Source organism: Copadichromis virginalis, linkage group LG22 (genome assembly GCF_057382275.1).
Source record: "Copadichromis virginalis isolate Kocher_CV1m ecotype Utaka linkage group LG22, C_Virginalis_male_GT1.1, whole genome shotgun sequence".
Taxonomy (NCBI): Eukaryota; Metazoa; Chordata; class Actinopteri; order Cichliformes; family Cichlidae; genus Copadichromis; species Copadichromis virginalis.
Window position 1 is genome coordinate 21,777,516 of NC_140638.1, and position 121,896 is coordinate 21,899,411.

The 121,896-nt window shown below is 41.3% G+C and overlaps 10 protein-coding genes and 1 long non-coding RNA gene across 14 annotated transcripts; 1 reads left to right on the plus strand and 10 right to left on the minus strand.

Annotated features, from left to right (window-relative positions):
• Positions 1-45,372: 45,372 nt before the first annotated feature.
• hoxa1a (homeobox A1a) lies at positions 45,373-47,388 on the minus strand. The gene is made up of 2 exons (XM_085445827.1): positions 46,782-47,388; positions 45,373-46,385 (listed from the first exon to the last, which is right to left on the minus strand). The coding sequence occupies exons 1-2, from the start codon at positions 47,386-47,388 to the stop codon at positions 46,015-46,017; spliced, it is 978 nt and encodes a 325-aa protein (XP_085301953.1). The 3' UTR covers positions 45,373-46,014.
• A 3,586-nt stretch (positions 47,389-50,974) lies between these two features.
• LOC146683346 (homeobox protein Hox-A2a) lies at positions 50,975-54,808 on the minus strand. The gene is made up of 2 exons (XM_085446749.1): positions 52,649-54,808; positions 50,975-52,028 (listed from the first exon to the last, which is right to left on the minus strand). Exons 1-2 carry the CDS (start codon positions 53,010-53,012, stop codon positions 51,316-51,318), a joined length of 1,077 nt encoding a protein of 358 aa, XP_085302875.1. The 5' UTR covers positions 53,013-54,808; the 3' UTR covers positions 50,975-51,315.
• A 1,794-nt stretch (positions 54,809-56,602) lies between these two features.
• Positions 56,603-87,771, minus strand: hoxa3a (homeobox A3a). 4 transcript variants are annotated; one of them, XM_085446746.1, is made up of 6 exons: positions 87,578-87,771; positions 81,231-81,327; positions 75,320-75,460; positions 65,319-65,379; positions 60,871-61,453; positions 56,603-58,367 (listed from the first exon to the last, which is right to left on the minus strand). In XM_085446746.1, exons 5-6 carry the CDS (start codon positions 61,334-61,336, stop codon positions 57,574-57,576), a joined length of 1,260 nt encoding a protein of 419 aa, XP_085302872.1. In that variant the 5' UTR covers positions 61,337-61,453; positions 65,319-65,379; positions 75,320-75,460; positions 81,231-81,327; positions 87,578-87,771; the 3' UTR covers positions 56,603-57,573. The 4 variants fall into 4 exon arrangements, with proteins under 4 accessions (XP_085302872.1, XP_085302871.1, XP_085302873.1 ...); XM_085446745.1 differs by lacking the exon at positions 87,578-87,771 and having other exon boundaries at positions 81,231-81,625; XM_085446747.1 differs by lacking the exons at positions 75,320-75,460; positions 81,231-81,327; positions 87,578-87,771 and adding an exon at positions 66,776-67,117.
• Positions 71,815-74,050, minus strand: hoxa4a (homeobox A4a). The gene is made up of 2 exons (XM_085446751.1): positions 73,528-74,050; positions 71,815-73,002 (listed from the first exon to the last, which is right to left on the minus strand). The coding sequence occupies exons 1-2, from the start codon at positions 73,937-73,939 to the stop codon at positions 72,668-72,670; spliced, it is 747 nt and encodes a 248-aa protein (XP_085302877.1). The 5' UTR covers positions 73,940-74,050; the 3' UTR covers positions 71,815-72,667.
• On the minus strand, positions 81,882-84,544 carry hoxa5a (homeobox A5a). Its single transcript, XM_085446750.1, has 2 exons — positions 83,752-84,544; positions 81,882-83,119 (listed from the first exon to the last, which is right to left on the minus strand). Exons 1-2 carry the CDS (start codon positions 84,344-84,346, stop codon positions 82,869-82,871), a joined length of 846 nt encoding a protein of 281 aa, XP_085302876.1. The 5' UTR covers positions 84,347-84,544; the 3' UTR covers positions 81,882-82,868.
• Positions 87,772-88,443: 672 nt separating the features above from the next.
• Positions 88,444-91,153, minus strand: LOC146683350 (homeobox protein Hox-A7-like). Its single transcript, XM_085445647.1, has 2 exons — positions 90,405-91,153; positions 88,444-89,614 (listed from the first exon to the last, which is right to left on the minus strand). The coding sequence occupies exons 1-2, from the start codon at positions 90,769-90,771 to the stop codon at positions 89,307-89,309; spliced, it is 675 nt and encodes a 224-aa protein (XP_085301773.1). The 5' UTR covers positions 90,772-91,153; the 3' UTR covers positions 88,444-89,306.
• Positions 91,154-93,759: 2,606 nt separating this feature from the next.
• On the minus strand, positions 93,760-97,141 carry hoxa9a (homeobox A9a). The gene is made up of 2 exons (XM_085445976.1): positions 95,434-97,141; positions 93,760-95,003 (listed from the first exon to the last, which is right to left on the minus strand). The coding sequence occupies exons 1-2, from the start codon at positions 95,984-95,986 to the stop codon at positions 94,762-94,764; spliced, it is 795 nt and encodes a 264-aa protein (XP_085302102.1). The 5' UTR covers positions 95,987-97,141; the 3' UTR covers positions 93,760-94,761.
• A 2,373-nt stretch (positions 97,142-99,514) lies between these two features.
• On the minus strand, positions 99,515-102,711 carry LOC146683352 (homeobox protein Hox-A10-like). The gene is made up of 2 exons (XM_085445974.1): positions 101,750-102,711; positions 99,515-100,599 (listed from the first exon to the last, which is right to left on the minus strand). The coding sequence occupies exons 1-2, from the start codon at positions 102,609-102,611 to the stop codon at positions 100,325-100,327; spliced, it is 1,137 nt and encodes a 378-aa protein (XP_085302100.1). The 5' UTR covers positions 102,612-102,711; the 3' UTR covers positions 99,515-100,324.
• A 4,426-nt stretch (positions 102,712-107,137) lies between these two features.
• On the minus strand, positions 107,138-110,219 carry hoxa11a (homeobox A11a). Its single transcript, XM_085446539.1, has 2 exons — positions 109,459-110,219; positions 107,138-108,533 (listed from the first exon to the last, which is right to left on the minus strand). Exons 1-2 carry the CDS (start codon positions 110,117-110,119, stop codon positions 108,301-108,303), a joined length of 894 nt encoding a protein of 297 aa, XP_085302665.1. The 5' UTR covers positions 110,120-110,219; the 3' UTR covers positions 107,138-108,300.
• A 2,007-nt stretch (positions 110,220-112,226) lies between these two features.
• On the plus strand, positions 112,227-114,703 carry LOC146683354 (uncharacterized). The gene is made up of 2 exons (XR_014917762.1): positions 112,227-112,469; positions 114,197-114,703. It is a non-coding gene; the product is annotated as an uncharacterized LOC146683354 (long non-coding RNA).
• A 4,893-nt stretch (positions 114,704-119,596) lies between these two features.
• Positions 119,597-121,041, minus strand: hoxa13a (homeobox A13a). Its single transcript, XM_085445777.1, has 2 exons — positions 120,390-121,041; positions 119,597-119,844 (listed from the first exon to the last, which is right to left on the minus strand). The coding sequence occupies exons 1-2, from the start codon at positions 121,039-121,041 to the stop codon at positions 119,597-119,599; spliced, it is 900 nt and encodes a 299-aa protein (XP_085301903.1).
• Positions 121,042-121,896: the final 855 nt, after the last annotated feature.

Below are 121,896 nucleotides of genomic sequence, written 5' to 3' on the forward strand. Positions count from 1 at the left end.
AGTATTGGAAGGCAGTGTGCCTTCATGTAGTAAGTATAAAATATTAAGGTGAGTATCCAACAAGTCTCACTTTCCCGTAGGAGTTTGAATTCCATTTCCTTTCACTAATTTGTTTATTGTAAGTGTTTCCCAAACTTTAACCAGGTGTTCAAGATGCCTGAAGATAATCAGAGTTTATTTTGCATAATTCCTAATGTTAATTGTTGTGTAACTGCAGTGCAAAGATAATGCAATGAAAAGCAGAATCTGAATATGAACTGCATGCAAGTAAAATGTATTTATATAGCACTTTTCTAAGTGCTTGACAACAATAATCAACAAATAAAAATACAAATAATAAATCAAAACAATAATATCCACTAGTTCAAAGCAAGCCTATTCAAATCAGTCTTGAGTTGATTTTTGTTACTTTAAGTGGAGTGCTCAGATCTCAAAATGCAAATGCAGTGTTTCCATAGTTTTAGGAGCAACACAACCTTTAATGCCTACTTTAGTTTTTAGTCTTGAATGAGGAACCACCAACAGGTGTGATCAGAAGATCTCAATGACCTGCATGGTATACGTGAATGCAGGAGTTTGCTAAAGTAAGCAGGCATTTGACCGTGGAGAGCTCTGAAAGTGATCACCAGAATCTTAAACTGAAGTCTGAACTTCATCTGGAGCCAGTGCAGTGCAAAGATGAAAAAATAAGCGTCACACGAGACCAGTTAGAGGACTTAGTAAATCTTCGCAGCTACTGGGCTTCTAGATTTTTTAGTTAAAAAACACAGGATTGCTCAGGGCTATAAATATGTTTATCAAAATTAGAAGCCTGGTCAAATGTAACACTGAGGCATTTAGGTGTGGACATGTTTCCACTGTGCAGAATCTTCTGGTATCAATGTTTTGGAGTGGCAGTAGTTATTTTGTACATTAGTTTATGTAACTTGTCCTTGACGTTGTGTATTTTGATGTGATCCAGTTTGCACTAATTAGGTCCAAAAGTCAACACAGCGACAGACAGAAGACAGACTGGAGCGATTTTAACAGCTACTGATTTCACAGGAAAATGTTTTAACTCTTGCACACTGTCTGCAGAAATGGGAGACAGTGACTCTGTGTTATTTCTGCCACAATAATGGCCAGTTGTGAAATACTGTTATGGCAGCCTGTAGCTCCCAGGTGTAAGTATGGTGGTGAAAAAAACACACAAAGAAATAAAAGGTTGTGACTTATTTTATTAGTGTTTCAGCAGACCTAGATAAAGTGATGATATGTAGCAGGAGACCTCGGACTGGGATTTGCAGACATGTTCGCGAGTGCTATACATCATTAGCAGAATGATCTCCAGTGATTTCCAATAACTACAAATTTAAGGTTTTGCTTAAAAAGCTGGCCAAAAAGAACCAACATATTATTCTTTCTGTAAAGTTATGGGAAGTCTGAACAGGTTTTCCGTATAACATATGCAGGAGCTTGTGAAGGGTGACAGCTTTGTGAGAGAAAATCCAAAATTGCTGCATGTTTTACCTGGACAAGCTCCCATTCCTTCCAGCAGGTCCAGGAAACCTCCCACACACCCTCTTTACAGAAGGCAGCAGATGGATAGGACAATGTGGAATCAGAAATGTTTAAATTCCCAGATGTTCTGGGAGTCATATGTGGGAATAGGATCACAGGCTTAACTCGCCATTAAGATAGTTAATCATCTATATTGTTATTAACAAAATGAAAAACAGAAACAATTGTGTTTGGTTCTCTTAGAGCTCTTAGACATGCCACCCAGATGGTCATAAATCTGATCATCTAAATAACAAATCATCCCGCACTTTCATTTCATCACATGGAGAGATTTTCTTTCTGTGACTGGAAAAAGCTTCCATGAAATGTGCCAAAAAGAAGTAAATTATCAGTTTATATGATCTGGATGAGAGATAATTTCTCACTCGTACTGGGATGCCTGCTCCAGTTCGCACTGACTGAGAATGAAAACACAGCTCACCTCATCACCGACACCCCCCCCCCCCCCCCCCACTTCCTCGGCCCCCAATTTCAAAATGTAATCAAACTTTTCTCCGACTTCAAGGATTGAGAAATAAATAATTAATTCAGCCCAATTACTTAATTAATTATTTCATTAATCACGGGCTCACAAATTTCCTTCCCCTCCATTCGTCATGCGGCTCAATGGCTTCATTATGGATCAATGTGGAGCTGTCCCCATCAAGAGTCGCACTGTCATCGTCAAGATTAATCAAGATGCCGCCTGCATGCAGAATGGGCCTCAAAGCCATCTCTATGGTAACTAGCATTTAACACTGGGTGCAATCTGAAATTGCTGAGAGATGACAGGGACTAAATGTTTACGTGAACCTGATGATGTTTAAACGGAAAAAAAAATCCACTTTTTCCCTCCTTGTTCCAGGTCTGTGTATTTTGGGATTTTCAAAAGTAAATGACGATGATTTTTATTCTTTGTTTCATATGAATAACAAAAATGAGAAACTGACAAAAGAGTCCTTTTAGCTTTCTACCTGATAGTTAATGGTGAATAAAAGCTGCACCACAAAGCAAAATAGGATAAATACGTAAATAAAACCAACTAACAGCGACAAACAGACACACACACACAAAAAGAATCACGTGTCATTTTGTAGGCAGCATAAATGCTCACAGCATAATCCAGTTCAGAGAGGAAACCTGAAAGGAAGCGAGCTGGCTGGAGCAAATGTTTGCCACTAAAAGCTGGATGGTAGTTTGCATTCCTGACTGCAGTGAGAAAATTGCTCCATGACTGGAAAATGGGAGAGTGCATTGGAAATTATTTAAAAAAAAGAAAAGAAAAAAAAAAACATTAAATACCACCCTTATTAAGTGCTTGCAATTTGGTCTTCCAAGAAGACAGACATCTTTAACCAGAGAACTTTGAGAACAATTTTGGGCTCCAATATAAAAACATAATAGACATAGGTGCTCTAAAAATGTCCTTCCTAAAACAAAAACTTAATCGTACTTAACAGTCTTCATGGACCAGTTTTATTGCTGAGGGAGTTCATGATCCACTGTCTATATGCACTCATTCAATGTTTAATCACAGAGGAAAAATTTACCACTAATGCCAACTGTAGATGGTTATTTGCTTGAATTATAGAAAAATAACAAGAAATAGCAGAAAAAGTCCTACTGGGGAGAGCAGGTGAACAAATAATAAAGTGAAGACAAAACAAAAATTACGTCTCCTACAGACACATATAGACACATGGGTATTGTAGAGTGTAGACTATTGCAGTGTCTGCATGCTTTTCCTCTAAACATCCTTTTGAAAAATTTCAGTAAAGTAAGTTGGGTTTGAAAGAAGCTCAGAAGTTCAAATGACAATTTCATGATGTTGATGCTTTCTGATGTTGTTGTTTATGTTCTTGTCAACTAGCTAACATTTTCATTAACACCAGTTAATGGACTTGTTAGCTAGTTGAAGAGATCCATGCCTCCATTAGTGAAGAAAAAAAATCGGAGCAGCAATGAGCAGAATACAGGGTGAACAGCAAGTTCATTAGTCACACTACAATTTCAAAGCTGTAGCTGGTACTGCTGAAAGAGTAGGCTTCGAACTGTGTGAAGTTTAATGGGAAACAGGTTGCTTGACTAATATTTGGATATAAATATTTAAATTATGTCATGTATTTCATGGTTTAAAGCTTTACTTTTCATTACTCGAGTTCCAGGAGACATCTGGTCCAGAGGGAAAAAAAATAGACTTTCTCACTGTGAAGAAGTTAAAGCTTTGGAACTATTCACAGTGTCACAAAATAAAAAGTCAGTGGCTGAATCTCAAAGCAGGTCTGAGTTTGATGGACTTTGCCATATGACTGTGCAGGTAGCTGCTATCTTTGCACTAATGCTTTTGTACATGCATAATTGGACTTTTGTGTGTGCTTTTTGTCTGAAAGCGTCTGTGTCCCAGAGAGGGCAAACACGGGAGCTGCAAGACAAGAGAAGAGACAAGAGAGGAAGGGGGAGATCTTCCCTGTTTAAGTCTAAATTCCTCGTTTATTTGTTTGATTAATTTGCGCGACGGCGTGCTGTAACCTCGTTCTGTCACACGCCTCCTTCACAAGGGTTTATTTTAGCAGGGCGGTAAGTGGCCCCATAATGTCACCGTAATACTGGGTCAGGCTTTTCCAAATGGAGGGATGGGACTGAGTGGGGGAAAGACAGAACAAGGGATTTGAAAGTGTGAGATGAGAAGAGGAGGAGGAAAACGTCCCTCGTTCATCTTCCGGAAAGTGAGTGCTAAAATAACACCTGGCCTGAGTGAATTCACTGTGGGTGTGCTGGAAGTATCTGCACATCAGGATAAAAGGAGGTGTCAGTGGATTTTCATGCACACACGCACATACGCACACTCACTTATTGAGGAGGAATGCATGGAGGAATGCAAAACTGGAGTTTACGCTAGACGTTAGTGGCGAGAATTCGTCTCGCTAGCACACATGTGAGGGAGCTGAATCTGCAAGTCTTCATCTGTCAATATCCTTGGAGGTCAACGCCGCTTTGTGAAAATGCAAATGGGTGAAATTGTACCATTTCACAAGGCTGTATGTGTTTTGTGAGGGCATGTGTGTGTGTCCATTTAAGGTAGCCCTGACAGGGTTCACAGCTATTAGATGGTAGAGGGATAGAGGGAGAGACAGCTTGCATATTCAACGCTCTGTCGCCTGGCTGTCATCGGCCAAGTGAGCGCAGAGGAGATAGGGAACTAGTCAAATTACCGGCCGTGCTCGATTCTGTCTTCTGCACTGACAAGTCTGTCAGAGACGGGATTTAATCTCTTAATAACCAACAGGGCCGGGGATGTTCTTTTTCCATTTCCCCCTCCTCTAACTCTTTATCCTCTGACCGTTTTCTGATCATATCTGGTTATGTCGACAAATCACACACGTTTCAGAAAGAGAAATATCCATGTCTGAATATCTTAAAATCCCTACTCTCTCTCGCTCTCTCTCTAACTCTCTGCATCCATTCCTCCATCTCTAAAACAAGCTGTCATTCTAGATCATGATTGATCAGGGCCTTAGTGGCCAACACCAGCTCGCTCTCTCTCCCGTGGAAATGAATAGGGATCAGATGCGCTCCAGCTATGAAGTTGGAAGCTGAGTTATTGGTGACACAAGCTGGAGAGAGGGGAAGAGGGAGAGATGGAAACGAGGATGCCTCGGATGACACTAGTTAAAAAAAAGTCTATTTGTCTTCATTCTTACAAGTTTTAGAACTTTCAAATAGCTTGAAAATCATACCTTGTGATAAAAATAACCATTTTAATGTCTCTCTCTCATAATATTTTTGTGCTTCTTTTCCTTAAAACTGCTAGTTATAAAACAGTATTACACCCCTGTGAGGGATATGGTCTCATTCCAGAGCATCCAAAACTGCTCCTAGCATCTGAGAGATATGCACAAAGTCCCCTCTGGCATTGGTGCCGCGACCAACCGGTAACCAATGCATCTTGGCACTGACACCAAAGACAACTTTAATTAATGGGTAGTATTTGATGAGCTGGGATTGAGAATGGGCTCTGCTAGAGTAACTGTACATTTAACAGTAGACATAAAATTAAATAAAGTGAAACTTAATTTTTAAATATAGTTGTTGAAAAAAAACAAGTTGACTAATTAGCTATTAAATATTAAAAAAAACACCTTTAAATAGCAAAAGAAAAAAAACACACTTTTAAGATTTTAGCATGTAAAATACACTGGGGAGGTAGAGCATTGTGGGTTGGTGGTTTGATTCCTAGCTCATCTGCATGTCAAAGTTTCCATGAGTTGACAATGTCTTTCATTTCTTTACCATCTTGTTACCTACGAACATGTAGTGAGGTCTTCTTGGGATCACATGTGAACATAGTAGGACCATTGAGAGTTTTTTTCTGTGGCTTTTTTTGTATCGTAAATCGAATCAAACTGCAAGTGAAATAAAAAACACAAAAACCTCAACGAGGACATTAACCATCTTTCAGCCACTGACACCTCATTCATATCGTTGGATTCTTAACATATGACAGAATGATAATTTTACAGTTTGCCTTTGTTTTCCTGTTTAGCTCGCATAAAAGTCATATTCACTAGTGCAACAAAAAGAACAACATCCTTGCTTTCTTTTGAGCCAATTAGCTTGAGTTATGCGTTCACCTTGTTTTATTACTAGCTGTTGGATAATAATCATGTTTTTGTCGCATACTTTCCACGTTCTTCAGAAAAACCGTGGCACATGTTTCCAGTCCCTCCCTGCCATACCTGCCGGCTGCTAACTCACACCTCTCACCCTGAGGGTTGCAGCCTGTTCCTCTACTCATTCTTACATGGCAGTCACTATGGTGACAGTTGTAACTCCGATGATTAATGCCGCAGGAAATGAAAGTGTTGCCAGGGACGATGTGGGAGCATTGTAAGTTCCTGTGTTATGCTGGAGCTGGAATGCTTTGGTGTTCGACATCGAGCCTTTAGCTAATTAGCTAAATCAGCTCGCTGGGGCTTAATTAGAACCAGCTCGCAGACACACCCGTGTCCTGGGGCTCTTTAATTACCCTCAGGTTCATTAGGAGAGAAGGGCTTCAAGCTCTAATTAACTGGCTCTGCGCACCTATAGGTGTTTGTGTGTGTGTGTGTGTGTGTGTGTGTGTGTGTGTGTGTGTGTGTGTGTGTGTGTGTGTGCTTTTGCTATGTGTGTATGATAGCATGTTTGTCACCCATATGAAAACTAAAATTTAGGCCCACAGGGTATGCTAATACCTTGTTAAACTGTGCAGCAAATATAGAAAACACAGTACAACTTTTCATTTAGAGCCAGAAGGAGTGTGGGTATGAAATAAGAAAATGAAAAAGGGTGAGGAAGAGGAGTGAAAGAGAGGTTAGATAACTGGATAAGAGATGTGATAAACCTTTCTGCAGCTAGTGAGTGACAACTTTGTGGAGGAGCAGAAGGAGAGTGGTGAGGCAGAGTGAAGGAGCGTAACAGAGTGTGTGAGAGGATGGGATGAAGATGGAAGGACAGAGATGGTGCCAGCCCTGAGTATTTTATCTGTTTATTTTATCAGTCATGGTGGTTGCCAGCCAGAGACACCAAATGTGCCCACTTCGTCTCACCATGGGTGTACAGCATTAATTAGAGAGGTGGAAGGATGAAGAGTGTGCAGTGCACGTGCAAAAAAACATATGCCATAACAAAAAAGATTTCAATCAAAGGACCTGAATGAATTTCAAAGTGTTTTTTTTTAAAGGACCCTTTTGATGCCAGACATAAAAGTGCAGCAGATTTAAAGTTTTAGCTCTGTTTTGTGTTGGAGTTTTAGTGTTACTCTTCACAAATCCTATCATTTATTTAATATTACAACAGTGTATGCTTAAACATGACCAACATTTTCACTAATGTAAATAGTTTTGACTATTGGCTCTTTGATAACAAAGAGAAGGGTTAGTACAATAACTTTTATAGCAATATTAATATGAAAAGAGAACTGGTCCACAGACAGAGCCTTGAGGTACCACACATTGGAGAGAAGCAGATGTGACTTACGTGCTATGATGACAACCTTTTGCAAGCAGTTACAGAATACGAAAAAGGCAAAATTTTGTCAACGAACCTTCGACGTTTTACTGTGGACCCACTGTAAAAAAACCCCAAAAGAAATCAGTCATAATTGTTTATCTTTTACTTTATTACTTTGGTGTAGCATGAATGGCCAGGACTTTATCAGCAGGAAAAGCTGCAAAATGTATAAAAATACAATTAAAAGTCCAAAATGTATGCCCTCCTTTTTATTTTCCAAAGCCTTCCAGTGGGCCGGTTTAGAGTCTTTGACAGGCTGATTCTGGGCCTCGAACCTCATGTTTGACACTCCTGGCTTAGAATATGATCATCACAGACACACAGATCTTTATGTGAGAACAGGAGCGCTATTCAACAGTTGTTCAAGCCTTCTCTTTGGGAGGGACAGGCAATCAGAGGGGTTCTTCTGAGGCTGTAAGCATGAGGGTCGCTTTTACAGCGAGGACAGCTAAGCTTGTTCTAGACAGTTAAAGAACTGACAAGCTGCACAATAAGATGAGCTGGGATACATTTGAGTTGTAAATTGTGCAAATTCTGCTTCTCTTTAAGTATCCCAGTAAGCCATGACAGCGTGACAGTAGCTGAAAAATCTCAATTTAATGCAGCAATAATTAATGCAATTATTTACATTTGCTATTTTTCTACTGTGACATAATATGATGGCAGCTGTGAAAGAAGTCTTGAATACAATCTAGCATTTAACTGACACTGGCATTTAAATTAAATAATTGCTCCCATGTGCCACCATGAAACACCACCTTCTTAGCACATAAATTCCTGGAGAAATACAAATGCTGTTTTTTCGTCCAGAGTGTTTTTGCGGTTGCAGAAGCGTTTCCTGCCAGGAGTGAGGATAAACTGTGCCAGGGGCAAAACCAGTCAAAGCGCTTTGAAGGTAGCATGCAGAGCTGGTTCTTGTTTGTTGTTTGTCATTTTTTTCTGAAAAGCTGCACACAGTTTGAGGAAATGTTGATAGCTGTGTAAGGAGTGCCGGGAGTAAGAGCGAGACAGATTCAACAGGAAGCTGTCCTTTTTTCGTCTCTACGCTCCGTCTATGTCTGAACAGACAGACATAATTTTTTCCCAACAGTTCAGTTTGGCTAATTCGCTGTCAGCTGCAAAGCTAGTGGTTTTGGCTTTTTTTGTGTTTTTAAAAAGCTCCACTTTCAAGTGTGAAAAACACATGCTCGGTGTTGATGGAAGACCAAAACAGAGAGAAAAAGCAGGTGTTGCTTCATGTGGAAATCATCTTTGTCTTAAACATGAAAAACCTTTTTTAGTCTCTGTTTTCTCAACAGTGATTTCGGTCATTAGATGGAGAGTACTGTGCAAAAGTCTTGGGCCGACCCTCAATTTTTTGTAATTTGCTAGGAAAATGGGAAACAGGTGCAAATGTGTAAACATATATGGAACTACAATATATAGAGCAAAACCATTGTTTATGGAATTCTAACGAGTTTAAAAGTCAATATTTGGTATTACATTTATTCTTCATTACAGTCTGATCTCTCAAGCTTTCTTGGAATTTCTTTTAATAGTCCTCAGGAGTAGCTCTCCAGACCTTTGGAAGGACATGTAAAGCTCTTGTTTGAATGTTGGCTGCCTTTTTTGTCTGTTCTTGGTCAGGATGATCCTACACTGCTTTAGAAATCTTGAGTTCCAGGCTCCAAGGAGGCTAATCCTTGACCGATAGCGTTCCATTGTATGTTTTTCTCTCCATGTATGCTTTTAACACATTGGCAGTGTGTTTGTGATCATTGTCATGCTGAAAAATTAAGCCTCAACACTTTCCAGATGGTATTGCGTGGTGGATCAAAACGTCTTTTCTGCATTCATAATTCTGACAACATCCCCACCTCGATTGGGTGAAATGCAGTTCCAAACCATGACAGAACCTCCACCGTTATAGAGGGTGGCAGACACGCTCTGCTCTGCTTCTGTCAATTCGATACATAAATTTTAAGTTGGATTCATCACTCTATGAGATCTGTTGCTGTTCCTGTGTAATTTTGCATACCTCATACATTAGTGAACTGCTTGTGATGTGCAGTGAACAGAAGCTAGACCAACTAAAGGGTCAAAAGGTCTTGACTCAATTTTTCCCTCTTTCTTAAGGACATGACTTTCAGCATTAATTACTTTATCTGGTGTAGATTTTTAGGCCTGTCACTTCTTCTTTGTCTGCCACTTTTTGTTTTTTTCAATTTTTTTAAGGATACACTCCTCAGCATGTCCAGATATGTTAGGTTTTCTGCTAATACCATGGTGGGAATCACCTTGTATCAGACTGTGTTGTGTTTGGCCTTTTTCACAAGCTGAAACTGAAATGGAAACAAAATTATGTTTTTTGTGACAGGCTGCTAGTAGCAAAGTACCTACATATACAAAGTTCTTTGCTAAGTTATCTGTTATGTGTAAACACAACACTGGTTCATCTCTTACCTTCAGTTAGGTGCCTGAATGAGTCATAGGTCAGTCTTAGGTGGTTAAACAAACAAAAAATATTCCTCTGAAAAGTTTACAACGTACAAGGACAGTTAGTGAAAATGCAGCCAAGAAAAACTTTTAAAGGCCTCCAGAAAGCCTGGAGAATTACTTCTCAAGATCATTTAAAAATATGATTGAGGGGAGGCTAAAGACTTTTTAACATGGTTTGGATTTGAAAAATGGACTAATGACTTTTATTATGGAATAATAGGGTTTCAAATATTTAACTGAGCAATGTTGACCCATAACATTCTGGTATCTGGTGAGAAAGTCCCTTTTCAGGGTTAGGGTCATCCAACTAAAACGGGTTGATTGAAGCCATTAATGTCAGTGTCTTGGTGAATGTATTGTGCACCTTTTAAGAAAGATGTCAGTACAAAAGCAAAAAACTGGAGCAGGTACGGGCAGTTGTGGCTTCAGAAATTTGATGGGGAAAAAGAGAAAGGAACAAAACTAAACTAAAACAAAACTAAGCCAACTTTCAGATGTTTGTGTGACATATATTTTCTACTCAAAAAAGGTCCTTGATGAAATATTCCTGGAAGTCAAATTTTCATTTTGCAGATTTACTTCCAGTAAATCCCAGCTTCATATGTTTTCCACAGTAGCTTCCCCAGTTTGGTGAGAAGTTAGTCAAACTTGCTGTCAAATTGCTGCCACAGTGTTGTGTATGATGTATATGTAGCTTTCAATGCTCTTCACAAACTGCTGTGCCATACTCTGTCAGGCCAGGCTGAGACAAGCTTCGTATGGATTCACTGATTGACAAGATGACTGGAAGCTGCCAGGCTTGAAGCATTGAGTTGGCTCAGTCGATTTGTCCTTGGCTGACTGTGATGACACACGGAAAGCATGCTATTCAAACACAGAGCCAGTGTAACAGAGTACAGCACTGGAGAGAGAATGCATACAGCACGAAGAGGAGAAGAAGTCGGATGTTTGACAATGGTGACGACAGGGATGATTAAGTTAAATGTAATGATTTTCAATTTTGCTTGTAGTAATGACGATGACGATGATGATAACGATGATAATATTGATAAAACGTTGAAGACAATGTGGATGACAGTTACTTTGTTAATGTTTTTGGATCATTTCATTCGTGGAAGAGACAAGATTGTTATCAGATAGTTGACACATAAGAAGTTTTGCACCATTGCTATGAAGAACTGCATGAAAGTGAAAATGCTGCGCGTAATGAAAAACTATGGCACCATAGCTGAATTCTATAAAAACTGCCAAACCTTAAAAATAAACAAATGTAAGTGTTTTCACCTCTCTCGGCTCTGTCATCTTTAGCCCTTGTGTGTCGTTATCAGATTTAAAATCTTTCAACTCGATTTCTTCTTTTCTTTCTTGCCACAATTACGTGAAACTTCAGTGTTCACAGTCTGCATCTTTGGCTTTTCGCTGAAGTAGCTAATGTCTTGTACCAGTATTCAGCTAATATACAGACAGTCTGTTTATCATCAATTAACAGTCTTGGTGAAAAAATGAATATTACTCCTGGAATCTTGGGCAATTCAGTAGGTGGTGAAGGTATAAAGAGCAGTGAGAAAATATGTTAAACCAAAGTCCTGGTCCAGAAGCAAAATTTTGTTTCGTCCCTCTAACATTTGTAACTGAGGTAGAATATTGGGTATAGTAGTCGCAGCTACTTAACATGTCACCAGGACAGAAAGGACTAAATGCTGTAGTTGTTTTAGACAGCAATGCCTAGAAAGTTATTAAAGGTTCAGGGGAGAGTCTATTTGGATATGGATCAAACCAAATTGTAGCTATATTTCAATGAAGCACCTGTTTGTTTACCAAAGTTTTATCTTAATGAAGATTTCTGTGAACACAGAAAGTAAAGCCGGTTTATCAAAAGCCATTATTGTTTTTTTAACAAATAAAAGAAACGCTAAGTGAGAGATTGCAATGGATTGCAGAATCTATTGGAACTGTGATTTTAATATATAGTTTAATATGTAGTTTGATCATTGTAATTGTGATTTTGATAAAATGATAATAATGACAAAAGTGATGAATTTAATGATGAATAGAAGGATATATATACCTGTGGTTGTAATGTTAATGATGGCGTGGTAACAATGGAAACGTTCAAAAGCACATTCAGCAGAACAGCGATGCTACAGTGATAGTTGTTGTCCGCGGTGTTTTGTGTTAATAAAATGTGGATAATGAGGTGACAAGGATCATGTCGTAAATGTGTAGGATGACGTGGATATTGACTGTAATGATGATTATAAATACAGTAATGATTTTGATGAAGTGAGTGGTTAAGACTGTAGCCACTTTTCCAGTAATAATGATTATGATGGTGATAATGATAACAAAGCTGATGGGGAAGCTGGTGCTTGTATCCACATGTTTTTTTTTGTGAAGAGTAGTAATTACATATTAGATGGTAATGCTATTTATGCTCCCACTGTGTGATCTAGCAGATCTGTGTGACTGATTAAACGCACACACAGCGCACTGTGGCAGCCTGACAGTCCTCGCTCTCCTTCCAACTGTAGAGAACGCACCTTCAGCCATTCATCAGTGTCACCCTGTCGCTGTCGGTTACAGCCCGGGGCCCGTCGCGTCTTCATTACGGTCCAAATAAATCTGAAATAAAACCACAGATGATTTATTAGCTTCCAATGGCGTCGCGCTGGTTAGCATGGTCTGCCGCCACTATGGCCTAGAGAGACAGTTTTCAGACATGAGCAGCAGAAATCGGATGTGACAAGGAGACGTTGGCGTGATGATATCAGTCTGTGATCACAAGTTCTGCCTGATGAGAGGAAGAGGGCATCCGGGAAACTGTCACAGACCAGTGACGATTTGCTGCATGTCTATGTGATACACAAGGTGCCTTTCAGAGAAAAGCATACAGCGATGCTGTTCCTCTGTGATTTTTATGCAAACCCTGAACATCTTTTTTCTTTTTTTAAACTTACCTTCGGGGCTCATAAATTATCTTAGTGAACAATAAAGAAGTGATAGTTCTTTTCGCAAACATGAAGTATGAGAAAGATCAGTTGACATAAGTTGATTTCTTTCTCCCACAAATGCTGCTAGATAAATTGCACTGGGCTAAGCTCATAATCATCATTTTAATCTACAAATAAAGTAGAAGTAGCACTTTGTAGTTGAATGCCTTCCAACAGCAAGTTCAGTCTCCTCGGATAAAAAATGTAATCACTTCATCATTTTATCTTAAGACATTCTTATAAAATTTTGCTATAATTCACATGTAAATCCACGAGTTAAGACCCTATAAATACTCTCAGAGGTCACAACATTGACTTTTGGCTGCTAAATTATTAGCAGGTCACCCTCGAGTCTAACTGGACTTTTGCGCCAAGTGTAATGATTCACAAGAAAAGGGCAGACATGAGATACTTGACCTTTGACGTTTTACTGCTAAGATGTAACCAGTTCGTGCTCAAGTCCAAGTAACATTTTTTCCAAATTCAAAGAAAGAGAGAGATATGTTTCACAAGAATGGGACGTACAGTACATACACGATAAGAAGACAAAAAATTAATTGTCCACTGTGTTCTCCTGCATAAGGATGCATTACTTTCAGTTCTCTCTGAATCAACAAGTTTAGAAAAAAATAGCAGTTACAAAAAAACCCAAAACTGCACAGAAATTGGTCAATTTCACTTGTGTCATTTCCAGCATTTTTTCCCACCAGTGGCTCAGCGGACCTCACAATCATCAGCACGATTTGCTGATTTTCTCCATTTTTGCCTACACAAAAACAACAACAATTGTCTCTTGATGACTGTTACAATGCATGCAACACATCATACTGGTAGTTTTCTTAGTAAATCCTTTTTCCACTCTGGAAAGAAAGCAAAACAAAACAAATAACATAAAAAGAAATCATGGCAACAAGATTCAACATCTTTTTTCTTTTTTTAAACTTACCTTTGGGGCTCATAAATTATCTTAGTGAACAATAAAGAAGTGATAGTTCTTTTCGCAAACATGAAGTATGAGAAAGATCAGTTGACATAAGTTGATTTCTTTCTCTTACAAATGCTGCTAGATAAATTGCACTGGGCTAAGCTCATAATGTATTTCTACTTTCAAAAGACACTGAAATTCCTGTTAAGTGAACAAAAGAACTTCTAGCATCAGTAACACAAAACTTTACAGTTGCAACTTTTGGCTCCTCCCGTATTTCCTGCAGCAGATCAATCTGCCCTCCCATTTATCTCCCCCACCCCTTAGAAGCCTCCCAGCTGCAAACAGGGACCTTTCACTTTTGAGGTGATTGTGCTAACCCCTACACTATGGAAACACATAATATTTTGGTTAAGTTTCAGCTGTGTCCTCTTAGTTTATTTATTCAGTATTCCATATAGGCACAATTATAGCAACATAAATATCCTTGAACATTTAAAGCGTTTCAGTAATGTCAGGAGTAGCATGTTTGCTCTACACATTAAAAGGCCCAAGTTCACAACTAGAAGGAAATAAAAAACCCTGCATTGTGCACAAAGGGGATCACAGGCGTACTCCCACTGCCATTCCCAAGCCAAGATAAATGGGAAGGTTGGGTCAGAAAGGGCATAAAAATCAGTGCCAAACTAAAACTTTTATGGTTTAAAATTCCTCACTGAGATATTGTATTTTGTTGAAAAAGAAAATTAAAGTTGCCAGAACTATTGTAAAGTTGACAAAAACTGTCAAAAGTCAAAATGTCTCAAAAAGCTTTGAATTTTGCCTTGAAATGTTGCATTTCTCAACCTTTTCTTTTTTTGTTACAGTATATTATTCATATACATTTGGTTTACATTTGATTAAATCAGATATATATTTATATTATTTAAAACCAAATAATCAGAATCAGAATACTTGGTTAATCTCTAAGGAAATTATGTAAAACCAAATATTTATTTTAAAAGTGACAATTGTGCTGCCCCTGCTCAGTTTGTCAGACTTACCAAACTAAGTGCTGAATCCCAAACTATATTTATGCAGCCTATTTTTCTAGCTGCTCCACTTTATTATTTTAGGAGTTACTCTGAAAAGGAAAATAACCGAAACTGCCACAATGGGTTTTTTTTCTTAAGAGATTTGTTTGCCACCATTTCTGAATACCCTAGGATGGACGTCACATAATCTCTTTTGCTGTCCTTCACTGGGGCTTCATGTCAGGCTAAAAAGACAAAAGCTTAGGGATTTAGACTGATATGTGTGTTGTGCTCAGCCGAGCCTCTAACCTGGGATCAGTCCCAGAATGGCCATTTTTAGCGGAGTCCAGTCCAGATGACAAAGCTCCAGCTGACTCCAGGCCAGTTCAGCAGGGAGAGGCACAGCTGAGACCTGCAGGTGTCACATTGTCCTGGTTGTCACTAACCCAATTACACCTGGATCACTGAGGACACGCACGCACGCTCCAGTATGCAACAAGACAGTGCAGAAACACACACAAGACCGGTAATACATGCAGATGGGAGCGGTGTGAGGGAGCAATGAGGTAAGCCTATCCAAAATAAAATAAAAAAGCCCTCCAGGAAATTAATTTCTCCACTTGTTGTTAATTAATTATGCATTAGAAAAGGCAAATAGAGAAGATGATAGAATGAAAAATGAGACATTAAAGTAAAAGTGAATTTTCAATGCTCTCCCACATCTTCCATCCTTTCTTTGTTATTCTTTCCTTCCTGCTTTCTTGTACACCCAGGTTGAAGCAGTCCTCTAGCACTGATTCTTCGTCTTTTCTAGAGTGTGTCTGCCTGTGTTTGTGTCAAGGTGTAGTGAGTCGCCAGGTATAACTTATATTGTGGGGACCTAAATGTGTTTACATAGTGATATTACGCGGACTTGTGTCCTTATGGTGTCCCCATAAATCAGTTTTAAGTAGACAACATTTTTTTAAGGTTAAATTTAGGCAACTGGCAATGGTTATGGTATGGTAGAGGTAAGCAATATTGTGGTTAGCGTTTGAGTAAGTCTCGAGAAAATTAACGTAAGTCAGTGTAATGTCCTTTGAAGTCAGGCATACATGAATGTGTGTGCACGTGCACGCTTGTGTGCTCTAATGGTGTTTAATGCCCAGACTAATGGTTTCAGCAGGGAATCCTTGTGCAGAGCTTTGGTCCAGGCCTGGGCTGATCGCTGGCAGGACCATTCCTCATCCTGATACCGCATGGAGGTGAGAGCCAGGGGAACAGACAAACACACACACACACACACACACACACACACACACACACACACACACACACACACACTGTCTCTGTTTCCTACTAGCTTGCTTGATCACACACACAGTTTCTCTTCCTTTGTTTCCTCCTGACTTTAATCCTGCATGTCTTACATTCACACATATTCTGTTTTCTCACCTTTATCACATTTCTCACATCTGTGTGTGTAGAAATCCTTTGCTCATTAGTGGTTGTAATTTGATTTCTTTTGTATGTTATATTTTCATTTTCTCCTTTTTTTCATTAACAATGAACTGTATACTCTGCATGAACCTAATGTCTGATTAGGCCATAGAGGGTCACCCAAATGTAAAAACAAACAAACAAAAAAACATTGCCATAAAGAAATTGTACTCTGTAGTTAATTCTGTGCTAATTCGGATAGCTACATTACCACGTTTATTAAGATTTTTAAAAATGAAACTAAGGTCATCGTATCCTTCGTAGAGATTTTCATTATTTTGTCCCATTAGAAGAAAATTGACTTGTAGTATAATTGGCCCTTCGGCACTTTCCAGGTGTAATATCAGGTACCTAAGCAAATGTAATGTTGAGTTTGCGGTCTTTCGGATGAGCACTAGTCAAATTTTTGTGGGGAGGGGCTTCTCCTTGTTGCTAAGCAACATCATTTGGTACTATGACATCATCTGTGGTTGTTTCACACCTCTTTGTGGCCTAATAATTATGTTACGAACTCAGGTAAAAACAGAGATATACTGGATATACATATGATAACTAAAGTAGCAAAGAGGCAAAACTGATAGAGGCAAAATTGAAACTGTAAGGCAATGGAGTGCAGGGGAGAAAGTGAGATGAAGGCAGTGGCTATCTGTGTGTATGTGTGGTTGTCTGTAGAGAGGTGTAGGCGGTATAGGCATACAGTTGCTCAGGGCAGTAAGGGTAGGGGGGTGTGTCAGTACAGATGCTCTGTGACCGGGTGTCACAATTCGGGCCAGGAAGCTGAATCCAACGATTAATCACCGGGCCCCTCCGCTTGTAATCAAACGGGCTCTGGCCATGATGTATGAGCCATGTCACAATTACTGACTCACATTCTCATGCTTGCACGCACACACAGAACACTCAGAGTTGATCATGTGCACACATGTATGAGGACGTACGGACATGCACACGTACGCACACACAAACGGCGCGCAGAACAACCACCGGCCGCGCACTAGGATTATGGCTGTCTTCCAAAAGGCCACTGGGGCAGTCTTCAAAGACACAAACATAAACATCCTAACAAAGCCAACACATTATAATCTTAGTCAGCAACACAGGGGTAGCAGAGGGGAGAATGTCAGCACGCAGTGAGAAAGAGGAAAAGAAAAAAAAATAGAAACCGAGTCAGTGGGAGTTCAGGACTAATGAGTAAGACAGATATACTGAATAATGGGAGTAGAAGAGAGACAGATGAAAAGAGCGGAGGGGTAAGAAGGACTGAAAGTAGGAGTGAGGGTGAAAGATGCTGTAGAAGAACGAGTCAGGGAAGAGCTAATGAGCGAGCGAGAGCAAGAAAAGGAAGTGAGGGCTGAGGAGGGGATGAAGAGGTGAATCCGCAGGGATGGAGGTAAAGCTCTTGGTCAGCGGTTTCCACAGAGATGGTGGACAGGCCAGCTGACAGAATGAATAATTTAGGACAAGGTGTGGACATCGATCCCACAATGCACTTCTGCCTGACCACACTGTCCAAGGCATACATTCTCAATAGCTGCCTATCTTTCTCTCTGTCTCTCTCTCTCTTTCTCCCTCACACACACGCATAAATTAACCTCAGTAGTTCCTCAGATTCCAGCTGACCGCCTCCAAACAAATGACCACTACTCACACACACTGCGTTAGTTACAGTATCGTTGTGTTAATATTGTTATATCTTTACTGTGATTTTTTTTTTACTTTGATAAAAAAAAATTGTCAAAAACAAACAAAAAAAAGTTATAGTGATATTTAATCTCGAACACAGACAAATAATACTTGGGCCTACTTGCTGGCCTGTGCTAACAGACAATGATGGCTTTCAGTAGCCTCCTCTGTGTAAAGTCCTTCCTGTTTGGTTCACTAACTTCCTGTCTACTGCAACCTGATTCTTCCTTGTTGAATGAGATGTCTTTGACCCTGCTGGCCTCCTGTCCAAACCAAACGCAGCCATTTCCACTTGAATTTTCCTGCAGGAAAGAATCAATGGACATATGACATATAGTGGGAGCAAATTTTGGATACTTTGTTTACTTGCAAAACCTCTCGTTGAGCAAATCTGCATAATCAAATGGCTAATATGAATATTTTATTAGTTTATTACTTTGCCAAGATTGATATTAAATGCTGGATATGATGAACATCCACTTTAATTGCAGTCTTACATTTTTTTTAGTAATGTTTCCCCAGCCTCTGGCATAACACAAGACCATTTTTAACCCCGTGGAACAATGTTTCTCCCAAATCTCTCTGGCTTTGCAGGCACCTCTCCTCTTCATTCATCACACAGCCTGAACAAGTGACCGGGGAATGACCTCGCAAGTGCGCAGACACACATGTTGTACACACTCACACACACACACACACACACACACACACACACACACACACACACACACACACACACACACACAAGCTGTTAGACACACAAGTCCGCAAACACAGATTCAGCTCACACACAAAAGCATGATTCATTTTTCACAAACGATGGATACCTTGGAAGCCATGCTCAAACATGCACATGCGTACACTTGCACATAGACACACCCCTAAATGTGCACGCTCATGCATAGAGGTTCCTATCACATCCGTTACAGATGGGTTCTCCTCCTCCTCAGTCCTAAATGAATATAAATATGTCTGTTTGACATCATTCATCTGCCAGAGACAAACACATTTACCACATCCGGCCAAAAGAGGCAGTGTTACTCTCTACTTCGCTGGGGAGAGACGCATGCAGAAAATAGAAACTGAAAAGGAGAGTGGGAGCAGGGATGTAAAGGCTTCTAAAAATACACATGAAATCTAATAAGGTTTTTTCACAGCAGGGAATTAGTACATATACGTAATGCACTTTCTTTTTTCTTTTGTCTCTCACGTGCAGCCGTGCGGAAAAACAAACTTCCCTCGCTTTTTAAAATACATTTTATTCTGTTGCCGTCGCCCCCTAATCAAATCTGATCCTATCTCTCCCCTCTTGACAGGTTGCATTCACAATGAAGCATTTGAAAGCCCATTAGCTCCACTTTCCAGCATCGTAAAGCCAACAGCAACCTGATATCATCAGTAACAGTCCACGAGAAGATGACAGCCAGACGACAAGTGAGATGTGGACAGACTAAAGGAGCTGAGAGAACGAAGAGATATCGGTGATGGGAACAAATTGAAACAAAATGGCGGGCGATACGGTGCAAGGAGATGCTTGGGGAGATGTCATGTGGGCCAGTGGTGAGAATTTACGGCATGAGACGCATCATCATGGGTCGTCTTAGATAATGATCGCTTTTGAGAAGCAATCCTTGACATTTTACTTCTGCTGTTTCGGCAACGGGAAAAGAACAGCAATACACCTGTTGAGAGTCATTTACAGTGACATTTAAAGATCTTTCAGCTCATGAAAAGCTCCTTTTCAGTTATAATTTGAAAACCATTAAAGTTCACCAGACGTGACCTGTGTCCTCAGTCTCCACGTCTTCATAATGTTCTGCCCGCGAAGCCCTGAGGGAGGCGACAGCGGTTTCAAAGTGAAACGGCTCCTGCTGCAATCTGTGCTCCATATGTCATTAAGCCCATTAGGGAAACACTTGGTTAACATTAGAGCCAGAGTACCAGCCTTTGCTATGGGAACAGTCGTGGGTCGACATAAAAGCGGCGTCTCACTTGGTCTCGCTTCCTCTCGCTTCCTCTCTTTGTCTGGCTGCCTGTATTAACTAGCCATTGTCTTGTTTTTCACCCTCACCACTATGCTTTCTGAAATGCATCCTCCATTTCCTCACTATGAGTCATTTCTCTTTCACTCAGCTCTTTTTTTTCTGCCTTCAACCTTCACTGGTTATACATTTTGCCACTGGGGGCAGTAGAAGAAAAGATGTTGGTTTTGTTTGAACAGCATTTAGACCGTACTCTTTGTCAGTGTGGAGTAATGACAGCCTGTGTAAATGACCTTCCTTTTGCTGGCATGGAATGTTTTGTTGCTCCCTTTCCATTGTATCCCTGCATGATACTTCAAATAGAAAGATTTTGACTTTCGTGACACTGAGTAGTCTTCGTGGTCAACAAATCATAAATTTTGCTGGACTCAGGTGATGGAAGTAATCAAAAAAAGAAAGAAAAAGAAAAACAGCCTATCATAATGTTCTCTTGAGGAAACCAGGAAACCGATATGGCATTTTCACCTAGAGGTCAGGTGGAGGTCAGCATTGAGTGTCATGCCCCTGCTCTACACCCCCCCCCCCCCACACACACACACACACACACACACACGCCCCTCCCTTCCCTTCTCTGCCTCCTTCTCCATTCCTGTGACAAAGAGAGCCAGTTCGGTTGCCAAGGAAACAGGCTTTTTCAATGGCGATGCTGGAACACGTGGGAAGGGCAGGGCGGCTTTGTTTCGCCCCTGTGATGAAGGATTCTCCCCATGCATGTTTAATCGCCAGACTTATGGTCCCAAACCCAACAGCCGAGCCCATCCACTACCGCCTGATTATGTTCAATGGAGCTTCTGACACCACCATTTTGCCAGCTTTATCATGCTGTGCAGCTCCCACCACGGGTACCTTAGCCATTGTTGCACAGCGTTCTTGACGAGTACAGCTGAGACCACAGATAGTCAGATCAAACAAGGAAGGCACACATGCGACGCAAACAGCAACCGAAAATACGCCTGGCCAAATAAACACACTTACTTTGCATACACACTTTGAAAAATACATAAGGCCGAGCACACAATCCTTTTTGTCCTTTTTCCGTATCTTGGCAGCCACCCACCACTGTTTGGCTTAGCACAGCAAGGGGGAGAAAAAAAATGGCTGATCACCATGGCAACTGTGTGTGCCGTTCTGCTACAGCTGTGATGTATGTGGTGACACTTTTGACCCTGTGGTGAACTCTATGAGCCGTAGAATGTCCGGATAGGCCGGCCTTGACTGTCCTGCCTCTACGTGTACCATATAGGTTCAGTTAATGCCCTGGTCAACATCCACCACCAAACACATTTTTAAACCCAGTCAGACAAGGTCAGGGCTGCATACCTTTGTCGTGGAAACAACATTTCTATGAAGTCTTAATCATCATCTGTGATCCGAGATTATATTTTTAATAGTCAGTGTTGTGTGAGCTCACAGATATAATATTTTGCAGCAAAACACCGCACTAGCAGAAAGATTTTGCAGATTTCGACATCAGATACAGGCAGATATCTGCTACATTCACTGTCTTCAAATCCACTTCAAAGACAAAGGCAGCCTGTGTTAGACCCTGATAGAATTCAAGGTTTGTTGCCCCTCATGTGTTTGCTTCCTGCCTGTCAGTTATGTGTGTCCTTTATTGTCACACAACAAAACACATCTTCAGATCTTCCGCTGGCTCTCCGCTGACATTTACAGATCAAGCACGCTGTTTCATATATATGAAAAAAAGGTCAAACACAAACAGCCTGTGCACAGATATCAAAGTGTCACAGAGTTTTCTCCAGCATTGCACACACACTCAGGAAGACACACATATTTTTGTGTGATGAGACAGACAGAAAAGTCACGTAGGCTTGCAATGCAATGCAGTACTTATCAACACAAATTCCCTCAGTCAGCAGTTGTCTCCTTCTGTCTGGTTGGTTTTGCAGAAATGTAGCACCTGTTCTGTGTTTCCACCACTAGGGGTGCTGCAGCTTTGCACAAAACCAGAGCTCCTAAATCTACCACAGCTGCTGCTGCTGCTTCACACTGAGCTGCTGTGGAGCAGAAGAAGGGGAGCTGACACCCAGAAAATGCCATCGAGCAGAGCAGCTTTTTTTTTCCTTTAAGGAACAATTGATTCTTCATTGTACCAGTGAACATATATAATGGGGCAAGCACGTTAAAAAAGCAGACCAGTAGATGTGGATAAAAACACTGAAAACATTTTGTTTAATGTGTTCTTTATAATAAATTACACCCAGTCAGAAAGCTGATAATCACAAAGAGAAAAGAGACAGTGCATATGAAAATAGCAACACAGAGCTGTTCTTGAGCTTTTACAGGTTTTACTGTTATCGTGTAATGTTTCTTATATAAACCCTTCTTCATTCTTTGCCAAGAAGTTTTGGGGGGGGGTTGTGTTGTTTCATTTTCTGCGCTCCTACCTGCAACTGCAGCAGGAGAAATTTACCTCCTTTTTACCAAAAACTGAAACTAAGCAAAAACAAAAGAGACATTCCATGTGCTGTTACAGCTCCTCAGCCCTGTTTGTCCAGGTCACACCCTCAGAGGTTCGTGACCTCCTTAGATGCACTTAGACCTGCCATACCACTGAGAAGTCAACTTGCATGTCTTAAAGACACAGATAACAGAAAGAAGCTTTGCTACTTGTAAAACACGTAAAGCTGCACATATGGTTCAATTTGAGCAACATTTAAAGCTGCGTTCATGCACCTGATTAATATTTTTTTCCATATCAGTGCATAGTTTATGTCTCTTATACGATCAGTTCTCTTCCATAATTTAAACTGGATTTGAAAGTTATGGATTCTGCACCAGTGGGGGATGTAATGTGTTCCAAAGTAATGCTACATTGTAAGTTGGTAATGCAACGTATTACCGGACGCAATTCAGTCATCACATTGCATTTACTAAGCAAACAATTATGTCATTAATTTCATTATATTGTTCTTTAATTTGCTGCATAGTGAGTAGAGAAGGCAAGGAGGGGGAAATGGTAGTGCAGTCTACAACTTCTAAAGAGTTGTCATGCTCTCCGGACAAGAGTCTTACAGTAAAGTGCCCACAGCAGAATTCCCAACTGCAAAACACAACACAGAGTCAGGCCTTTACCACTGTAGATTCCATTTCCACCCATACATGTGGCCACAAAATCTTCATGTAAAGTGCCTTTTAGGCTTTTTATTTATTTTTTACTAATTTTGCTGGCAACTTCGTATTAAGGCTTAAACAACAAGGCAAAGATTATGTGTGTGTCCTCATTACAATAGGGATTAGTGTCAGTGTGTGGGACTGCAGCCTAAAGTTTATATTGTTAACTGGTAATTATGTGACAGTTCATGCAGTGAGTAACACAGAAGTAATGTAAAGAATTACTCTATTCAGGGATTAACTATGTAACACAATTCATTAGTGTTGTCAGGCTTTCTATGTGAAATTTCTTCTCTTAAGATTTAAATGTACAAATTGCAAAACCCTTGAAGGTGAATTTGTTTTTTTGTGATTTTGAGCTATAGATAAAAAGTGACTTGTTGGAAAGTTCATTCAGTTCATCTGCACGCATTACTTTTCCAAGTAACGTCTTCTATCACACACTTGTACTGCAGGTTTGCATTGACCCAGGTGTGCCAACTTGGGTCACTCTGGCAGGAAGCTATCTGCTGGCCTTCATAGCTAATTTGAGTCACTGAACTGGAGTTCTAACTCGTATTTTTGGTGTTTGGTGCTTTTTAGCTAAATTATCTTGCAAACATTGTGGCCTGTTGTAAAGTGCTGCTCTTCCAAAGAGTGGTAATTGGTAAATGGTGAATGGACTGGTTTTTCTACTCTACTTAAGTAAGCAAAGCGCTTGATACAACATACCACATTCAACCATCCACACCCATTTATACATGAACTATGCTTTTTTGCAATGCAAATATAACCCAAACTCTTTAAAACCCAAAGTCCATACACACCGACTGGTTGAACTTTATTTGCTGTAGAAAACAACCTGATTAAATTTGTAAGAGAGATTATTATAATTAATACTATTTATAGATATTTTGTATAACTCTCAATAGTACTGTATCCCCATATCTCTTGTATTACTTCAGTTTTAACAGTGTTTTCACCACAAATCAAAAGGACAGAGAAAAAATGACCAAATTTAGATGAGCCTGTCAGCCTATCTCTGCATCTGTAGGTACATGGCCCTGTCAATCATGGTCATCACATTTGGGGACAGTCCCCTTCGTCTGTCCACCCCTCCCTCTCTCTCTGGTTGTGGTCCTGCCACTGATGTTGAGTGGGTGACCTTTTCTTTCAGCTAATCCACACCAAAAAGCCCTAATTACTGCTGCCGCTCCACCAGCCTCCCTGGCCCAATAATCAATACGGCCGATTGGCCGGCGGATCACCCCATCAGACACCAGCGCTTTACATGTGACTCAGAGTGCATATGTGTGTGTGTGTGTGTTTGTTAGAGTTATTTAGTGATGGTATTTTTATGGGAAAATGCATAGAACAAGAAAGATTGCACCAAAGGGCTGAAAAGACCTTATTTGGAAAGACTCCACAAGCAAAAGAAAGAAAAGAAAAGCAACCACACACACACACACTTGTATTTACACACATTCCTCACACCAAGCTGAATGTTGTGACACTAGTTGACCTTATTGAGCTGCTGTTGTGTAAAGAGTCCCTGATTAAAATATCTTCTCTTTAACCTTTAACAGAGTGACGCACCGCCCAAAAGCAAAGGAATATGCCACGGGTTTATGCAGGGAGGTAAATGTTTTGTGTCCTAATTTCATTAAGCTGTGGCATTTCACTAAAAGTCCTGAATGCATTGCTAAAAATGTTGCTTTTCAAAAACACTTCTTTTTCTTTACAGGTGTGTGCTTATGCTATGATGAGCTGACACTATAGCATGTATGCTGCCGTGAGCATTTCTCACCTCTATATTTGTGTGTATGTGATGCATCTGTCTGAGCAAAAACGCCTGAGGACGTTGAAGAGCAACCAAAGGCAGGATGCAGTGTTATCAGAAAGAAAGAACGAGTTTAATTTTAGGCAGTCATATCTGTGGAAAGAAGTAAACGATCTCTCTTTCTCTCTTCTCGTCTTCTCTTTCTCTTTCCTTCTTTCACTCTTGCTGACAGTCTTTGATTGCATTAGACAAGTTAATGAAAAGCAACAATGAAGAAACGACTGGCAGCCCTTCCTGCAGCCCGCACCTGCCAGAGTGTACGTCTGTGTGCGCATACCTGCCAGTGCTTATGTCAAGTTGTCTCTTGGCCTCCGGCGTGCCAGTCACCACGATGATGAGATGGTAAGAGAGTGATGAGAACCTTGTTCATACCCTCAGGGTGAAGCTCTGCAGACGTGAAATGGTTATCAATATAAACTCCTGTTCCCACACCAGAAGTCATGAGAAAGTTGGAGAGAAATCTTTCTGAAGCGTTAAAAACTCAGCTATGTTTCAGAACCCATCATCACAGGCTTTAGTTAAAAGATGAGATACATTATTTGCTTTAATGAGGCTTGCTGAATCACTTGATTGACATTGCATACCTTTCGTTAAAAATTGTTGCAACAAGATGATCTCTTAATAGAGCTGCTGGCATATTAATGTCATTAACAGCCATTAACAGCAAATAGATTCTGCAGTCAACTCAAAAGGCTCTAAGTAACACGCAGCCACAATATTGTAATTTCAATATGCGAATTCAATCCTTTAGGAACTTACTTAATACCAAGAATCATTTCCAATGGCACTTTGAATTAGATATTAGATGATGCTGCACCTGAAGGTAAAGGCCCTACAATAACACAGAGAAAACTCCAACAATCAGAAATGACTGCCTAAAATTAACCTTGTTCTTTCAGGGATCACTGAATAATTTAAAATGATGCCCTATGAGCAAGCGGAAAGGAAAAACTCCCTTTTGGCAGGAAGAACCAGAACTCTGGCAGAACCAGGCTCAGGAATGGGCAGCTATCTGTCGTGATTAGTTGGGGGTGAGGGGAGGAAGACAGGACAAAACCATGCTGTGGAAGAGAGCCAGAGATTAATAATAGAAGATTAAATGCAAAGTGGTGTATAAACACACAGTGAATGAAAGAAGAAAGAAGAAACACTCAGTACATCCTGGGAAGCCCCCAGGAGCATTGCAGTGTAACTAAGGGAAGGTTCAAAGTCACCTGATCCAGCTCTAACTATATACTTTATCAAAAAGGAACATTTTCATGCAGGTAAATAAAACTGTATTGAAGATATTTTCCTAAAAAATAAACTAAAAATATACAAAATAGTTGCCAAATTTAACTTAACTTACAATAAGTTTTCCCATACATACACCATAGTTTCCTTGATCTTATTTAAAAAAAAAACAAACTATACTACCCGTATTGATCAGCACTGATGCTCGTGTCTGGTGTCTGGGTTTTAGGATCTGCAGTGTTGTACTTTGTATTATGCCCTGAAATGGGCACAGGAAAAGTAATGGTGTTCATTGACTCAAATAAGTAACTAAATAATTTAATAAATGAAAATGTCCTTGATTAAAACAGACTTCCCTATCATGACACTGGGACTAATCATACAACTGAAAGAACAGTGATATCTACTTTATGCTGGCCCATTAGCAAAGACTAAAATTGTCCTTTAAATAGTGATGGTTCTATTGAGTAGAATTTTGCCACAAGCAATCTCTGAATAAATTATCTTTCCCAGTGTGCGACAACAATAGGCATCATAGTTTCTTTGTCAGTAAGTAATAGCTGCAGTTTGTTCGTCCATCACCAGAAGCCGATGACATGAAACCATTACAGAGACCTGCGGTCAGTTGCAGATAATCTATCATCTCTGGCTGGAATACAGGTCAGAAGGAGTCAATAACTTTTAAGTATCCACAGTTATGACACGCTATATCATATAAAGGAAAAACCTGAACTCTTGACCTCTACAGTGAGGGTATCCAGCAGTTTTTTAATGCTATGGGGCGCATTTTGCTGACATGGATTGGATCCACTTATCCCTTTAGCGGAAAGGGTCACTCCAATCAATACAAAGTTGTTCTGAGTGATCACTTTTATCTGATCATGAAGCATTTTTATCTTGATGGAAGTGTTCCCCGTCCTTAAAGTGTGAGGGATCACTGAATAATTTAAAAAGTATGAAAATGATGTGAATCGTACTATATAGCTTACCACAAGCCAAACTGAGTGTTAACAGGAGACTTTGGTCTGAGGTAGGCAGAGTCGTCTACTAACATCATCAAAACATCCAATGGGGGGATATTTCAAGAAGACTGACGTTCCTTCCTTCTGGTAAAGATCCAGATTTTAGAGAATCAGTCGTTACAGATCTTGGTGAGGTGTTTCATATTGGCTTTTCCTTTAATTTATCACCTGTTTTTAGGTTTTTTTTTTGATATGTTGTGTTTAATCTTGGTCGTTTGCTGTAATTAGGAAGTAGTTGTGAACAGTTGAAATGGTAGCTCAAATCCCAGCTCACTGAGGCCTGTATATAAAATTTGATGGGTGCATCAGAAGAAGGAAATGAGCGCTCTATATTTAAACTTCACAAAACAAAGGTTTTACTGTCCAACAGCACAAAATTACTGTAAAAAAATATGTGAATGTAAATACAAGCAATAGTGACATAGTGAATAGTGCAATTACATTTCCTGATTATCTTAACTTTAATTATACAATTTTAACTTCTTGGGCATTCCACGTGTGCAAGAGCCGTATTTGTGGGAGCTCATTTGTTTTACTTCTTTAAAACTGTGTATCATTTCCTACGTGTACGTCTGCCTGTGCAAACCTCTGTGCAAACATTGTATATGCAGTGACTGCATGTGTGTCTGAATGTGAATGCATGTCGGTGAACTGAAGACAAATGCAGTCCCACAGAGAGCTGCCCCAGTCAGCCTGGCCTGCTGAGTGAAAATCTGCGGTAATGTTTAGCTAAAGGGGTGAAAAAGAAGGTGAGTGGGGGAGAAGGAAGGGGGAAAGATGAGAGAATGACAGGCTAGGGTTCTGTGGGTAGAGAGTGAGTAGAGAGAGTGAAGAGGGTAGCGTCTGAACGAAGGGAAAGATGGGTCATGGTGCGGAGCGACGGGGAGAGGGAGGGAAGGAAGGATAAAAGGCCCAATCAGGATGGACTGTAGAGAGGTCCCGCTTGGCCTTGTCAGTCAGTCGTCTCCCTGACACCTGAACCTCTGCTGACCGGGTCGTGACTGCCTCTCTGGCACAGGAGATATCACTAGGGGAGCTGACCTTTGACCTTGCACCTCCTCATCTCCACCACAGCACTCACCCTGCTTTCTTAACAATTCCTTTACTTGCTTCCTTGCCTTCATTTGTTTTCAGCGCTTCCTCCAGTCTTTCACTAACAGTTTGGTTATCATTTACCCATTCACCATTAGTGGACATAGGGATAAAATACAGCATAAACAAGTAAAGACAGGCAGTTATAAAATACGTTATGGGAATTACACAGGAAGAAACACAGGATTAACCTGCAAACAAAGTACAGCTGTTTATTGAACTGGGGTTTCACTGGTAGCGGGTTGCCTCTAAATATGAAATGTGTTTCTACTCTCTGGGTGCGTCTAATCGAGGTTTTGGTAAGGAGCAGTGACTTCCTTGGATGTCTGTTGCCTGGAAATTTCACACGAACCACAAAAGGAGGAAGTTTCTGCACCTGGCCAAAACAAAATCTGGTATTTAACAATCCATTAAACCACTATGTGTGGTTTTGGTTATCAAGATATGATACAACAAAGCAGTGTGCTCAGCCTCAAGTCTTAAACCATGTATTGGGTGCTCAGTGTTGACAAATACAAAAATAAACAGAATAGTGGCATGTGGGACTATGTGAATGCGCAGTTTCAGCCAAAATACATTCATGTTTATCGTAATAATTTAAAAAAAAAATGCTAAAAACATACATTTATCATTGAGCTCAAGTGGTCGTGTTGATTTTTTTATTATTTTTAGTCACTTGGTGGTTTCTTTCATAAATCAGTAGTCTGATTTTATTTATCTTTTATTTGCCTTGTCACAAAGCAGCCACCTCAAAGCACTCCAGTTCATAACAATATCAGAGCCACTGCGACCTTTTCAAAATGATAAAATTCTTCAGTGCAACAACTACTAATACCTTATGCATTCTGACAGGAGGCCTTTTGTAGCTGGCAAGCTGAATCAAACACACAAGCATGCGTGCATGTATCCCTGGAGATAGGTCTAATCCTGGGTTTACATTGTTAGGACAACAGGGATAATCCTGCTAACAGGGTGTTTATCTAGAAACTGCAACTGCTGAATCCCCAGCACGCACAGTATTGACCCGAAACAAAAAAGACAACAAGAGGGTGAGAAGGCACAGTAAAAAAAAAAAAAAAAAAAGTTCAACAGGACAACAAAAAATCTGAATAAAGAAAACATGCAAGTCATGAGGAAATGGAAAATGGCTTTAAAAGGTTGCACTGGAGTAAGCAAAGAGGCAGATGAAAGAAAGGTCTGTGCTGTCAGGTATGCAGATGAGAGTGTGATGGCATCGATACAGAGGTGGACACAACCAATCCCTCAGGACTGCACTCCAGCCAGAACAAACACACACAGAGGAACAAAAAACCTTTATTTTAGGTGAATGTGCAGACACATAAACAGAACAAACGTGCCTATACAATAAGTTAATTGGGATCATTTTTATGGTTAAACACACAGTATACAACATAATCAATGAAATGTTAAATGACTGCAAACTTTGTCCATTTAATCCTATTTTACTCGCTTTTTACATATCAAGTATGTATTTTTATGGCAGATTTAACCTGGATATGGATGATATCTCATGAAACTCTACAGAGATGTTCTGTTACGCTTCACAAATCTTTTATGGGAGACTTTAAGTAAACCTGGGTGCAATTTGATGTAAATTTGGAGAAGATGACAAAAGATAAAGGAAAGGCTGATTGTGAATTAATCAGCGTGCCAAATAGCAAACAATAAGAGGCTAGGACATAGTCATACTGTCTTGTTGCGGGGACTACAACTGATAGAGTTCTTAAAAGGGAGGCAGTAAGGTGGCTGTAGTTGCCATTAGAAATTTGCAAACTTCAGAAAGATCTGTAACCACATCAGATTAGTGGGAGCTGGCTATCCTGTGCCTGACTTGGCTTCGATGTGACTCCTTTGCCTCTTGTCTGCTTGGCGTACGACTCGAGTGGGAGCAGGCTGAGCTGTAAAAGAAAGAGAACTAGTTGAGTCAAGAGAAGCAGGCAATTATCAAAGGTTATGGTTAGTGACAATCAACTATTTTGTCTGAAATGTTATACTTTTGCTCTAATTATTTGGATGAGGTACCCATAATGGTCAAAATTGTGGAATACAACTAACTCTTAATGGTCACCATCTTAGCTATGCAATGTAACGGGGAGGGGTCACCAATTACATCTACTAACAGTACAAGTATTTGAATTGAGACACAATGTACAATCTGGCAGAGGTATTGTGGTAGAGCTGATCTCAGTGAGATGGGATGACATGAGATGTTTGTAACTAATGTAATTACACTTCTAGGTTAAAGCTGCTACAACAAAACCAAGCGGGGACTGAAGAAAATTGATTGGTAAGAACAGACTACCTCTCAGACCCTAGCAGCCTCTTGCACTGGCAGAAAGTGAAACACTGGGATAATCTTACTGATAAGTTTGGACATTTGCACCCCTACTTTGTGCAATTTGTACTATGCCTGGCGTCATTTTGTCAAAGAAAGCCACTGTACCTTCTACAGGGAGTGCAGAATTATTAGGCAAATGAGTATTTTGTCCACATCATCCTCTTCATGCATGTTGTCTTACTCCAAGCTGTATAGGCTCGAAAGCCTACTACCAATTAAGCATATTAGGTGATGTGCATCTCTGTGATGAGAAGGGGTGTGGTCTAATGACATCAACACCCTATATCAGGTGTGCAGAATTATTAGGCAACTTCCTTTCCTTTGGCAAAACGGGTCAAAAGAAGGACTTGACAGGCTCAGAAAAGTCAAAAACAGTGAGATATCTTGCAGAGGGATGCAGCAGTCTCAAAATTGCAAAGCTTCTGAAGCGTGATCATTGAACAATCAAACGTTTCATTCAAAATAGTCAACAGGGTCGCAAGAAGCGTGTGGAAAAACCAAGGCGCAAAATAACTGCCCATGAACTGAGAAAAGTCAAGCGTGCAGCTGCCAAGATGCCACTTGCCACCAGTTTGGCCATATTTCAGAACTGCAACATCACTGGAGTGCCCAAAAGCACAAGGTGTGCAATACTCAGAGACATGGCCAAGGTAAGAAAGGCTGAAAGATGACCACCACTGAACAAGACACACAAGCTGAAACGTCAAGACTGGGCCAAGAAATATCTCAAGACTGGTTTTTCTAAGGTTTTATGGACTGATGAAATGAGAGTGAGTCTTGATGGGCCAGATGGATGGGCCCGTGGCTGGATTGGTAAAGGGCAGAGAGCTCCAGTCCGACTCAGACGCCAGCAAGGTGGAGGTGGAGTACTGGTTTGGGCTGGTATCATCAAAGATGAGCTTATGGGGCCTTTTCGGGTTGAGGATGGAGTCAAGCTCAACTCCCAGTCCTACTGCCAGTTTCTGGAAGACTCCTTCTTCAAGCAGTGGTATAGGAAGAAGTCTGCATCCTTCAAGAAAAACATGATTTTTATGCAGGACAATGCTCCATCACACGCGTCCAAGTACTCCACAGCGTGGCTGGCAAGAAAGGGTATAAAAGAAGAAAAACTAATGACATGGCCACCTCGTTCACCTGATCTGAACCCCATTGAGAACCTGTGGTCCATCATCAAATGTGAGATTTACAAGGAGGGAAAACAGTACACCTCTCTGAACAGTGTCTGGGAGGCTGTGGTTGCTGCTGCACGCAATGTTGATGGTGAACAGATCAAAACACTGACAGAATCCATGGATGGCAGGCTTTTGAGTGTCCTTGCAAAGAAAGGTGGCTATATTGGTCGCTGATTTGTTTTTGTTTTGTTTTTGAATGTCAGAAATGTATATTTGTGAATGTGGAGATGTTATATTGGTGTCACTGGTAAAAATAAATAATTGAAATGGGTATATATTTGTTTTTTGTTAAGTTGCCTAATAATTATGCACAGTAATAGTCACCTGCACACACAGATATCCCCCTAAAATAGCTAAAACTAAAACCAAACTAAAAACTAATTCCAAAAACATTCAGCTTTGATATTAATGAGTATTTTGGTTTCGTTGAGAACATGGTTGTTGTTCAATAATAAAATTATTCCTCAAAAATACAACTTGCCTAATAATTCTGCACTCCCTGTATTATTATTCATCATAATTTTTTTCTTTCAAAACTAACAAGAAATGGTTTTATAGTTTTATTTGCAGTAATAAAAGTATAAGAAGGAGCTTCCTGTTGTTGCTCCTGTCTCAAAGTAAATGAAAAAATACCACACAAATACTGCATGCTAATGCTAATTTAGCGTGCGATAGCACTCTGCCATGTAGGCTGTACCGTCTAGTGTTGGGGGTGGTTCTATCAACAAATGAACACCATAATTTTAATTTCAGAACAAACTGACAGTATTTTGATGGGCTGTCTACTGTGGTAACACTATTCCCCAACCTCAGATTGACTTATCAGGCCAAGAACAAGCATCTACATGTTAGCATATCCAGCTAACATTTACAGATATGCTACCATCACAGACTTTGATTCCTTTACACAAGCAGTCTTTAAGGTCACAGCCTCATCAGGTGCAGCAAACCTGCATTGTTGTGGGAAACAGTTTATTGACTGTAAGCAGAAAATCTCAATAATTAAGCAAATCACTTTAATGCTATCAGCTTCATTAAAACTTAAAGATGAAAAGGCATTTCCATGACATGCAACTGAAATCACTTACATTTTATACTTAAATGCTCAAACTTTAGTAACAAACTGCCACTCCAGTATCTAATATTGCCCTGGCTGGTGTTAACTTCCTGTCTGTGGAAGGTTAGGCGGGCAGGGTTGGGGGCTGGGGATATCGGCAAAACGGCTGCAAGCTTTAGCATGCATGTCAGGGCCGGGGGACGCTCTCTGAGCCAAATGCCAGTCTATAGATCGCAGAGGGGACTAAAGATCACATCATCGTCCACCCGGACATCGGTGACACCGGACAGCGGACGTGGGAGAGACGGAGGACCAAATGATCCCTGCCAGGACCAGGCATTATAGACAGCCGCTGTCATTACAGGGCAAACATGCACTAGTTTGAGTGCACAAATGTAAACAAACACACACACAGGGTAACACACACACGTACACGAGCTGTGACAACGACATTATAGACAAGTGCTGTCATTAGAAGAGTCTCTGCGGAGCTCAAATGATAACGAGCACGGGGGAAGAAGAGCGGGGGGTTGACGAGGATGACTGTCCAGCTGTCTGCAGGTAAGCTTGGGGTGTTGGATGTTGCAGTCTTATTAGCTCAATATACACAAAGCATTTGGGTGTCTGATGAGTTTTCACTTTTTAATTCTTAATCAGCTAATGTCTGTTCAGCTTACTCTGTTCCTGCTTCAGTTATTCACCTAAGAGTGTACAGTATCTTAAACTCGACAACTCTCAAAAGACTAATGACTTGTTGAATTATATATACAAATCTTCAACTGTAACGTTTATTTTTCCAGTTTTAATATTAACAATGTGAAATTGTATAGCTAAGTTTCTGGGCTTCTGTTAAAATAAACAAATACTACAGATTCAGGGGATTTTTGAAGTAGGAACTACAGTACTTAGCACTTACAACACATGCACCAAGGAATTATAAACACTGAAACTAAGGGCAAATGATTTTCTGCATCATTTTCTTTAACAAACAGAGTGAAAGCAGGAAAGCAAATCTGGTGTGCTTTGATCAGGTATATCCTATTGACAGACTTTAACCTTAAGCATAAATTAAGATCGGATCAAGTGATGACAGTTTGTAGGAGCTTCCAAAGGGAGTTCATGGCCAACAGGTATGTCTGGGTCATCAAAGCACTCCTATGTATCTATTAAACTAATTGTCAGGACTGAAGAATTCACATCAAGTATGTTGTGTGGGCCACATGACACCACAGAAAGCAAGGGTAGTAAAGACAATTTTTGTGCATCAAAGGGCAAATCGCCAATAAATGGATTACCTGATAACTTAATTGTATGAGATGACATTGACAACAAATGTCATCAGAATAACTTGTTGCTAACCCCAAGGCATTCTCTAAAAAAAGAAAAAAATGCCAAAGAGGAAATGCTAGAAACCGCAGTTCCTCTAATGGCCACTTGTGGCTGGTCCCAAAAGTGAGCAAATCTCTATAGATTCTATGTAAAAATGCCCAGGTTTGCTAGGCTTTACTTCAGCTGAATCAAACCCCTGAACTCTACCTCTCATCTGTATTTGTGTTATTGGCACTGTAAGGAGTTTTTTAATTCAATTATCTTTTAATATTTTAGATTTATGTTTGGTTTATTGCAGAGCAGTGAGTCGCTGTTTCTTTTAAAATAAAACCTAATAGCAAAAATAGACAAAATTACAAGTGAATCAATGCAATGATTCATTTGTATATAGCCACTTGTTTGCGCCCAATTTACTGTAAATGACATAGAAAACTGAAAAGCACTTTTACCAGTCTGTGCAATGTACAGTCCACATTATACCACAACTGGATATGGAAATGCTCAAAGTGGTTCCATTGCCAAAAACACTGGGTATGCTTGAAAATGGGTTACTCATGACAAACTATATACAGTAAGCAGTTACATCAGATAAGCCAGGAAGGTCTTGAACCTGGAATACGAAAAAGGGAGGCTGCCCACTTCTGCTGTCAACATCTCAACACCAAAAGTGTTGTAAAGAAAAAGCAAAGCAAGTACTCTGTGCTTACACACAGTGTGTTAGAGATTTAACTGAACATTAATTTGTCTCACTAAGCTTACAGTTGGAAGTCTGAAATGTAAATTGCTCTTTGCCTGAAGGGGACAAGTCTATCAGTGCTCAGTTTCAATCCTGCTCTTCAACTCCCACAGTGTTATGCGCTTCAGGGTGTGTACATACTAGAGGCTCAGAGTTACCCTATGCCTCACATCTGTCACTTAAACATCTTCACAATAACAATCTTCTGTATTGCTGCTGCCTATTTTAACACCAATGCTTGCTTTACTGCTGTGTCTCTTTCTGGCTTCAAAACAGCACACTAACACTGTCGTGTAGTTGGGATCAACTCATCTTTGAGGGTATTGTCTGGCTCAAAAATATCAAAATATGGTGATTTCCCCTTAAAAATGTAAGAGGAGAAATCTAAAAAACTCCAACAGCTGGGTCAAAGCATGCTGAAAAATGTCTTTGGTGTGACCTGATCTAGTAACTTATATCAGTAACTGTCAAAGAAGCTGAATACTCTAATTTGTGTCAGTTAACGCACAAATGGTTCCCTAATCTTCCTCATATTGTGTTACCAATGGTCTTCTATCACAGTGTACATGACTGCGATTGGGCTTCCTGTGGGCAAGACTGACAGGTGGTTTTCAGGTAGAATGGTGTCAGGTGAGCTCAAACATCCCGACAGTTGCTGACACAGCGGTGTTGAAACTTGTCTTGTGCCTTGAAGCTGTGTGTGTTCATATCTGTTTGTGAAAACTATGACTATAGCTCTGTGTTTTTTTTGCTTTGATATGTTAGCAATTACCTGCTTGAGGCCGTTTCAGCATTTGCTACTTCATCTGTCTACTTATTCATGAAACCAAAGGCTCAAAGACCTTAATATCAAAGGCCTGGCTCAGGCTCTACTTGCTTATTGACAAGTGCTGCTGGCCATGCAGTTTAGATTATGGGATTATATTTTGGCTCTGTTAACCTTACAGTAACTCTTTGGCTCAGTAGGAAAACTATAAGATGCATAACAAAAGGCATGAGTACGCACAACATGTACAAAGAAAATGCATTTAAAATACATGTTTGGGTGATTGAGCTGAGCAAATAGGCCTAATAATTTCACATAGCCTACCTTGTGGTCTTACACTTGATTGGACTTTACATAATATTAAAAGTATGACAATAATAAGTAGTAAAAGTAATTCCATTTTTCTAGGTTTAGAAATTCTAAAAGAATGTGGTGTCGCCTGATCACAGTAAGTATAGAAAACGTTTTGCCAGACATGAAATTTTGGCTGAATTATTTTCTTGTTTTCATCTTATTTCAGAATATCATTATTGCAAAATGTGTCTTCGGCAGATGTTTATCTTTTTCTGTGTGGGCAGATTTTGTCACCATACAGTGGACACAATGCAGTGACTGAACTTTAAATGTATACCTTCATGCATATAGTTGACACCAAAATGAAGAGCAGGTTCTAAAGTAGTTATAGTAAAACTCACATATCATTTCAGTTTTTGGAGTCTGCCATAATGAAAAAAATAGCAAACAAAAAAACAACTTCCAAGCAATCAGTTTTACAGTCTAGTTTGGCAGGTTCTGTCATGGGAAAAAGGTCTCTGCGCAGTCTTGTAAAAAAAACTAAGTGCACCCTCACTTATTTTTATTTTTAGAAATTGAGAGTGTAATTAGCAGCCAGGTGCTGCTAATCAAATGCACTTGATAACTGATCAACAAGTATGACCGCCTCCATGAAAGCAGAGGTTTTGGCAGTTTGCTGGTCTGGAGTATTTAGATGTATGTTTGTACAATACCAAAAAGAAAAGGCATCAGCAATGACTTTAGATCCTAACAGGATCATTTTCAATCAATTCCAAAATGATTGGTCATTCTGCAGTGAGAAAGAGTGGAAAATGTTTCAAGATTGTCATCAGTCCTCTCAGGAGTGGATGTCCCAAAAACTTCACGCCAATGTAAGACTGCAGTTCTCAGAGAAATTGTAAAAAAAACCTTCTCACTCAAAAAAACATGGCAGCATGGCTTAGGTTTGCAAAACTGCATCTAAAGAAACCTCAAGACGAAGAATGTCCTTTGAACACAAGATCAAAGTAGGGATGTTTGACCATAACACACAGTGCCACAATTGTAGAAAACCAAACTTAGCATATTTGCACAAACATCTCATACAAACTGTCTAGACCTGTGGTTGAGGGGTGATGATCTGGGCTTGTTTTGCAGGGTACCTTGTCGTTATCGTGTCGAGCATGAATCCATCTTTATGCTAGAGTAGCATTTGTGATATTCTAGAGTCAAATGTGAGGCTATCTATCTGAGAGCTAAACTTGGGTCCAAATTGGGTTGTGCAAAAGGACTATGATCCTGAGCACAGCAGCAAATCAACAGAATTACTGAAGAAAACAAAAGTTAAGGTGTTTCAAAGGTACAGTCAAAGTCCAGACCTCAACCTTACTGAAATGCTTTGGCATTATAATAATAATAATAATAATAATGGATACTTTATTGATCCCCATGGGGAAATTACTTGTTTTTCTCTGCATTTGACCCATTCACTCAGTGAAGCAGTGGGCAGCCCACTAAGCAGGTGCCCGGGGAGCAGCGTGTAGGGACGGTACCTTGCTCAGGGGTACCTCAGGGTAGCCGTTAAGTGGATTCGAACCGCCGACCTTCCGATCATGGGGCGACCACTTTACCTACTGAGCTATCCCTGCCCTTATGGCAAAATGCAGTCAGACCAACTGTAGTGGGATCCACCACAAAGGCAGCTTTGACTATTTGGCAGGTGTTAACATGTCTCTCTATCTGTGGACAGATTTTGTCAGCAGAGTAGTGTCACAATCATCCTTTAATTGTATGACATCAAAAGATTTTGAAGATGACTAGTGTGAGAACTCGTGGTCTATGGCTCTCCATGGTCTATATATATGTACATTTTCAAGGTTCAAGGTTCAAGGTTCTTTATTTGTCACATGCATAGTTATACAGGTATAACACACAGTGAAATGTAGCCTGACACGCTCCTCGACATGTGCAAAAATGGGGGGGGTAGGGGAAGAACATATACATATATATATATATATATATATATATATATATATATATATATATATATACATTGGGTGAATGGTGAATGTGCAGTAGTAGCAGCAAGCAGGTGAATTCTGTACATTAATATGAATAGACATCTGACTATTTTACAGGATAGACAATATAAACATATTTAAAATTAAAGGAATTTGGAATGTACATTGTGCCTTGGTTTAGAGTGTCTGGAAGAGTCCTGTCTCAGTCAATTATAGATGATGTGAGAGGGCGGGTGTGTGTGTTTGTTTAGGGCCCGGATGGCTTGGGGATAGAATCTCCTCTTGAGTCTCTCTGTCCTTGCCCGGATGATGCGGAACCTTCTACCAGATTGCAGAAGTTGGAACAGTTTGTTGCCAGGATGGGACGGGTCCTTCAGTATCTGCGCTGCTCTAGTCCGGCATCTCCTGGTGTAGGTGTCCTGAAGCGGGGGGAGAGCAATCCTGCAGCAGTGTTCTGCTGTACGGATCACTCTCTGGAGAGCTTTTTGGTCCTTCACACAGCTGTTCCCAAACCACGATATCATGTTCTGTGTGAGGATGCTCTCCACAGCGCCTGTATAGAAAATCCTGAGGATCTTTGGAGAGACCCTGAACTTCCTCAGTTGTCGTAGGAACCTTGAACCTTGAATCCTGTGGGTATGTTGAACTTTCCAGTGCATGGCTCAGGAGAGCTGAGGGTCATATAGTCTTTTACAGAATAATACTTCTTTCTGAAACCAGAAGAATCGCCTCCTAATGGACATTAAATAAAATCCAAGTTTAAGACATCTCCATCGGCTTGATTTTTCAGACCCGAAAGCTACGTTCATCTTTGATATGCAGCCTATGCTTTTCCCATTCAAGACTCACCAGATGCCCACAAGATTACAACGCTTGTGTTCATTCAAAGTATTCCTGAAGAATTCCAAGTATGCTTTTACAGCCATAATATGAAGACCACAGGAATGTCCTCTCTTTTAATTTGAACATGACTACAGGCAACACAGTGATTGCTCACTGGTTTCAGGCTGAAGCCTGAGAAATTGTAAAGCTGGAGTTTCCAGTTCTGGCATGGCAAACACACAGACCATGACTTACCAGCCAATCCATCTGCTTTCAACCATAAATTCTTGCAACAACAGGACTGCAAAAAACCCAACAGTCCACATCATTTTCATATCTGCTCCCCATTTTTACCTGACTGACTCACAAAGCAATGACGAATTACTGGTCAGAATCACTGGGTTGAAGCAGTGCATGATCCTGTTATTAGCAAACAGAAAGATTTTCACTTTTTGCAGGTTTCATCTAGCCATTTCAGACATCAATACCCCAAATTTTGTGACAAAAATAAACCCATGTGTGACAGCACACGGTGTGATCAGATGGTGGCAGCAGCACAGTTTATCTGACCTTTGACATCAAGTGTGCATGACTGATGTGCATGACTGATTTTCAACTATTCTGTAGACTAAATAAACCTCTGTACTTAATTTTTAAAGGACCTAATATTTTGTACATTCGGCATGACTGTCCTTGAGCCAAGTCTCTTATTTGTAAGACACACAGCTACTGTAACTGACAGTTTTCAGCCAGAATGTTTCTCTGTGGTTATTCCTGTTTGATCTGAAGTGTGTGTGTGTGTGTGTGTGTGTGTGTGTGTGTGTGTGTGTGTGGAGTGCGAGAGAGAAAGAGGGAGAGACAGACAGGATGAACAGCCTGTCTGTCAGGTGTTGGTACTCACATTAGTCATGTTTAAAACAAAGGATTCTGGGAAGAGATGATGGCCAACACAAAGAGCATCAAGGCTCCTCAGTGACACCCGATCTCCTATTTTTGTGTGTGTGTCTGAATGTGTGTGTGTGTGTCTAGATAAGTGTGTGCGTATGTGTGGTGGGGGGCTTTCTTTAGGGGGTTTGGGGGTGCCTCATTGGCTGCCATGCTGAGGTCAACCTGGGGTCAGGACTTGTGTGATGGATGGACCACTGTCTCTAGACTACTAGCTAGTCCTCACTCCTCCTGTGGGCCTCAGACCTGCTGAAGTATCCTAGCTGTGCTCTTCTATTTTCACATCTCTTTGTATAACTCCATTTGGCACTCGAAGTAGGAGTGCTTCATCAAACAAAAGGGGCTCAGCGAAAACTGCAGACATCTCTTTGAGGTGAGTTCTGTTGTCAAGATGTGGCTGTGCACCACTTTACCCAGCCTTTGTTACTCATGTAACCTCTACTTTTCCTACCTCTAATCATTACAATACACATTCTGCCTTCCCTAAACTACCCTAGCGACCATGGTCTAACATGCCTGGCATGACAGACTGTTACTAACCACATGATGTCACCTCTCTTCTTGTTCCCCTCCTTCTCTTCCACCATCATTCTGTCAATCCCTCCATCGGCTCCGTCCCTTTATCGGCACATGGTAATGCACATCTGTCGATGGAGGAATTCATTTTGGCTGCCAATCACACCAGGGGAGTGGTCAATGAGCGCAGACGTGCCAATACCTCGACTACCCTGATGAGTGACTTCTGTCTCTCTGTCTCTCAGTCTCTCTGGGTTTCCAACACTTTATGTCTGAGAGAGGCTCTCTGCTTCATTTGTTTTTTACTCTGTTGTGCCCTGTGTGTGTGTTTGTGTGTTTATCCACAGCTGACCATAAACAAACTCGACAAACTTGCTTGAATATGTAATAGCACAGTCTGCTTATTTCATTCATATGTAAAGCTCTGCAATCATCTTCACTGACCTTGAAAAGAATATTACTGTTTGTGGTCATATCCCCGCATCATTGTTTGCAATGCCTAGCTGATGTTTACTCTTTTTAATTTCCTGATTCTATAATGTATTTGATGTGTGCATGCAGGTGCACAACCACATGCACCCACTCTCACTCACACACATATACGCACACGCACACGCACACACACACGAACACACACACACACACACACACACACACACACACACACACACATACACACACACACACACACATTGTAAAAATGTGAAGATGAAATGAACTTTGCAGAGTGTGAGGACATGACAATTATTTCTGCAGTTATCTGCCTTCACCTTGTATTTGCATAGGCTACTCAGCAGTTTCTCTGACACACTGGAGGAATGGAACTTAATTACAAAGGTTTTGAGCAACAAATTTTTATATCAGTGTCCAATTAAAATTTGCAATGGATGGTGTAATGACCCAGATTTTGAACTTTCTATAGTGTGCTTATTTTGAAACCCCATCCCTCTATTTTCCCGATTTTATCAGGTTTATCATAAATTAATAGTCTTTTAAGACTAAGACTAAGTAGAGATGCAATCTTTGGAGTTATATTTCCATCTTTCGTTTGTGTTTGCCTATGTGTGTGTGTGTGTGTGTGTGTGTGTGTGTGTGTGTGTGTGTGTGTGTGTGTGTGTGTGCGCGCGCGTATGTGCTTGCACGTGCAAAATCATTCCTTAATGCTTTCAAACTGTCACATTTAGATTTCTTATATGCGGTACTGTGTTTCCAGGCGGATGTGTGTATAGACGTACAGATTTGTTTGTTCTCAGGTTTGTAGCCTGTGGGTCTTTTTTCATCAACTGCTTCTCTTTTGGCTCTCATAAATCATGCAGGAGGAAAGACACCGCCACAAATTATTTTTTATGCAACAATATAATGTAAAGTGAAAGCTTCAACAAGTATTTCAAAAGTATTTGTCAGTCACCACCAGGCAGTGTACTTGAGCCTTTAAACTAAATCACCTTTTAGAAATGGTCTGTTTCATAATTTATTTACAGTGTAAAAATGTAAAACATTTTTAAAAAATCCGAAGTGTTTAATTGGTTGCCGAAACAGTCTAAAATACACACTAATCACTAATTAAGAATCGCTCTCAATATGCTGCAGTAGAAGGCCATTAATACAGTTAGTGTTAGTGAGAGAAGAAAACGTAAACAAAACAGAAAAAATGCATATTTCAAAATAAAATAGAAAAATATCTTTCAAATATTTTAATTCGGTTAAAATATAGTAAAATAATTAATTTTACTTTGATTTGAAACTGAATAAAAACGTAGACACTTTATTATTATTGTTGTCATGCAGTTTGCTTTAGAAGTTTATCATTTCTTGCTTATGTAGACTTTGGAGGGCTTCTTCATTGTTTTCCAAATTCACTTTAAATTTAAATATTGGTGAATGTTTGAGCTGATATTAATAACATTTTATTTTTCTATTATTCTATCTCTTTTTTAAATGTTATGGTTTAATTTAATTATAAAATAAGTTAATCTTTTTCACAATTGGTGGATTATGTTTTGCAATGATAGTATTTCCCAAGTGCCTCTTCGTATTCGTTTACATTTATTTTTATTTATTTACTTATTTATTTTTTGTTTGCTTCGCAGTTTTCACAAAAATAAATTTAAAATTTGCGTTTATGTAGTTAGGAAGACACGCCAGATATTTCAGTTGAAATTCAAACTTATTTTTGTTTCTACTGTTATTTGAAAAGCTAAAAAAAAAAAAAAATGCTGTAATTAACTCAGTATACTGGCACAAATATGCTTGGTCGCATACAAGACGTCTGTTTCAGTCACTTAATAGGAATAGGAATCCAATTCCTGCATCAGTTTGTTAAGTCATAAGCTTTAAACCTTTAGTCATCCGCACCAAAGCCCTAATGGTTTGAGTTAAACATCTGTCATCGTCCACGTGTTTATCTCAGGTCCTTAATGGGAAACATCAGCCGCGCAGTGCTGGATTCTGACGGTCGGACCAGTGAAATCGCTCTATCTCACTGCGCTGAGGTCATTTTTTTTAACAGTTTAACACGGAGTCTGAAAGTGTTTTGGTCAAACAGGCCGTCGTAGTTGAACTGTGAATGCATTGTTAAGGTGCTTGTTTACCCAGTAAACTGTTGTTTAGCTTTGGGTGGTGCTGTGACAACAAAAGTCAAACCGTGACCGAGGATTGACCCTTTTTTTCCAGTGTTTCCCCCCACTCTGCATGGCTTCTAGAGCGCACGGGGTCGTATAGGGAGCTTCAGAGAACCTAAAAACTGGGGTCCAGGGACACCCAAGGGTCCTTGAAGGGATTTAAAGGTCTGCTTTAACATAGATACTTTTCTTTCAGTGACGACATGGAGGTAAATTGCGTAAGACAAAAAGTATATAAAAAGTAAAGTTTCTTCACCATTAACTTACAACATAAACTAATTTTAGCACTAAAGTCACACTTTTCACCCAAAACAAAAATATTTTTAGGTAAAATAAATGGAGGTCAAACGTAAAGAATCACCGTGGAAAATCTGAGTAAGATAGCTTTTAAAAACGGCAACTAAACGACATTAGACATACTTATTAAAACCCTCCGTACATTCGTAATATTTTGGAACACATAGTGAATAAAGAAAGAAAATTAATTTAAGGTAAATAATACATTAATCTAAAGTCCGTTACAAGTTTTGGTGTTTCATAAATTGCAATTGAAATGTGTATTTCTATCTTATAAATAGTAGATCAGAAATATTATTTGTTTAGTGATTCGACCTTTTCCTCTAAACCTTCTCAGTATCAATAATAAAATATTTATTTTTAAAAATGTGTTCGCTTAAGCCATTTAACAAAAAAGCAGAATTGCGCGCATAATAAGGCACTGTAACTAACTACTTTTTAATTTAGTGTTATATGTTTCTTTGCGATCTCCAGTTAAAATCCTGGAAAGGGGGGGGGGGGGGGGGGCTGTCATTAGCGTTCATTTAAATGAATACTGAACGCTTGTATGCGGTTTTGGTAAATCTATTTTTTTTTTGATAATAAAAATAAAATGAATATTTCCAGAGGTTCGACATTTTCCCTCCAGCCCTTCTGTTCTCGATTACACTGGTCTCCAAAGCAGGCCCCGAGCAACAAGTCTGTGTACGGATTATTTATACCGAAACAACTTCTCGAAAAGCAAAATGAGGGTACCTGTAGTTACCAAAATAACCTTGTTAGGTTTTACACAAAACATCCTTTGTCCTCTGTAGGAAAACGCGACGCACCGCCTGCCGACAATAAATAGACGAATAAAAGACAGATTGTCCACATAACTTACGCTCCTTCTCCGTGTTTGTTAGGGCTGAATTGGACAGAGTAGTCTGCGCTGCTGCCTCAGCAGGTCCCCGCAGCTCAAATATAGCAGCTCCCGCAGGTGGATCCGAAGGTAAAGGAGAATGTTGCTCATTAATCATGGCTCTTTTGGCGCTTCTTTGCCCTTTTATGGTACGATGGCCTCGCATCGTGCACACCAGGAATTAAAACAACAAAAGAACCAAAAGAACCCTCTTTTAGTTTGAAAATGGGGATATAGGTTAGCTTGAATAGAGCAGTTTAAAAAAAATGCATCCAGTTTTGCTCCCACTTAAAATGCATCATTGCACGGGTCGTTTATTGCACTCATAGCGTGAGTTTATTTTCCAAAGCAACATAATCGATATCAGATTAAAACTCAAATGACCAAATAGCATATTTTTAAATAAGATGAGCCTGTCTCTCTCTTCCTCTGACAGCTGACATAAGCTTGAAATATAAATACTCTGGTCAAAGCAGTGTTGTGCACACACAATTATGACATGCGATGCTGCAAGTTGTCACAGTTCGGCTTGTCATCAGGTGGGGATGATGACACCGCCGTGTAACTTGTGGTGGTGGTGGGGGGGTGACAGGACCAGCGGGGGCACCATGCTTGTCAATACCGTAACCTCGATGTTTTAATCAATAGTTTCTTTTTGTCCCTTCAATAAGCCAAGTGCTCGATAAGGTTGTCATCACAGATGACGCTGACGTCCTCGCTCTCATCTTTGCCCTGGATAAACATGCCTTTCTTATGCCAGTAAATCTTTACCCCGGGGACAGTGGCGCGCATGGCTGCATACATTTAGAGACTTTGGGGTTGAGTCAAGCAGACGCGTGCAGCTTCTCAGGGGTTGGAAATGAACATAGGTTTGCTTTTCTGTCTGCTGGGTTTAGGAACATTTTAACCCTAGCATTTGATATGACAACGAATCGAAAGTCTGCAGCACACTCTCCCCCTTAGAAATGACACATAGGAAAAAAAAACTTTAGAGGTAAACGCACTTTAATACACATGACTGACCCGTAAACGTCTCTTTGGACCAAACAGTTGTGTGCTTCACTCGATTTAACAGCTAGCAGGTTAAAGCTTCAAACGTACAAAGCCATAAAATGACTGATTCTGCAACTGATAAAACTCAGCTCCTCAATAATACATGAAAGCATTACGCATCATGCAAACCTCACGCAACAGACAAACAGTTGACACACACAGACCTGAAACACAGAAGAGACAGTGTTTAAGTGGCTACTGGAACAGTGTACTCATTAACGATTTGATAACCGAGGTTATCTCGTTGATTGTGTGATGCCTAATTGATGGCATCCGGTGCAATCAGACTGGCTGAGGTGCACAAGTTTGGCAAATCTGAGGTATTTGTGAGTGCAGATTTGTGACACTTGCCTCTTCAGAGGCAGACTTAAAGATGGCGCTGAGTGTCCCTTGCACAGCATAATTTTGGCGAATTGCAATTTCAAAAGCGAATGGACAGAATTTAACCAATGCACAGGGCGGCAAGGCTATAGATCTTGCAAACACAACACACAATATAAAACGAATATGGTCCAGAAGTGGTCCGTGAGTTCCCCAATAGTGCATTGTTCACATCATGTATGGGCACAACTGTCATCCATTAACAAATTTTTGCCTTTGATACACTTGTATGGAATTTGGTATACACAGGCCGCCTTGACCCATAGAAGTAAAGGGGTCACTTGACCCTCAGTTGGAGGCGAAAGGATCAGGCCCCGTGGAAGACACAGTGGAGGATGTGGGAGAAGGAGTAGATGGAGCTGAGATAGATTTCTCGGATGCTGCATCGTCCATTTTCTCCTGACTGCTGTCCGAGGATGTAAGTTTGGCTGGCAGCAGCCCTTCTTTCTCTCGCTTTTTTTGCTTCATCCTCCGGTTCTGGAACCAAATTTTCACCTGAGTCTCATTGAGTTGCAGCGCGGCTGCAATTTCTACACGGCGCGCCCGGGTCAGGTACTTGTTGAAGTGGAATTCCTTCTCTAGTTCCGTCAGCTGTTTGGTTGTGAAGTTGGTCCGGACCGTATTCGGCTGACCAGCATAGCCATACTCACCAGACCTCCCTGCAAAGAGGAAAACAAATCACTGTAACTCTGAAGAAGAGGGGTTTTTTTCTTCTCTGATCAGAGTACACATATGCCTTGAGACTATACTGTGTCTGTGCAACAAGGCTCAACTTTTAGGTACGAGCCAAATAGCATTAGCTACTCGAAAAAACATCCAACAAGGGCCTTAGAAGAGATTCAAATATTATACAACACATGTGTTATCACACAGGTGGATTACGTTAAAGTGAAAGGATCTAAAGTACTACATTAAAAGTTAAGTTCATATATTAGTGTTTCGTGTGCTTATTTTATTTTTTGAAAAACTTCCCAGTTTAAAGATTTTGGATCATTTATAAGACAGCATTTTTGTGCATCCGCACTTTCACCCACTATAGGCTACTTGGCACCAACCTGTTTTTGGTGGATTCCTCTTAACTTTCATCCAGTCAAAAGTCTGTGCAGACGATGCGCCCTCAGACAGAGGTGAACAGCAAGCCTCCAGATGAGCTGCATGCAGAGGTGACAGCGGATTTGAACACCCTGGATAAGGGGGCGCTTGCTCGTGCCCGCCGCTGTAGGCAGTGTGGCTATACTGCAGTTGACCCAGGGGGGCGGCACTGTAACCATGGCGATGCTGAGAAACCATGGAGGAGGAAATGTTACCAGAGTACATCAGTGGGCCGCACTGAGGGAACGCAGCTGCGGTGTCTACTTCCTGGGCGAGGGCATGGTGGTTATATGTAGTGCAGAAACTTTGGGGTCCATAGTTAGAGCTGCAGGCCGGGTGGGCCCCATAGGGGAGACTTAGAGAGCTGGCATTAGATTGGTACGACCCCGTCTGGTGAGAGACGCAGTCAGGAGAAGCTCTGCTCACCATGAAATGGTCATCCACCCCGCAGTTGTTAACAGTGGCCCCGCACGACTGGAAAGTTGTAATCCCGTGGTCCGAGTGAAAAGCCCTAACAGTGCATGAGCCACCTTCCCCGCTCATCACCGTGTAGTCTAAGAAACTGCTCATTGTAGCATTTTTTCTAACCGGAACGAGGGACCGTCCTCTGCACAGACAACCCCCTGATGTCTTCCTTTCTCCCCTCTTACCCCGAGTGACCGTGCCAATCTTTACCTATACTAGGTCTTATCAGAGAAGGGAGGGGGTCGCACGGGCCGATATCAATGAACGGGTTCTGTCACGTGGGCCCGGGTCAGCCAGTGAGGTACTTGTCCTTATCCCTTTAGCTGGTGACAGATTGGTGTTTGAGGGGCTATTTAAATTCCAAGCACTCGTCGATCAAGGTGACGCGCGTCGCCACTAATGTATTGGCCGAGCAAACAATGAGCTGCGAGGCAGACAGCGGTGGACAGCTTCGGGGTCGCATGAAGAGCGGGGCCACTGTTAAAACTGTTTCTTCTAAGCTCCACTGTGCGCTCTTCCACGACCACAGAGGGAGATTAACGTTTGTCCCTCTGCACCCTCGCCATGAGGACGACCTAGCACTCTGACCTCAGGTAGGTATTTTTGGAACAGAGACGAGAATAGGTGTGTGTGTGTGTGTGTGTGTGTGTGTGTGTGTGTGTGTGTGTGTGTGTGTGTGTGTGTGTGTGTGTGTGTGTGTGTGGTGACACGTGCGCATAACAGTTACGATTTCATGTGTATAACGGTGTCATTATCTTCTAGTTGGATGGATGGGTGGATGGATGGGTGCGTGTCACTGCCACGGGCTATCTGTGGGCTATTAATGTCACATTCCCTTGCGAAATGTTTCACTTCATGCGTGAACATTGAGAAAAATATTGTTACAGAGTGACGGTGAAGGGAAGCAAAAGACAGAAAACGTATCTCCCGTCACAGACCGCCTTTTTATTTTGCACAACTTTGTTTCCCCATCAAGGTCGCATTAGACGTATATGACTGCTCGCTTTGCCGGGAGGTCACAGGTGATGAAGCGACAAGACAACACATAGAACATTAAGATGATGTGGTATTAATTTCTTTCCACCCTCTGCTCCGGTCATAGGGTCTGCTATCCACCCTGATTTCACTCCCACATGTATTCATTATGCATGTATAGTGATCAAATGATCTCATAACGCCAGGCCAGTCGTGGAGCTAATGCATCCACATAGCCCGAGGTGCAAGTGTAGGCTGATTATCCTGTTAAGTTCATCAAATAAAGCTGTTGGCGAAATTAATGCCCACGACAAGCGGCGTTGAGAAGGGGTAGAGCTTGTGCGTGGGAGACTGGCGGCAGCGGCAGCAGATGCCCAACCTCTCACTGAGGAAGCAAAAGGAATGAAGCGGGAAGAAGGGAGGGAGGGAGCGAGTGAGAGAGGCTCACACGGAGGGATGAGCGCCCCCAAAGGTCGCATGTGGTCATGCACTCGAAATCTCCAAATGTTTTTAACCTCTGGAGAAAATATATGATCGTATTCTTGGAGATATTTCATCGCTATACATTCCAGGGAACACTTTACGCAGCGGTGGTTATGGATCAAAGACAGCTGGTGTTTTTGTCACTGTATCAATTATTTACAATTCTTTGCACTGCTTTGACTCCACTACATGTCAGAGGGGATTACTAGAGCCCACTGTTTACGCCTCACTTTTAATTAAATAATACAACAGTGTGTAAAGGCGCCCCACGTGGACAAGCACATCATTCAGATGATGCTTACTCGTTGTTAATAATAAGGATCGTGCAATAATGTGAGATGTTATGCAGCAATACCACATAATTACTTTTTTGGAGGTGTTCATTCACTGAAGTTGTTCTAGTTAAGAATTTGACTGTAGTCTGATATTGTGAATTTTAACACAAGTAAATGATGCGGATGCTTCTACCACTAGTATGGCAAATGAAATAGAAATGCATACCGGTAATCGCATAACGATGATACTTCAAAGTGTTTAAAAGATAAGAGGTGCAAACTTCCCACCAGTTGGAGGGAGGGGGGAGTAGGGTCAATACCCTCCACCCATCACTCCCCTCCCTTTCCTCCGTCTTCCCAGCTGCCTGTGAAAAAGTAGTGAGTGGGCGCAGTGGATCTTGCCTTGCCTGATTATGGAAACTTCGCCAGGCCTCGGAGCTTTCTTGGCTCTTTGTGTGTGAACGCATGTGCGCAGACAAGGCGCGCTCTCTTGGAATGATTTGGATAAACTGGCCCTGTGGTTAGTCAGAGTGCAGGAGTGCAAGATCTGCCCCCGCTTTTACCCATACATCCCCTCCTCTCCTCCTCCTTAAACTCAAACACAGACCACTTGCTCAGTAAGACTAATGTCCAGCCAGTCAATGAGCTGCTTATGGCTTCCAGATTATTCGATAAACGTTGGAGCCTCTGAATGTCGCGCGTGTAGATGAGTTTCTGGATCGATCCGTGCAGGCAGGCTGCCTATGCGGCTTTCCCTTCTTTCCTTCTTTCTTTTTAAGCATGTTGCAGATAAACCTGTTTAAGTGGACTATAACTTTTTTTTTAGTTGAGCTCATAAGTGTTTCCCAAAGTGAAATCAGGTGCAATACAGCACAACAAGACACTTTATAAGCCCTTTAAAACAAGTGCAAAAGTGATTGTAAAATCCCCCCCAAAGTACAGATACTTTCTTAATAAAGTACGCCGTGATGGCCGACTCTGTTCAATGCAGCAAGCAGGCTCTTACTGGTAATTATTTATCTGATGAATCGCATTTAGTCCACGAGTAGTCTGTTTTGAGTTTAGTCTACTTTTAACACACGAGGGAAAGTGTGCGACTCATAACCTGAGCAGGCTGCTACCGCTGCTGCTGTCGCCGAGCCAGAGCCGTGTTTAAACAAGCTATAAAAATGAATTATTACCAAACGCATGCAGAGAATCAGCCCCTTTTAGCCCAGGAATTGGGGAGTCCCATATGAAAATGTAAGTGGGGTTTTATTTGTGCACATTACGCCACAATTGGTCTCCTTAATGTCCGTCTCATTCATGCCACGGAGTGATTTATGAGCTCCTGAAGGCAAACATGGCTCGCGTATTTGCCTGCAACATGCATACAATGTTAAGAGCTCTGTCATGCCTAGATTCGTGTTGCCATATTTGCTGCTTTTCCCCCCTCTCCCACTCTCTCTCTCTGCAAAATAGTTTGAAGGAGAAAATAAAAAAAATCCGTGTTGGTGCTTAATCAAACAGTGTAAAACCATCTTTTTATGTTTAAGTGTAAATGCGAATTATCCAAAAGATTTAAAGAAATGCTGCAATTTTTCAGTGTTTTTCTTTTCAGTTTGTGTACAATTATACGTCATTTGACTTAATAAAAAGTGTAACCTCCAAAGTTTTAAGATTTCAGGAAACTGATTTAATTTTTTTATGGTTCGGCAAACTTTTCAAAGAAATTTTAGTCCTAGGGAAAAAAAATTACACCGTGTGTGCCTTCAACGACACTTCGAAGTCTAGCCTATTTATATTCATTGCCAACCTGTTGTTAAATTTGCATAACGTCTCTATCTCTCCATGTCCTACTTCTTAAAAATTATTTTTATTTTGTATATTTTTCTACATGAATAATTCAAGCAAAAAGAAAAAGAAAAAAAAGGAAAGTCTGGAAAATGGATAATAAATCACTCAAACACCAGAAAAAAGAAGATTGTAGCAAGTTAATTGTATTCTAACAAAAATATCCAAGACATTGGAAGCTATACAAAAATAAAAAGGACCAGGTTCCATAGGCCTAATATTGTATAATTATTCACAAACACTCATAATTTCCATTCCAAGAGAACAAGTTGTTATGGTAATTACAAGCCACGTTTAAGCTGCTTCAGTGATTTAATCTCATCCTTACCTTGTATTAATCGTCAAGTCAAATATCAACAGAATAAATGTGCCGAATATACAAATAACATCGGGGTTAATGTTGTTGTAGCCTGATATTTATTGTCCCGAAAGAAAGAAGGGAAAAGGGTTATTTGATTGATTCTAGTTAATAGTTCAGATGCTGCAAGTCGATTGTAGTTAGAGACTCCGAGAAAAAATAGAAACTGTCCGTAGAAATGTCCACGGGGCTGTCCAGAGACTCTGACAAGCTCGGCGAGGCTGCATCGGAGAGCTGCAGGCAGGAATCCGAGGAGAAAGGTTGAAAATCGTGTAAAGAAACATCCAGGGCCGGGGGACTGTCGCCATTGTCCGGGCCAGATGCCGAGCCGGGGCCCATTGTTGACATGCAGCCCGGAACAGTGGGTGACGGGTTGGGAAAATGTTTCAGATTTTTGTCATTGCTGTTCAGCGGCGCAGCAGCAAAGCTCATCGACTCTCCATTGTGGAGCTGCTGTGTGTTGTTTTGAAAGGAGCAGGTATCTCTTTCCAGTAGGGCCCCGCTCTGCTCGTACTGGGGGGCCTCGTCCTCTTCCTCGCTGTGAATGCCGTCCTCGGCGCTCAGCCCCTTGCCGTCCCCGTTGTGGTTCTCCTTGCTCTGGGTCTGCCGCTTGTGCTTCATGCGTCGGTTTTGGAACCAGACTTTAACCTGCCTCTCGGTCAGGTCCAGCAGGGCCGCTATTTCCACCCTCCTGGGCCGGCACAGATACTTGTTGAAGTGGAACTCCTTCTCCAGCTCCAGAAGCTGTGTGTTAGTGTACGCTGTTCTCAGCCGACGGGAGCCCCCTCCTCCCCCACCGCTCTCCACGATCTCAGGCGAGCCTAGAAAATAAGCGGCACAGTAGCATGGGATTAAAAACGCAGGACCCAGCAGTTACATAACCCTGCTGCTCATAAATCTAACGTTATGGCTATCACAGTCCACCAGAGAGTGGCTCACAGCACGCTGCAGCAAAATGGCCGCTGGAGCTATACTGAACCAAACTTATACAGCGTTCACCACCCCCCTAAAAAAAATCGTCGCTCTGTAAAGATCTTCATCAGATTGTTTTATAGATAAAATAAGGCTCAGCGTGAGCGTGAACTAAACTCAGTGCACTTTAGAAGCAGTGAGGTCCAGGCTGGTGTGGGATACTAATGAATGCTCCAGCTGCCCTCCTCGGCAAAGGCACTCCATCACTCTTCATTACTGTCACACATCAAAACTCTGCCTCGGCTAGGGGAATAAATCATCTTACATCACCAAACTTTACCCAAACTTTTTTTCGCTTCCTTTTATTGCTTCACACACAATAACTGCAAAGCAACAACCATAAATCTGCCACAATGAACCGACTTAAAGCCTATTTGTTGTTTTGAGGAAGGGCCTTTGCAGGTCTTCAATTTAGCACCAGAGAGTGAAGATAGATCACAGCAGCTCTTTCTGCTTTGAAATAACCCACCTTTCGGAGAGAAGCACACGGGTCCGTTGGAGATGGTAGTAGCAGTGGAAGTCGGCAGGTGGTTCCTCTTGGAGGCTTTCTTCTCCCGCATCCATGGGTACTCCGGGGGTAAGGAGGCGGTAGGCAGCGGGCTACATCCGTCGGGGCTGTGTCTAGGCCGGCCATGCCGCGGATGGCTGCCCGGGTTGAGGCTGGGAATGGTCTGCTCAAAGGGAGGAGGAATCAGTGTCGGGCGTGAAAGCGTCGAGCTCTTGATTGATGAACTTTGAAATGAATCAGCGACAGGGGGGAAAGATGTCAGGCACTCAGCAAGCGACGGCTGACTATTGATAAAACCGCTCTCTCGCTCGAATTCGTAATTCATCTCCTCTCCCTGAGAGCCGAGGAAAGTTTGCACGCGTATTTCTTAAAAAATATTGCAGCTCAGTGATGACGAAAAATTAAAAAAATCATCAAAAAAAATCTCCTTGTGGTGTTTTTTTTTCTATTTCACTGATTACGGCCGTATGGGGACCGAGCTGCTATTAAACTATTGAATTCATGGAGACAAGGTTGAAATTGGACCGAATTGCCTGTCACATGATTACCTCTGCCCAATGACAATTTGGGGTTTAATCAAAAGAAGCCACTGTCTGCCTGATTGATCCAAAACTCTGGTGAAGAACGCCTCGCTCAGCTGGGGGGGACGACTGTTTATATTTACATCTTTGTCTGCTGAGTTTATCCTCCTCTCGCCCTGCAGTCCACTCCACTAAGCTACAAAATGTGTTTTTTAAGAATGGCTGACGCGCTCACTATTACAGGGAAAGAGCACAGCCTGGGTGCGCGGATTCGTGCACTCCTCTTTCTCGTCTTTCTCGTATTGTTTGAGGATGTCAGTGGAGAACGCCCCCACCACACACCGCACACACACACCGCACACACACACACACACACACACACACACACACACACACACACACACACACACACACACACACACACACACACACACACACACACTTCACGCCAGTAGCCCAGCTATTCATACAATCAAGAGTCAGCCTTCAGAGGTGGAAAAAAAATGAAACGCTCAAAACTGATTTTGAGATTTCTCGACAGAAACAAACCACAACAATGAAGTCTGTTCACTGTGAGGTGAGTTTGGACACCAGGATGAATGTGATTCTTTAAAGGTTTCATAATAATGACATATGCAGTGCATCCGCTGGCATGTGCTGCAATAAAAAGGCCCATCCATAAAGTTAATACTGACAGATGGCACGTTCAGACCATTTCACCAACCCATAACAGTGGTTGAACATTTACAGCTATTGTGCAGAAATTTGCGCAGGGACACACAGGCATGTGTTATGCATATGCGCTCGCAAACAGTGTTATTTTTGTTATTATTATGATTATTATTATTACTATTATAGGCTTTTTATGCTGACTTGACAGATATGATATTAAGGCACATGGCAGTTTCGTTTATTCCACAAAAAGGTATTATAACGAGGTCATGCACGCCCGTGTACGTGCAGCTACTAACAAATATTATAGTAAACCCACAGGAGCTTTTTCTTTTATTATCATTGTTGGTGTTGGTCACAATTTTCGATAACTAAAATCTACCATAATTACTGCCTTTGCACATCTTTGAAACGGTTCCTTTTTCATATTAAGCAGGAAGCCACTCCACAGGCTAAGCCTGGATTTACTGGAAGGGCACTGGTTACAGTGCTGAGAAAGCCTCTCATTGTATTCCCATTATCATTTCTACCTGAAATTGCAATGAAGCAAACACAGTTACAATCGACCACTTACAACGAATCCATTTGCAGCGTTATTATGCGGATGGAAATGTTATTGAATTGCCCTTCCCCGCCGTGTTTGGTTTCATGCCTCTTCCAGAATAATCTGTGAAAACCATGTTTGAGATATTTTTTTCGTTAGGCAGCACATACCGTATTTTCATTTTTTAAAAAGTGGCTCGGTGAGTAGGAGATGGAAGAAGAGAAGTGGTAGGCTTCTCTCAGTTTGTTGCTTATATACCAAACAAAGAGTCCTGGAAGCCTGCGCGCGATCAATCTTACTCGCCAAAAGGTCTGACAGCTCGGTGCCCTCACAACACATTTAAGGCTTCTAACTCTCTGCCGGATCAAATGCAGGCAGGAAGCCGGTGAGAAACACTGGCCCCTCAGATTAGAACCAGTTTCTGTTCACAGACATAGTCTAGCTGTCGCTGGAGGGATATTTTTAAAGATAAATACGAATCCAGCTACACGAGATGCCACCATTTCCTTTTTTATGAGGAGGCGGTAACGCGCCAGCGGTGAGTAGGGCGAAGCAGCGTGTTCACCTGGCTTTTATCTTTGAATTCTCAATGCGTTTTAAACTACATTCACTTTTCGTTTAAGTAGCATCTGAGAAAGCGGGGTGACGGACGGAGTTGCTAGGAGCAAAGACGGATGACTTTTTTCGGGGGAATTACGCACAGGCTTTGTGTGAAAGAAAAGGAGTGGGTGGCTGCATTTTAGTGGACCCCAGCCTGTCCTACACACTTATCTTTATAGCAGGACTGATTTAGAACCACTTTCCCACGGATGTAAGATGCCCAAGTCTTCTCTTTCACTTAAAACTATATCAGCGTGCTACCTATGGGTTAAATCTTTGCCTTGTTGTTAAAGCGCGTGCACGCGTGTGCGTGGATGTCTCTGTGTGTGTGGCTGTGTTGGATGCAGAAATACTCAATCCATCAGCTTTTTTTTTTTTTTTTGCAGTGACACACCATGGTTCAATTGTTCTAGTTTTGCCTGCTAGCCATATGTCAGGGCCAGTAATGTTCATGCCCACTTAAATCAATCAGTTTGGCCTGAAATTATAATAATAATAATAATTATTATTATTATTATTTAGTGCAAAATTAAAGAGAGCAAATAATGTAGCAAGTGTAGAAAAAAGTAGGCTTGTAAACATTGGTTTCGAAATAAAAGGAGCATGTTAAACATAATGATGTATACACTGTCCACATTTAGTTAATTGCACACCCAAAGTGTAGTCTTTTAGCTCCAGCTGTGTCTCTGTTGTATACTGGAAATTTATAAATACTGAAAATGCCTGCAAAAATTCTAGGACAGATATTAAAATGATAATACTAACAATAATTCTTGTAGCACCTTTTTAATTTTATAAAAGTAAAAAAAAGAATATAATGTCCTGTCTTTGAAAAAAAAAACCTTTTAAATTGATAATTCCTTTTGTTGTAGCCATCTTCACAACGGAGCTGCTTCGTACCGAGCTGGCTTTACCACTCTGGCATCTGCAAATCTGTAGAATAATGAGACCAATAAGCCGCGTTATGATTCTAGTTCAGACTATATCCTCTCTGACCGCATTTGACTGACTGAAAATATCAGCGGATTATTTTTTAAACGATTTCTCATTTAGCTTGTTGTCTTCTTGCAGATTCTCCAGAAGGGCCCCGGTGACATTTTTATTATTATGGATGTGCCCACGCAGATGAGAGGAGGGGAGAGGGCCACCCTGGAGTTTTCTTCACCTCGAATCAAGTGAAGGGGAGGAAAATAAAATAAAATAAAATAAAACAAAAAAGAATGCATCGTTTATTACGCATTTTTACTATATCTGCCAATATTTGCCTGCATGTTATTGGATAATATTTATGGCCAATATTCCACGTTATGTTGTATGAAAAAATAGAAATATATTGCCACTTTATATGTGTGATAGGCTACTCTATGATTTATTATTGTTAAAACATTTTTGTTTCTTTTCTTTTACGTCTATTTGCCTGACTATATATTTGGAAACTGATTCGATTTTTTTTCACCTCCATTTTATTGCAGAGAAACCTAAAGATGTGTATTTATACTTTTTAGTCCACTTCGTGATTTGTGATCGTGTGCAATGCTTCTGCCAAGTCTAAATTAAAATCGAAGGCTATGCTTTCGGTATATTTCAATTCTTTTATTTATTTGTTCTAACTGGAGCAGCATGGAATGTATGACATCGAAAAAAAAGTTTGTTTCTTATTACTTCAATAAAGAAACAGCTAACGTAATATGTCCTTCTTTTCCACCCTTATTGCATGACTGATTGACTTTTACATTCGCTGAGAAAAATAAAACACCTCCTTCGAAGAAGAAAAAAATGGAAACATAGCCTCTAACAGGAACATGGGTTTTCTGCTGCTGAGGAGCTAATACAGACTAACATGTATGGGCTGAAAAAGGGCCGAGACGCAAATTTTCCACCAACCTTCTACCCACACAAAGATGGAGGGGGTGTCAAATAATACTAAAGGACTCTTTCATCTTTCACACCAAACAAAATAAATAACATTAGAAAGTCCAAAAAATGGAACAAAACACAAGCAAGGGGGAGGGGTTGCCTGTAAGCTTATGACCCTTGCTTTTGAAAACGTATTTTCCCTCTTAATTCCAACTCGTGGCTCTTGAAGGACGCTTACACATAAGTGCAACAAAATGCAAAATGCAACAAAAAAAAAAGAGAGAGAGAGAGAGAAACATAATTCTTCAATTGCGGATAAATAAGAGGACGGACAAATTCACATTGAAAATTGATAACATGTGTTCATAATACCCTGTTTGAGTTTTTGATTAGAAAACATTTAAAAAAGATTAAATAAGTCTATGCATATACTGCGCCCCCCTCCCTCCCCTCCCGCGTACAGCCCAGATAAAGGTCTCTGTGAGACAATGACACGAGCAAATTCAAGCAAGTCGTGATTATTTTTCCTACGCTACTTCACACACCAAAAAAATTAAAAAGGGGAAAAAACTATAGGGAACATAAACAAAAGTAGAGAGATTGTGGGAGCCGTGAGGAGGCGCATAAACAAAGCAGTAATATGTCTGGAGGTGGATAAGACAATGGGCGGAGTGATCCAGGCAGCGCCACTGCTACAGATGCGTCAGTTTGGGCGCTTCCTGGATTCTTCCCTGAGAGTAGTGCGGCGTTAGGTCTGTGTACGTCGGTGTTGGATCACACACTCCGTGATGCTGACTGTGACCCATTGTGATTGCTCCATTATACTCCATGTTTGCGGACGGTGGGTGCGTAAGGTGGGCCAGACCGAAAACAGAGGCCCCAGAACTGGGCATTGAGTCGATGTAACCTCCGCCGACATAAACAGGGCTGCCTTGCATGTGCGTCCCGTAACTGCCATTGCCTTGGAGGGGATGCGCGTCATACTCGGGCGTGGCAGAGTCGTTCCCGGGATACCTCTTCTGGGAGGGCGGGCAGTTGTTGAGGGAGTTGTTTAAAGGAGGGGGGTATGACGTAGGCATACCATATGCGTTTTGATGAGGTTTACTGTAAGAATTCGGCGACTGGGATTCATATGGAACACTGTTTACGAGAGAATGCATAGAGTTGAGGTATCCGCCTCCCACACCGCCAGCACCAGAAGCTGGGCCCACGGGACTGCGCGGGGACTGTCCACCGGGAGAAGGCATCATTCCGACGCCTTTCTGATCCTTCTTGTATTTCATCCTGCGGTTCTGGAACCAGATTTTGATCTGTCTCTCTGTGAGGTTGAGCAGGTTCGCCATCTCTACCCTCCGGGGTCTGCAGAGGTACCGGTTAAAGTGGAACTCCTTCTCCAATTCCACAAGCTGAGCGCTAGTGTAAGCTGTCCGGGCCCTCTTTGATGCTGCTGACCCCGGGGGGCTTTTGTCTCCGGGGCAACTCTCCACTGTCAGGATGAAGGAGAGGATGTCAGTCAGTAATTCGTTATACAGAGAGAGGTACAGAGGCAAAGACAGGAGAGTGAAGGCGACATCATGTGACAACACATAGCTGTTAGCAAACTCTGCGATCAGGAGGGGGCGGTGGTGTTGACTGGGGAGTTTACTAAATAAGTTTGCCCACTTAAATATGTATCATAATGATCGCTAACACTAATAACGTGCGTATGTGCGTATGTTCCAAACATCTCAATATTTCTAATAAACCCATTCCCCTATGGCAAATCACAGGAGTTATCATCAAGGCTCCATGAGCCAGCTAGTTACATGCACAGCTTCACAGACTTCCAAAAATAAAAGTGCAACTGGACAATAATGGCTCAGTATCTGATATGGAATCAGGTAACCTCAGGTTTACTACTAAAACATCTTGACCCTAATTTCCCCCCACAGTTGCAGGGTAGCTCACACATAATGCAAACACAAGCATTATGTATTCCTCAGGGTGTATATAAAACAGTTCGCCTTGCCCTCACTGATAAGCTTAAGAGGCTGGATCTTGGCTGCAGAATTGCAAGGTGCTAGTCTACTTACTGTTATGGCAGGCGGCCAACATTTAATAACTATCACTGCCTTTCGCCCAAATCTAAAGTAATAGCAATGCAGGATGACATAATCTGGTCCATTGTGTTATGTTATGGATGAGAAATAAGTGATCACGTGGATTTGACGTAATGCCTTAGAATCACACGATTATTACCGGATCGGTTTAGTTTTACTTTTTTGACGACTTGATTGTCAAAAGGCCACTTAGTTTAGGTCATGCAAGATCCTAACTGTAACGTATGTGTCAAGCACTATGCATCTTTCCTACGTGAGTAACAGGTGCGTATAAATAATTTTCATGATAAATACTGGGCGTTCTTCGAACTCATTAACGCACCCTACCAAGCACAATTCAGGCTGAAACCAGTCTGCTTTGCATTTTAACTAAAAAATAAAAATAAAAAACAGAGCCCTGATCCACCCGATCCGGCCTGAGTTGTACAGTGAACAAAGAAGTTTCTGGAATTAGTATATGCGTAAAATGTAAAGGACTTTCCAAAGTTGTTCATAAAGCCTGGGCTTTTATATGTTGTATACGTCATGAAGACTTCTTAACAGCGTAACAAAGTTATGAACATTACGCATTAACTGAAGACTGCTGCTTAATTTATTAAGAAAATCCTCCAGCTCGCAAAAGGTCTTTGAAAGCAATTCTGAAATTAACTCTTCGTTATGGAAGTAAAAATAAGACTCTTCAAACCACTACAGTGTCTTCATCTTGACAATGAGATCTCAATAATAAGATTTGCCGTTCTTATAAACCTTGAACGTGCATCAAGGGTTTCCATAAATCGGCTATGTGATGCTGAAAACAAATTAAAAAAAAACCTTTGGTGCACTTGAAATAACTAAACTTAATGAAAAGCGCCACACTGCCTTGCAGTTCAGCGATTGCACTTGGTAAGATCCTGGAATGTCATTAGATTATTACCCATTTATTTTTACAGAAAGGAAGAAGAGTTGACTACCCAGAGCTAAACTCAGAACCCCTGACCCCGAATTTCCCTGGCGCCAAAACAGCAGGTTCTACCTTGCGTGCATGAACGTGCGTAAAGGGTTGGGACTTGTTAAAAAACACACACAAAAAACACCTCTCCTGATACTCATGAGCCACGCGCCTTTGCTTCTATTAGTGCACTATAACCTGCACACCGAAATTAAAGCATATAGCCACTGAATTTACAAAATAAGAAGTTCGTGGGAAGATGTGCATTTCGAAATGTTTAGCTTTCCTCTAAGTAAATACGGACCATCTCCCACACATGCACACTGACCCACAGAGTTTTTCGCTAATCAAAACAGCAGGACAAACTGAAACAACTGTTGTGTGTATTTGTTGTCTGTCCAGGACCATTATGAGATCAGAGGAGAGGTGTGTTTACAGTAGGGACAGGTCAGCTGCAGGGCAAAAGAGACAACAAATGGTGATATCTACTGTTAATGTGGCATACAGTTTTTCCGCAGTCTAAAACGTCATATTGCGCAAATAATTTGTAACAATCCTTACAGATTTTGACCAGGATGCAGTGTAGCCAGTCTGTCAGTTTACACTGCACTTCACTACAACTGCAGTGTAGAATAAATAAATGTAATAGTAAAGGGTATGTGTGGGATTATGGTAATTATACATTACAGCAATAGCAATGTAATTCAATGACACACTGATTATTAATGATTTAAAACATTTAACAACTTCCTGTCCCCGATGCAGAAAACACACCATTGTGACCTTCCCAGGGGAAGTATTGTTCTGTTGTGGGCCCACCCCCCTTTCCTCGTAAGCCCTTACCTGCTCACCCCCTTGTGCATTGCATCCTCTCTAAACCAAACTTGAGCAACTTTCTGGTTGCAGACCAACAAAGAGTGTGGATATTAGAGGAGCAGTCATGTTAATGCAGTGAGTACCTGAACTGGAGCTACTGGTGGGTTTCTGCTTGGTGTTCTGACGGGATTCCTTCATCCAGGGGAAGATCTGCTTGCTGCGAGCGGTAGAGGTCGGGGAGTCGTTCTTGGCACTGACTGGTTGGTTGGATCCGTTGCTTGTGTTTTGGCTGATAGCACCGGGGGACTGTGAGGGAGGGGGTGGGCCTGATACCGGCACCTGCGGTTGATTGCTTTCGGGATGAACCTTGGACTGCGCCGCCTGAATGGCTGTGGTCCTGTCGCAGCTCTCCGCCATCTCCCCGGGCTTTTGCAAAGCCACGGAGCCGTCAGGAGACTGCAGGGAGCAGGCAGGTCGATGGTACTCACTTTCCACATGAGAGGCCCGGGGATATTGGACCTGATTGGCATCATAACTGAAGCCATTTGCGCTTTGATATGGGTAGCCACTGTAAATTGCGGAGCTGTCGTAGTAGGTTGCCTTTTGCATCTCGCCGTTTCCCAATATTTATTTCAGAAACTGACAGGGTCTTGACACCCTTGTAGAATAACATTGGCACCCCGTGGTCACGTGACGCCTCTCCGCCAATGGCCTCCTTGGGTGAACCTAGGGTTACAAGAAGCACTGTGAGGAGAAGAAATGGTGGCGATCCATCTTACTTTTCAATGCAGCCCTGACACAGGAGACTATGGAGGCAAGATAGGGCCAACAATTCTGTGGACTATTACCGTTTACCTTATGGCTTACACGGGGCACAGAGGCACGCACTAACCTTGTATTACCATCTGTGGCGAACATAAAACCATTTTAAAAGCATTTCAGACTGTCAAATCATTTAGAAACGCGAAAAGACGACGGGTGGCGTTTTAAAATATTTGATTCTAACTAACAGTGAAGCAGAATATAGTTAGAGTAGGCCTTATGGAGAAATGCGCTGTGGAAATAGCTTGTTAGAGGGTTACCACACAGGAAAATAATATTTCTTTTACACTGTTATTCTACCAACAGGGCTGTCAACGGTGTATCTAATTTCCTGTATAGCGAGTGAAAAACATACCGTCGGATCCACAAACCTTCAACCTTTTATTTTTTACTTTTAGAAAAAATTCATAATTTTTAAGAGAATAAAATATCCCTGAGCTTGCCACATAGTCTGTCTCTTTTTTTTTTATCCCCCCCCCCCCCCCCCTTTTTTTTTCTACGTTTCCTCATAATAGTAGAAAAACTGTAAAGGCCCAGAGGAAACCTGAAAAACCGGCCGGCGTCCGTGCATCTCCATGCCCATGGTTTGAACTTTGTTCCATAGTAGGCCCATAATAATGGCTGCTGTCGCTGTCTGAGCGGCGGCCGGTCGCGGTGATATATGAGGGCGGGGGGGTCAGTGAGCCGGGACTGCCCGCTCGGAATGAGCGGCCCGGTGAGCAGCCAAGCCCTAACAAAGCAAGTATTAAGCAGACAGAAACCCGGGGATGGTACAGCTAGAGGCTGCTGCTGGAGCACCATAATTCATGTAGGTAACCTCGGGGAGAGACTATAAACTATGATAGACAAACATCACTGCTCTTTTGGGGGAAATCTTTTTATAATGGGACATTAATGGGACATTAACAATGAGACAGTGGATTGAACAGCTATTATTATTATTATTATTATTATTATTATTATTAGTATTATTATTATTATTATAAAGCTAATGATTTTCAGTAGAAATAAAATATTCCCATTCATTTTCGCATTTGCTGTCTACTCTGTAGATTCTATAGATTTAGCCATTATACATCGTTTGAATAAAGCAAATAAATACATTAAATTATATATATATATATATATATATATATATATATATATATATATATATATATATATATATATATATATATATATATTGCATTTAACACAGTTGAGATTTTAACTGATTTTTAACTGATGAGTCGGGTTGTTTTATGTCTGATAGCAAAAGTTACCCGGGCAATAAAAATGATTTAAAAACAGGGTTTAAAACAAAAATGAAGCCCTCTTGCATGTTTCATAATCCATAGCCCCGAAGCAGACACATAACTATGCGATGCATCATCATAAAATGAGCACACGGAAAATGTAAATGTCGAGCAATTCTGGCCTGTGCCTTTCTGCATACAATAACAAAAAGCAAATCAGTTTCAAAATGCCCTCAGCGCTGTTAAACCGCAGACTGAAAGGACGTGTCTTCACCGTGTCTGCACTCGTGATGACCGGGAAAAGATATCACGAAGCTCTGTGGTGTGTATCTCCAGGCGAACCATTGCGATAGTCATAAACGGCAGAGAAAAGAGAGACAAAAGACAGACTTGAGCTCTCTGCGCAGCCCCTCCGCTCCACGCTGGAGAAATCCGGCCGCCTGACTGTGTGTGTGTGTGAACTCTTCCTGAACCGAGATCTAAGTCATACGGTGATAAATCACCGCGCGACATACAAACTCAGCCATTTACAACCGAGGGAGCCTATTCCTGGCCTGCTTACCTTATCCTCTTACGACGAATGCAGAGCACCAAGCAATATTTTCTCATTCAGCGACGAAATCGATCAAAGCAGTAATCCAGAGAAAAGTTTAAAGACAGGGCTGACTGGGTGAAGCAGCGGTAGCAGACTGCGCCCTGCCATACACCGAGCATTAGCAGCCACAACAACAAAAAAAAAAAAAAAAAAAAAAAGGAAGAGCCAAGAGAAGCCCCCTTTTTTTTCCTCTTTTCCTTTTTTCCTACTCGACGTGGACGGGTAAACCGAGATTACGAAAGCAGGCGTGAGCTGTCGGGTCAACGAGATAAGACTTATCTGGCCCCAAGATTGAATGTATCGTCCTGCTATAGAGCTATGACCAGGGCTTCATAGCAATATTAAAGTCGGCCAAGGCTATGCTGGTGTATGTGATCCTTCACTAGTACCATGCAGTCACCAGTGAACTGCCCCGAACCAGAGCGTCACCATAGACAAGAAAAATTATGCAAATGAAGTAGCGCCTTGGAAAGCCTGTTCAAATCAAGTGGTTGCCTCTCCTCCTCCCCCAACCAAATGAGGTAGTGCGTCTAGAAGAAAAAATATATACATATATATATATTTATATCTCTACAAAAATAGCACAGTCCTTCCCTAAAGTGTTTTAAATCTTTTCTGTTATTATGTACTCCGTGGCCTGCAGTGGAATTATGAACCCAGTGAATGAGATGGGGGGAGAGAGAGAGAGAGAGCTGGAATACAAAGGAATAATCAGGCCCCGACCATGCTGCATTTCCATTTCCATGGGACATAAAGGGCTTCTATCCACGGCTTAATCATTAACCCGCATTTCTGCACATTTTGGCGAAAAAAAAGGAGACAACAGTGCGTTTTCATTTTCTGCGCCAGGTACGCCCTTTATGGCTTTTTAACACGAGAATAAAATAAATACCGAAATACACCGAAATACTGCGCACACGCCGAGACGCTCTCACACACGCACACACAAATATCTGTACATATAGTTGTGCTTTCAAATAGCTGAGATTTATGAAAGCATGGCTGATCAAAGCTGTATTCGATTTATATCAACCCCCTCCAGTAGCATGGTGTGAAAAATGGGCACAAGTTTCATCACCAAAAGGCAAAGTGGAGGACATGCAGCGAGGACCAGGGGAGAAGAGAGCGGCAGCAGGGGGAATCCCTCAGCATATTAATGCTGTCTTTTGCAGCCAAAAAGAAAGCCTGAGAAAAGTAGATTTATGTCCTCTCAGCTTCCCCGGGCTGTAAACACGTCCAGAGCTGCAGCTTCTCTGCTGGTTTCAGGCTCTGGGACAAAATTCAGTGACACAATTAGAAACTGTAGAACACACGGACGGCGTGGGAGGTTGAGTGGGACCCAAAAATTCACATGTGAGGGTTTTTTTAAGCTAACTGCGCTTTTTTTGCCCCCCCCCCCAACCAAAAGTAGCCAGTCTGTATAATTATTTACTTCTTTGTGTTGTGCTAAAATGCTGATTCGACTTTCTCTTTAATGTGGCCCTGAGGAGAGGGTTAAAAGTCAGCGGGGCTCGTATACTGCCGGACATAATAAGGCGCAAAATGTGGGAAGGAAAAAGAAAAGAGGAAAAAGAAAGAAAGGAATTTTGATAAAAGAAAAAAATATTTTCAAAAACTTCAGTTCTGTAAACTGTGACAGCTAGAAGCAGATGGCTTTCACAGAAAGTGGTTTTTGAAATGAGTAAGGCACCGCTCCAAGAGCTGCGATTCCTCTCGTCACTTTTATAGTGACAAATTGCACCACAAAGACAAGTGGAAGAGAAGGAATTATTGCTCTCGGGCTGGTCATATTGCTGCTACAAGGAAATGTACAAGCCATAGGCTGCTTCTCTATCCCTGCGAGTGCTTCGGTGGGCGTGTGTGGTGCTTATTAGAAATTGAATAAGGATATCACCATCAAGCATTCATAACACAAATCAATAAAGATATATGGACTTACCGAAGGCAGTTCAAGGTGTCTGGGAGACCGTGCGTTGGCCAGAATTTACTAAGCTGGAATTCTGCAACGAGGAGTAGAACAAATATTAACATTTTCTCGGAGAATGATCCAACATTTCAACGATTTTGTAAATTAAATTAGTGTGGGTTTTATTTTAAATCCAGGGCTCCAATATACTGTTAAGATCGAATGTAATTATAAATAATAAGGCAATTGTTGTTATGCGTGCGTTGTTTAGGCCCGCGCGTCATGACTTAAAAAATTAAAGTCAAACATAAATCTTTAAAAATAAATAAATAAAAAAGAACAAATGAAATTAAGTCATCTTTTATTTGGGATTATTTGATTAAACTGCAAGATCCAATGAGACGGGTTTTTTTTGTTTTTTTTTAAACAAACTATTTTTAGTCAAGTAAAGATATCTTTACAGTTTAAAGGAAGCAGTCAATTTTAATTCATTTTAACATAAAAACACAGACTTACACACAGACAACGTCAGTCTATGAAAAACAAATACACAAAATAGAAAACAGAAAGTAAAAGGCCAAATTCTGATATTCTTCGTGGACAAACAGCGTTACAGCCACAAACGGCTGGTTATCAGCACAAAATCATAATAACATAAAAATTGGCCTATATGCAAATAACGCATTTGTTGTTTCCCTGCTGGCCGGCAAGCAATTTCTCCACAAATGGATCGAATAGTCATTAGCTCAGGCGCACCATCTTCCCCAAGTCCCCGCGCCCATAAATCAAGCAGGAGCGCCGTGACCTCAGAGCGGCCGCCCGGTCCTGGATGGCACTCCGTCTTCCATTATATCCTCGTTTCCCTGGCGGAGCGACACAACCCCACCGCTTTCCTATACTTTTTTCTTTCTTTCACGGATCTCATTTTGATGTATGATTTACGCACAAAAACGTAAAGCAACGAGATGTTTTGTTTTACAGAGGTGCCGAGCGCTTTGACTATTATTATTTATTTATTTAGCTTTTGCTTGGAAGCCGATATTTAAATGGCTGCTTTATTAACACAGGCCTCTTAATCCAAATGGTATAGCTCACGCTGTTAAAGCAGCAATTAATACTGAAATCTCCCCCCCCCCCCTTTTTTTTTTTTTTCGCGCTTCTGTTTAAAGTTTTGGACTGAAATTTAAGCTGCATTTATCACAGCGTTGGGCAAACAAGCATAAACTGGAACAATGTCTCAACCTTAATGACCCAGACAAATCCTTAAATGGTTATGCATACAATCTGTATAAATCGCTCTGGTCTAAGGTATTTGCTTCGCTCTGTTAGCTGTGATAACTGAGATATTAATACATAAATGAAGCTTCTTGATATGTGTCAATTTGATCTCCCTGCAAATAAAAAAAAGAAGAAGCCCTGGACCCTTTGTTACTGACCTCTGCCTCGCGCAGCAATAACTCACGACAGTAATGAACAATCAGCGGAAATACCTCAAAATAAAATCCATCCTCCCAAAGCTCGAGCTCTGACTCCGTCCGCGTGGAAAAACATATCCGTCCGTGACAGCAGAATACATCCACAAACCCGGAATCCTCTTTCTCTCAGACTGCCTCTACTTTCTTTTTTCCTCCCTGGATAAACAAACTACAAAGCCAGGACTCCCCTCGCGGAAAGTGGGGGTAACCCGCATATAATCTGCATCATATGGCCAGACCGGGGCTCCGGTTTTCTTCCCAGTGCCATAACACCGCGCAGTATTATGCGCCGCGCTCACGTGACGCAACGTCAACTTAAATCCCTTTTATTTGAGCCCGTGAATCATTAATGGAGGCAGTCATTGCCCCCGAGGAGAAACGGATCAGTTTGGAGGGAGAAAAAAGAGGGGTATGTGACACTGCAATGTATCTGGCAGAGGAGCAAGCCTCTCGCAGGGCAAGCAGCTTCTTTTTTTTTTCCACGTGTCGCCCATTCAGGGGTAAAGACTGTTCTGTCAGTTTTAAAGTGCCATATATTTGGTGCCTGTTAGCAGCTGAAAGAGCTAATCCTGCCGTATTATGCTGAGCTTCGAGTGCACAGCAGCCCCGAGCCACACTGTAACGAGAGTGTTTTGCGGAGTAATAATTCGCGTTATGTATGGGGATGGCACCCCCACTTCTAACACACACACACACACACCTTACTAAAAATAATTTAAGAGTGGAATAATAATTACTCCTCGCTGGCAGTGAATGTGCTTTTTTTCCTTCTCTGTAACAACACAGTCAGGTTTGAGAGGAGCCTTGCAGAAAACTCAACTCAATATCGCCCCCCAAGTCCTAATTGTCAGACTCGTGCTTTGGCACCACTTAGTCAGCCTCTGGTCCTCCATCAGCAAAGTCTGCACAAATACAAACACGTTACACGTTTACCTGTCCTACATGAAGGAGGCTGAGCGTCTTGGTGGATGTGAGGGCTGCCTGTCAGTCAGCAGAGAGCGGAAAGCGGAGCTGAGGTGACCAAAGCGCGGCTGCTCGACCCCGCTGATCAGTACATGGACCCCCATTAGACCTACATGCACTTACGCGTTTCCTATGAACAGCTGAGTGATGGTTGAAATTACAAGCTGGCGCAAAGGTTAAGGGTTGTGGGGGGATTTTTTAAAATTATCATTCCACCATGTCTGCCTTGATATGAAGCAGTTTCTATATAAATAGTGTACCACCGTGAAATACATCCGCCTTCAAACATTCCAGGTACTGCCAAAAATCCCAGCCTGGAAGAGCTTTTGTACTTCACGGCACCGTTTGGCGCTTGTTTTCCGTCAACACTGAAGCAGCAGCGGGCGTGGAAAAAATTCCACTACAACTATTAATCATTTGGGGCGGACATAGAAAGCATCCCCACTCCCACATCAGCTTTTGTCCTCTCAAACTACAACTTGAGCGGTAAACTTTTAAAAGGCAGGAGCAGAGGAAGAGCCCCTCTTATTAGCTCACCTTCCTCACATTTAACATTTATTTTTTAAAAGAAAAATAAGGATAAGAGTTAAGAGAAAGAAGGCTAAATTTGCACTTTAGGCTTTGGAAGCATGAATGTGAAGAGATGGGCTCTCTTTCCTTTGTTAAAGCAAATGCTAATTTTGTTTAATGTCTTCTGTAGATTTGAAGCTGTCAGCGGATTTATGGCTTGACACGGCCCTGCTCTGGAAGACAACCCCTACGCCAGCTTTTGCCATCGCACCTGAACTTTTCCCTGACCCAGGACAGAGGCATGGAGTCTTGAGTGGAAAGTTATTTGGAGTTCAAAAACAAGGAGAAGTTGGAAATCAAAAGTCCTCAGCTGGTAGCCTACTGATTTCACTTTTTTTCCCCTAACCTACTACTTTCCAGATTTGCATTTAGTTCCGGAGAAGAAGAAGCAGCAGAAGAAAACAAAGCATAATAAAGCAGTTAAAACTTTCTCCTTGAGCCAAAAGTAGCTGATTGATTATGTTTTAAATCTCGGGCTGTTTTCGCATTAAACAACTGTATCAGAGGTATTTACACAAATCAAGGCTCCTTATCACTGTCAGCGAAGAGGAGTTAGAGGCAGAGACCTCTGGATATTAGCCAGACGGCGGTCCATATCTTCCCACAATGTTGACACTGGGAGCTCTTAACAGCCAGGCTTGGGTTACCGACACTCTCAGACCAAGATAACTCTTTCTGCGAGGTTTACACAGCCCAACATCAAGGCTAAAGCAAAATTCAACGCCTGAAGCTGAGGGGAGCCACCTCTGATGAGCCCACACCAACACTGTGGCGGATTAGGACGACTGACATGTTTTTGCATGAGATTGTTGTAATAAAGATATTTTAATTTACATGTTGAACAGACTCCTGGCTTTTTTTTTTTATTGGAAATGACCCAGCAAGCTTTAGTTGCAAGTAAATTTTGGAAATAGCCTTATGTCCACAACAACAACAACAACAATAATAATAATAATAATAATAATAATAATATTGTGTTCACTCTCACTGAACTGTCCATTTATTTCTTACACTTAAGGGTTTAAAGCAATATAATCATAACGCTGTTTAATAATTGCTATCATCATTCCAGATTGCTATTAATATTATTTTACTTTTATTTATTTTTATTGGGATGCGTGGTTTAGTGCATGCAGTTATTTGGAGCTGAACGTTGCCAACATAAATACTGACTGTTTATTTTGGTTCATTAAAATCGTATTGCATAGAAGCGTCTCAGTTGCCACACACACAGAGAGACACAGAAACACACGCAGTAGATTTTACCTCTGCACTTATATGTGTATTACTTATTTTAAAACAGATTTGTGTTCAGTATTTAAAAGCAAAGTTTAGACTGAATGTGACCATCGTAATGCTCTTGTTCTTGTTGTCCATAGGAGGTCCAGTAAGCAGGCTAAATAGTCTACACTTACGTAGCACTTGGTAAACTAAGCGCTTTGCATTGTCTTTGCAATTTGGCACCTAAGCTCCAATGCACGGTGCTAGCCTTCAACTGGAAGCAGTTTGGGATTAGGTGTCTTGCCTAAGGACACCTCGGCACGTGTGGAGGGGTCGGGAGATCGAACTTCTAACACTACGATTAGTAGCCCGTCTGCTCGAATACCTGAGCTACGGCAACCCTGTATGCCAAAGGCGTATATATGTATATTTTCCAAACAATACAAATTTATATGGATCCGATTTTAGAATTGATTTGAGGACCATAGAGAGCAAAACGCGATATTAACAGGAAAGGTTTGTTTGCATTGGAATATGCAGTGACATGCACAAAAAGATCATGGCGCAAACTGCACTTCCGGGATATTGTATGCAAAATTGTGATATCACTGCAAAGCTAAAAAAATAAATAAATAAAATAAAATAAGAAGCAACCATGTCTACTCACAAGTCATGCCGGTCTGTGTCCAGCGGACAGAGTTTTGTCAGAGGAGAAGAGATCTGACTCGCACCCTGCGGATCACTTCAAATGAAAATAAGTCAGAATTTCACATCTATTTCTGACCCCGGGGCATTCATTATTCAGCGAGTCACGTGAACGGGCGAATTAAAATTTCAGTACATTGGAAGTGACCTCTATTCGCGACTCAAATGACTTGAAATCTGTAATTTATGCAGAATTGGACTTCTTGGAGTCTGCGCAAAATTGGTGCCAATCAGCCTCAGCGTCATCTCCTGCACATTTTCCATATCTGAAGCAACTGCTGCACAGTAATGGGGAGCTTCAGGATGTCTGCGGCAACATACAACACTTTTTTTTTAAAATTGTGGTAACATTCAATAAGCAATGCATACACGAAAATGTACAACTATCTATTTCTCACTCTGAGGATTAAAAAAGAAAAACACTCCAATCAATTTTGCATTTATTTCATTGCAGACCCATCCTGTGTGCAGTTAGTGGCATAATCAGTGGGCTAAAACCATCAGTGCCAGCATACTAAATAACATCTATCCGTTTCTGCTCATATCTGCTCCCTTTCTTCGTCCACTGACAGGCACGTTTCAGTTATTATTTGCAGGAGAGCTGTCTCATGCCTCCGATTCACACTTACAATCACAGTTTTTGTTTCCGCGCCCTCTTTGGGTATCCCGTAAATGAGAAGAAAAAGCTCTTGGAGTTCTCGGTGCTGATATATGGTCTTAACATTGTGTGTGTCGAAAGGTCAAGGGTCAGAAGAAGTGCTCTAAGCCGGTGATTGGCCAGTGCCGGCCGTGTCCCCCAGCTGAACTCTCTATTGTTTGGATGTAGCAGGTAGTGACCAACACTCACACTCTGGTGCACAGCGCGTAATGGCAAGTAAGAACAATATGTGTTGCCGGATACATTTAACAGTTTGGGTTTGGTCTGATTCCCGTGTCAGTACAGCCTATAAAGCTTTGGAGCTATCAGCTGATACCTGCCTGATATACTCTGTCACAGCTCAGCCTAATCCACGAAAACGCGCACGGCGTTCAGAACACTCAGGAGTAACAAAAAGACATAAGACATGCCTTCACTTTGTCAAAGTTTGTGCATGGCATTGCATTTCTTAGGTTTCACTCTAAAGCGATTTTGCGCATTGGTAATGTGAAAATCTCTTTTCGGATCAACCGTGAATGTATTAAAACGGAGGTGCGCAATACTATCAAATGAAACATTTCTGTAAAAAACATTTATCGCAAATATTTTCTTTCTACTCTGGCAAAGTGTTAAAAAGTGCAAGAAAACGCAGCCACAATGTTGCCAACATGTTGCAAGGCAAATTGTTCGGGACTGCAACACAATGTGACCACTTTAAGTACGCATCTCAAATGGCTGGATTTCTTACCAAAAGCTTCAGAGCGCAATAGTCCACACACCGAATAGAAATTCAATGTAAACCAAAATAAACAATGTGAGTTCAAAGTTTTAATTTCTGCAAAAAAAATATAAACAAAAATATAAATGAACAAATGAGAATCAGTTTTTAAAAAAATGGCACCTTGAATGTCGTGAAAGTGAAATCCGTATTTGCGGTGACAAAACATCCGAAGCCATGTCAGCCTTATAAGTGAAGCACACATTTATTTCACAAGGACAGATTTATTCTAAACTAGCCTACATCACAACGGCCATTACTGAGACAACATATACAAATATTCACAGTTTAGAACACAGCACAACATGGACGCACTATAGCACAAATAAAACTAGACCATATGACACCAACAAACATAAACTTACTTTGACGAAACGCTTTTCTTATTGTGCCATCATTGTGATTTGTCTATGTACATTAGATGTGAAAGTCACCTGGACTACATTCAACAGTAAACCAACCCACTCGAACACACACATACTACACTGCTATACTCTGACTGATGCCATGCCTCTAAAAAAATTAAAAATTAAAAAATTGAGAAATAAAATGCCGTGTGGTTTTCTAACTGGCATCTATAGAGTCTCGCTAAATATCTTTCAAGTATATTAAAACTTTTCCATGAGCAACAATAAAGAAAAGAAAAGGAAATATCAAAGAGAACATTGAAAAGAAAAAATGAGGTCAAACTTACTTTTTTACCTCACTCACTTTTAACTGCAATTATACATTTCATCCAAGTTTGATGTGCATTATCCTTCTTTCATAATAATAAACAAATATATAAACACTTCAGTTGCCACCGTGGCAATTAAAGGTGAATTTCAAGCTTATATGATGAGGGCGAGGACGACCGGAGAGAGGGGTAAGGGCACAAAGGACGTGACAGGGGCCCAATAGCAGAGGCAAGGTGAAAGAGATAACACCATGTGTGTGTGTAAAATACTGAGAATCGGTCCATCAAATTCCACTTGTGTTATTTGCCATCTCAGTCTGGATTGGGGTTTTCAGGGATGGGGGGTTCGTTCATGCACTATAGACCTGCGGTGCACGGCGTGGGGACAAGCTGCTGGCCTGTTTTGATCTGCTGCTGCTGCTGCTGGGCCCCCGAGGCTGAAGCTGAGGCCGAGCTTGAGGATCGAATCTTAGTGTTGGGAAGCTTGTGCTCCTTTTTCCATTTCATCCTCCGGTTCTGGAACCAGATCTTGACCTGGCGCTCGGACAGGCACATGGTGTGAGCAATCTCCACCCGCCTGCGCCGGGTCAGGTACCGGTTGAAGTGGAACTCCTTCTCCAGCTCCAAAGCCTGCTGGCGGGTGTAGGCAGTGCGGGACCTCTTGGGCACTCCTCCATTGTAACTGGCATTGACTGGGAGGGGGGGGAAAGCCATAGACAGGGAGGCAAGCAGGTGTTACATGCAGGTTGATTGCGTTTACTCCAAAACCCTTAAATCCGCCACTGGACACATTCTAGCTTCGAAAATCGTGCAAGAATTTGTGGGTTTGGTGGAAATTTGCAGTCGCTTGTTCTACACTCTGTCTTGTTTCAGTTTACGGACATGACCTTAATGTGGAGATGCCGAGTGCACAAGTACTCGCATCCAGGGACAGATCAAGCTTAGGAAATGATTAACAAAAACAGCGGGGCTGAATATTACTTTGGCTCGGCTCCAGTGGTGGAGGTAGTTTGGGTTAAAAAGCAACAAAGGCACATGGCCCCGACAGACGAACACAGGCAATAAAATTTACGAGGGTCCTTAATTACCGACCCTGCTGCTCGATAGTCGTAAATTGCTGTTGTAAGGGCTGCTACTAGTGTTGCCTCAATAGGCTTGCGTGTGTTCCAGTGGTTGTTTCTCAGTGGTTCAGTTATTTAACCGTGATGATAACTCACCGCTGCTAACGTGGACCTTTTTCATCCAAGGATAGACCACCGGCTCCTTGCCCTTCGCTACGCCGGGATAGACTTCAGTGGCGAGGCTGCAGTCTTTGCTGGCGTTTGCGCCACCGTCTGGGGCCGCCGTGAGGCGAGGACCGTGGCTCTGTGGAACCGGTTGCGGTTGCGCGTGATGCCCATCGTTGAAATCGTCGAGTCCGGTGGCGGGGACGTTACCGTAATCGTATCCCGATTCTGTGTAGTTTGACCTCGGATAGGATGGCTCTTCGTGATGGGGGAAACCCGTATCTTTTGGCCGCTCGTAATAATCACCGGGGTTAGGGATGTATCCGCTCTGCTGATATTCGTCGCATGGAGGAAAGGAAGGCTCGATATAGTTGGAGTTTATCAAGTAGGAACTCATGGTCATTAATTTGTGAAGTGCAACAATACTAATTTTTATCGCGCTGTCGTTTTTCTGATCTCCACAAAACCCTCCTACTCCCTGTCAAATGTACAAAGTTGCCTGGTCACGTGTGAAGAGCCACCAATCACGGCGTGTCCTGTGGGCATCATGTAAACAGGAACCAATGGAAAGCATGGCACTGGTACCACCAACACTGCTTGGACTGGCTTACGTTAGTGTTTTCCTTATTAAATCACGGTATATAAAGCAAAACCAATCAACTAACTTGTTTACTGCACGGGACCAAACTTATGCGGGCGAGGCTTCCTGCGTTTAAAACAATCCGCCTCCCCTGAAACAGAAAGTGGATATGAAATTCAAACCCTTAAGGTTTTTTTCGTAAACAAAACGCCATTTCCAACAAACAGGGAAAGAGGTTGTTGGAGTTTTAATCTGTTGCATCCTAATAAAGAGAAACTGCAGTGGGGGTTAAAAAAAGAAAAGAAGGCCAGCACAGCAATGCAAACTGTAGTGTTGTGTAATATAACAGCCTTCAAATTACTGACAAAGGCACGGTGAATGCAGAAGCTTTACACCCAGCACTGACGAGCCGCTTCTATGCGAGCATCAAAGCCCGCGCATAAAGCTTGCTTGTCTATAAAAACCTAGAAGATCACACATAAGCTGCAAATTAAAAAAAAAAAAAAAAAAAAAAGCACGGGCTGCTCAAGTTGCACAAATGTGTATAAATGCACGACACCTCCTTTGGCAAGTGCTGTTGCATTAAAAACTCGAAATTGCACCTTTCCCCTTATTTGCCAGCACATGGCAATGATCTGAAGCTATTCCTGGTCTGTTTGTTTGATAATATCACGTTGCAAACTTGGTAAGTGTTAATTGCACGCATTCTGTGGCTTAACAGCCTCTGCGCGTTACATGTCAGGGAAAAGCTCGTCCAAACAGCGGACAAACACGTGAAGGCACCTGTCTTGCATTACAGCCAGATGCCAAAACAAAACATTGTGATTTTAAACCTCCACGTACAGTAAGACCTGCCAGCTCCAACTAGTCTGCACAACAAAAATGACTTATATCTGAGCATTTTTCTCTAATTCTGAATAAATTTGGAAGTATTTAAAACCGTTATAAGGAGCAGTTTGCACAGATTTCAGTGCAGTCCCGCGTTGTAACAGTAACAGGTAAAGAAAAGTCCAGTGTGCCCAGTATTACTAAGAAAGCTATAATAATAATAATAATAATAATAATAATAATAATAATAATAATAATAATAATAATAATAATAATAATAATAATAACAACCACACGATCTGGAATCATAAAACGTAAAGTATAATTTCTTGTTTTTTTCCTGACTGCATGTTAGATGATATAAAAGTCTCTGACCGTTCATCTCGCCGGCAGCCATCACGTCCAGGCCCAGTTTCCTCTCCACGTCCGAGGTGACTTCCACACTTTATCTGTGTTTCTTGAAGATGCAGCAGCTCTTCATAAAGCTGATCCACGCTGTCCACATCAACAAGGCCTCTGCATGGAGAAACCAGAGGCCAAATTTTCGGAAATATTTTAAGCTTTCTTTTCTCCCCCATTTTCTTTATGTTCTTCTTTCTCTCTCTCTCTCTCTCTCTCTCTCGTCCCCCCTCTATTCTATTCGCTCCCCTAAACAGAGATAACTTCTGCCTGACCCCATAGTGACACCGTTTCCATTTTGTTTCTGATTAATCTTGCCCATTGACAGTCTTTGTTAAACAACAAGGCGTGCCCTTTTTCCAAAGAGGCGACATTTTCATATCTGTTAGACGCAGTGACCCGGGGTTCACCCCGGACTTGGACTTCAGTTTTGCGGGCTCTGTTCAGCTTTGGGTAGTTGGGGTGGGGGGAGCACTTAGCGCGGGTCAGCGCCCAGGATGGTCCCCCAAAAGAGTTTTAAATGTGTAAAATTACCTAGAGCTATTTAAGAAGCTCACACGTCCAACTACTACTGCATTGCATGACATAGATCAGAAGATAGAAGTTTGCATTTAAAAGAGGGACCTCAAAACTAAAGAGATCAACTGCAGATCGACTGAAGTAGTATATGTTTTACTTTCTTTTAGGACTTTTTTCTCAGCTTTTCTCAATAACTAAACTTCTAGATTTTGGATATGCTCTTGCCGAGGACTGAAAACTCGAAGGCCTTTTTTCTCTCTCGAAACAAATTGCCATTCTTTTCTTGTTAGCACACTGTTGCTGCAAGGCAAAGCTGCTACTTTATGAATCTCACAGGCTCTCCTGCACCTAACTCATTGTAAATGGCAGCTGCTGTACTTTACGCCAAAGATCCACTGTATCCTTATGGCCAAGAGACCACCTGAGAGGCAATATGTCAACATAATGTCAACGGGTAAGACGACTTCACATGATATCTAAATTTACAGTCCACTACCATTCTATTATATACATATATATATATATATATATATATATATATATATATATATATATATATATATATATACCTTGTATAAATATGGGCCAGGTCAGATCGGCTATTATCCACTTACTGTAAGTTATTCTTGTGTGAAAAACGACTTCTGATGGACAGTTCATTCTACTTGTTGCTATATGTATTTTTATATTACTCTATGAAAGCCTTTTTGCATATTAAAGTGAATCAAAGTTTTGAGAGCTAACTCTTCATTCATTCACCAGTGGTCATAATGTTAGGCGTAATTGGTGTGTGTGTGTGAGTGATATATATATATATATATATATATATATATATATATATATATATATATATATATATATATATACATACATACATACATACATACATACATGCATGCATGCATGCATACATACATACATACATGCATGCATACATACATGCATGCATACATACATGCATGCATACATACATACATACATATATTGTAAGGTCCTGCTACTGTATAGTGTCAAAGTATTCAGTGGACAGTAGACTAATGGACAGTATTTGGATTACGTGATACTGACTTACATTGTACACATAATTTTGCATTTAAACTCCATTCTGTTTCAGAAATCTTTCCTTAATTTTATTCTCGGACAAAATAAGCTTTGTACAAGGGCAGGATGCTTTCAGAGCATATTCACGGAACTGAAGGCCTATTTGACCAATAGACATCTTTGCTGACAGTTTACTGTAAATTTAGATTATCAGAGAAGTGCCGTGACAATGGTGACAGATTGCAGATGGCTCTCACAAGGTTTCTTGTCTATATGGAGCTCTAAATGACGATGGAGTAAAAAAATCATTTCTACGTGCACGATGGGATACAGATTCGGGCAAAAAAACACATTTTTGCCTTTATGGAAACATTTGGATATGGGTAAACGCTCATAATAAAATATATCCTTAAGCACAGTGTGCCGTGTGCATAGCGTCCAAAGCCATAGCACAGAAAAAAGAAAGAATTGGTTTTCCAAAATGCAAGGAACAGTCACTAACCTCTGTCTACCGTTGCTAATTTTGATTAGACTTAATCAGAGCTTAAACTATTGGAGGATTAATGGCTAAACGAGCAACTACATATTCCTTATTCCTCTGCGTGAAGGGGGGTTTGCAGTTGGGAGTAGAATTTCAGAACCTGAAAGCCAAGAAATATAATCCACGGACTCACTGCAGCAAAAAATGTTCAAGCAATTACATTTTTAAAGGTTAATTTATTAGACATGCATTTCAAGGAGAGCCACAGCAGCAAGGAATATACAGATAACCAATGTCTAACACTGAGTGTAGATATTTGCATAAAACAAACTGAAGACATTTTAAAAAAAAAAAGTTCAGTGCATGTTGTCATTTATGAGAATAAAACGTGTGTACAATCAGCATATGTTGTTTGTGTTTTTAATGCGAACGAATTCGCTGTCTGTCCGTCATTAATGACTTTTTAGTTTTCAATGAAATTATTAAAAAAAGACTTTGAATCAAAGAAATGTGGAACGGAGCTCATCCAATTGTTTTTGGACATTTAAACGCTCCTATCCTTTGCAAGGCGCAGATTTTTTTTTAAGTAGATAAGCGACACATAAGCGTAATGTGTTGATTTTCTACCAGTCAGAATACGCAGGCCTGCAATTGTGTAGATTTTCCACTGATGAATTTGAATTCATTTTTAAATATTTGTGCCTTCAAATGTTTATCTTCTTTTCCCCCTCTTTTTAACGTGTTAAAAAGAGGTTCCAGAGAAAACGAAAATGGTGATACATTCAGATTTTGTTAGTTCTTTTAAGAAGAATTGTTTTTTACACTGATTTTATGCTCATGTAATTGATTTATTTATTTATTTAACCTTTTTCTCTGCAATTATTGCTGACTGTGTATAATCAGTATTAAGATTAAAGGAAGAAGCAAGACCTTAATGTATTTTTTAAATTAAAAAATCGACATTTATTGTTATATGTTATTATTCTTGTCAATTGTCGCGTTCCCATTGTGCCCTTACAACTTTCACAAACCGTTCACTATTTGAACTTGCTTAAAATAGCGTTATTTCATTGAATGCCACTAAGTAGACCTTATGAAAAAAACCACTCAAAACTACAATATATTGATACTATATATCTATATATATATTAAGCCGGTCTATTTATGAGGCGCAACATCTGTGCCATTTCAGTTTTTTTAAAGGCTTCTATTCAGTTGATCAGGAAGAGTGGAGCTAAATGTTTTTTAAGGGATCCGGGGGCTCATGTTGGGGGCCGAGGGCCTTCGCATTACCCTGTGACCGGGTCGAGAGTATCAATCCTCAAAATGCTAATTTTGCCCTCGTCCCCAAACATATCAAATGCAATTTATTCAAAGGAAATTCACCAATCAGCCGCCCTAATAAAACGCCAACCACTCAATCTTGTTGCTGGGGACGGGTGGGGGGTCTCCTCCCCCGGTTTCAAACGCGAGGTCACTGCGCATCCAGGGTTCACCTGGAGTGCACCATGCAACATATGTAATGCAAAGCTATTCTGTCTTTTGTGTGGAGAGTCAAGATCGCTATTATAAGGCTGGCATCAGGCTCCGAGTGAACAGATGACGGAGAGTTGTTCAGCGCGTAAACTTTTGACCCCAATTTTTCCTCCTCTTCTGCAGCTATCTCGCTCTCATCAGCCCCAGCCCAGTGAGATACCCCCCCCCCCCCGCCCCCGCGCATCACTCCATACCGTTTGAAACGAAAAAGCTGATTTTAACAATGTCTACATTTCATGCCATCACAATGATCATTGTCAAAAAAATTTATAAGCAGCAAAGATGCCATCACAAGATCTAAAATGCAATTGTAGCTTTGTGATGTTCCCAAAGACGTAAGATAAATCCGGCGGGCTCCCACTCAAGACTAATAGGGCCGTAAAATATGCAAATCACTCATTAGTGTTAGAGCAACCACAGCAGCCAAAAGTCTTTGTTGAAGGCAACACTGCAAGTTTTCCTCCCACTATTCTTGCGCAGTCTTTTCCTCTCGTGCAGGATATTACCACAGGCTCTCCATCCTTTGGTAATTTCATTTTTACGCATTATGCTTATAGGCAACGCCAAGCAAACGTGTCATTAACGTGAGTGTGTGCGTGTGCGCGCTACCGCGGATGTGCCACTGTGGGTTTTTTTCCTCTCTCTCTATGCAGCAGGGTGACAGTGAACTTGGCCTAAAGCGAGCTCTGCTGGTGGCTCAGAGAGGATGCAGATTTATCTTGGTGCTGTGGCTGACCTCCAGATGAACCTGCTGCGCTCCCCTCTTTCTCTCTCTCTCTCTCTTTCTCTGCCTGGCAGTATGCCGCACATGGGGCCCTGTCGAAGTATCTCCTTTTGAAATATTGGCAAGGATTTTAATTTCCAAACAGCCTTCCTCCACCCCGTCCTGCTTTATTTTCAATATGTCTCAAATCAAACTGGAAAAGGTATAAATTTGTGTTTCTGTTAGGCTGGCGTTTACTTTACACACGCGTGCAAAAAACTCGCAAAGCACTGCTTCAAGGATTGGGAGAACAAAATGCAAATGCCGAATTTTTGGATTTCTTGATGATAATGATGAGAAGAAATCAAAACGATTTAAGCAATTCAAGACACTTTTTAAAGGTGCCAAGATTTTAAATACCTACCAGCATTGGTGAACATATACTAAAGTATAAACGATTTGAAGTCATTTGACGATATAAATATTTGTTTTCGTGTCATAAGGTTCAGAACTCACCGATGAATAAAAAACATGATGAAGGCCTCTGCACAAAAACAGAGAAACTTTGATATTTAAATTATTCAGACTGGCGGACAGCATGACCTTTGAAAACCCGCTGAATCAACAAATTCACCAAAGTTCATTCAGACATTCAGCAAGTTTTTTGGCTGGCAAAACATGATAAGACTTATAAAATCAAAATATTTTCAGTTTTATTCGATTTCGTGCGTATTTGCACCGGAAGTTTCAACGAAGAGAAGGCGCAGTAACACATCCTGTAGTGCGGGATAGAAAAAAAAATGAATTAAATGAAAAAAAAAACAATATACAGTTTACACTTTCATTTTCAGATCATGTTTCTGTGAATCTGTGTCCACTAGTGACCCGTTTGGCCCCGACTCTGCTCGGACAAAAGATCACCACAAAGCGAGAGTGACTTTTAAGAGGTCATCTGAACTTTTCAACCAACTTGGTTGACACAAAACGGAATTCCTTTTAAACGTGTCCCTGCTGTTGTTTCTTCCTTTGTTGTGTTTACTTGACAGTTTACAGCCTGCCCTAAAGCCAAATACCGTGCCAACATGTGGCGCGCATGCAGCGCTCAGCATAACAACTGCAACTTTTGTTTTAGCGATGGACCCACAAGTTTCAGAAGTCATCAGCACATACAGAATCCAATCAAGCGAGCTGTAAATCTGTAGGCCTGCATTAACCCTTAACTTTATCAAGGAAATCTACACGCTCCACGAGCCCCCTGGAAACTTTCTGGCGCACGCTCTGTGACTTCTCCAATGTAATAAAACGACAACAAGTTGAAGTTTGTGGGGGTGGAAATGGACACAGATAATTATCCAAGATGTAAAAATGGATTATGAGTTACACCACAGATGGAGGGAAACAAGTTACACAGGGAAGGAAGCAATTAAATAGCCATGAGCTGGACCCAACCCTGCGCAACATCTGCCGAGACCAGTATTCAGCACTCCACAACTGACAAATTAGTGTAATGGACTAATAGGGACGAATAGAGGGAGCGAATACAATAATAAGGCTGTTTAACACAGACTGGCTGTTCTCAAGCTACCGTCTAGTCTGGTGAAACTTACCCACAGACGCGGTCCCCATCCTGGAGAACGTCCGGTCCATACTGAGGCAAGACTGAGCAATAGAGCTGGTCTGTACCGGTCAAGTAACACTTACAGCCTGCAAAGAGAGAGTCAGACGAAGCCTCGCCGTCAGTGCGATTATATGTTATGTGCAATATACTGTCAACTCCCCAAAACCATAAAACTTACTTTAATGGCTACCACGTGACCGTTTATGGCCAGTGAGCCTATCTGGCCGCTCTCCGGATGATTTTTACGATCGAATTCATAGACAAACCCCCCATTCATTTAGCACCCAAATGTCAGAGAACCAGAAACGGCCCTAATAAAGTTTACAGCAAGAAAAGTCGAGCTAATTCTCTGGGAATAGCTCGGGAGTCTGTGCGCAAAGAGGGGACCCACGGCCCCTGAAGTCAGTTAAGGACCCCAGCGCCTGAGCAAGGTGAGTAAAACTGGATGCTTTAATACGAGAGGACCTGTTGAATTCAAAGAGATTTGAGGAAACTTTGCCAGCTTGGTTTTTTCCTGAGAGCTCATACAAGTGGCTTTAAGATTTTTAGATCAACCAGCAAAACTCCCCAAATCTTCTCCGCCATAAAACAGCAGCCCTGAATCTGAAAGATTTGACAAAAACGTACACTCAGTGAGGTGTTGCCATTCCAGTACAAAGTTTATTATTCTGGCCATCATCGTCGTCATCATGAACATCATTATTATTATCATACTATAGTTTGACTTCCAGTCTTTTGAAAAACATTTACAAAAAAAAAAAAAGCTTATCACGATGGAGATAATACACATTGCGATAAGATTTACGGTGGGACCCTAAAAACAGCTAAAACACGCTTTTACTCGGATATTGCTCCCAGATGAAGAACGCAAAAAGAAAAAAATATAATAATAAAATAATAAGGAAAGAAGGAGAATAAAAGCAGCTCCTGCAAAAAAAAAAAAAAGAAAAAAAAAGAAAAGAAAAGAAAAGAAAAGAAAGATACAAGGCACAGCTAATGTACATACAAGGGTGAGTCGGCACCTTTGTCCACGTGTGTTCACAACACATACAATAACCACACAAGGCTTTTACTGCTGGTTCTACTTTTGGAAGCAAGTTATCTGACAACTCGGTACAATACACCAAACAAATAAATACATACATATACAGTACATACAGAGAAAAGAAAGGTCAAACACAAATGTAGCTCAACCTGAACCTTCTACTTATTAAGCTGTTATTGTTGAGTGCATCACACAGAAAATATGGATTTATTTGCGCTAGGCGGGTAGCATTTCAAGCTTTTATTTATTTAACTTTTTTTTTCCGTCTGAACAAGAAATAATTTAAGCAAACATTTATTTTCATGTCTCTTTTTTTCATTTTCTAAATCTAGACAGAACTGTACATAATGCATTTTACTCACATAAGCATAACCACGGTAGGGATAAAAATGAAATTATATTGTTGGACATAAAGAAGGTTTATAGATAGGGTGACCCACTCCTCTGTCCCTTCTCTCACACAGCCCGCTAAGTCTCTGCGCTTTTTTGGAATAGGAGGAGAAGTTGATATGACAATCTTTGTTTTGTTTTTTTGTTTGTTTTTTGAAGTGCTCTTTTTTTCAGGATTAAAAGGTGTAAAAATCAGGGCCTATAGGCTCCTCCGCCTGCAGCCGCCATGCTCATGCTTTTCAGTTTGTTGTCCTTCTTCCACTTCATCCTTCGGTTCTGAAACCAGATTTTGATCTGTCTCTCTGAGAGGCAGAGGGCATGGGCTATCTCGATCCTCCGCCTGCGGGTCAGGTACCGGTTGAAGTGGAACTCCTTCTCCAGCTCGAGGGTCTGGTACCGAGTGTATGCAGTTCTGGCCCGCTTCCCCTCTGGCCCAGACAAATCTTGTACACACACACAAAAAGAGAAAACAGATCAGACGCAGAAGAATTAAATAATAATTTTACTTTTGCGCCAACTTTCCTGAACACGTTTCTTTCAATTTTACAATACTGTGTTTGGTAATATTATAGGTATGAATGTCTTAATCGCTGCCACACGACTGGCACCTTGTAGAGCTTGAATGGTTAAAACTTACAAGTAACAAGGTACCACACACTTTTACTACTGAGTCCATAGAAAGAGGGTTAATAGCAAAAAATATTTGAAGTATCCTCTTTTTATTTAAAGCCATTTTAAAACGCACATTTAGTAAATATCAAGTGTAGAAAAGGGTCAGATACATTTAACTAGTCTAACCTCGCATCTGTTGCTACACTATCCAAACAGGTGAGAGGTGCACATAGCGCCACATGCCCCTTTTCCAAAACTACGTTTATTTGTGCTCTTTCTATCACTTTAACGCCAGAATGGCCAAAATTTGGCTTGTGATCATAAAATGTCCTAAATAAGATGATACCACGTCCCTTTTCTTTCTTTCTTTCTGTCTTTCTTTTAAACAAACAGTCAGACAACAGCTTTTTGTTTTTTGCAAAAGATCAAAATCAGTACGAAGTCATTAAACAAAGCAGTTTACCGTGACTTATGTGTAGTTTTCTCATCCACGGGTATATCTGAGGCTGTGTTGAGTCGGTTACATTTTGAGGAGTTGTCGGTGCACTTCCCGCGGGCTTCTCTTCCTCCAGAGGGGAAGCTTTGGACACACAGTCCCGGCTGAGCAGCAGCGTGGCTCCATTCGAGTTTGAGCACGGGGTTGAGCACGGGGTCGTTATGGAGTTTTTCACAGCTCTGTGCTGAGACTGTGTCTCGGTCACTGGGGACGAGCTGGCGACCGAGGAGCACGGTAGAGAGTCAGGTGGAGGCGATAGAGACGAGTTCCCGGTGCTGTTTGCGGACTGGTTGTACCTGACAGGCTCCACCGCGGGTGTTGTCGCCGCTGAGTGACTCGGGGAGTAGCCCGGTGTCCGCTCGCTTCCCACAAAGTGTCCGGTACTGGTCCGGCCGACTGTTAGGTCCATCCCGTTGTAGCCGTAGCCATACCTGCTGGAATGCATGGCTGTTGAGTCTCTATATTGCTCGTTTGCCGTACTGTGGTCTCCATAATTATGTAACTGGAAGTCCGCGCCATTGGGATAGCGACCGCAGAATGAGTTCACAAAATAGGAGCTCATTTGTTGACAGTTCCACCGTTTGCTTGTTGTAGGTATTGCTCTTGTTTTTTATGGTTATTTTTAGAGGTAAAATAGCATAACCTGTGTTCTTGATTTGTGGCTCTTATGCTTTAGCGCGTCCTATAGCACCCTTGCACAATTTATGATGAATTATGGAAATGAGTGGGACATGGACTTGATTCTCTCTTACGTAGGCACCCAAATATGGGGTATGGCGAAGAATCACGTGCTTTTGTTGACCAGTCGTAAATCCTGCTCGGTGACCTCCAGAGGTAAACTCGTGCACGCAGGAAATACTGGGTGGGATATAAAGGGTGCGCGCTTTCCCTGCGCTCGTGGCTAGGGCAAACTCTGAGCCGGGGCTTTGGGTGTTTTGGATTGTCGTGGTGCGCCATCCTCTGGTTCAACAGTTGCACTGCGTGTCTGCGGCGCTTTCCGAGGCGTGGGCTGCACACGGGGTCATTCGGAGGTTAACGACCATTGCGGCAAAAAAAAAAAAAAAAAAAAAAAAAGCTCCTGAACAATACAACAAGTGACATGCTGAGAGTGCAATCTCGGCGGTGATAGTGTACAGAAATAATTCGATCAGAATCCGTTATGCATGTTATGATGGGCTATGAGTGTAAACAGTCTGCGCACTTAATAGAATAAAAGCCCATTCGCAACAGAGCTGCGTTTTCTCTCATATGATATAGCCCTATCGTGAAATATTTGAACGACTTCAAGAGCAAAAAAAAGACTAATGAATAAATGTTTGGGGGAAGAATAAAAGCTAAACATCACTTTATCGAATAAAGCCACAGAATGTGCTATCCGAGGCCTGATTTTTACGCCACTTTGAAAAATTAATAACTATAAATATGGGCTTTATATGAACACACGAATGTCGTTTATAAGCAGGTTAAAATATATAACTATGGGCCTCCATGGAACAGATGCTCAGATGATAGCTATTACAATCCTTTTGCGCCAAACCCGATGTTATTTTGCTCTTATTTAACGGCGACTCCTCTGCTATATTGACCTTTAAACAGTCAATCATGCCAAGCTGCAGTTTCTCGTGTTTTTATTTGTTTACATATAAGCTAAAGATTGATTATTTCTTCTTTTTTTATAACATGAGAAACTACAAAGCCCGGGGCTTTGCTAAGTATGACTTTTGAATTTAATGAAATTAGTGGAGGGGTGGAAAAAATAGACTTTATTGCAAAAATGACACGGTGAAAGGATTTGCTGCTTAGGAGTGAATTTGATGCTTTTTAAGTCCTCGAAATGTAGAATACTCAATCAAACTTTAACATTATTTTGCGAGTGTGGTGAAAGCTGAACTGCATATTTATATTTTTAGGGGTTAATACAAAAAGCACATACGTATTTACGATGACAGAGAAAAGGCGATCTTGAGATTTTCTCGTCATTTGTGCCACTGTGATCATTAAAAAAATTCCCAAAACAATTTCTCAACACAACTCTGCAATCGATCAGTTAAACCGTCAAAAATATTATTGATAATAAACAATAATGTTATTTTTAGATATGTTAGAAGCTATTCCCTGCAGCAGTTATGTATCATTGCTTAATAAACCCCAGCCGATTCACCATTTGAAAACGGTTCGTCAGCTTTGGACTTTCTTTCAAATTAATTCACGAAGGAAATCACAAATTTTAAAAGAAGCGTAGCAGGCATGGCGCAGTCAGGCGCTTCCCGTTTGTTTTACTCCCTGTGGAATTTTTATGGCACCTTCGCCTCTCAAAGGCAGTGACTTGTCTTAAGGTTTCCTCCACATGCCGTTTCCCCGGAGCAGAGCGTTTGACCAGCACAAGCCCATTCCTGTGTTAGGATTGACAGGAACAGTGAGATGGATTTATTCAGTCCCAGGTATGTGTGTGGGAGAGAGAGTGCGTTAACACACTCCCAGAAGGCACGACTTTAGGAAGGGTGAATACCGGGCTCCTACACACCCAGTGTGGGCCCACAAGGAGAGGAGCGCTATGCGCGGAGTTTGTGTTGGTTAAACAGTCGAGCAACAACAGCTGATTTATGGTTGGCCAATGGCAACAAAGTTCCCACGAAAATTACTTCTCTGAGTTGAGCCAGGGACACACCCAGGAACTAAAACACAGGCATCGAAAAGAAAGGAGAGCAACGGAGTGAGTGCGCGCTGGTGTCTGACTTGTCGGGTTGAGAGAGGGGTGAAGGGGGTACGATGGTCACTGGTGAAGGGAGGGGGCGGTGCTATCCGACTTTGCAGACACACACACGCACTCGTAGTAGCTTTTGAGAAAACATTTAAAATCACTTTCTTTTTCGTGGCCTATAATCCACGTGTTACCCCAAGAAATTACGGTAGTTCAAGCAAAAAAAAAAAAATCGAAAGGAAAGTAAAATCATACTCTTTATGCAGAAATGACTTACAACAGGGAGATTTATCACTGCATTTGATGCATTTAAATCACCCTGTTAGGACTGATTGGGGGATACATTGCATGCTTTTTTTGCATCGATGCATTTTATTAAATATTAATTGCAGTCTAGCAACATACATGACTCTCTGATTTTACTTTCGGCAATACCGCTAACAAGAGCATCTATGCAAAGAAACATTTTGCCATTAAAATATCTGATCATTTAAAAAAGCATTTTTAAGTTTAATAACGTTTAGTGGTTGTCATCCTGTTCATTAATTCCATGCACATCACGCTGAGGCCTACATGCACACATACAAGGCAATAGAATAAAACACGTGGATGCACAGATGTCGACTTTTCTCATTTGCAGCAAAAAAAACAAAACAAACCACGACGAGCTGCAAGCGCGATAGCCCCACTGCCTCCACAGGAGGGCGTCAAAGAGCGCTTACTTTGCCCATCATCCACCCACCCGAAAGCACATCCCCATTTAAATCCAACAACAAATACAATCCAGACAGCCTACAACAACACTAAGATCACTGCAAAAATGAATAACCATGTTAAAATATTAGTAACGATAATAATTATCATCATCAAATAAGAGCTTGTAAATCTGATAAATCAGATTTAACACGAAGCATCAGTGATGGGAATCCTGATGAAGATCAAGTGTAACACGAAACCATTTCTTTCCAAGATTTCAGTCTCTAACCAAAATCAAAGCAGGCGAAACCATAAAGTAAGTTGCTTGCTTTAAGAAGATGCAAATAAGTACATTGTCAACCACATGCACTGGCTGACGAGCGTAAGCTGCCTTACCTTGAGAAGGTCTCTGCATGTAAACACAGGGGGGGTGACTGGAGGGAGTGGGCAGGTGCAGTGACAGAGAAAAGTCTCCCGGCTGAGACCCCTTACTTGTTTCTCCATGGGGGTCGGTTCCTTCGTCTCATTTTTCCGTTACCTAGGCACCCAAATGATCCAGGCATGTCTTACTATAAGCTCCTTGCTCGTCGAGGTTCTGCCTAACATCTCACCCCCGACCCCTTAAAAAAATCCCCAAAAGCAGATGTGAGAGATGGTAAAATGTCGAAGGTCGACTGTGAAAAGGTTCCCGTGGAAGTCCGAGACCGTTAAATGAAAGGCTCCTCTATCCCGCAATTGAAAATTAAATATAAAAAAACGGGGCGAAAAAAAAAGTTCATGTTCATGGCTCCCCGCCACGTGACAAGCTGCGGCCAATAGGAACCCGGGCCGCGTCGTAAACTTGTATGGCTATGTTGTAAATTTTCATAAACAACAACGGATTTATGGCCCAGAGCTGGAGGGAGAGGGACGAGGGGAGAGAAAGAGACAGAAAAAGGAGGGAGGGAGGAGGGCAGGTCAGCGTCAGGCGCCATCTTACCCAGCGAGGAGGGAAAGCAGAGTTCAACAGTAATTTCCCTTCATCTGCAGCCTGTCCCATCTCGCATCCTCATAGCTCACATTCCCCAACTTCACTGTTTACCTAACCCCCATTATGGACTGTAACATGTCTCATTACATGCAACCCAATACTGGTCACACTGAAGGTCACATAATGGTAACTGTGAACACAATATTACTCGACCCAGGGCGCGATTACAATCCTTTTCTTGGGTGGATATTTTTAATAACACGGTAAATATGGAATGAAACCAAATAGAGAGGGTAAAATCATTTTTATTAAATGATTGCGCGTTCACTTCATTTACAGGACAGACTACAAGCCTAGCAGACTTTGATTGAAAGCCAGCAGCATTTGCTCACTGTACTGGAATATTTCTCTGATTATAAAATGATGGATATTGCCAGCTGGATAACGGTACATGTATTTAAAAGACTAATCTGTAAAGCTAGATATCCACAGTAGCCTACGGCACAATCGCTGACGGTATAGTGAGCGGGTGAGGAATCTGAGGTAGGTTACATGCAAAACTAAACAAATATTTGCGTCGATAGTTAAATCCTCACCCCTAGCAGGCGGATTAAAATCCATGTTAATTAAAAGGGGGGAGGGAGAAGAAGAAACTCAGGAATTCTTTTATCAAAATCAGTCAAATAAAACATTTGCCTTTACCGGTTCAAAATAAGGCACATCAATTGTATGGTAGAAAACAGGAAACCATCAATTAAATCACCAGCTCAGTTCGTGTTTACATTTCCGTGTCAGTTTTTGAAAATTATAAGGTAAATACTAGGTCGTTTTTTGCTGAAGGAATGTTAACTCAGTAGTAGTTTTCTGTAGTCCAAAATGTGCCATATTTGTAGTACTCCTATGGGATATATGCGGAGGATATAAAAATACAGGCTAGTTAGGGTAGGTAGTTAGTATTTGTCACGTGAAGCATTTTTAGTGCTGGTTTAAATATGAAATCCAGAAGAGCAGTGTAGTGTTTTAATGTGGATTACTGTCAAAAGATTAATAAGACTTAGTGCCTAAATGTTATGTCAGAAGTTATATTCGATGCATACCAACACAATATTTAACACATTATATTTCTTTATTTTGATTTTCTGTCCGTCTCTTCTGTTACTTTTCAGTTGTTCCTGAGTCAACACGGCCGCTTTGGGTCTCTTCACTTTTGGGTTCCCTGCCTTCCGACGGTGCCTGACTATCACGGTGCTGTTCCTCGTTGCTCGGCTCGTCCTTGTGGTCCTTCTTCCACTTCATCCTGCGGTTCTGAAACCAGATTTTGATCTGTCTCTCTGAGAGGCAGAGGGCATGGGCTATCTCGATCCTGCGTCTGCGGGTCAGGTAGCGGTTAAAGTGGAACTCCTTCTCCAGCTCCAGCGTCTGGTGTCGGGAGTAGGTCTGCCGTCCTCGCTTTCGATTTGGATCTGTGGAAGATGAGATGCGTGAACAGAAATAACGTTATTGTAATGTGGGACTGTATTTGTATTTTTTTAATTAAAGTGTACTTAAAATTGGATCTTACAATAAAAACCAGCAGATTTAAATGTCTATAATTCATTTGTAAGTGCATATTTAATTGCAGCCTGTAATTACTCAATTACCACCTGCACACACGCATTCGCTAACACAACTTTTTTTTTAAAGCATCTTTGCAACAATTTAAAGTGGCCCTGCTGGGGTGTTTGGTTCATGCCTCCTTTGATACTCTGCATGCCTTTCCAATTAAAAGCCAGCCAGGCTCTACACACCGAAGAAACTACTTACAGCTCCCACTTCAAAAAATATTACTATGTTTCATTTTCATCTGACTTCCCCGTGTAGCGGCCAGTAGTGGCGCATATTGATCCAGGTTTCTGAAAATACCAGAGCCTCTGCAATGCAGAACCAATTAGAAAGGGGCTGCAGAGTGCAGGAGAGCTGATTTACACAACAGGCCGGTCTTTTTTTACAACCACAAAGGGGAGAAGAGGCTGTAAGAGTAATAGGAGTGCAGAGAAAACCCCCAGCGGCAAGGTCTCTGCGTACTGAACACACACAAGCGCTGGCCAAATGAATTTATGGCTGCAGAACTCATTAGTTGCGCAATAAAAGTTTTACGATTCTTTCCATGCAACACCAATGGCTTCACGAAATTAATTGAACCACTAACGGCCAGTCTAAGTATCACAATGTTTTGTAAGCGCACTGACCCGGGGGCTTTGAAACAGCACATACCTGATACTTGCATCCAGGGGTACATCCGGTGTTGTTTGTCCGGCGACGAGGTTAGGGGTTCAGTCCCAGGGTGACAGCAGCTGTCGCTGAACAGGCGGCTCTGGTCAAACGGGCTGCAGTTTGACGAGTGTGCGTCCTGCCCCTGGCCATAGCCGCAGGTAAACACAGTATGGCTCTGGTACACTGTATTATTAACGCTGTAAACTCCAGAGAGGGATGGCGCAAATGCAATGGCCGCAGCAGTCCGAGTAGAGCTATGGTCGTCCCCACGGGGTCCGATGCCGCAAGAAGCTCGTTCCACGTTTGGGAACAGGGAACTGCCCGTCGTAGATTTGCTAAGAAGACCATCCACATAATAAGAACTCATATTTTTTTCTCTCTGATTTGTTGGCCCAGAATCCTCAGTGTCGTTTTTACGAGGTAGTGTGATAGATGACAGCAATACACCCTAGATTTACACCAAACCCCATTTTTACTCTGGACCAAAGAACTCACCCATGTGACCCCGGCCTGGTCGCTCTCGTCCAATCAGCAGAGACGTGGTTTTATTATGGCACAAGACTGCGGAGTAGGATTAACACTTCAGACACATAAACACGCACACAGATATAAACACACATGCAAGAAATTCACACGGTCCCGATAAGCCGAGGGTAACTGGCTGAATTTAATTCTCATGGGTTTGTTTCGCCATATCATCACTAATCATCATTTTATAAGCTTTCTGCTTCCTATTTCAAGTACCTCAGTGAATCTATCTATCTATCTATCTATCTATCTATCTATCTATCTATCTATCTATCTATCTATCTATCTATCTATCTATCTATCTATCTATCTATCTATCTATCTATCTATCTATCTATCTAGTAGTACTTAAAGAAATATTTCTAAAAGTATAGTATACTTATAGAAATAGTTTTTGATTATCTACCACATAAAAACATCTGTATATTTTCTTTTGATCTTACAAAATGGCTCGTGCCATTAAAACATATTTTCACAAGTTAGTTTTCATTATATTTGTCTATCCGTGCAATATAACCGGTTATTATTATTATTATCGTTGTTGTTGCTGTTGTTTTGTTATTGTTGGTAAAATTAGATTATATTGTTACCATAAATGGGCAATAAATTACCACAAATCATGCTTGAAAAAATATTAATAATACTAAATTGAAAATATTTAGATTTCACTACTTTACCTTAAATAATTACGATTACCGTCTATAATAATGATCAGTAGTAGTATTAGTAATATTACGTTTTTAATTATTTAACTTTACTAATATCATAATGTAATTATTAACTAATATTGTTTTAAGGTAATAGTTTTGTTATTTTTAGTAATATTTTAAGTAATAATAATAATAATAATACGGATTGTAAACTTAATTATTCCGTGTGGAAAAAATCACATATTATATCTTATTTTAAACATATGCATTTTTGAAATAATTAATGAACAATTGAGCGGGAGGATGCAGATTTTAGCAAAGTCTTGCTGTTAAACTAATTATTTAATTTAAGGCGTTTACCTTTAAATACGACAACAGGACGACAAGAGTGAACACAGCGACTACTTGGGTGTGCAAGCAGTAATCCAGCAGCCACAGGCTTTTTCATTCCTCCCCGCAGAGCTGCAGGTTCATGAAGCAGCTTCTACACTGAGACTGTAAAAAGGTGTGAAATTATTCCTCTGGACTCTTAAAATGTTGCTACAGTTTGTTCCCAGTGCAGGCTCATTAGGGAGGGGGTGTTACAAAAAGCAGAGGGGTGATGTAGAACAGTGTCGCCACCCTCTGGTGATTCGTGGGGATTGCAGCGTTGGGGAGGCAGCACTGCGCAGGCGTTGTTATTTTAATGCTGAATCCGATAGAATGCAGCAGATTAAGGAAAGGAGGATGTCACGGAGGTGACGTTTCGTTTATGTTGGGTATGATTTGGAGAAATGCTCCGGTGTTGCAACATACTCGTGTTTATAGACACAAGTCTCACTGCTGTGTCTGAAACTAGCTGTTCACTTTATTGCTACCTTTTCCTTTAGGAAGGCCCGGCAAAGGAGCAAGGGGCGGAAGGTTCCCAGGTAGAAACAAAGGATCCCTCCAAATGACCGTGAGTCCTGCGCGTCCCCGTCGAGGAGAATCCAATAAAACTGATCATTTCCGCTCGGGCCTTTTGTCCAGACCGCAGTCTCACAGAAAGAGAAGAAAAAAACAAATGGGTGCCATTCTGGAAGCGGCCTAATTGTGTCTGGACGGCCATAAAGCCATTAAAACTGGAATGCCAGACAGTATAGCAGACCAGGCGTTTTATTGCACTGTCTCTGGCCGAGTCTTTGAAGTTTGGGTCCATCTGCGTTCCCCCCCAACGCGTCACAACAGCACTCCAGTTGTGGACTAAAGGACGACTTAGCCTCCAAGCAGCATAATCGATAGTTTCTGTACAGCCCCTTAATGAAAGCTGAATTACCTGCTCCTCCTGTCTTTGATCGATCAGGACACCATGCAACTGTAGCTCAGATCGGATTTGCTGGTCTCTTTGTGTCAAATATTTTCTCCAGCATGCAGAGACTTGAACCAGTCTTAACACTAAAATGAAGGGGCCATATTTTAAACTAGACCTACACCATTACTCCAAAGCCAGTTGGACAGTTTGACCTCAAAATGTGTGTGTGTGTGTGTGTGTGTGTGTGTGTGTGTGTGTGTGTGTGTGTGTGTGTGTGTGTGTGTGTGTGTGTGTGTGTGTGTGTGTGTGTGTGTGTGTGTGTGTGTTTAAACAAATTCCTAAATTTCCAAAATACATTTAAAAAGATGCGGGGTTTTTCCTCTTCTTGTAAATTGTTTAGCGCCGTCTGTGATGGCTCATGACAGATTAGCCTAAGCGCCCTTGTCAAATCTGAGCTGAGGAGAAACACATCGGCTGTATTATTTTGGGCTTCAGCAGTCGAAGCCCACGGTGTCTTTTTTGTTTTGTGTCCTCTCGCCTCGCAGCGCTTTGCACCCCATAAAAGGTTATAGCGGTAATTGTCTTTTATGGCTGTATACAGCTAACAACATCCTCTGCCAAGATGCAGCTATGTCCCCAACACACACACACACACACACACACACAGTGTTCTAGGTGTGTTAGGTTTCACTGGTGTGTGTGTGGGTACACACTCTTTTTTTTTGGGTGGGGGGGGGGGGATTGTTTTTTGTTTTTTTGCTTTTTACAAATTAAAAATATTTAATCAAACAAAAAGCTCATTTTCACTAAGTATGCAATCATCCAAATATAACTGATTATCATTACTCTATTTTTTGTTTCTGTATTTTCACGTGTCATAACTTTTGGCAGCGCAAACCAGCGCCAGCTCAGGCTTTTTTGTTTGTTTGTTTTTGCGTACCAAGAATTCAGAATTTCAAATATTATGAAAGCATGAAATGCAGACTGGCGTGGGGGTGCAGTGAGATATGAATGTAAGATACTTGTAGTCGCAGATATAATTTGTTTTATTCAATAAATAAAGTACAAATTACATTTGTGAACCAAAAGTCAGACGGTCAGCACGACCGCGAGGTATTAAAAATGAGTAGCTAGCCTACAGTGTTTTCTTCCATTTGCACTCACTAACAAATATTACGCTCTTTGAAAATGACTCCCTGAAATTCAGTCACACGAATCCAGTAATGCAAACAAATCTATTACAATCCACCACTGCAAAACAAAGGTCAATGTAGGTATGTAGGTAGTTGAAAGACATAGGTAGTCAATCATGTTATGTAATACAACTTCTAGCCTATCATATATATACTGAAATTTCGTAAGAGTTCTCAGGAGGTTCCTTGTATTTATGCGCCTATTTTACTCTGTTTTTCCCTACAGTTTCTAACGTTAGATTCAAATTCAGTCAAAGGCTTATCCTAATAGTAAGAGAGAAACAACAATAAAATACTTTTTTTTTTACAAACTATACGCTCAGTTGGCTCTGAGACAGACAACAAATATAGCTACAATCCGGAACACAGAGAGCTAGAAACAGTCGTACACAAACAAGCACAGGGGCAAGGCCAACTAATACACTTTAACGAGGTATTAATTCAAAGCAGCACGAGAAAAGAACAAGTTAAAAAAAAACGAGGGTGCACTGTTAAAACTGTGCAATATAATGGTAGTTGCAAAAAACTAAAGCCCAACATGCTGTTTTTTTGTTTGTTTGTTTGTTTGTTTGTTTGTTTTTTACAAGACAAATAACCCTATAGCTGTTATTAAGAACAATATGACAATGTTGTTTAAAAACAGGGTCCAGCAGAGTTAAGAGCTCTTACACATCAAGCTCGCTATCAGTCTAATGCTGCTTTTGTCTAAGGTTCAGTCACTCGTCTTTCGGTGCGCCGTCTTTATTGAACTTCTTCATCTTCATCCTGCGGTTCTGAAACCAAATTTTAACCTGTCTTTCGGTGAGGTTTAGCAGCCTCGCCACCTCGTACCTACGGTCTCTGGTCAGGTAGGTGTTAAAGAGGAACTCTTTCTCCAGCTCCAGGATCTGGTGCTTGGTGTACGGACAGCGCTTTTTTCTTGTGGCACTCGCGTGGAGCCAGTTGGACACTGGGTTATCTGAAAAGAGTGGGGTGCGACACTGGTGTGAGGTCCTGAACTTCTGACTAACCAAATATATATATATATATATATATATATATATATATATATATATATATATATATATATATATATATATATATATATATAAAATACAAATAAAGTAAAAGCGTAAAAGCGGATGTGCGCCTCTAAATTCTGCTATATCCACAGCTCTACAGCTCCCCGTCCATGTTTTGTCCCTTCTGCCTCCCTCGCTGCTCACGCTCACTTTAAAGGCTGCAAGAGGTTATCTAATACAGCAATGTGAGCTGGGCTATTAACAGCCCCCCATAAGGAAATGGCACGTTCAGAATGGCATCTGTTAGGACGCGCACCCCCATAAGGCACCCCAATCCTCACAGCTTCATGTTGTGCAAATGACATAAAAGACTCTGCTTTGACTTACTTGGATCCAGGCCCGGTTTCTCTTCCCCCTCTCCGCTCAAATCCCCTGCCTGGACGGAGAGTTCGTCCTTTTCCACCGGTGATGCTGACGCCACGGTGCCATTGGCGTATTCAGAGAGCAGCAGAGCCGTGTGGGATCCGGGCAGCCCTCCTTCAGCCCGCGCCCCCAGTCCCTCCGGTTTGATCCCGTAGTGATGGGTCGTCGGTAATCCGGTCAACGGCAGGGAACCGGACATGGGCTCCAGAAGCCAGGATTGATACCGGCCATCTGTATCTCCACCTACTGGGCCTTGGGGATGCCCGTAGTGGGGATGATACACAGAGGAGACGGTGGCTGGAAACTGAGCCGGGACGTGGCTCCAAGACGGCCCGAATACCTGGGGCTTGGATGGGAAGGTGCAAGTCCCGACCTCGCTGTGGTCGCTGATGGAGGCATGCTGCCTGGCGTGCTGGAGCCCAGGACCGGAGGTGTACCTCGGCACAGAGAGCTCCTCGCTCTCGGGGAGAATGAGGGAATCGACGTAGTAACTAGTGAGCGTTCCAGATGTCGACATGGCAGAAAAATTACACTTTCACATGTACACAGTCATACAGCGGATGCATGCAAAAGCGAGACGCGCACACACACCACACACACACACATACACACGCAGTAAACCCAGCCTCACAAAATAACAATGTGGAGAAACCAAGTAGCAACTTCGCTCCACGGAGAACTACAGTGGGAAAGTAATGGGGAGACAGGCTGCCATGCCATTGGGTAGCAGACACACGTGATCATAAGGCTGAACAATAAAGGATAAATCAATCCCTACGGTCATTAAATACTCACCCTCTCTCCTATAACAACTTCGACTTTTTAAGAATTATCAAGATTTGAGCAGGAACCACTATGCGAGATGAAAAATATGAATGAATAAAATAAATGACACCGGGCTCCTTCTTATTGGCACTTGCTGCCGTTCCAATCCCCTCTCGGTTATCCAAAACGATACAAAATGTATTTGGAAGCCTTCTTTTACGAGACATTTTATAGGACACGTAAGCACCCTACGATCGCTGCTCACCAAAACGCATTTTAAACAGCACCACATCACAGAAACTTTGCAGCTCAATGATCTGAATAAGACTATCTAGTGAATTATGAATCGTTTTTTATAACACTTTATAACAGTTTTTCTCCCCTCACAGGCCATACGCTTTCCTCTGCAGGTTTTTCTTTGCTACAGCTTAAAGCATTAAATACATATCATAGGCGCAAAAAGCTAGCCAATAATGAAACATACTTAAGTCTATTATGAGGCTGAGTAGTTTTCAGTTAAACGTTGTATTCCTATGTGAGTTAAACCTTAAGCGCAGGCTACATGGAGAATTCTCGTATAGGGTTATTTTTCTACCACAATCAAGCTTCCTGCCTACGTCAGGTCACTGTACACGCTGGAACTAAGTCTCTGGCGCCTAATTAACCTCATTACAATACACGAAGTTTCCATGAAATGAACGCTTCTGCAGGAGTTTGAGTATTTTTTCTCAACAAAGCTATAGTGTTAAATTAACTATGTAAAACTACATCAATAAACGTGTCGTTATTTCTGGAGAATTGAAAGAATGTTTTGTTTTTCAATTTTTTTTTGTAAATTACATTTTTTTAAAAGAATAATAACAGGGTTTCTTATTTGAGCATTTTTAGTGGATTTATCAGTTACGCTGTAATAGAATTTAATAATATATAAATAATATATATATTTGTTTCTTGACAAATATAAACATATCGTGCCGTGAAGCAGTGTGTGTGTGTGTGTGTGTGTGTGTGTGTGTGTGTGTGTGTGTGTGTGTGTGTGTGTGTGTGTGTGTTTTGGTTTTTAAGAAGAACAGCGAAAATAAAAATAAATTAAATGCATATTTTTTTGCTAATTTGAAATAATCCGCTGGATTCAAACACGCTGGCCAAAACTTTAGAAATTATAGAAGTGGTTAACTAATAAATAATATATGTAATTATTATTTTAAAAAAATACCAGAGCCTCATTCTAACCCGTTTATTATTTACACCGCCGTTATCACTTAGTATACGCCTGTATCATCACTACCATCAACAAATTATCTGTAATACCAGCTAGGTGCCAGGGCGTCGGTGTAACTTTACTCTTATATGCAGCTAAGAATAAATGCAATGTGGTGTTTGTGGTTTCCCCCTTTTAAAAAGAAATGGCGCGGGGAATGTCCTGCACCAGGATACATTTAATATGCTGTATTTTCAGGTTTTTTCCCATATAGAGCTTAACACAGAATTTATTTGTGTTTTTAAAAACATGGTGCTGTAAGCCTAAGCTTGTCGTGTCCAGTAAATCCTAAATCTGCGAATTTAACTACTGCAGGTTTCAAAGTAGCAACCTTGAGTTTTCACATACTGCATGCCCGTTTTTTTTTTTATTACCCGCAAATAAAGTGAGAGCTTGGCCAACTCCCCCACAAGGCCACAGGCAATTCAACACGTAGAAATTATCTGCTCTCTGCTGATGCATCTAAAAGAGGAACACAAAAGAATGCACAAGGTGTCCATAATTTGCTTTCTAGATGCGGGCTATCACTTCGCTGGTACTTGCACAATATTTGGCTAGACATCAAACAAGCCGAAGGGGGAAAGGAGCGGCTGTGCGCCTATTTGTGCACTAAAAGTTCGAATAGACAAACACCTTCAGAGCAGGAAAAGACGGCACTATGCCAATGGCTCTAAGGCTGTAAACCTAAATCAGGGTGTTTTTTCACTCAGTTTACCGCAGGGGCTATTCACTTCTTTTGCCTCTGCAGATAACAGCCTGTCTGGCGGATCTAAATATCACCATAAAGCCCTTCCCCTCCTTTTGTCTGAGCCACTATTGCGCAGTGGAAGCATCCGGTCTCATTGCCCACGGAGGTCGCTGTTGCCCCATTCACCTTCCCCTTCCCCTCCACTGCAGTGGTCGTAACCGAGGCCTTGTCTGGCGTGTCTGCGTCACTACTACTCACGAAAAACACTCACGGCTTTACCCTTAATCCCAAGTCCACAATGTATAATGCAACTCAGCTTTGATCACGTTGATATTCAGCACACGTGCCCATTCAGACGTATTCTAGCAAGAGAAAGAAAGAAGAAGGAAAGCAAAGCAAGTGGAGGACTCCAAAGAAAGCACTACGGAAGACAGGTTGAGCTTGTACACAACAGTCAGCCACCCCTCCCTGATTTCTACATAGGAAGGTTTGTAACGTGTCACCAACACACCGCTCCCCACTTTTAAAAAAAGAAAATCTCACCCTCTTTATCACCCAGATTTGCTTCACTTTCGGTTTCGATGTATGTAACTGGGGCAATTAAGACAGTTTCATGTTGCAGAGTTAGAAATGGACCCCAACAACATGAAACTACCTAAACCACTCGACAGTCGATCCGGGCCTCGAGAGAAAGCACAGCCAGCCAGTTCATAATGCACCGTGGTCGTCGTTTCGGTCATCATGTGTTCAAAAAAATGTACTGAGAAAGCCACAACAGTGTTTGATGGGCTGTATGCACTCCAGTGAACCCGCTGCAACAAGGCGCAAAATGGACAAATTTACAGCAATGAACTTACCGCGATCCTCGCGTTAATCCCAGTTATTCCCAGACTTGAGCAGAAATCGTGTTTTATCCACAGTGTGTTTGCATAGTTCAGTTTTCTAGCTGTGAGCCGGGCCTCCTCTCCGTCCGAAAGACTCTCTCACGACTGAAGCAGCTCTTAGAGGAGAGGGAGAAAGCTCATATACCAGCCAGTCATAAAACTCTACAATAGCCGGCTGGGTATGCAGCTAGACGGCTTATAGCCTAATATCTTAATTATTTCCGATGGCCAGTGCAGTAGTGCTTAGAAACAGTTTGTTGCTCAGCTGCTACAAACACACACTCAAAAAAAATTAATAAAGAAGGAATATCAAGTGTAGGAGCCTCTGTTATTTTTGAACTTTACATTTTAAAGGCTTATTTCCCCCTCCAGCCTCTCTCTGTCCCTGTCTCCTTCTATAGAAAAACATACACGAACACAGAAAAAATTCAAACGGCTTCGGTTCAGTGCGAGCTGATAATTTATTAAGCATTACACAAAAAACACATTGTCATATGTACACAGAAATATACAAAAAGGAACATTCCTCCTTCACTTTGCAAACTGTTTTCGTGTAAACGCCCTCAACGCGAACGGAGTTCCAATTTATACATTCAGCTCATACATAGTTTAGACTTATAGTACTACATTTAATGGTCACAGGGTGAAGGATTTTTTTTGTCATTTCTCCCTGGTTATATAAGGGCATTATATTCCAGATTGGTTTAAATTTGCTTCGAAAAAATAAAAATATATAAAATAAAAACTTCTTATCATGCAGTTTGAAAATTAAATATTTTTTCAAAATTATTTCTAAAAATTTAGATGAAAAAGATGATTTGCCCCGTCACTTTCCAGGGCGCAGGTCCATGTGTGTGTGCATGTATGCGTGCGTGTGTGTGTGTGTGTGTGTGTGTGGGGGGGGGGGGGGGTGTTCACTGCACTGATTTAACTGCACTGAGGACACTACCCAAACATACGACGGAGGTGTCGGATCAACAATATAAAAAGAAAATATAAAAAGAAAAACACAATCAGGGGTAAAAACAGAGTCAAAAACATTCAGATGATCCTTTTTTCCTTTTTCTCAGTAGCTCACAGAGGACGTTTCATTGCCATTAAGCGTGTTTGGAAATTAAAGGACGCTGCACCCCACGGTAAAACGAGTCTTTGTGTGGACAAGGAGGTGTGGGGTGGCGAATGTAATTTATTTCACCTATATATCTTGTTTTTACATTTTATTTTACTTCTCCTGTGTCATCGTGATTCTCTCGTTCATCACGAAAATCCATAGTTGGAGGTGAGTTCCCGGATCCTGTTTTCCCTCGTCATTTTCTTCAGCTTCATCCTGCGGTTCTGGAACCAGATTTTGACCTGTCTGTCCGTCAGGTGGACGCTTTTACTGATCTCTAGGCGGCGCTCTCGGGTCAGGTACATGTTGAAGAGGAATTCCTTCTCCAGCTCTAGTGTCTGGTGCTTGGTGTATGGACAACGTTTCTTACGGCCGCTTTTTGCTGTCAGCCAGTTGGCCGTGCTTTCACTTTTTGTGTCTCCTAAAGAAAATGGTAAATAAACGGGTTTACGCACTGTAAACATGAGAAACTCCACTGTGTGTAAGAGAGAAAGGCAGACAAAGAGCATAGTTTTTTTTAAATCTATATGTTTGCATTGCGCTCATATTAAAACAACAGGCAACACTTTACCTTAAATTCCCTATATTTGGTAAGCAGTGCATTTAATAAATGTTTTATGACGTGTTAAAATGTGGATGTAAGAGTTTACTGATGAACTGCATTTGAAAACTTGACATTATCTAAATAGATAATGAGTGACCTTATAATAAAACACGTGGAGAGTAAAACAGACTTAACATTAGCTGCATATTAACAGAGTATAAGAGTGTTATAAACCAAGTCATAAATGTTTCTGATTATAAGTACGAAATGAAAGGATTACTCTGTGTGTGTGTGTGTGTGTGTGTGTGTGTGTGTGTGTGTGTGTGTGTGTGTGTGTGTGTGTGTGTGTGTGTGTGTGTGTGTGTGTGATGCGGAAAGTATAGTTTCTTTGTTAGATTCATCAGACTTGCAGTTGACGTTATAGCAACATATGCAAAATTTTCCGCCAATCGTAAACAGGGACACAAACATTATGCTGCTATCATAGATGGATGCAAATTACAGAAACGTTATAGCACTGGAAAAACATAAAAGCCTAAATAATAAATTTAGGCCCTTTTTTATGCAGCAGCCAACAACAAAAAAACAACACTGGATAAAGCTGCAGGTATTTAACGTGCATCGTATAATAAGTACTTCATTTCATATTACTCTGTAGGTTTGTATTATTAAATTTGTTGTGCTTGTTTAACGACAATAAAGAGTTTCATGTCACTCTGTAGGTTTGTATAATCAGGCAAAATTAAATTTGCCTTCATAATCACTGCTTCTCTCTTTTAATTTTACGCAGTACAATTTCTGTCTATTCATGAAAAAATGCACGCTTATTTAAGGGCGTTCCTCCCGCAGAATCTTGTCTTTATAGCATAAGAAACAACGAGATATGCAAAAGCAGTGTTTACAGACCTGTGTCTTCACTGTCACCTCACCCTGACCAGTAAAATAAAACTTGACAGGTGTCATTAAAAAGCCCCACTCTAACTGAACGCTAACAAAACAAAAGTGCGCAGACGAACCGTGACATTACCTTTATTAGACTGTACTGCTCTCTCTTTGTCGTTCTCCTCTGTTTCTTCAGCTGACGAGGCGTCTCCATCCGAGGAGTCGCGTGCCTCCTCGGTCCCAGTCGCAGCGTGAGGCTGCAGGTCTGCGTTTCCCGAAGACACGGGCCCCTCGGTGTTCCTCCCCTCCTGTGCCGTGGCTGGAGCAGAAGTCGAGGTTGGAGGTGTGTGGAAGCGAGCTGGAGCAGTGGGGTGTAGGCCAAAATGGGAATGGGAAGGGTTCGACTGGGGGCCGCTGGAGTTGTAAAGTTTATGAGAATGTGCGTGCGTCTGAGACAAGCGGAAGTAGCCCGGCACAGGCACTGAGCCCCCGCCGCCGCCATCGGTAACTGTACAAGAACTCGACCCTTGGCCGGCTCCAGTTAACCTTGAATATGTGAGATCTTCTGCGGTGGAGGCTTTAGGACACTTCGCCTGCTCGTACAGGCAGTAGGTGCTCTCTTCCTTTATATTTTGCGGGAACGAGCAGGGCGCGACCTGAGGACCTACCGGGTGATCTTGGTCCATCCGACATGACCTCTGTGCGTCCATCCACATTTCCATGGTGGACATGTAAGCGCCCGAGGCGGAAACCACGTTTTGTGGACCCACCTCGCTCCGCTTACCCATACCTGGGAAGTATCCATAGTTGTGTAGTCCGTAAGGCACTTCTGTGGCAGTGCTGTGAGGCACGCACAGTGCGCTCCCGGTGTAGTGACCTCCGCCGCTCTCATTGCGGCCACTGATCAGAGAATCCACTAGAAACGCATTTCCTGACGGGCTGTCCGAACATGACATTATTGTGGTGTATTTTGGCGAAGAGAGAAGGTAGCCCTTTCTGGCTGACATTTCTTGTGCAAAACATGCTGGATATGATTAGAGGCACCCCCTCTCCGCCGAGCAGACTGTGAAACCAATGGAAAAGCTGGAAGATGGGCAGTCCCTCCCACTCTGGGGCTACGTAACGATATCCATCTTGGAGCTGAGGCAGAGAAAGAAGACAGCACAGCAATCAGTGCCTCACCTCTCCTTATGCGCTACCTTGAAGTGACGAGGTGCAACACGATTCAGAAGTTTTAAAACATCTGTCTTTGAATTGTGTAATTCGTGCATGTGTTCTTTAGAAAAGCTTTGGAAGCATTATTTCCATTGCACAAGTACACAAAGGCCTGAAGCACTGACTTCCACTTTCCAACAAATGCAATGCAAATCAAATGTTAGCACAACGCTTAGCTATACAGGACAGTAGGACGTACTATATGTATAACCTGCCAAGCCCCTGAACGATAAAAGTGATGTAAGTGGGAAAATATAAGCAAATAATACAATTTATTATACAATTTCGCTTTAAGCCGGTGTGGCTTTAAGGTGTCAGATCAATTTAAAACGTGTGAGCCTTCTGAAACCCATCAACAAAGACACAAGACAAAGCTTAACGGTAATAAAGTCTTTTTGACTGTAGGGAGAATGCGCCTTTGGCAAAATGTCTTGTTTTATGTTGTCCATCCTGCAGCCCAAAGCAAGTCTGAGCTCCTCTGCAATAAAAACAGAAGTGTTTGGAATATTGTTGCCTACAGATATAGTGATTGCTATCAAACATGCGGAAGATAATGCCTCTGAAAAGTTCATATTTTCATTTTAGTCCGGATCGTTTAGTTGTACTGTTCTAAGTCACTTTGTACATGTTTGTAGCAAAATCACTTTTCACTTGAGAGTTTGGGCAAATATTAAATTCTTGGAAAATTCGCGAAGATTAACAAAGCAGTGCTGCGTGACAAAGAAAACACATTGTCGATGGGTCTGAACGCAACTGAAGAATGCACAAATACATAGAAAAATAATTAAAATAATTAAATCATTTAAAAACCAAATTTCTAAAATTCCCTGTCATTCTACTTTCCATCCAACAAAGCCTCTGAAGGCACTTTCTTAATTTTATATAAATCCTGTGTCCATATAATTTTAAATTTTACACTAAGAACATGAACACGTTTTTTCAATCTATCAATTTCAAATTAGACAACGCAATAACTATGCTCTTTGTCTGTTTTTTTTTTTCCAAAAACGCAAAATATAGAATGTATTTAATTGTATCCAAGCAATCATTACGGGCAACATGTAAAAAGGTCAAGCCTGCGTGTGCTTTTGCTCAAACGCTACAAATGATATCACCATGCAGCACTACGCTGTTTGGATTCCTTTCTTACAAACATTCAAAAAAAAAAAAACCTCAAAGCGGACTTCAATACGCAAATTTACATTCGTTAATCTGCCAAAATATTGATCACGTTGTTGTGAGGGAAAAGTCCCTTTGCGTCACAGTAAAGCCGACATAAAGCTTCCACATTCACAAGCCATCCAGTTTGTCCAATTTGGGGCAATAAGGTCCACAATAAAACTCTCCTTCCATCTTGTCGTGTCCTTGGCCATGTGCACTCCATTGCTCTGTCTCCAGGTTGAAGTTAATCTTGGCCAGCTTTGCCATTACCAGGCCCAGGTGGCCCTTACACCCCCCCCCCCCCCCCCCCCCAGTTTGTTTTGCAAAAAAATAAAAAAACAGAGAGAAAGAAAGAAAGAAAGAAAAAAGAGGAAATTCGGGAGTTATTCATAAATTGAGCCCATTTAGGTTTTCTGTCATTTATATGTACACTGACTTGGAGTTTTACCGAGTCACGGCGGACGTTTGTCAATCGCTGCTGCTCAGTGCGAGCATACTTCAAATTACTTAAATGACTGAGGCTGGATGCGGGTTATTTATGCGCATGAGAATATAATGCAATGGCCAATTTGAGAAGAAAATGATCTATTATGGAATTGTATTTTTTTAAAAGGCGTTTTGAGATTTCAGAATAAAGGCCGTGAGCGGCCGGAGCGTTTGTGTCCGTTTGTAAAATTTCCCCCAAAACATAAAATGAACCACAACACTGTTAGCCCAGTGACACAGATAAACGAACAACAATAGGTTTAAAATCATGTGCGCTTGTCCCCACAGTGGCCTGTTGCACGTGGGACACATGAGCCAACAGGGAAACCAAATACCTCAATTAATTATGTGTGCCTGGTATTAAAGTGTTTTGGCCCGCACACTTCATGATGTTGTAGTGGCATGGGGGCCTATCGATACCGTTGTGTTGCAGTTATTAATTGTAGCTATTAAATCTTCATTTTCACAGCTGCCCGGCTATTATATCCTGAACACAGTTTAGTCTGACCACTGGCTTTGATCAGGCCCATATAATCGTGGCCGAAGAGGCCGTTTGAATCGTATCATGTTCGTCCCGAGTGCAGTTATGAACAATAACGCGGCGTTTTATTACGTCCAAGCGGAAGCATTTATTTTTCACGAGAGACAAAGGAGAGAGAGAGAGAGAGAGAGAGAGAGAAAAGAGACTGGGTCCACACGCATTAGGGTTTAGAATAGCCACTCGCCACTTGGACTGATACAGAATAGCCTCAAACCTCAGCCCTATAGTGTCTGTTACAGGAAGGAAAAGGAGACGCGATTGCTGCCCTATCGCAATCAAATCGACCTTTTTAATCACAGCTTTGGCACGTAGACAGGGAATTGTGTGTTTTGGAACGACGTCAAATGATTTTAATGGATTCCTTTAAGAGGAAGAGCACGGAGAAGAATGATCACAGAGGCGACTACTGTGATTTAAGATGAGCTGCATTAGTATGTGAAAAATAAAACCGTTTGTTTTCCTTCCAGCACCCACTGCCTAGTTTGTGTCATTAACGTACGAGCTGTGTCCACCTTTGTCTAATAATTAAGGCAGAGTTTCCCGAAATACAAAACATTTGTGGTTAGACTCGGGAGGGGTTGCAGATCTCTCCAGGTACAAGGCGGCTATGCTACACTCCAACCATTAAAAAGCTCTAGCCCAGCAAAATGAATAGCACATGCAGCATGAAGCATTGGCACAGATGTGCTGCCTTATTAGGGCCCCCAGGAAGACTTTCTCTAGCGCGTAAGCCTTTGGGCACCAGAGGAAAAATGTGGAAACTAAACTAAAAAAAAAAGAGGCTCTTATCTCGGACTAACAGGGCTTGCATGCAAGGCAAGAATTCAAGCAATGAACAATTGTTTTTTTTTTTAGTGCAGAGCAAAACTATTCAAGGTCCAGACTTTTACCTGTTTGCTTTTAAGGTGAGTTTGGAGATCAAAAGATCCAGGGCCGTGACATTGGTCCCAATAGCGCCGCCCGGTGGTAGGAGAGTCCAATCCCAAGTGCAGCCTTTTCCTCAGGAATGATTTGAAGTGGATAAACCACGCTACAGGGAAAAGCCTCTCAAATGAAGCCGGTGCAGCGAGCGAGCAGAAGCTTTTCCTATCCGTCCTCTGCCTGTCGTTGCTGTCGCCTCCTTGGTAACACAGTTAATAACCTTGGGTCTCAGACGGTTTATTGCACTGCACTCCAATTGTACAAATGCTCCAGACTCTCAGACAGCTTTTATGGCCGCGTTGCTGCGGCAACGGGGAGGATGTCCCGTAATTAGGGACGGAATTCCAGCGCGCAGTAAAGGATGCGCAAGGCAAGGCCGGACTATGGCAGCGAGAGGCAACCATAAACTTCAGCCTCTCTCCCTGAGTTTATGGCCCTTTTGACTGTCATATATGAACGCCAATGCGCTGCGGCTAGCTCCCATAAACACAGCGATAACAACAGCAAATATGGCGACCCTCGCCAAAGGAGACTCCAGTTGGAGAGGGTTCCCAAAGCCAATCAGCAAAATGACAGTTTGCGCACACGGACAGACACAAGCAGAGAGAAAAGATTCGAGAATAAAGTACACATGGTGCAATATGCTGGCAACAATAAATATGACTGTGACAGATAAAAGGTGACCTATAAGCTATCTGCAAAGATTCAGTAACAATGATTTCCTTTAGATGGAATGCAAGAATTGCAAAATATGTTATATAACTCAAAATACAGCAAGGGAGACTGAAAAATGTTTGGAGAGCACAGCAGCACAAACATAATTTAAGTATCGATTCAGGTTTATTATTGTTTTTATATTTGTATAACCTATCTAAGCACACAGCTGGCAAAGACTCTGAATTGTTGGGTATTTATTTAATGATTTATTGATTTTGCTTCATTCACACAGGAGGAGCTTAATCTGCAGTAGTGTGGTAGAGAGTGCGACTGTTTGGTTAATATTTCGTATTTCAGCCTTTAAATTCACTGAAAGTCATTGTTTCCGTTGTTTTGTTTCATACCTGTAGGTAGCTCACTGTGATTGCTGCGCTGTAAGTGTGAGATATATACATATATACATACATATATATATATATATACATATATACATACACACACACATTGAAAAAGCAAAGTCACTGACAAAATACAAGTCAAGTTGATTTTCGGTAATATTCCACTTTTTATTATTTGGAAATATAATGATATAATGATGATACACAATATTTCGGGCAGACCAAGCAGTTAAATTCAGTGTGATCATCCTGGCCAGCCTCGCCCTGACGGTAAAAATTAAGATTAAAAATTAATCTTTTTAATCTTCATCTTTCTTTTTCTCTTCTTTTTTTCTGTTTTATTTAAACGACAATTGTCAAGATTCAAGAATCGTGAACTGAAAATCTTGTTTAAAACGAAGGGGCCCACCGCGTAAGGTTACCTGTTGTGAACATCTCGGGGCGTGTACCTCAGTGCAAATCCACACGGACCCATAGACCTGGATTATTAATACTGGATTGATAAAATCAAAAGAGACATCTTAGAATTGATTTGGAAATTGAAAGATACGCAAAATACAAAATTAGTCTGCTAATCCTTGGTTTGCAGGGCACAGAAAATACGACAAAAGCTCGTTTTGAGGTCAGGTCAGACTACAACATGGGATCCCAGTAGTCAGCGTGTATTAACCGATTTTAGCTTGGATAGCCGTGGCATCAAAGTAAGATGGTAAACGAGAGGCTACAAAATAAATAAGCACACAAAACAAGAAAAAACCCACATCATTGTCATCCGTCGGATTCATTATTTGGTCACACCAATATAGATTCGGTTGGCAAGATATTCACCATCAGCCTAAATCCACAAGTTTTCTGATTTGAAAAACAGGAGAAAAAAATCAGATCTTTTGAATACAAAATACACTAGATCAGTCAATTCATTACGTCTTTTTTTCTTTTCTTTTTTTTTTCTCGCGCGAAAGGAAAATGAAGCGTCTTAGGTCACATTATGAACAAGGCCTTCGCAAACACAGTCTTGGCGATGTCAAAAAATCTACATTTTCAAAAGTGAGACAATGAGGAGCGAAATCAAAGTCCGCGGACCGCCTCTGTTCGTACTCCCTCTTTGTTTGAGTATTGCAGATCACAAGATACTGTTGTCCTCGAACTTGAAATTAACCATCGAGCAGTGTTGCTGCTGCTGCTGCTGCTGCGGCCAATGTGGTACACAATGTACACGGGGAGAGACACAGCCAGGCGAGTCAGTCAGTCTGTAAACGTAACCAGTCCCACAAGCAGAGGACTAATGGAGCTGTGGCCGTCTTCTCCCCGACCCCCCTAAAGCAGAGGATTGGACGTATAATATTGTAATCTGTCTCTGTTTAGTTTCTTCTCCTTCATGCGACGGTTCTGAAACCAGATCTTTACTTGTCGGTCGGTCAGGTTGAGCATCCGAGACAGTTGCAGCCGCTTCTCCTTGTTTATGTACACACTGAAAAAGAATTCTCTTTCAAGTTCTCTGATTTGATATTTGGAATAAGGGCATCTTTTCTTCCGGGTCCTCTGTCCACCTGAAAGCCACAAAAATAGAAGAGGGAGAAGAAGAAATACAGGCGTCACAGAAAATCTAAACACTTCAAATTAGCCGTGACTATTTTACAGAAAGAGATTTATACGGGTGGGATGTCGCCCAGATTACGCATGAGAGGATTTCCTGAACATGAAGCATTAATAACATATTTCCCATTTCAACCTTTCAAGTGTCATATATACTGATATTATATTACACTGGAAAGATTACCAAGCCATTCGCTGCTGGCTCGCTAGACAATACACTTGGGCTTTGACCTTTACTAGCAAGTGAAAACAACAAGTTCACTTTAAAGTAGACGCCTCTGGTAGACGCAGGTAAATGAGACTCTGCTGCATTGAGTTTTACGTGAAAGCTTTTTTGGTTTGTTTGTTTTTTGTTTTTTACAGAGCAAATAAAGGGGAAATGTACAAGTAGGAACAGCAGCTCCATGCTAGCTTTAACATAAGACCTCGTGTGTGCTAAACCTTAAACCAGAGGCACCACCCTCAATTACATGCAAGGGATCTTTTTAACGCTAAGAACCCGTGAAACAAGCACGGTCATAATAAGTGGATATAATCAACGCGGATCTGTATAGCAACTCATTGCTGGGCATTACTGGGTGTATATATATATATTGGTAATATATTATATATATTATATATATATTATATATATTGGTAAACATCGGGGAGTTTTACAGAAAAATATCCGCCTTGGTGTCTTTCACGGCCAATTTCAACTCCAAACACGTGATCCTGCAGTTTATAACAAAGTTTTGTTGGGGGGTGGGAAGGGGGTGGGGGGTCTGCAGGCCCTCTATAAACCTTATATGCTTATAAAACAGCATATAAAATTTTTAACAGCGGCGCGCAAGATTGCAAACTTTCTCTCATAACCGAGGCGCTGACTTTAATACGTACTGCTGCCGCCGGTTTTCTCCTCATTGTTGCCGGAAGACAACTCCGGGCTGCTCGTTTCATCCCGCTGCTCCTTCGACTCGCTGTCCGGGCACGATGGCGCTTCCTCCTGCACGGAGCCGGGAGGCTTGGTCGCCGTTTTGTCCCCTGAGTAGCCATTCGCGGAGGAGCTCTCCGACGCGTTCCCGTACGCCGTCTCGTAAAACTGGTCGAAAGCTTGCGGCAGCACTCCATTTCTGCCCACATTCCCATAGAAATTGGTAGCAGCGGAGCCAGCACTCGCGTGGTGGTGGTGGTGGTGGTATGCGGCAGCGGCGGCTGCTGGGCTGCTTTTACCGAACATGTCCCCTACGACGGCGGATTGAGCTGACAGGCAGTCCCGGTGTACCATGTCCTCCGCGCTGGGGTAGCACTGAGGCAAGTTCCCCCGGTGCGGCCATTTACCGGATGCATCAATGGCTGCATAGTCCCTGAATGTCACTTCTCTGACGGGTTGAACCTGCGGGAGGTTAGAGGAGTAGGAGTATGTCATGGGGCGGGTGGACGGGGTCTGGGACAAAAACGATGGAAGACCGGAGAAATCAGCGCCCGCCGACACATAATACGTGCAGCTGGGCAGATACATGTTCGATCCGACGGGGACCCTTTCGTCAAAATCCATCATCGTATTCACCCACTTCTACAACTCTCTGCTGGGCTACGATTCCTCTATAACCGCCCTGAACATGGCTCTGAAGCGCCGTGCCTCTTGCCTCTTTGAAGCAGGTTCGCTAAGCAGAAATTGGGAGACGTAGGCTGACGTGAGAGTCATCTCCATCCACTCCACGGAGGAGGAGGTCACGTGACCGACCACACGGCAGAAATTGACAGATTTTCAGGCCCCACTTGTGTGTGCGTGCAGTGTGTGCGCGCGTATAGTGTGTGAGCGCGCGCCACGTCGCGCGTGCGCTTGCAGGAAAGAGTGTGTGCGTGTAGGAGTGTAAGAGTGTGCTGCTGTGTGTCCTAAAGCTTGACATTGGTGCTTTTATCGCCATGTTTGCTTAAAAATAAATTCCTTAACATGCAACCGTGTCAGGAGAATGATGAACCATAAATGGATGCTGCCTGTTGCAGTCAAAGTTTTATGCAGTCTATTTACACCTCAGATGCTGAAATCACTTTTCAGTCTTTCGGGGGGAAATGTGCATGAAGACTTGTTTAATAGCAAAATGAAAAAAAAAGAAGGATCATGAACACTACATTGTCCAAACTATCTAATATGAACTATATAACTCGAACAACACATTATCAGAGGAAGAAAACAGCTTATTTGTAAAGTCCGCTTTTAGAAATGTCTGAGTGGTCATCATTAGGTGGCTTTTACGGCACAGCATTTGGCTGAGTGGGCATTTGGTTATCAGGGTCATGTTCAAAGTAGCGGCTAATGTTTCAGCTGGCCACAGCCTTGTCTTAGAACCATTATAAGACCAAACTGGAATTTTGACAGGATAAATTCAAAACGTCTTTAAAATAGGTAGCTCGAGGAACAGTTTCTAACTTCAAGACATAAAACACACAGTGTGTGTACAAAACCTTGTGCCATTAATGGATTATCAAATAATAATATTAAGACGTTTACTTGAAATTATTGTGATAGTTAATACGTACCCTCAACATTAGAAGAAACTGACAGATATTCCGCAAGCAACAGCGATCAATTGTTGAGAAAAATACTCATCAGCTGAAAGATACAGTCTGTTGCCTAAATATAGAATGCTTCAATGTCCATATTTAATTAGCTTGTTGCTGAATAACAACATTGTTCCATTTTTAACGGGTTTCGCCTCGCTCTTCTGCTTTGCTTCAAGTTAACAATTTTATGCATCTGCTGGCAGCTTTTAAAGTTGCAACAGTCAAGCTTGCTCCACTTTTACGCATGGCGATCTCGCAGCATTTTGGTCCAAATATGTATCCAAATGTTCACTGTTAAGCAAGAAGACGGCGTCCAGAAATTTACATGACATTTAGATATCATTATGTACTGACAAATAATAACTTCCACCAGTTCCGTGATATTTTTACTCAGATGAACAACGAAAAACATTTACGTAAATCTCACCACCGTGTAAAATCGTTTCTAAACACATATTAATGGATTATTTTAAAATAACAGCGCTGTCAGTATTTTTACAATTATAGCTCGGAACATGTTAGCAACTAATGTACTTTATGAATATTTTTAAGTATTGGATGTAGATAATCCAAATGGTTAAGATTGTCATATGGTCATATGGAGTCTATTCCTCACAGAAACTAAAGTAAAACAAGATAAGAAATGTGTTGAATCCTGTGAAATAAATTTCTGCTATTTGAATTGGGGAAACACGCCACAGTGCACATTCCCCGGCTCCCTGCTCTGAGGCCACCGTGGAGCTTGTTTTGGAGAGGCTGCAACTTGACTCTAATGTGCTGTGAATGAGAGACCTGAGCTCGGATTAAGACCGCCGCGGCTGGTCTGCCCCCACTGCCCAATGTGCATATAGGGATTCGAGGGGCTCTTGATGGCACATGTGAAACATGACCTTGAAATATCATACATACTAATAATACTGTGCGAGAACCAACTAATACTAGAACCCAGCGATTGTGTCAAAAAGAAAAACGGAAAAAACCTGATATGAATCGTTCCAGACCCTTACAGGCAGTTTAATGTGGATAAATTGCAGGGACACAAACAACTCGAGTGTCTTTGCGGTCACACGCTCCGCCTCTTGGTCAATCCAGACAAATTCTAAGAGTTGTGCCGAAGCTTTTAAGCTGTAATTGAGGACAGGATGCCCAGGAAAACCAAAGCCAGCACTGCACAGACCTGGGTTTTTATAGCTGCTATAGTATTCTTGTGCGCCTTTCCCCTCAAGCCAGACAGACACCACAAAATCGGTCAAGCGTGATAGGAAGTCACCACCTACACTGACTCAAAGTCAGCAGCTGGGGAATTTCAGCAACATAGAAACATGTGTCTGTACACAGCTAAGGTAAGAGTTCTCCTTTGAATAAATCGGTATTTCTCTAAGAAATGTCTAGAAATATTACAATTTTTGTTAATTTTAACAAAGACAGTGATCATAAAACAGTTGATACAAGTGAGCTGAGAGCCAGATTTATGTCAAATGTGCTTTCGTTAAAGGAAGTCGTTCTGTGGATCCTCAGTCCGCCTTTCGTGTGTTGTTTTTGGTCAGAAAAAAAACTGCCGTCTGGCGCTGCGTAAAAGCTCTCAAAGCCAAAGCTTTGTCTCTTCGGTCGACTTCAAGTTCGGGGAGAGAGGGGGTCCTTCACAAAGAGCAAAGGGCTCCATTTGCCCCGGATGGAGTTCCATTTAATTGCCTTTGCATCCACTCATGCCTTGAGTCGCAAGATTGCCTGATAACGTGAATTTATAATTGCAAGCAGCTAATAGTATGTCTGTTATTAGAGTTGTGGGCCCTAACCGTCTGCTGTGGTTTTTATCCAAATTATTAATAGAAGAGAAAACAACACACTCCTTGTGTGACTTCGTGCTCAAAGCGACCCCTTAGAGTTCAGCTTTGTCTTGTGCCTAGTATCCACAGTCAGCATCTAGCTGATAAGTTTTATGATAATAATAATAACAATAATAGTAATAATAAAGGGGGTTGGGGTATAAGACATAACCACGCGAGACTATTCAATAGATTTGACACCAAGACAGACAAATAAGTGACTTTACTCAAGGGCACTCGTTTTTATGACCTTAAAGTTTCCTTGTTGTGTTTTCTTTAACGCACACAGCACGCATAAACACACATTGGATTTGCTTTTTTAGAACAAACACGCAATTAAAGAAAATTGTGCATAAAATAGCAACACTTCAAAATAAGAGTCCTTGGTTTGGCATAGTGGCATAGTTTGGCATTGTTTTTCCGTTTTTTTCTTTTTTTGTAGTCAGGACGAGAATGCGACGTGTAGATTGCCCAATCCTTGTGCCATAAAACCTTGTCAGACAACAAGTAAACAATCAAGTGTGGGGAGGATCTGAAAGTACAGTTTAACGCCCTGTCAGGTAGGCCCTATAGGCCGTAAAGGGGGCTAAATAGGAGTATTCAATCTCCTGCAGTGAAACCTCCTGTAGTTTCAGTCTTCAAGGAAAAGAAAAAGCTCAGAGCTTTACTACAGGCTGTTTTTTGTTTTCATTCTGTGGCTGAGAAATAGGCCACCACACCTGCACCTCAGAGGATCTATTGACTAGATTCTTCATCTCAAAATCTTCCTTAGTCTAAACAAATACACAAACAGTCGACCAACACAAAAAGAACACAGGTGTTTGATTGTGCCTTTTAATGAGCGTGTTCCTATATTTTCAATAAAACACAATTTTACTAAACACTTTGCTTTATTGCGCATAAACCAGCCGGGAACTGCACTACCAAAATAGCCAACAGATTAGCCTAGAGTAGACTAATCATGGCTTCCTTTATTTCTGTTTCGCCAAAGCAGTTCTTCAAACTGCAAATTCGTCTGCTTGTGTGTCCTAAAAAATCGCACTACATTAATATATAAAGTGTTTTTGAACTTGAATTGTACATGGGCTTGCTCAGCCGCCACCATCTTACTGGGGGATTATAAAACCATCAGACTGAAACATGAAACAATCAGAGCTCGCACTTGGTTGCGTACAAACGAACGAGCTGGAATATATCAGCAAACGTGAACCTGATTAAGCGAACATCTGTTGATTTATCCACAGGTGACAGAAACGAGGGCGATGACAGAGAGGCCTGGCGGACCACACAAGGGCTCCAAGGCGAAACTGACCAACTCCACGGTCAACGGGAGCGCCTCCGGCTAGTCAGGGGAGAATCACAAGGCTGGATTAGCCTGCAGAGGGTGTCATGAGAAACAAGGCGCCAGGAGGAGCGGGACTGGACAAAAGGACATAAAGTGGTGTGGGGAATAAAAGAATATTTACAAAGAGGTCATTTGAAAGAATAACAAGGAATACGAGAAAGAACCAAGACGCGAGTAAAGCGAAATTAAAGGATTTCATCTTCATTAATAAAAATAAAACTCCTCACAAAGTACAAAATAGAATAATGAAATAGAAAATTCATTTTTTTTTACATAAAAAGCGTTCGGCAAATAAACCCAGAAATTGTGAGTATTCTTAGAAGATCTTAGTTATTTTATTTCTTATAGGTAACCAGTTGGATTTCAGTCCTCTAATAAATAAAACTAGAAGCCTACATGCGCCAGATCTTTGGTTGAGTTCTAGTGTTTAGTTGCGATCTCCCACAACATGAAAAAAACGATCGCTTTGAAAGGACATTTGATAAAATTACACGACCATGCGACGTTTATTTTTACTTAAACGAGGAGAGAGAAAAAATCTGTTTGGGGTCTTAAAACAGGCGCAGTGTGCGTCAAATAACGCAAATCCCGACCTGCGTTTCTTTCTTTCTTTCTTACTAAAAAGTCACATTTTTACACCACATTAACCTTCAGTATTTTCCTTTTCTGTTGTATATTTTTTCAGCTTGCTCGGCGCTGAAATGATCTTCTCAAGATGTTGACATCTTGCGGACGCAACGCCGAGTTTCTTGCTTTTTTTCTTTTTTCTTTTTTCTTTTTTTTTCTTTTCTTTTCTTTCTTTTTTCTTTTGTTTAATTGCTGAATCTAAGCTCAAATAATAATGGGCGACTTCAAAAATTCTACTTTCGTTCACAAATATAAATGGCCCTCATGGTTACCAAATCATCGTGAAATAACAGATTATACTTTAAACTGTCAAGTGGATTTTAATTCTTTTTTTTTTCTTTACGTGGATTCACAAACAAATGTGAAACTCCCACAATTTGCTTCACTTATTATAAATGAATCTTCTAAATCAGGTAAGATGATTCAGTGAATTTGCTATTTATATAAGAGAAGGACAGCAGGTTCTAAAAAACAACAACAGATGTATTTCTTTCGTTTCCGTGGAGTCTTTTCGACTTGCCCACATAATAAGAATTCAAGTTATCACAGATCAACTGATCACACAATTGATTCGACATATTATGTATAATGATCTTTGTTATTGTTGACCACCATTTAAAATGAACAATTTTGTGCTGGGGGTGTTCGCAAACCTACAAACGAGTGGCTAGCTTTGACTGACGCATCCTTGCCGGTACATCCTTCTTAAATCTAGTCTGTATACCCTTCGTGAATGAAGACAGTACATTTTGGGGCATTTATACATGAAACCAAATGAGATGATCTGATATCCGGACAGGAAACCCGCTCTGTCTATAAAGACTGAGGCGCCGACTGGGGCATGGAGGAGGCTTTCATATAATCTCGGTCAAGTGCTTCTATTGGCCCGCTGTCACGGTCTTGGGTAAGCTTATGTCCGCTTGGGGTCTTTGTGCTGTATTACAAGATTATCTTCCAAAATCACGCTATCAAGCTTGAAAGCTGCACTGCAGGCTAAGTGAAGGTTGCAGGCCTGTCCTCCATTATGCTCAGAGACAGCGAAGGTCAATGTAAAGAGCAAAGCAAAGAGCCGGCCCTGAATGCAGAGCTCATTCACGGCTGACAGCGCGTGGAGTGATGTTGTGCATCGTGTACAACACAGTTTCTACAATCTAAGCATGTCAAATTGTCCAGTGTTATTTCATAGGACGCATTTTTTATTTAAAGAAAACACTAACAGTGACTTTTGTCCATTGCTTGTTTTGTTTTTGTTTTATCATTACCTTCCACTGTGTAAATTAAAAGCTGATAGTAAAATAGAAACGCGTTGAAATTTCTGCGCTTTCAAAACTCATTCTCTAGTTTATTTGACATTCTACAACATGCTAATTGAAACCTTTTTATTCTCTAAAACAAGCTGTAATACACTCTTTATCCTTAGTGTGGCAGCAGAATTCAATTTTTGAACACAGTGCGGTCCAGCCTCCAGAGTTTTCTAGCCACGGTCCAATCAAAGATAGCTCTCGCGAGGAGAGAGGGGTAGGCGGAGCATTGTGCTTTGAGCTTTGGACTCTCACGTTGTTTCTCAGGCTGCAGGCGGGACTTTCGTGTTTGTTTTGGTTTTCACTAAGCCAATAGCAACACGCTCTACTTCCTCGTAGCCAATAAACTTACACTTAGGTAATGCCACAAGTAACTTCCGCTCCGCAGCTTCCGCCTCTTCAACGCTTTCCTGTGCGTGTTTTTCGGGAGCAGAGGCGCGTTCTGGAGTCAGACATCAAACTTTTCTCCACATCTATGTGCTTGTTTAACACGTGCGCGCCCCGCCGCGCCGACGTCAGAAAACGTGGCAGAGACGTAACATCACATTTCCTGCTCTCTGACTGCTGTCTCACATGGCTCTGGTGTTTGTCCTGATCAGCCAGCTGGGCATGTGCGTGATAGGAGCACAAGATATGGCACTACAGAGCATTTAAAAACGGTTCATAGTCCGGCCCACTGTTGACTTACTTTATGCAACCCATAGCAAATGTTTGTTTTCATCCTACTAAGGTGGGTTTTTAACGCGCAAACGAAAGTAAATACCGTATGAATGGTAAATTAAACTCGCTGATCAAAATCTGTTCAAAGCCTAAGAACAGCAAACAAAAAAGGAACATAAAGTAGATATTAGACCTACACAAATAAGGCTGAAATTTTTAGTCAGACTAAGCGACTGGGGTTTTGGCTATAACCAAACAACAAAGAGGATATTGATTATGCTAATGAATAAACTATATAGTAAGTAAATAAGTAAGTAAGTAAGTAAGTAATAATAATAATAATAATAATAATAATAATAATAATAATAATTATAAATTAACAACATTGTCCTCGTCATTAGGTGATAAAAACATGATAAGATGAAATAAGATGTTTAAATTAATAATAATTATCTATCTAACTATCTATCTATCTATCTATATATATATATATATATATATATATATATATATATATATATATATATATATAAACAACATTTAAATATTTAATTTATTATTTTTTATTAAACCTTAAGGTTAACCCAGTGGCTATAGCGATGTCTGCGATTTCACGACTGGCAACAATCTGGTAATGCGATTAGTACGCAACTCTACCTAGAAATTCTGACCTTTTTAATTCACATTTTATTTAGGAAAATAAATCTAAGCACACATTAAATATGTTATTTATTTCCATGTTTTTATTTTTCATTGTTTTGAAATGAAACAGTTCCGTGCGAAACAGTGCTGTCGGGAAGACACCAAACACGTAACCCTCTGAATAAACTCTGCAATCCAGTCGTTGGGTATAGGTCGAAATTTCTAAGGCATTCTCTTAGACCTTTTAAAGGGAGTTTCAATGTAAGCCTACTTAAAACAACAAAGCATAATCAAACAGATACGGGGATTCTCATAAGTGTTCACTGTTTTTTTGTTCTCTCACATTTTCAACAAAGACCAACGAAGGTGAATACTTTGCCAAAAGAAACTTTCTGATTCATCAATCCGGAAAATATTTGGGCTTTTTGCAAATTATATAAATATTAATATACATTTTTGTTTGCTTTGATTTTAGTTTAAAAAAACACACAATCTCGGCGCTCTTTCACAAACGCTTAACTTTGACTTTAACACAAGGAAAAAAACTTTAATATTAAATCAATAGCTTCCAGTGTGCAGTGAGTCCGTGTGAGCACTTCGGACATATCGCAAAGTTTAATATGTCTTCAATAAAAAGTAAATTGTGGTTCCACTTGTTCCTCCTGCGTATGTTTATTCTCCCGCGTGGTCAAAGTCAAGGCTAAAACACTAGGGCTACTGACTAAGTTCATTATTATTATTATTATTATTATTATTATTATTATTATTATTATTATTATTATTATTATTATTCAGGCCTCTAAGCTTTGAATGGGATGTCCTGACCACTACAGTATTTTCCACAGTCGTCACTAGATGGCGATGTAAGCTTATATTTCAGCACAGACCAGCCTCAACTGATTTATTTCCTCTAATCCCACAGCCAAACGGGAGTCTACAGCACAGTTCAAATATTTGACTTTCTAAATATAATTTGTATATAGCATTTCTGGATAAAGTTCACCTCAAACCCAGCAAAGCCACTACGAGATAGTATAACTGTAAAAGCTGGCTGTGCGTCTCTACAGCAAATCTGCGGGCCTTCATCGTATTTTAAATTCCTATTTCGTAAAAAAGGAAAATTCGCCTTTTTTTGTTCTTACGTAAGGTAAATACGTTTAAAGGAAAACTAATGTTTATATTAAATTGAGCTATAATCACTCAAATAAACTCAAAGGATACAAACTTAGATAAAATTCAACCAAGTCCATATTTTATTGGGACGGACTTTAACGCGGACATATTGGGACTCACACACAACCTGGATATCACGCCGGAATTTACTTTTACACTTATTTACAAACACAAGAATACGCACACACATTATAAAAGCTATGATTGACATGAACACACATCAGTCATATCATATGACGATTATCTAAGCATGATAATAAGAATTGCACCATGGACTGAATATGCATGAGAGCACGGATTCATATGATAAAACTATACTTCATACAAGTTAAACATGTGGGTAGGTTTTTAAAAAAAAAAGAAGAAGAAGAAGAAGAAGCCGGGATTGATTAATATTTAACATCCCACAAGGTCCAAATTTGTCACACCGTCACTTCCTGTGAATCTTCCATTTATCACTCTCGTTAAAAAGTTGTAGTCTAGATAAAGGTGTAGCTCGGTGGCGCACACACCTGAGGTCACTTTGAGAGTGAGCATGCCAAAAGAAAATAATAATAATATTAACAAGAAGAAGAAGAAGTCACGCCTACTGCAGCTATACATTTTCTCTTTTCTCCCACTTGAGTCTCTGAACAATATTTAACAACAAGTAGCAGGAAGAGGTGGGTCCGGAAAGTTTGTCTGGGGAGCTCCGGGAAGGAGCTGCTTGCCCTAATCCGTGTGTGTGTGTGTGTGTGTGTGTGTGTGTGTGTGTGTGTGTGTGTGTGTGTGTGTGTGTGTGTGTGTGTGTGTGTGTGTGTGTGTGTGTTTTAATTTCCCATAGATTTTGTCCGTCATCTAAAAATCAAAAAATGTGTAAAAAGAAAAAAGAGAAAAAGAGAAAAAAGAAAAAGAAACTAGCTGATAGTTTTCAGCTTGTTGACGATTTTCTTCTCCTTTACGCGTCTGTTTTGAAACCATATCGTGACCTGTCGCTCGGACAGGTTGGTCTGAGCGGATATCCTCCTCCTTTTGTCCTTTGTGATAAATTTATTGGCGGCGTACTCGCGCTCGAGTTCCTTCAGTTGCACCTTGGTGTATGGCACGCGCTTCTTTCTTCCACGTCGATAAGACCCGGAGTCTCCCCCGGCGTGAGACACTGCGTCTGAGAAGGAAAAAAAATACAGAGAGAGAGAGACAAAAGAACATGTGATAATCTGCCTCTAAACTTACTCTCAGAATAAAATTTCCCTCCCACGAAAAAAAAAGAAAAAAAGAAAATGTAAATAGTTGAGTGACACACTTTCAACCTTTTTTTTTAATAAAATAAAATATTTCATGATGTTTGAGGTTATTGATGAAAATGAGAAATCCTCAAACCAACTGGACAGGCTTGACTCTTTAATGATAAGTGATTGATAAAACAATAGAAAAATGTATTTGTGTAATTTTCTCAAAGGAAAACGCAACTTAGCGCATTTTAAAGCGTCCTCATATTAATCTAGTCGTTTTAACGCCCTTTGCTGTATTGTCGCTTACATTTGTTTTGTCATACATTTGAGATGTTCTTCCCACAGTGAGGGAGATTTTATCAACACGCCATGTACTACTGCACCATACATACTGGGTTTGCTGTGTGTACTATCGGACTTAAATTGTCAAAAAGCTGCTTCCTGTAAAGGATGGATTCTGTGTAAGGCACATGCCTACCTGGTATGGAGGATTTCCACATGTGTCCGGGCTGAGGCTGCTCCTTGGCACAGTAGACCTGGCTGTTCCAGCCGTTGGAAGCGAGAGTCCACGGTTGGTAGCTCTCCATAGGCAGAAGAGACTCGTGTCTGGCCTCTGAAGACGCGCTGATAGTTGGCACTACTGGGACGTCCAGGTAACTGGGGACAGGTTGGTACGGGCCAGAGGGATACGTTGGATAAAAAGCAAATTCCTTTGCCCGGGAGGCGAAATCGTCGCCTGAGGCGGACGTGTCCATGTATTTCTCCCCATACGCGGAGGGGGGCTGCGCTCCACACGACTTTATGCTGCTGTGATGCGACATTCTGCACGGGTAACCGAAGTACCCGTACGGCAGGGACGCGCTGGACGAATTCTGAGCTGCAGAGCAGGGGCTGCACTGTTTCACAGGCTCGCCCATCCCGGAGGTATGCACGTCGCTGGACGAGTACGCCGTGCTTGGTGCCAGGGATGCGGGGTGCGCCATCAGATTCCTGCACTGGTTCGCAGCAAAGTTGCCACCAGCAAAACCCTCCATGTTCTTGCTCACTTCATCGGAACCGCCGCCGTTGTCGTAGAGGAACATCACCGACGGGTCGACCCAGCGAGGACGGAGGAGCAGTGACGTTGTCATAGCACGGCATCCAACATTGAAGCTTATGGCTCTTTTTTAAAAAGCCCTCAGACTGAAAAAAGGGAGATACTGCTTCCCGGAGAGTAAAGCCACTCTGACGCGCACAAGAGCGCAGATGTGGCGCTGTTATTGGTCCAGATGTGGTCACGTGACCGGGCTATGCAAAGAGGACGGTAAACATCAGCAGATAATTAAATGGAGAAAAATGCGGCGAAGGGAAGGTGACTGCACCTATCGAGGGGTTTGACTTTTGTCATATTTGATTTAACCAGCATGGATGATGTGCATTAATTTCAAAACAGAACGTAAGGTACAATTTACATGAATCTGTGCTTACGCTCATTTAGGTTTCATGCATCCAAATGATAGAATTTCGTCATTTTGAGAGGAGAAATGCTTATTTTCACATATAATATGCAAACAAGAGTCGATTATTTAAAGGTATGCAACAATTTTTTTTAAAAAAAGAAAGAAAACCGTTGTGACCCAGGAAGTTACATATGACTCATATGCAACGCTTTTAGCCTTTACGCATGCATACTGAACTGCCTTTGTTTGCCTCGCTGTACAAATTCTAATATTATAACACTCTTTACAACAGAACCTTCTTAGTGTAAAAATAAAGTCTGATATATCTGTGCATTGCACACGGAATTAAACAGGGTACTTCTGTCTCCCGCTGATACGCCTCTGTTTGCGCTTTATCCGATAGGATGTGTAAGATGAAAAAAAAAGTTTGATCCTAGTAACTTGGAGGTATTGAAATAACACATATATAATATATATAAACACGTATAATGAGGCGCATGCGTGTAGTTCTGAAAAGGAGACAGGGTTCACTTGTGTATTTCGATA

Coding starts and splice junctions, on each gene's coding strand:
- hoxa1a (XM_085445827.1), bottom strand. CDS start 47,388: ATGAGCAGTTTCTTAGACTACACGGTGATGAGCGGGGAAGGTGGCTCA. Junction 46,386..46,781: donor GAGGAATCCACCAAAAACAG/GTTGGTGCCAAG, acceptor TCCTCTTTGCAG/GGAGGTCTGGTGAGTATGGC.
- LOC146683346 (XM_085446749.1), bottom strand. CDS start 53,012: ATGAATTACGAATTCGAGCGAGAGAGCGGTTTTATCAATAGTCAGCCG. Junction 52,029..52,648: donor CGTGTGCTTCTCTCCGAAAG/GTGGGTTATTTC, acceptor CTTATTTTCTAG/GCTCGCCTGAGATCGTGGAG.
- hoxa3a (XM_085446746.1), bottom strand. CDS start 61,336: ATGCAAAAGGCAACCTACTACGACAGCTCCGCAATTTACAGTGGCTAC. Junction 58,368..60,870: donor CACCAGTAGCTCCAGTTCAG/GTACTCACTGCA, acceptor TCATCCTGACAG/TGGAGAGTTGCCCCGGAGAC.
- hoxa4a (XM_085446751.1), bottom strand. CDS start 73,939: ATGACCATGAGTTCCTACTTGATAAACTCCAACTATATCGAGCCTTCC. Junction 73,003..73,527: donor AAAGGTCCACGTTAGCAGCG/GTGAGTTATCAT, acceptor CCCCCCTCCCAG/TCAATGCCAGTTACAATGGA.
- hoxa5a (XM_085446750.1), bottom strand. CDS start 84,346: ATGAGCTCCTATTTTGTGAACTCATTCTGCGGTCGCTATCCCAATGGC. Junction 83,120..83,751: donor AAAACTACACATAAGTCACG/GTAAACTGCTTT, acceptor TGTGTGTACAAG/ATTTGTCTGGGCCAGAGGGG.
- LOC146683350 (XM_085445647.1), bottom strand. CDS start 90,771: ATGAGTTCTTATTATGTGGATGGTCTTCTTAGCAAATCTACGACGGGC. Junction 89,615..90,404: donor CCCCTGGATGCAAGTATCAG/GTATGTGCTGTT, acceptor CATCTTCCACAG/ATCCAAATCGAAAGCGAGGA.
- hoxa9a (XM_085445976.1), bottom strand. CDS start 95,986: ATGTCGACATCTGGAACGCTCACTAGTTACTACGTCGATTCCCTCATT. Junction 95,004..95,433: donor GAAACCGGGCCTGGATCCAA/GTAAGTCAAAGC, acceptor CACTCTTTTCAG/ATAACCCAGTGTCCAACTGG.
- LOC146683352 (XM_085445974.1), bottom strand. CDS start 102,611: ATGTCAGCCAGAAAGGGCTACCTTCTCTCTTCGCCAAAATACACCACA. Junction 100,600..101,749: donor AGCAGTACAGTCTAATAAAG/GTAATGTCACGG, acceptor CATTTTCTTTAG/GAGACACAAAAAGTGAAAGC.
- hoxa11a (XM_085446539.1), bottom strand. CDS start 110,119: ATGATGGATTTTGACGAAAGGGTCCCCGTCGGATCGAACATGTATCTG. Junction 108,534..109,458: donor GGAGAAAACCGGCGGCAGCA/GTACGTATTAAA, acceptor TGTGGCTTTCAG/GTGGACAGAGGACCCGGAAG.
- hoxa13a (XM_085445777.1), bottom strand. CDS start 121,041: ATGACAACGTCACTGCTCCTCCGTCCTCGCTGGGTCGACCCGTCGGTG. Junction 119,845..120,389: donor GTGGAAATCCTCCATACCAG/GTAGGCATGTGC, acceptor TTTCCTTCTCAG/ACGCAGTGTCTCACGCCGGG.